General features: G+C 45.4%; 1 protein-coding gene across 1 annotated transcript; it reads right to left on the bottom strand.

Annotated features, from left to right (window-relative positions):
• Positions 1–33,887: 33,887 nt before the first annotated feature.
• On the bottom strand, positions 33,888–143,371 carry COL6A3 (collagen type VI alpha 3 chain). The gene is made up of 46 exons (XM_073306772.1): positions 143,124–143,371; positions 113,888–114,011; positions 111,200–111,817; positions 106,110–106,712; positions 98,984–99,586; positions 95,109–95,705; positions 93,599–94,165; positions 91,047–91,664; positions 88,903–89,502; positions 87,621–88,223; positions 84,924–85,523; positions 82,448–82,794; positions 81,621–81,699; positions 80,085–80,230; positions 78,151–78,243; positions 77,444–77,497; positions 76,253–76,324; positions 74,545–74,571; positions 74,376–74,420; positions 74,227–74,280; positions 73,429–73,491; positions 72,124–72,189; positions 71,360–71,413; positions 69,594–69,629; positions 67,907–67,969; positions 67,436–67,498; positions 66,648–66,710; positions 65,871–65,933; positions 64,753–64,803; positions 64,193–64,228; positions 64,024–64,086; positions 63,252–63,314; positions 61,634–61,666; positions 61,494–61,530; positions 61,382–61,393; positions 60,693–61,186; positions 59,720–59,819; positions 58,149–58,853; positions 56,451–56,553; positions 53,733–54,028; positions 50,933–51,196; positions 48,670–48,753; positions 43,946–44,125; positions 43,778–43,828; positions 36,075–36,245; positions 33,888–34,712 (listed from the first exon to the last, which is right to left on the bottom strand). Exons 2-46 carry the CDS (start codon positions 113,973–113,975, stop codon positions 34,672–34,674), a joined length of 9,669 nt encoding a protein of 3,222 aa, XP_073162873.1. The 5' UTR covers positions 113,976–114,011; positions 143,124–143,371; the 3' UTR covers positions 33,888–34,671.
• Between the last annotated feature and the right edge of the window lie 808 nt (positions 143,372–144,179).

Below are 144,179 nucleotides of genomic sequence, written 5' to 3'. Positions count from 1 at the left end.
GACTAGTCTAGTCTTGGTCTCCTCTCCTGTGCTGTCAGCACAAAGCTGCCTTCTATTGTTACATGCTTGTAAATTTCCTAATCGAATCCATTTCCAGGAGGTCTTTAAGAACCCAGTCCTTTCCCATCCACAGCCATTTCTACCTAATCTATTTAGTTCCAGTTAATGCAGACCTGGCTTTCCCAGCTGCCACTAGAAATTCTGCATCTGGATCCACTTGTACTAAATTGTGCAACTGGGACCTGTTTCCTTTTGCCCTGTCACACTTCTTTCTCTTAATGCTGCTTCTCTTCCTTTCTTAGGAAACCAAATGGGCATCTGTGCTAGCAGATCTCCCATTCACCACTGGGCATAGCAAGGGTGTGGGTGTTAGAGTGCACAGAATGGAGGTGTTGCTACCACTGGGCTGTTGAAGAACTAGGCTGTGCATCCCTTACAGATGTTGATATGCACTTAGCAAGTAGTCCTGTGCAATCCTTACACTGGGTGGCCATTGACTTGCAGGATATCATAGAAGATTAGGGTTGGAAGAGACCTCAGGAGGTCATCTAGTCCAACCCCCTGCTCAAAGCAGGACCAACACCAACTAAATCATCCCAGCCAGGGCTTTGTCAAGCTGGGCCTTAAAAACCTAAGGATGGAGATTCCACCAACTTCCTAGGTAACCCATTCCAGTGCTTCACCACCCTCCTAGTGAAATAGTTTTTCCTAATATCCAGCATAGACCTCCCCCACTGCAACTTGAGACCATTACTCCTTGTTCTGTCATCTGCCACCACTGAGAACAGCCTAGCTCCATCCTCTTTGGAACCCGCCTTCAGGTAGTTGAAGGGGGGATTTGATAGCAGCCATCACTCTTCTCTTCTGCAGACTAAATAAGCCCAGTTCCATCAGCCGCTCCTCATTAAGTCATGTGTCCCAGATCAAAAAGACTATTCAGGAGAGCAGCTGCTCACAAGAGTAGCGGTTGCACAATGCAGCCCTAAGATTGGCTGGTCCCCAATACAGTGGTACAAACCTGAACGTTGACTATAATTTTACAATTGCTATCAAGTGGAGTTGCATGAGAGACCCATTATGGGCCTAGCTTTTGCTAGTGTAGACCATGCTTTATATGGTCTTTAGAAATGTATGCCCTCCTTTCCTTCTCTTTATTTTGGTCTGCATCCTTTGCATATTACCTAATCACTGTTCTCTCCATCCCACTGTCTGCTACCATCCATTTCTTTCAGAGCCTCTTAGGCATTGATTCCCTCTTGCTCTGCACCTTCTTTGGTTATTTATACCTGTGCAAAGCAATGCCAAAAGGACACCTACAAAGAGTGGAAACATGGCCAGATTGCTAAGGAGATGTACAAAGGAATAGCACAAGTGTGTTGGGACAAAATCAGAAAGGCCAAGGCACAAAATGAGTTACACCTAGCAAGAGACAGAAGACAATAAGAGGTTATATAAATATATTAGGAGCAAGAGGACCTACACTTTCCTTCATCTTTCTCTACTTCTTGGGCAAGGAGAAATAATAATGGATGACATCAAGAAAGCTGAAATGTTAAATGCCTATTTTGCTTCAATCTTTACTAAATAGGTTAACGATGACCAGATATTCAACACAATGAATGTTAACAACAAGGGGGAAGGACCACAAGGCAAAATAAGGAAAGAATACGTTTAAGAACATTTAGATAAGTTAGATGTATTCAAGTCAGCTGGTCATGATGAAATTCACTCTAGGATACTTAAGGAACTATCTGAAGCAATCTCAGAACCATTACCAGTCCCACCAACAGTGTGGGGCAAATGGGTCAATTGCCCAGGGGCCTGGCGATTTAAAAGGGCCCAGGTAGATGGGATAGATATGGGATTTTTTTAACAAAAGAAAAAAAAAATCTGGTTTTCTGCAGCTGCTGCTCTGTACAAAGCACACACACACACACACACACCCCTCCACCCAGGACAGTAAGTTTGCCGGAGTGCTGCTGCACCCTGCTAGTCTGGCAAAGCATCAACAACAGGGGCGGGTAGGGAGACTTGAAAGAGAAACAAGCTCCCTCTGCGCTACCAGATTTCCTCCCCCAAGGCTGCAGCTTCTTGCCACATACAAGCCAGCAAGTTCAACCACCCAATCAAGCCACCCTAAGTTTACTGAGAGGCTGCCGGGGCTCACGCTCCCCCCCCCCCACCTTTATTGCCTCTAGCACTGGCTGACAAGCTGCTACCATGAATGCAGAATGAGAGGACACTTCCACCACTCAGCCAGGGAACAAGTTTTCCCTCTGCCTTCGCCTCAGACAGCCTCCTCAGAGGTCTCCCAGTAGATGTGACACACCATGCCTGTCTCCTCATTGCTCTGGGTGTTGATGTCCCACAGCACCATCAGCACAAGTATTGTGTATTTTAACTTTGTTGGTCATATTCAGTTACATCTTCTATATCACTTTTTTCCTCATCTTTAGATTGCACATGAATCATGATTAGGTGCTTAATTAGCCTACTTGATACTTTAGATATTTTCTTTCTTTAGGCTTCTTTAAATGTTGTATATATTAATTTCATTCCATAATGTATTTATTTAATTTAAATATAGAATTCATAACAAATTCTACATCTTATACTTAGGCTGACAATTTGTTTAATATGGGTGGTGCAAATGGAAAAAAGTTAACTAGATCAAGCACCACCACAACTTATGCATAGTGGGTTATAATGTGTTATCAATAGGATAACAAGTAGTGTCATAAACTTTGTCATCCCTTTCTAGGGGGGCCATTGACTATTCTGCCCTGGGGCCTGGAGTTGCTGTTGGCAGGCCTGACCATTACCAATTATGTTTGAGGACTCAGGGAGAACAGATGAAGTCCCAGAGGACCGTAGAAGAGCAAATATAGTACCTATCTTTAAAAAGGAGAGCAATACCTGAGGTGTCAGAACAGTCAGCCTAACTTCAGTACCTGGAAAAATACTGAAACAAATTATTAAGCAATCACTTTGTAAACACCAAGAGGATAACAGGGCCATAAAGAATAGTCAGCATGGAATTGTCAAGAAGAAATCATGCCAAACCAACCTAATTTCCTTCTTTGACAGGGTTACTGGCCTACTGATACATCTTAATTTTTACTAATCCCACGTGACAAACTAGGGAAATGGGGTCTAGATTAAATTACTAAAAGATGGATGCAAAACTAGTTGAAAGACCATACTTACGGTCATTACCACTAGTTCACTTTCAAACTGGAAGGATGTATCTAGTTGGGCTCCACAGGGGACTGGTTCTAGTCAATATTTTCATTAATGATGTGGATAATGGAGTGAAGAGTATGTTTATAAAATTTGCAGATAACAAGTTGGGAGGAGTCACTAGCACTTTAAAGGCCAGGAAGAGAATTCAAAATGACCTTGACAAATTGGAAAGTTTACGTAAATCAACAAGATGAAATTAAAGACAATTGCAAAGTACTACATTTAGGAAGAGAAAATCAAAGTGCCCAACTACAAAATGGGGAAAAACTAGGTAAGAAAGGGATCTGAGGGTTATAGTGGATCACAAATTGAATGAGTCAACAATGGGATGCAGTTGCAGAAAAGGCTAATATTCTGGGGTTTATTAACAGGGGTGTCATATCAAAGACATGGAAGGCATAGGCGCCAACTCCGTGGGTGCTCTGGGGCTGGAGCACCCATGGGGAAAAATTGGTGGGTGCTCTGCACCCACCGGCAGCCAAGAACACAAGAATGGCCATACTGGGTCAGACCAAAGGTCCAACCAGCCCAGTAACCTGTCTAACAGTGGCCAATGCCAGGTGCCCCAGAGGGAGTGAACTTAACAGGCAATCAAGTGATCTCTCTCCTGCCATCCATCTCCACCCTCTGACAAACAGAAGCTAGGGACACCATTCCTTACCCATCGTGGCTAATAGCCATTAATGGACTTAACCTCCACGAATTTAACTAGTTCTCTTTTAAACGCTGTTATAGTCCTAGCCTTCACAATCTCCTCAGGCAAGGAGTTCCACAGGTTGACTGTGCACTGAGTGAAGAAGAACTTCCTTTTATTTGTTTTAGGCCTGCTGCCCATTAATTTCATTTGGTGGCCCCTACTTCTTATATTATGGGAACAAATAAATAACTTTTCCTTATTCACTTTCTCCACACCACTCATGATTTTATAGAACTTTATCATATCCCCCCTCAGTCTCCTCTTTTCCAAGCTGAAAAGTCCTAGCCTCTTTAATCTCTCCTCATATGGGACCTGTTCCAAACCCCTTATCGTTTTAGTTGCCCTTCTCAGAACCTTTTCTAATGCCAGTATATTTTTTTTGAGATGAGGGGGAACACATCTGTACACAGTATTCAAGATGTGGGCATACCATGGATTTATACAAGGGCAATAAGATCTTCTCCATCTTATTCTCTATCCTTTAATGATTCCTAACATCCTGTCTGCTTTTTTGACTGCTGCTGCACACTGTGTGGACGTCTTCAGAGAACTATCCACGATGACTCCAAGATCTCTTTCCTGATTAGTTGTAGCTAAATTAGCCCCCATCATATTGTATGTATTGTTGGGGTTATTTTTTCCAATGTGCATTACTTTACATTTATCCACATGAAATTTGCCATTTTGTTGCCCAATCACTTAGTTTTGGGAGATCTTTTTGAAGTTCTTCACAGTCTGCTTTGGTCTTAACTATCTTGAGCAGTTTAGTATCCTCTGCAAACTTTGCCACCTCACTGTTTACCCCTTTCTCCAGATCATTAATGAATAAGTTGAATAGGATTGGTCCTAGGACTGACCCTTGGGGCACACCACTAGTTACCCCTCTCCATTCTGAAAATTTACCATTTATTCCTACCCTTCATTCCCTGTCTTTTAGCCAGTTCTCAATCCATGAAAGGATCTTCCCTCTTATCCCATGGCAACTTAATTTATGTAGAAGTCTTTGGTGAGGGACCTTGTCAAAGGCTTTCTGGAAATCTAAGTACACTATGTCCACCGGATCTCCATTGTCCACATGTTTGTTGACCCCTTCAAAGAACTCTGATTAGTAAGACATGATTTCCCTTTACAGAAGCCATGTTGCCTTTTGCTCAACAATTTATGTTCTTCTAAGTGTCTGACAATTTTATTCTTTATTATTGTTTCAACTAATTTGCCTGGTATGGACATTAGACTTACTGGTCTGTAATTGCTGGGATCACCTCTAGAGCTCTTTAAATATTGGCGTTACATTAGCTATCTTCCAGTCATTGGATACAGAAACTGATTTAACGGACAGTTTACAAACCATAGTTAATAGCTCTGCAATTTCACATTTGAGTTCTTTCAGAACTCTTGGGCAAATGCCATCTGGTCCCAGTTACTTGTTACTGTTAAGTTTATCAATTAATTCCAAAACCTCCTCTAGTGACACTTCAATCTGTGACAATTCCTCAGATTTGTCACCTACAAAGGATGGCTCAGGTTTGGGAATCTCCCTAACATCCTGTAAGGGAGCAGCCTCACCCCTGCGGCACCTCCTCTTGGTCTTCGTCAGGAATTAGCTCACCAGGCTCCGAAGTGCCCTCTGCAGGTTAGTGATCCGCCTTACTGCTGGCCCCATGTCCGTCCCGAACCCAGTGCCCCTTGTCTCTTGGATGGCTGCCCCCTGGCAGTACACCCACTGTCTCTCAGGGTTCCCCCACCCCCTCCCCCAGGAAACACCCCCGCCCCCACTATCCCCACCTTGCCTCAGTAAAACTACTGCCAGTCACCAACTAGCCCCTTGTATCGGGGGCAGACTGCAGTGTAAAAGCCACTTATCACTGGCAAGGAGGGATTTGGACCTGCTGCCTCGACCTACCCATGGGCTGCCCCCTTTGCAACCCCAGTACCTGCCTGGCCTTCTACTAGGCCACAGCCTGGGATTTTCCAGGCTGGAGCTCCCCAGCTCCCTTGGCCTTTCCCCAGCCCTGCTCCAATCTAGGTACTCTCTGCTCCCTGTAGCCAGGTCCCTCCCTCTCCAAAGGCTAGGGAGAGAATGAGTCAGCTCCTGGCTCACTGCCTACTTATAAGGCCTGGGCTGTTCTAAGCCCCTCAGGGCAGGAGTGGGTGTCTACCCCGCTACACCCACCCCCCACAAAATCCCCACCCCAGGGGATCGGGGGGGCCTTCTGGCCTGTGCAACCCAGAGATGTCCTGCCAGCCGCTCTTGCATCTCCTCACTGTGCTTCAGTTTGAAGGCCAGGTCCTCCTTCTCCTTGTGGGCTTTTTGTAGCTCCACCTCCACTGTCAGGCAGGCCTGCTCCGCGGCCTCTAGCTGTGCCCGCAGGTCTGGGTCCCCCTGGCCCTTTTCCCTCTGGATCTAGGTTCCCGCAGCTGACTTTTCTACCCCGATCTGAGTCCCGGCCTCCTGCTGGGCCCAGTCTGTCTGGGTTTCCTCACTGGCGGCCAGCCCAGTGACGGTCTGGGTCCCGACCTCCTTTGGGGTCCGCCTCCACCACCTTGTCGGGTGTTGCCCCTTCTGGGATCTCAGGCCCCACTTATCGCTGCCCCTCAGTTCCCCCAAGGGGGCAATGCCTCTTAATGTGGTCCAGTGCCCGGCAGCCCCAGCAGGCTCCCCGCCTCTGTGCCGCCCAGGACTTTCTATGGTCCATTCGGGGTCCTGTCTTCTTGCTGGGACTCGTGTGGACCTCCTGCATTGGGCCTGGGCACTTCCCCCATATGTGGCACTGTAGCCCACAGGCCCAACAGATTGGCTGCCGCCCGGGTTCCCTCACCCAGCGGTATGGCCCCGGGATTTGCCCCGGTCTCCGCTTGGGGTGAGGCATCCTGCTCCCCCTCCCAAGAGGAACAGTCCCGTTTCAAGTGTCCCTTCTGCCCGCAGGCATAGCAAGCCCTGCGCCCTTCCACAGGCCTCCTGGTCTTGGTGCTCCACTTCCCATCCTGCTGCCGGCAGCTCCTCCAAAACTCCCTCTGGAGGAGTCATACAAAGGCCCGCTGCTCCCTCACCAGCTGGGCCATCTGTCCATGGAGGGCCTCCTGCACCTCCTACAATCCCTCCTTGGCCTCCCAGATTCCCTGGAGGACGTCAGTCCCCTTCCTCTGGGGCACTGACCCCAGGGCCCAACCTGGGATGGCACCTGGGGTCTCCGCATAATAAACCCCAGCATACCTGGGCTCCATCAGCCCCTTCCTCAGTATCTCAACGTGGCACAATCTGCCTGGTCCTCTCACTTGCCCCTTGTATCAGGGCAGACCACTCGTGCCTGCGTTCTCCACCATGTGTAAGGGAGCGGACTCACCCCTGCAGCGCCTCCTCTTGGTCTTAGTCAGGAATTAGCTCACCAGGCTCCGGAGTGCCCTCTGCAGGTTGGTGATCCACCTTACCGCAGGGCCCGCATCCTTCCCAGACCTGGTACCCCTTGTCTCTTGGATGGCTGCCCCCTGGCAGTACACCCACTGTCTCTCAGAGTCCCCCCCCCCAGGAACCCCCACCCACTATCCCCACCTTGCCTCACTGCAAGGCTCCTGTCAGTTACCAACTAGCCCCTTGTATCGGGAGCAGACTGCAGTGTAAAAGCCACTCATCACTGGCAAGGAGGGGTTTGGACCTACTGTCTCAGCCTACCCATGGGCTGCCCCCTTTGCAACCCCAGTACGTGTCTGGCCTTCTACTAGGCCACAGCCTGTGATTTTCCAGGCCGGAACTCCCTTGGCCTTTCCCCAGCCCTTCTCCAATCTAGGTATTCTCTGCAGCCAAGTCCCTCCTTCTCCAAAGGCAAGAGAGAGTGAATCAGCTCCTGGCTCACTGCCTACTTATAAGGCTCCCTGAGCCCTAATTGGGGTGTGGCCCCATCTGAGCCTACTTCCCTTCTCAGCCTGGGCTGCTTGCCCCAGCTATAGCTCTCCTCTGGGCTGTTCTAAGCCCCTCAGGGCAGGAGCGGGTGTCTACCCTGCTACACATCCTCAGCCGTGAAGACTGAAGCAAAGAATTCATTTAGTTCCCCCACAATGACTTTATCATCTTTAAGTGCTCCTCTTGTATCTCGATCACCCAGGGGCCCTGCTGGTTGTTTAGCAGGCTTCCTGCTTCTGAAGTACTTAAAAACCATTTTGCTATTACCTTTTGAGTTTTTGGCTAGCTGTTCTTCAAACTCCTTTTTGGCTTTCCTTATTACATTTTTACACTGAATTTGGCAGTGTTTATGCTCCTTTCTATTTACCTCACTAGGATTTGACTTCCACTTTTTAAAAGATGCCTTTTTATTTCTCACTGCTTCTTTTACATGGTTGCTAATCACGGTGGCTCTTTTTTAGTTCTTTTACTGTGTATTTTAATTTGGGTATACATTTAAGTTGGGCCTCTATTATGGTGTCTTTGAAAAGTATCCATGCAGCTTGCAGGGATTTCATTCTGGTCACTGTACGTTTTAACTTTTGTTTAACTAACCTCATTTTTGCATAGTTCCCCTTTCTGAAATTAAATGCACAGTGTCAGGCTGTTGAGGTGTTCTTCCCACCACAGGAATGTTAAATGTTAAATATTAAGCTCCCGGCTCCCTACCTCGCCTCGCCTCATCTCTGCCTCCTCCCCTGAGCGCACCATGTCCCCGCTTCTCCCCCAAGCTCCCAGTGTTTGTTGCCACAAAACAGCTGTTTCTCAGTGTAACAAGCTCCGGGAGGGAGGGGAGAGGAGCAGGAATGCGGCGTGCTCAGGGGAGGAGGCTGTGATTTGGGGAAGGAGTCCAATAGGGGCAGGGAGGGGGCGGAGTTGGGGCGTGGACTTTGCGGAAGGGGTTGGAATGGGGGCTAGAGGGGGTGAGGCAGGGCCAAGGGGGGTCGAGCACCCACCGGCACCAGCAGAAATTGACGCCCATGGTGGAAGGTGATTGCCCTGCTCTATTTGGCAATGGTGAGGCTTCAGCTGGAGAACTGTGTCCAAGTCTGGAAGCCATACTTGAAGAAAGAGAGCCAACAGATCGAGGGACGTGATTGTTCCCCTCTATTCAACATTGGTGAGGCCTCATTTGGAGTACTGTGTCCAGTTTTGGGCTCCATACTACAAGAAGGATGTGGACAAATTGGAAAGCATCCAGCAGAGAGCAACAAAAATGATTAGGGGACTGGAACACATGACTTATGAGGGAACTGGGATTATTTAGTCTTCAGAAGAGAAGAATGAGGGGGGATTTGATAGCTGCTTTCAACTACCTGAAAGGGGGTTACAAAGAGAATGGATCTAGACTGTTCTCAGTGGTAGTGGATGACAGAACAAGGAGTAATGGTCTCAAGTTGCAGTGTGGGAGGTTTAGGTTGGATATTAGGAAAAACTTTTTCACTAGGAGGGTGGTGAAGCACTGGAATGCGTTACCTAGGGAGGTGGTGGAATCTCCTTCCTTTGAGGTTTTTAAGGTCAGGCTTGACAAAGCCCTGGCTGGGATGATTTAGTTGGGGATTGATCCTGCTTTGAGCAGGGGGTTGGACTAGATGACCTCCTGAGGGCGCTTCCAACCCTGATATTCTCTGATTCTATGATTCTATGAAAGAAGTGGACAATTTGGATTGCATTGGTGTTAAACTCCTGTATCAGGTTCAAATGAATTGAGCCCTGTAAACCTCTGTACTACTTCTGTGCTACCATCTATGTAGACAGAATCCTCAGCTGGTGTAAATCAGCTGTAATTCTGCTGATCTCCATGGACCTGTGCCAGGATACGCCAGCTAAGCATCTGGCCCAAGGTACTGTTTGTTACCTTTCTCAATCTGTTCTTCCCAAAATCACCACTTTCCAGGGGCTTGATTATCCACCAAAAAACACTTCCTGTGAGTGAATCTTAGGATAAAATCTCCCCAAGATATTGCTTTAATATAAGGTTTTAATACTTCAATACGTTGAAGTCATCACAAATGCCTACACTTTTTTTACAGTGGTTGCTATAGTAGCAAATGTCAAAACAAAACATATAGTCTTAGCTAAGGCAAACTTTCCTGGCTGATGGCTTTCATATTTATTTTTTATGAGCTGCCTTTGGAAGATCTTTTAGTTTCCATTAGCTGTCGCTTTCTCTGCCCTTCTCCTCTGTTGTCTGCTCCCTCTGTCTCTGCAGCAATTGCGATAAAGGTTAGACATCTGTTTTGGATCTACCCACGTTGTTTAACTTAAGCTGAGACCCACTCTCCCTGTCTTGTAAATCACTGTGCATCTGGAACACAGGCACGGCTAATAGCTGGGACTGTTTACCCCACTACGTCTGATTTTAAAGAGTGACTTCACTTCCAGCTAGTTGTGTTCTGCCATTTGACAATCTTTTTTGCCTTAGGATTTGTTGGGGTCAGGGGTGGGGAATGAACAAATTAAAAAAATTTCTTGGGATTGAAATTGCCATAAGACTTAAACAACAAAACCTGGGGGACATCACTTCTTGGGTAATAATAATAAATGTTTGATATAAATATATGTGCCCTCCCAGTTGATGTGAGAGAAGATGTATGTGGAAAGAGGTTTTTACACACACAACGCATAATTAGCCTATGGAATTCACTGCCACAAGATACCCCTGAAGTCAAGAGCTTAGCAAAAAAGGATTTGCACATTAATATGGGAGGACAAGAATACCCCGAGTTAAAAATAGGGCAGAAATAGTCAATGCCTTTTTTTTTGTTTCAATTTTTACCCAAAACATTAGCAGTGTTGTCATAAATATAAAGGGAAGGGTAACCACCTTTCTGTATACAGTGCTATAAAATCCCTCCCGACCAGAGGCAACATCCTGTTACCTGCGAAGGGTTAAGAAGCTCGGCTAACCTGGCTGGCACCCGACACAAAGGACCAATAAGGGGATAAGATACTTTCAAATCTTGGGAGAAGGAAGGCTTTTGTTTTGTGCTCTTTGTTACCTGGTGGTTCTCTCTTGGGACTGAGAGAGGCCAGACAGAAATCCATCTTCTCCAACCCATCCTAATCCAAGTCTCCAATATTGCAACCAGTATCGGTAAGCCAGGCAAGGCGGATTAGTTTCTCTTTTGTTTTATGTGAATTTTCCCTGTGTTAAGAGGGAGGTTTATTGCTGTTTTCTGTAACTTTAAGGTTTTGCCCAGAGGAGGATCCTCTGTGTTTTGAATCTGAATACCCTGTAAAGTATTTTCCATCCTGATTTTACAGAGATGATTTTTACCTTTCTTTTTTTTTAATAAAATCCTTCTCTTAAGAACCTGACTGATTTTTCCATTGTTCCAAGATCGAGGGGTTTGGGTCTTTGATGATTTTGTAACCATTTGGTTAGGATATTATTCTCAAGCCTCCCCAGGAAAGGGCTTGGGGGGATATTTTGGGGGGAAGACGTCTCCAAGTGGGCTCTTTCCCTGTTCTTTGTTTAAAATGCTTGGTGGTAGCAGCATACTGTTCAAGGACAAGGCAAAGTTTGTATCTTGGGGAAGTTTTTAACCTAAGCTGGTAGGAATAACATTAGGGGGTCTTTCATGCGGGTCCCCATATCTGTACCCTAGAGTTCAGAGTGGGGAAGGAACCCTGACATGAGAAAAAAAAACCTAGAATTTTTTGAAGGACTATGGGCCCTAGCGCTTTATGGCACAAGCCGTCTTCTAGCTAATGGGGGTCAGGAAGAAACTTTCCTCAGGTTATCCCATATCTGCCTACTGCAGGGTTCCCTGCACCTTCCTCTGAAGCAGCTGGTAGTGACCGCTGTTGGGGACAGGATACGGGACTAATTGAACCATTGGTCTGAAGCAGCCTGGTTATTCTGAGATCTCGTGGGTATCCAAGACCTGACAAAATTGTGCCCATGCCAGATTCAGAAGCACACAGAAACCCAGAGACAATGGCTTCTTTTTTCTTGGGACAGAGTCCAATAAAAGATCAGAATAATCACCGAGGGGCTGCCTCGTCCCTTCATCACCAAGGGGAAAAAAATACAAAACCATCTCTAGTTTGCGCTCTCCCAGGACCCATCACAGAAGACATCAGACCCCACCTCAGAATAGTACGGGTCCAGAGAGGGCCCTTGTGCTAACCAGACATGACCCAGATGCCATGGAGAGGCTGCTGCCAATACCAGCTCAAGAGGAGGTGGAGTGAAGGTCAGGAACATGGGTCTGCTGGCTCCTCTGAGGCTGCCACATCCATGCTGCTGTTCAAGAGGTCGGGTGGAGCATGGGCGAGCAGCCTATGAGTTCTGCAGGCTCAGGTTTCACTGGATACCTGCCCATGGAGGCCCTGATTGGTGGTACCTACTGCGTTTCTCTGATTGACTCAGGCATGTTATGTAAGACCCAGGGAAACTCCTGGAGGGTGCCTGTGCAACTAGGTGGATCCCTGGCTTTCTGCTACCAACAGACCCTGCTGTGTTGCCTTATTCCTATCTCCAGGTCCCCCTGCCCAGCTCCTCCTAACCCAGCCTGACACTGTTCTACTAACCCAGCCTTGACTGATCCAGTCAGCTTTTAACTTAGCATGGCTCAGCAACTGCAACCTGACCCTTTGGCGCAACACCAGTTCAGACCGTGGCTTCTGGCCTCAGCTACCCGCAGCCGGGACCCTGAGAGCTAGCCTCCATTTTTCTTCTTCTCTGCTCCAGGCCACCTGGGGTTTGAATTTGCATATCTTTGCTCTCCTCCGCCCCATGCAGCAGAAGGGGACATTGAGCCCCATCTTTTCAGCTCTTGTCCCAGGGCAGGAATGAACCTGGGATGCGTCTGCTCGGTTCCGTTAGACACAAACAGAGCTTTCAGCGGCACTTTGCACCCAGCCCACAATGAGTCATTGTCGTCTTTATTATTTGTAATGTGGTAGCACCTAGCAGCCCCCGCCAGGGACCAGGACTCCATTGTGCTCAGCACTGTACAAACACAGAACAGAAAGACTGTCCCTACCCAAAATAGCTTACTCTCTCCATCATTTTCCCCAGAATTCAAATATAACATTGAATATACCCAAATCCTCTAGCCCTGGAGCCCTAGTGCTTCACACTTCCCTTCTCTCAGAAATTTGGCCTCAGATTCAGGCTTTGGGAGGATTTCTTAGGCTGTAAGGTTGCTTCCAAAATTTCAGGTCTTTGAGCAGGGCTTTGGCCATAGATGAAGCAGGTGTCATTGCTGCAGGCATGTAATGATATATGGAATCACAATCCTCCTCAAAGAGGAGGTGTTTGTTAAAGAAAACAGTAACACACTCAAACAAGCAGGTGTCCACACAGCTTGAGTTCCGGCTTTGTCTCCCTGGTTTCCAAGGAGCATGCCCTCTCTGGAACAGTTATACAGTACAGTGGGTAGTGACAGGTTTCAGAGTGGTAGCCGTGTTAGTCTCTATCAGCAAAAACAACGAGAAGTCCCTGTGGCACCTTAGAGACTAACAAATTTATTTGGGCATAAGCTTTCATGGGCTAGAACCCACTTCATCAGATGCATGGAGTGGAAAATACAGGAGCAGGTATAAATACATGAAAAGATGTGATTTGCCTTACTAAGTGTGAGTTCAGTCTACGGAGACAATTGAATTGACAGCAGGATACCACGGGAGGAAAAATAACTTTTGAAGTGGTAATGAGAGTGGCCCATTTCAGACAGTTGACAAGAAAGTGTGAGTAACAGAAGGGGGAAATTAAGTTTAGGTTTTGTAATGACCCAACCACACCCAGTCTTTATTCAGGCCTAATCTGATGGTGTCCAGTTTGCAAATTAATTCCAGTTCTGCAGTTTCACGTCGGAGTCTGTTTTTGAAGTTTTTTTGTTGAAAAATTGCCACTTTCAGGTCTGTTATTGAGTGACCGGGGAGGCTGAAGTGTTCTCCTACTGTTTTTTGAATGTTATGATTCCTGATGTCAGATTTGTGTCCATTTATTCTTTTGCATAGAGACTGTCCGGTTTGGCCAATGTACATGGCAGAGGGGCATTGCTGGCACATCTAGACATCTAGCGGCTAAATAATATCCTTCACATAAACACAGAAGTGATATTGAATGGAACAGAGAGATACTGAATTCCCTCAGGCCACAAAGCAAACAAATCTTGAGTTCCTTATACTGTCCAGATTCCCTTGAAGTAGGAAATAGGTTATTTTCCTTCAGGGTTATTTTTTAAATTAAATTGCATTTTCTTTTCTGTCATTTTCTTCTCCAATTGGAGAGGACTAATGAGAAGGAGAGCGAAATATCAGCTTTTCAGTTTTCCATTATAGCCTGTTAAGTGGATTGTATTGATCTGAGTGCTCTAATTAAAGGGAAAGGAACATTATGTTGATGATTATTAGACAATTACTCCAAGGCATCACAGACAGAACTGCTGCCCCAAAGAGCTTGCAGTCCAAACAGAAATATGTATGAAATGGTTATAGCACACAAAGAAAACTTCTGAGATATAGATTTAAATACTGTGTTGAATAAGCATGGATGGCTAAGCATCACATTCAGTGCCAGAGTGGTCTTTATATAATCTTTATTCTTCCCTCTTTTACCTTTTTTTTTTTTTTGGCAATGCCTGTATTAAAAATCAGAGCTTAACATTTCATCACTTGGCACCATCCAAGTGCATCTCATTTACATACCCTGCTCTGACAACGAAGCCGTCATCCTTGCCACTCAGTTTCATTGGACTAAATGCATTTTTGGAGAGAAGTCCAGGTACATCAGCCAACTCCCGAGTGCTCCTCCCTGCTGAGTGAAATACACAGTATTTCTTCAGATATAGAATATCAATTATGAAAGGGAAAAAAAGCAAATAAATACAAAGAGATCATTACTTGTTTAACATAACAAACATGAGAGAGAGAGCTCCAAATATTACATCATTCCAAGTTAAGATTTATCTCTTTATGGTACTTACATGGTCCCCATTATTGGGCTGTCTGAGCCCCTGACAATTTTTAATGTATTTAGCCTCCCACAGCTCTTTAAGATAGGAAAGTGCTACTATCCCCTGTGTACAGATGGTAGGGTGACCAGATGTCCCGATTTTATAGGGACAGTCCCAATATTTGGGGCTTTTTCTTATATAGGTGTCTATTACCCCTCCCTTCTCTGTCCTGATTTTTCGCACTTTCTATCTGGCCACCCTAACAGATGGGGAACTGAGCACCAGGCAGACTAGGCCAAGAGCCACAAAGGTATTTAGCCTCTCAACTTTCATTGAGTTCAAGGGAAGTTAGGAGCCTAATTACCTTTGTGGTGCTGGGCCTCAGTGGTGCTTGGCCAAGGTCCCCCAGGAAGCTGTGGTAGAGGCAGGAATTGAACGAGGTCTTTTAAGTTGTAGCTTAGTATTCTAACTACGGGACCATCCTTTCTATCTAGGGCCAGCTGCCTCAAGCTAGGCTTTTAAATCCATATCCAAGTACCTAAATAAGTGCCCTGCTTTTGTAAATTACTGAGCATTTTAGATACCCATTTTTTGAAAAGCTTGGCCTTTAAGAATCAAAATCTATAGTATATGACATGTCATCAACATTATATATGCACTTTTTGAAATGAAGAGGATTCAATATATAAGTTAAGTGCTGCATGCTTAGACTGACTTCATTTACAGAGACTATACACTTAATACTAGCTAATAAAATATTTCAGAGCCACTATGAATTTTCTTATAAAAGTTTCCAAGGGTGGATATAATTAAAGGCCAAACTCTAGCATTAGTGCAATGTAAAGGCTGAGACAGCGAATGATCAAAAGATAGTAAATTCCAAACGTTGCCATCACAGTGGTTAGCTCTGCTCCATTTCACATCCAAAAAATTTTTAGTATACATAAATAATGAAGGAATGAAAAGAAAAAGGACGTTTTACAAGGGAAGCAGCAGTACAAAATGTTCTGTAATGCTACTTATTTACAGCCTAGCAGAATTAGACATGGGAGGAGCAACCTTAACTATTGCAATTTTCTAACTGCTGAATGCTTGATATTTTGACCTGAACAAGCAACACGGCATTTCATTTACCCGTGTGTGTTTAGATAGAGAAGAAATAAAAAGAAAAGGGCAGGGTGGAAAAATCTAAGAGACAACACCATTTCATGCTGACTAATATAGTCTTATTATTTTCTTGTACTCCCTGTCTGTCTATCCATCCATTGTCCCGTGTCTTATATTTAGATTGTAGGCTTTTGGGGACACAGACCATCTTTTTGTTCTACGTTTGTACAATGCCTAGCACAATGGGGTCCTGGTCTCTGACTGGGACTCCCAGCTGCTACGATAATATAAATAGTAAATAAAAAATTCAGTATTAATTGGCTTGGAGAATTTGCAAATACCAGAAGCTTCACCGATGGAGTTTGTGCATTCCATCGTCTTGGGTGTATGCCAAGGGCTCCCTGGTCTGGTAGCTATCCCTTGTGGAGCCTATAAACCCCCTAGTGGTTCTAACAAAGCACTCCTTAGCTCAGTTGTCCTCAAACGACCTTGAAGGCTTGGCCTGAGTGGTTTACAAATGCGACTAGCTTTGTCAAATCACAAGATTTACTAGACACTTTGAGACCTCCAGTCCAAAATAAAGTAAGGCCATCCAACCAAGCCCCTCCTGCAAATGCCTGAGAGAGTAGATCACTCTTGCACTCTTTTCTAACGATTCGAAGGCCCCAACTCTCTTTAGACCAATGGGGCACTGACAAGTCAAGGCCCTCCTAACAAAATAACCCGACACCAGCACTCATTATAATCTAGGTAGCAATTGCACCCAAGTTGATCTCAGCCTTCAAGGCTGCATTGCTGTATAGACAGGACCCATCATATAGGGTTTTGTAGACCAAAATCAGCACCTACTGAACCCAAGATAATCTTGTGTTTTAAGGCCAGGGATTGATCCTCAAGAGTTATGGAATTGATTCCCAGTTCTGTCACAGACATAGGAGTTGCTATTCCTGTTCATACCAGTGATCCATCTAGTCAAGTACGCTGTCAAATAACAGCCATGATAAGATTTTTTTCAGCGGAAGGTACAGGGAACTCCATACTCGTTTGCTATAGAATAATTTACCCATAATCACCAATTACTGTTTGGCTTATTCCATGAAGCATGAGGGTTTATTACACACCTATTTTTATACAATCTAATATAAATGGTTATTCTTATATGTCTATAAAAATGCATATAGCCCTCTTTAGAACTGTACCAAGCTTTCGCTCCCACTATCTTGTTGCAGTGATTTCTCAGGTTAATTATGTTCAAAATGTGAAAGCATGATACATTTTTACTGAACTGTACATCAAAACAAGTGTGACCAAATTTGTTCTAAATTAACAGTAAATAAATACATGAAAATTCTCCAGTGGCCAGAGAATCAGCACACCAATTTTTAGACTAAAAAGACATATTCTTGCCCACTTCTAGGAGAGCTGAGAAAAGGGCTTAGATCAGGGGCAGGCAAACATTTTGGCCTGAGGGCCACATCGGGTTTCCGAAATTGTACGGAGGGCCGGTTGAGGAGGCTGTGCCTCCCCAACCAGCCGGGCATGGCCCAGCCCCTGCCCCCTATATAAACCCCCCTGCTTCTCTCCCCCTTACGGCTCCCCCAGGACTCCTGCCCCATCCAACCCCCCACTCCTTCCTGACTGCCCCCCCCAGACTCCTGCCCCATCCAACCACCCCTTCTCCCTGACCGCCCCCAGACCTCTTGCCCCTAACTGCCCCCCACCACTCCATTCAACCCCCCCTCTCCTTCCTGACCACCGCCCCAGGACCCCTACCCCATCCACCTCCCCTGCTCCCTGTCCCCTGACTGCCCCTGCCACCCCATCCAACCCTCCTCTCCTTCCTGACTGCCCCCCTGGGTCCCCTGCCCCCATTCAACCCCCCTGTTCCCTGCCCTCTGACCACCCCGACCCCTATCCACACCCCTGACCGCTCCCTGAACTCCCCTGCCTTCTATTCAACCCCCCCACCCCCGCTTCCTGACCCCTTACTGCAGCTGCACCAGGACAGGCAGCCACGCCATGCAGCACAGAGCACCGAGTCAAGCCAGGCTCTGCAGCCCCACCGCCCAGAGCATTGCGCCATGTGGCGGCATGGCTCCCGGGCCAGGAGCTCAGGGGCCGGGCAGGACGGTCCCGCGGGCCGGATGTGACAGACTCCTAGACTTTAAGGTCAGAAGGGGCCAGCATGATCATCTAGCATGACCTTCTGCACATTTCAGGCCACAGAACCTCCCCCATCCAACTCCTGATACTGTGAGTATCTCCGCACAAAATGACACAATGAGATTAAAGAAAAGCTTAATACCAGATTTAACAGTGTTCACTGTGCCAGCCAATCACTAGCCCATGTAAATGCTTTGTTAGAATAATAGTGCTTAGGACTAATGCAGCACTTTCCGTCTGTAGACGTTTACAGAAGTGGATATGGCTCACGCTGAACAAATGGCAAATACCATGTATATTGTGAGCATAGTCAGAGCTCTGATTTAGTATGGGAACATCAACCGTTTCGGCTAAAAATATCCATTATTGGGAAGAGGAGCAGGGCAGTGGTGCTGGAACAATTTTTATCGTGGGGGTACTGAAGTCAGAAACCATGTATTTGGGTTGTTATTACTACTTCAAGCTAGGGGGTGTGGCAGGACCCCTAGTTCCAGCACCTATGGAGCAGAGCCTTGGAGGGGAGAGACTTTATGAAATGGTCCTGATCATTGCTATGTCTCAGTCCCTTCAGAAATCACTTTGTACTTCTACTGCACTGAAGTATTTAGGAGCCAATCCAGCTCCTATTAAATTCCCATCAACTTCAGTGGGAGCTGAATCGGTCCATTAATCATCCACATATCTTTCCCTAAAAGCCCATAAAAAGGAAAAAGCTAAGGAGGAAATAGACGCTGAGTGAACAATGATGTCAAATCATGTTGGCCAGGAGTAGAAGTGCTGAGTCTTTGATGAGGTGTCCCCATAACTAGTGATACGTTTCAGAAGATCTCTCTTGCTCTGTGCTCAGAATCTCTGCTACTCCCTAATGGATAGATACACGTGTATAGAACCTGCCTGAGTTATGCTGAGTCCATGGAATTCCCCATGAATAACACTTCATCAAAGTGCTTTCTTTAAACGGAAGCATTCTCCACTCAATAATACTGGCTTCCACATCCTGAGAGGCACTGGCTTTGATCTCAGGCCATGTCTACACGAGCGAGCTTACAGCAGCACCGCTGTACCGGTGTAAGAGCACTCGTGTAGCCGCTCTATGCCCACAGGCGAGAGCCCTCCGTCGACATACCTAACCCACCTCCAACGAGTGGCCGTCGTTATGTCGGTGGGAGTTGCTTTCCCACTGACATAGCTCTGTGCACACTGGCGCTTCTGTCCATGTAACTTATGTCGCTCAGAGGGGTGTTTTTTTCACACCCCTGAGCAATGTAAGTCATATTAATAGAAGTGCTATTGTAGACATAGCCTCAGTTACGTTTAATGTTTATCTTTGTTTCCACCTCACCAAAGGGGGTGGGGAACATCGGATACTGTAAATCTTAAGGAAAAGGCATAGCACACACCAGATGGTACATGGGCCTTCTGTTATTAATGACACAAGTCTGTTATTTGAAAGCAGGAGGAAAAAATAGTGACCTTGGAGGTTGTTCAGGGATGGGTTAGGTAGTTTAGATGAGACCTTTCTGATGCGGATTTATATGATGATGGTTCTGTCTCTACAAGGACACTGTATATCCCCTCTTGGCACTTTAACACTATAAAAACAATGACAAGTTACTTCTGCCTCTGGGTGCCCCAGAGCATCATGTCTTCTCCAGGTCTGCCTTCCAGATGTTAAGTTCATCAGGGCAGGGACTGTCTTAATCATAGAATCATAGACTATCAGGGTTGGAAGGGTCCTCAGGAGGTCATCTAGTCCAACCCCCTGCTCATGTTTTTGAGCATATAGAGAGAACTAGAACGCGGTACCAAATGTTTCTTGATGTTGTGTCGAGCACTTAAAAAACATTGCCAAGAACGTAGCAAGATTCAGAGAGGTTCCAGTATCTGTCCATGTAAGTGTCTTGCGTGTCAATTTGTTTAGCGCTCCACATTTCCCACCTGTCCATCTCCAGGATTCATTTCTCCTCCCTTTCTCCTAGTCATCTACTCACTCTTTCTGTTTCTTCTTGTTCTGTTTAGAGAGGACTTCCATTTCCTCTGCTGTCAATTATAGTATTTTGAAGAGCCATAGAAAAGATGCTCTCTGGACAGTGACTATGGAAACTTCTTTGCATCACCCTGCTTCAGTTTTGAATTGGAGGAGCCACCTCTATTTGTCAAAAAGAAAAGGAGGACTTGTGGCACCTTAGAGACTAACAAATTTATTTGAGCATATATATGAGCTTATGCTCAAATAAATTTGTTAGTCTCTAAGGTGCCACAAGTCCTCCTTTTCTTTTTGACAAATACAGACTAACATGGCTGCTACTCTGAAACCTCTATTTGCAAGTCTCTCTGCTCTTTCAGTCCTTGACCTAACTGCTGAGACTGCCAGCAAGAGAGCTAATTGTAAAGGTGATGGGATATTACCGGAAGTTGTCCATTAGAACTGGCTAAATTCATCAACTCATGTCAATGAATAGCCTCCAGATGCTGAAAACCTTTAGTAGCATTACCACCTGTCACGCACCCAATTTTCTGAGAGTCCCCCTGTCTGAGCCATGCTGTGGAACATCCTACCTGAAAAGCAGTTTGTCTTAGAAACTCCATATTTATTGTACTTATCTGGCTTCAAGAAGGCCCAGTGGTTTGTCTATTTTTGGAAAGGTTGGTGGTTATTTTTAGACTTTCTCAATGCAGATTTCTCAATCAGAAATTGCTTTGTCTGGTAAAATTCAGATACAGTATTACAGCATCCTCATTGGACTACACTGAGGGCTTGTCTATACTACCTGCCGAATCGATGGGCAGCGATCGGTCCAGCGGGGGTCGATGTATCGCATCTAGTCTAGATGCGATAAATCGACAGCCAAACTCTCTCCTGTCGACCCTGGTACTCCACCGGTGCGAGAGGCACAGGCAGAGTCGATGGGGGAGCGTCAGCAGTCGACTCACTGCCGTGAAGACACTGCGGTGAGTAGATCTAAGTACATCAACTTCAGCTACGTTATTCATGGAGCTGAAGTTGCTTAACTTAGATCGGTCCCCCCTCAGTGTAGATCAGGCCTGAGACTGGAAGAGTTATAGGCTATGACAAAAGACACTGAAACCTCCTGCCTGCCTGTGAATGAAAGATGCGATCCTGTGCATAGAAAATTACTGGATGTCATCCGAAGGTGGAAATGCAAATGATCTTGCTAGTTCTGTTTATCTGAATGCATAGGAGATAGATCTTGGGGAAATGCTTATTGTTAGCTGCGATGCACTTCTTTTAAAATGCTGAGCATGTTTTAGATTTCAGAGTCGCAGCCGTGTTAGTCTGTATCCGCAAAAAGAAAAGGAGGACTTGTGGCATCTTAGAGACTAAGGACCAGGTCTGTCTCTGTTTATACTGTGCCTAGCACAAAGGGACTCTAATACTCACTGGGACCTCTGGGCTGTAACTTAATATGAATATTAAATATTGAATAATAGTAACAATGAAGTTGATCCCTACTGATTCATTCTATCAAATTCTCGCACTCATTTAATGGTCTCAAAGTGCGCTACAAGCAGTAATGAAGTTGTGAGATATGTAGGGGACTTATCTCACCATTAAGTGCAGCATTGCACACAGCTGATTCAAGGGCAAAAACCGAAGTCACCTGAGGTACCTTAACTGCACAGTTTCATATATCCCATTGAATGGGGGATGGTTTTGAATCTATCATTTTAACTTTGAATTTCTTGGCTTTCAGGTATTTTTTAACTACAACGTTCTAGTATAATTTCCCGCCCATAACATAATTTCTGCCTGCGCAGAGGGGGACCCAATGAGACACGAACTGAGCCTGACCTGGAAACCTGAAAGCTCGTATTTGCTGGAATAGAGACTGGACTGGGGAGAGCACCCCAGGCAGTAGGGCTTGAAGAGCCCTGACGCTCGATTGGGCTGCCCCAGGGATGCAGACAAGAGCAGCTATTACTCACTTTGAACTGTAACTGTTTAAGCCTCAGTTGTACCTACGGTATCTGCATCCATGTCCTTCCCTGCCCGCCCCAGTGAAATACCCTTCCCCAAGCCATGTGTCTGACTGGTTAGTGGGACACACCTGGGCTAGCGCCTACAAGGCCGAGCTGCTGACGCACCTACAGTGTTTGCCTCCAAGCTGTGGTCATCCAGCGTGCTACTGGTACCCTAGGGGTTTGGTGTGCTGAGCATCCCCAGTCATTGCAGTAAATATGACACTATAGTCATGTGAGGGACAAGTGACATGACTGAACATAGGAGAACTTCTTAACTGGGCTGGAAATTCTAAGTAAGAACACAGCTGATGCCGTTCCTTGGAAGGGTTTTGTTTTTTCCTGGAAAGAAATTAAAGAGAGAGAAAGTGCTGCGTGTTTATTCAATTACGGTAAGCCGGAAGTATATGACAAGAAGCAAGCCAGAAGAAGACCTGGAAAAAGAAGACCAATGGGTATAAATTATTCCCAAGATGAAGAATTCTTCTGGGGTGAATAGTTTGTGTCCTGGATCCTCATCCTAGTTCTTTACAGATCCTTAGAAAACAAACTAACAGTCTCTTGTCTGCCTATGGCATAGTGGCCCTGTTCCATTCTGGGACTAGGGAAAAGAGAACGCTGAAGAACTCATGTTTGGCAAAGGTTTCGCAGCTACATCTGTAGATCATGCCTCTTAAATTGGTTGGTGGTATGATATTGTTTTCTGCTCTAATTACAATTTTTGCATTATGTTCAGTACCATAAGGCTCGAAGGCGATCAGGTCCCATGATGCTAGGCATTGTACAGACACATACTAAGAGACAGTCCCTGCTCCAAAGAACTTGTAGCCTAAATGGACAAGACAAAGAAGTATTATTATTATTATTCCCATTTTTCAGAGGGGGAAACTGAGGCACAGAGAGACAGAGTGACTTGCCCAAGTTCACACAGGCAGTCTGAACCAGAGTCAGGAACTGAACCCGTATGCTCTGAGGCCCAAACCAGCATCCTAGCCACAAAACCATCCTTCACGAAGAACTTACACAATTCTGCTCCTGGGTTTGCCATGAGTAGTTTTGTTTGTTTGTGTTTAATGGGCAATAGTGAAAGGTGCTGTATCCCTGCCTCGATAATCAGACAATGGTCTCAAGTTGCAGTGGGGGAGGTCTAGGTTGGATATTAGGAAACACTATTTCACTGGGAGGGTGATGAAGCACTGGAATGGGTTACCTAGAGAGGTGGTGGAATCTCCATCCTTAGAAGCTTTTAAGGCCCGGCTTGACAAAGCCTTGGCTGGGATGATTTAGTTGAGGATGGTCCTGCCTCGAGCAGGGGGTTGGACTAGACGACCTCCTGAGGTCTCTTCCAACCCTAATCTTCTATGGTTCTGTGATATAAGAACGATCCCTGAGAGGTTTTCCCATTTCTGATACAGAAAGGACAGACTAGTTAGAGAATTTTTCCACTGGGGAGAAGAGAAGCCGTTGATTTTCCTTTGCTGTATTCCAGTCTAGCCACAGACGATGAGGGAGCCAGGAATCAGGGAAGACCAATATCTCTGCAGCGGTGTTTAGTTAAAAACTGATGGCTTCAATAAGCATTGTGGATCAGGCCCAGTAATAACTGAATAGTACAATCCAAGCTCTGAGGCCTGGTAAGAAGACTTTGCTCGAAACTCGACAGCTTCACTTGGAGACCGGGGAAGCACAAAGAGGGAAAATGTAATGGCTAGAGATAATTAATGTATCCACGAGTTCAGCTTGGCTGCCTGCACATTGAAGCATACGCTTGCTAGTGACAGACAGGACTGAGCTGCTTCTGCAAAGGCCTCTGAAGAGCTGCACCCAGTTATTTTTGGTCTGAGTCCCCGGCCACGTTGGCAGATGCTCTCCCAGCTGACCAGCAATAGCTTCCATGTGTGCAAGCCGGAATGCAGCCCTTGAACAGATTCCAGTGACATGATGTGCTTCCTTAAAAGGCCTGAGAAAGCTGAGCTGTGATGCCTGATGTGCTGGGAGTGAGAAAGGAGGCTAGGTGATCACTTCCCAGACAGGCCCTTTCCAGCAATAAACCGGTTAGTTCGTGAGTGTACTCACATCCCAAATAACTAATCAGATGAAACCAGCCTCCATGGAATCTGCCTCTACCCCAGGCAGATGCACTCAGAAATACAGTCCTCTGTGAGAGCTGGATCACTGCTCAGTTCAGCTTCTCTGCTTCCAATTAAAAACAGAGTCCTCTGATTAGATCATTCAGGCAGCATGCGATAGTCAGACCCTGATTTGCATTTACACTAAGGCACTTTTAGAGCACTCCTCTGGGAGTGCAAAGGAGGCAGGAAATACCTTTACAGGCCCTTTTACACTGGAAAGGGGCCTTTTTATAAATGAAAATCAGGCCCTTAGTTTTATCTAGACTAACGAGCCACAATAAAATGGGGGCGTTACAGAAAAGAAAGCCACAACAACCTCAAAGCAAACCCCCTTCCCCACTCCACCAGCCCCTTTTATAATTAAGTGCTTGAAATGTGCGAGGAGGCAAGTCCAAATAAATGTTTGAATAGCTTGGCTTCCAGGGCAAACAAGGCTGAGTTTGGCACCTCCTGCCTACTGTGCAAGACCTCGGTCTCTTGCCAGTGCTTCCAAGCCTGTACCCGAGCCAGAACAGATCTGCATCAACAGAGGAACGCAGTAAAAGGGGGAGTGAAAAAAAGGAAAATCCACGTTGAACATGCACCACGGAGAGCTAAAAAAGAGCCTATTGTGGACTAGGTGATGATCCACTCTTTGCGTGGGGGAGCTGTCCCAGAAGAATTGGTGAGGATCTAGTGCTGAAAGTGATGCCCCTGCAATATGGAGCATATCTGAGAGGAGAGGCAGGAATACATTGTGAATCACATGGAAAATGAGTATCATTTGGTATCCTGAAGCTGAGAAGCACTGTCACCTGGAAATCACGCCCTTATTTACAACCTTAGTAGAATTCAGTTAAAGGCTTAGTTATCTGGATAAGGACAATTTCCACACTAGGTAGAGTAAAAAAATGCATAAGAGATATAAAGCTTCATGCTTCAGGGCATAAGCCAAATACTCACTGACTGGGATAAAGACAAAATTTCCCCCAAGGGGAATTCCTTGCACCTTCCTCTGAATCATCACCAAAAAGCATGAGATTGGCATAAAAATCATGGCTTTTTAAAATAAAAATAAACGAGAGATTTTATGTGTTTATGTCTTTCCTTGGTTTTGAATCTTTAGAGAACACTCAGTTAACGTTTCAAGCTTTTCTCTGCATCCATGAGTGCTAGAATCTTACAATGTTAATGAACGCTGACATTTTCACAGGACTTTCACTTGTCTCCAGGAGCTGGGGCCTTAAGGAAGTCCTCAAAATATTTCAAGATTTATGAGTGTTGGCCACTGGGGTCTGTTTCTACTTTGTACACAGGAGCCTCTGCACTTCCCATATTTTTTCCAAATATTTTCTATTTTTATTAGGACTTGTCACAACTTCTCAAATTCCAAACTGCTGACACCATTTTGAAATTCCAAATTTTTTAATTTGAAAAAAAATGGGAAAAATATTTATTCGATTTTTGGTGAAATATCCCCTCCTGTTTTTCAACCAGCCAGTCAGACTCACTGATCAAAATATTCCCTTCTGGCCTTTAATGCTATAGATCTGTGAACCCAGAGAAAACACCTTATTACTTGTAAGGAGAGCTGGGCAGAAAATGGTTTCCCCATCCTAAGAATTTTTGAGATATTGAAAAATTTTCCTATCCCAAATCAGGAGGAAAACTCAAAACCTTGGCAGTTTTTGTGAACCAGAAATCTGAAGGCAAAAAGAAATTTTATGAGATCAATTGAAACATTTTGTTTTGATCATTTCAAAATGTTTCATTTCAAGTGAGATCATATTTTACATTTTTAACTAAAATGATGTTAAACTAAACAAAAATTCATTTTGACCCAAAAAGCAAAACTTTTCATTCCAAAAATGTCAAAAGGGGACGTTTGAACAATCACAAAACTTTTTTTTTTTTCAAACCATACCCTGTGAAAATTTTTGGCTAGCTCTTCAGGGCAGAGACTGTCTTCTGATGTGCTTCCCTAGTGTGTAACACAATGGGAACACATTTTGCTACATAGACACTATATTGCCCTCCACTGAGATGAAACCGCTTTTAGGGTAAAATGGAGATGGTGCTTTATCATATAAAACATGGATAATAAAACAACATTTGTTGTACAGTAGATGAGCATCTACGGCTTCACTTACATGGCTTTTATTTTTATACAGTTCATTGTCTAAGGGCTTCTTCAGTTTGTTTTTTTTCTTGTTATTGTATTGCTTCAAATATCAAATCACCCCAATACACACACTATTCAGCCAGGTGCTTATCTCTGCTTTCTTCAAACATGGACTCTTGCTTTGTGTCTTCACAGTGCGCCAGAAACCATAAGAACATAAGAATGGCCCTATTGGGTCAGACCAAAGGTCCATCTAGCCCAGTATCCTGTCTTCCAACAGTGGCCAATGCCAGGTGCCCCAGAGGGAATGAACAGAACAGGTCATCATCAAGGGATCCATCCCATGTCGCTCATTCCCAGCTTCTAGCAAACAGAGGCTAGGGAAACCAGACACTAAACTACCCTAAAATCATGGACTTCACTCTCCACCCATTTGGTTGGTATTTTGTTGGAAGGATGATGAAAGCTGCTGCTGCATACGGAGCAAAACCTGGACTGTATACATTAGGTGGTGCCCTCCAGTGCCCATGTTTGATTTCAGAGCCAAAACCTAAATCTACAGAAAATTGATGAGACGAACATCTTGGTCCTCTGTGGACAACATGGAGCATTTGAATGGGAAATAATGTAATTCCTCCAGTTTAATTAATCACTTTTGTATGGTGATTAAAAGAATGATGATGCCACAGAGGGCAAATTTAAATGCTGGAAAAGTTGCATCAAAGGAGTATAGGAATTATCGGCTGGATCACCATCTAGTCCAGTATCCTGTCTCTGACAATGGTGCAAGAAATCCTCTTGGATAACCTGCCCCATGAAGGTCTCATCCTAATTCCTAATAGTTAGTGGTTGGTTTAAGCCCTGAAGTTTAATCTCCCGAGAAATTTTTTTAGAGTAAATTATTACAACTTTCTTCTTGCTTTGCATATAAATGTCCAAGCCTCTCTGAAGCTTGCTATGGTCTTGGCAATGATTTTTACATGCTCAAGACAGCATCAAGAAATATTTGGTCCCATAATCCAGCTGTCTCTGTGTGGACTTCTGTGGCCCCTATGATCAGCCAAATTGACAACAACACAAAAGTTTCATGTTGATCAAAACAAAACCTTTTGTTACAGTTCTGAGGGATTTTTTTAAAGTTTTTTTTTTAATTCAAATAACATTGAGGGGAAATCCGAAATGAAATGTTTTTCCAAAGCAAAAAGTCAAAATGTTTTGTTTTGGAAATGCCAAAGCAAACGGTTTCACCATTCCTGAAAAATGCTTCTTTTTTTGTTTGTTTTTGCCAAAACAATTTGCCTCAATCAAGTGGAATTTGTGAATAGTTTTAGTTGACCCCGATCTCCATTGTTTGGTGTGGAAAGGCTTTGTAAGAAAAATTTCACCTGGTTCTACTTCTGATACTCAGTCCCATGGCTGATCCACAAGACACTCCCACTCCTAACTTTTCTTTCATCTCTTGTCATATCTCCCACCTCTCTCTTCACCGTAGTGTCTGAGCATCCCCCCTGCGCCCTGAAGCGGTAGGAAAGTGTCCCTGCTTGACAGACGGGGAATGGAGGCACAGAGTAGGTCACACTGGAAGTTGGTGGCTGAGCCCAGCGCTCACTCAGGATCCCAGTCTAATGGTTTATCCAGTAGAGCGTGCTTCTTGTCTCCATGCACTGCACACCTAAGATCCTGTTCCTTCCATGCACTGCACATAGAATCATAGAATCATAGAATATCAGGGTTGGAAGGGACCCCAGAAGGTCATCTAGTCCAACCCCCTGCTCGAAGCAGGACCAATTCCCAGTTAAATCATCCCAGCCAGGGCTTTGTCAAGCCTGACCTTAAAAACTTCTAAGGAAGGAGATTCTACCACCTCCCTAGGTAACGCATTCCAGGGTTTCACCACCCTCTTAGTGAAAAAGTTTTTCCTAATATCCAATCTAAACCTCCCCCACTGCAACTTGAGACCATTACTCCTCGTTCTGTCATCTGCTACCATTGAGAACAGTCTAGAGCCATCCGCTTTGGAACCCCCTTTCAGGTAGTTGAAAGCAGCTATCAAATCCCCCCTCATTCTTCTCTTCTGCAGGCTAAACAATCCCAGCTCCCTCAGCCTCTCCTCATAACTCATGTGTTCTAGACCCCTAATCATTTTTGTTGCCCTTCGCTGGACTCTCTCCAATTTATCCACATCCTTCTTGAAGTGTGGGGCCCAAAACTGGACACAGTACTCCAGATGAGGCCTCACCAATGTCGAATAGAGGGGAACGATCACGTCCCTCGATCTGCTCGCTATGCCCCTACTTATACATCCCAAAATGCCATTGGCCTTCTTGGCAACAAGGGCACACTGCTGACTCATATCCAGCTTCTCGTCCACTGTCACCCCTAGGTCCTTTTCCGCAGAACTGCTGCCTAGCCATTCGGTCCCTAGTCTGTAGCTGTGCATTGGGTTCTTCCGTCCGAAGTGCAGGACCCTGCACTTATCCTTGTTGAACCTCATCAGATTTCTTTTGGCCCAATCCTCCAATTTGTCTAGGTCCTTCTGTATCCTATCCCTCCCCTCCAGCGTATCTACCACTCCTCCCAGTTTAGTATCATCCGCAAATTTGCTGAGAGTGCAATCCACACCATCCTCCAGATCATTTATGAAGATATTGAACAAAACCGGCCCCAGGACCGACCCTTGGGGTACTCCACTTGATACCGGCTGCCAACTAGACATGGAGCCATTGATCACTACCCGTTGAGCCCGACAATCTAGCCAGCTTTCTACCCACCTTATAGTGCATGTAAGATCAGATATCCTCACTTATGGTGGGCAGCAGCATACTCTGGGGTACTCCCAGTGACATCATGGAGTAAGACGGTTTTGGCCATGAGGGTAGGGCTGACAGTCTGGCCCTTAGGAATCACGCATGCACTGAAGATCTGGAAAGCTCTCCCAGCTCCAAAGTCACTGGTTTAAGTCCCGGCTTAAAAACTGTTTTTACCTTAGCTCCTCCTTAATGCGGTGAAGCATTTTTAACACACTTCAGAGCAGGCAGTTACTGAGCACCATTAATGTTTATCATTTTCCTGGTAGCTCTTTTGCTCTGTTTTCCCATCTGCTGCAACTTTGAATTCTTAGTCGTAGGTTTATATTTGGTGCAGGCCCTTTCTGTCCGGCCTTATTTCCTTTTATCTTTGTAGACTGAGATTTATTTTAAACCCAGAAGTTAATTGCACCATTTTATATTACATTATTCCCCATATGGCATTCCAAGCCCACAACAATCTCTCTGTTGTGTCTGTACTTAATGGAATAGAGCAGGAGCCAGGAAATGCAATACACGCTAGGGAACAGTAGGGGGAGCCGAGAGAGAGAAGAGTGGGATGGAAAGAAAAGGTATCATAGAATATCAGGGTTGGAAGGGACCTCAGGAGGTCATCTAGTCCAACCCCCTGCTCAAAGCAGGACCAAACCCCAATTTTTGCCCCACATCCCTAAATGGCCCCCTCAGGGATTGAACTCACAACCCTGTGTTTAGCAGACCAATGCTCAAACCACTGAGCTATCCAGGAAGCAGGAGGGCTTCTTTTAGTCATAGAATCATAGAATCATAGAATATCAGGGTTGGAAGGGACCTCAGGAGGTCATCTAGTCCAACCCCCTGCTCAAAAGCAGGACCCATCCCCAATTAAATCATCCCAGCCAGGGCTTTGTCAAGCCTGACCTTAAAAACTTCTAAGGAAGGAGATTCCACCACCTCCCTAGGCAACGCATTCCAGTGTTTCACCACCGTCCTAGTGAAAAGGTTTTTCCTAATATCCAACCTAAACCTCCCCCACTGCAACTTGAGACCATTACTCCTTGTCCTGTCCTCTTCCACCACTGAGAATAGTCTAGAACCATCCTCTCTGTAACTACCTCTCAGGTAGTTGAAAGCAGCTATCAAATCCCCCCTCATTCTTCTCTTCTGCAGACTAAACAATCCCAGTTCCCTCAGCCTCTCCTCATAATTCATGTGTTCCAGACCCCTAATCATTTCTGTTGCCCTTCGCTGGACTCTCTCCAATTTATCCACATCCTTCTTGTAGTGTGGGGCCCAAAACTGGACACAGTACTCCAGATGAGGCCTCACCAATGTCGAATAGAGGGGGACGATCACGTCCCTTGATCTGCTCACTATGCCCCTACTTATACATCCCAAAATGCCATTGGCCTTCTTGGCAACAAGGGCACACTGCTGACTCATATCCAGCTTCTCGTCCACTGTCACCCCTAAGTCCTTTTCCGCAGAACTGCTGCCTAGTCCATCAACATCTGTTCAGAATACAGATTTATCCTCCTGCCTGCTTTGCTTATGTCACTCAAAAGGCAGGCAGCATGGTGCCCTGCATCAGGACTGGACCGGGAGATGGTGCACATGGGCTCTGGTCCTTCTGCCACCTGACTTGCTGTGTGATCTTGAGCAAAACCCCCTCTAAACCTGTATCTGTCTTATCTATTTACATTTTAAGTTCTTCAGGACAGGGACTGTCTCTTGCTATATTCATATACAATGCCTGGCAGAATGGGGCAGATTTCAGTTGGCTGCTCCAGGTGCTAACCTAACATTAATAATGCAATACAATGCTTTGGTAACACTACTTACAGACCATTCCCTTTCCCAAAGGCGATTTTTAAAAATCCCCCATGAAAGATGTTTTCTGATTAATATACATGTTCCGTATTAGATGAGTCACACCAATGACTCGAATCCAAGTCCTCTTCTTTCTTCCTATAAAGGCCCGACAAAGGGCAGAGTGCTTTTCTCGAACATCCTCTGAGCCAGGGATTTCACTTGACCATTCCAATGGTTAATCCTCCTCTGAAATAATGTTTTTGGGGGGGGTTTTTTGCATGTATTTATGTGCCTCTGAGCCATTCTAACCTGGTTTTTCCAATATGTAAAATATTTTGGATCAGATGGAAAATATAATCCAGCTGCTCTTCTCCGTGAGCTCTCACAAAAACCAGATACTAGATCCGAAACAGCTATTAAATCGTCCTGCAGCCCGCAATTAAAAAGATATTGTGAGACTCCTTGATGCTGGGCTCCTTACAGGGGAAAGTTTCCTAAGGGCCTGGAGACTGAAGCAGGACAGGGATGTGCCGATACTGCACACCTGAACTTAAAGCTGACGGCTCCTGACAGAGCCCTAGAGAAAGGACCTGTAGCCAGAACCACACCTGGGTAGTCCTCATTGGCACATGGAGCTCAAACTGGGAATTCTTTGTGCTACTGGGGTGAATGTGGCTCTTTGACATCACAGATGGAGTGTTAATGGCACTTTGGGGTATCAGAAGAAATTGTGTCAATCAAATGTAACCCTGTCATAATTTGAGCATCACTTTTTCACTGTGTTTAATCCTATGAATATGCGCTGGCTTTTGTCCCTGTGGAAACAAATGCTAATTCAGATTCTAGAGAGATTTGCGGGATCCCTTTTCCTGGATTAACCTGCTAGGCTTTCGGGATCCTTTCAAAGGAAATGGATGCCCTTTGATTGGGTATGACTCAATATGAGGGTACTAATTTGCCTAATATGAATTCCTGATGTGAGCATCACTCGTCTGCCTGTTGATCTAAATCAGGATTCTCTGACCAAGCAAGTGAAGATGGCACAGTCCACTTTCAAAGCCTTGCCTTGGGCATTAGCTTTCTAGGGTAGTCTTGACTAAATCTGGGAACACCAGGTGCTAAAATATTACAATTGCCATGGGCAGCACTGGAAATATCCAAAATTCCAGCTCCAGAGCCTTCCTTTTCTGCAGACTTTTTCCAGACTGGGTAAGGTGGAAAACCCAAAGATACCGGCTGTTTCTTGATGGCCGTTGTGGCTGGGACCAAATTCTTCTACAAGAGAGATTCATAGATTCTTTTAAGGCTAGGTGGGACCATTCTGATCATCTAGTCTAATGTCCTGTAAAACAGAAGGATCCAGATCCATCTTCTGGGGCTTGGATCCAAATGGACCCAGCGCCTGAAGGAGGTTTTTGGATTGCTGGATGGACAGGTCAGTGTGAAGGGGCAGTGTTATTCCCCACTGCCCCGTGTGTTTGTGTTGGCAGGGCTGCTGTCACACCATTCAGAGCCAGACACAATGTGACTGCCACCAATTCGGTTCAGACGCTGGCTCTGGAATCAGATCTCGGCTGCTGTTTGAGCTCGGATAATTACCCAAATCCTGACACCTCATTTTGGCATCGTCCAGCCTGGCAGGCAAATTTCTTTGGGTGACTCATCCCCATGCTGGAAGGTTTCCTCTCATTTCATAAAATGCCTCTTCAATTCTGATTTGACTCTGTACATGGAGCATGGTGCATGCTGGGCCTTGTGTGAGGGCCGCATTGGCTCACAGAGCCTTCTTCCACCCCCCCTAGCATAACCATCAGGTACACCCGCAGTCTCTGCCCTGGGAGGGGCACATTGGGGTGCTCCCTGATAGTAACCAATACATGCAAATCACATCAAAGAAGGTGGGATGGCAGGCCCTGGCCCGGCGCACCATCGCACACTGCCCCACAGAACTGGCCGATCTGGGGTGGTGAGCAGCCGACAGCTCCCAAAGGGATATTGCAGGGGGGGGCCACTCCCGTTACTCATTGGGAAGGGGATGTTGCAACTCTGCCCCAATTCTGGCATTGACAGGTGGGTGACAGTGCATCAAAAGTAAGGGCAGAGGTGTGTGCAAAGTTGCATTTACACACCTGGAGGCTGCTCGCTGAAATCAAGGTCACTGTTCCTAGCCTACCGGCAATGGCCTGTGCCAGCTATATTTTCTACCATGGAAGCTTCCTAAAGAGGTGACCCTGCACCCATTGAAGTTAATGGGCATGTAGTTGGCTTTAGTGGGTGTCGCCTCAGATCTCAAACCACTGTCTTGGCTACTGAACCATACAAGAAATCAGTGTTTTATGGTCTTTTACAAGGCAGCATGGTCCAATAGTTATTCCATTGGACAGCAGCTCAGCAGAACAGGGTTCTATTCCCAGTGTTGTCATGGACCTACTAGGTGAGCTTGGGCAAGTCACTTGTCCCCTGTGCCTCGGGTTCTCCATCTATAAAATGAGGATAATGATACCAACTTCCTTGGTCAAGTGCTTTGAGATTTATAGGTGAGAATTGCTACAGAAGAGCTCAGTATAACAGCTGATAATAGCTCATCTTAATTAATTAGCCTCTTACAGTTTGTATGGCAACTTCCACCTTCTCTGTATGTGTGTGTGTGTGTGTATATATATATATATTCTTACTATATGTTCCATTCTATGCCTCCGATGAAGTGGGCTGAAGCCCACAAAAGCTTATGCTCTCATAAATTTGTTAGTCTCTAAGGTGCCACAAGTCCTCCTGTTCTTTTTTCTAAGTATTTTTATTGTTCAGTCTCTAAAACCCACTTTAAGTTCCTTGTTTCTTTATTTTGATCAATGATTGAGGTTCTGATCCTGCAAAGACCTACGCATGTGCTATACAGGAGGTCAGACTGGATAATCCGGTGGTCCCTTCTGGCCTCAAACTCTGACTCTGACTTTATGTGCTAACGTTGCTCATGGGAGTAGTTCCACTGAAGTTAAGACGGCACGAAACTACAAGACTTTCAAAACCTCCAGTAGACTTTATTTAAAAGTTCTTTTGTATAGACTTCCTAAAAACAAAAATCACAATAAAAAAAAATCCCCAGCCCTGCAAACAAACAAAAAAGATAAAACACACAACATTAGAGGAATGCCAAAAACATTCTACACCACGATTTAAAAATTCTTTAACTGAGGTGTTGGTCCCAGCAGCGCATCTGTATTCAGAAATCTTGCTTTTTTTTTCTTTTTAGTTTGATTGATCACATATGTCACAAATGCGTAAAAAAGAATCCCTTTGAAATCTAATCCAGCAAGAGTAAAAACAGAATGAAAAACTGAACTGCTTGTTTATCAGAATTAATGACTTCTTTACACATAGGCTTTCCATCTAAAGTTATGCTCAGTTATGAAAATGATACAAGCAAATACATAACAGTTGCAGTGAAATTATTTTGTCCCTTATTTTCTAGACTTTACATTGCCATAAACAGGCATAATGCCAGAATCTGAAGGAAATGGTAGTTTGTAGACATGTTCAAACAAAATAATCTGCAGTGGATAACTATTACATAAAGTTGAAGGTATACACTATAACCCGGACACATGTAGTACTCAGTCCACAAACAGTTTAGCACCATATTGATAGGTCATGCAGCAAAACACTCTCTTCAAGGTTTGCTTGGAATTTAAAGCATGAAATAGTACAGTGCAAGGTAGTCTATACCCTTAGCTTCTACAGGGGTAAGTTGGCATTGGCTGACTCCTGGTTCTCTGAGAGGTATGTGTTGATATGTTGCTGTCTTTAGGTTCCTATTGTCGTGACAACCCCAGGATTAATGTGAGCTGAAATTTGAATGGAGAGAAAAAAAACAACATTAGTGTGTGGCCAGGAGACCACCTACGGCCTCAAACAAGGCAATGTTTAAGCACTGAAAACCCCTTTTTCACAGCCTGTGTTCAGGCTATGCCGACAGCAGCTCAGGAGCAGGCAGGGGCAGATGTTGCCCTCAGAGGCAGGTGGATGGGGAGCGAGTAGGCAGTCCATGGAGCCCTGACCCTACCCCCAGCACATTGGCCAGTGGAGCAGCTCGCCCATGCAGGGGGCGGTGCACGGCACCTTGCAGAGTTATTTCCCAGCAGCGCAGGGGACAACACCCTGGGGGAAATTGTTCCTGAAGTACATGCAGATCCTGGGTCAGGGTGTAGACTACACGTGCTGGCCTTTACTAGGGGTATGTGCAAGTAGCACAGCACAGCTCTAAATATGCTGTTCCTCAAGGTCATCACCCAAGTGGCCTCTCGTGAGGCCATTTATACAAGGGTTGATGGGCTACTGCAACTGGGAGATGCCCTGATCCTCTCTGGCCACGCCCCAGAGATGTGCACGTGGCTATGGAAGTGTGGAACACGTCAAGGATGAGCTGTCGTCCCAGGTCCGGTGTATGAATGAATCCTCTTCTGTGTACTCTCCTGTCCTAAATTAAAGAGCTCTACCACAGCACATGATAGAAGGTGCTTTTTGTCCTGCCAGCTCTCTGCTGTCCTCCTGTGCCCGCAGATCTCTTGCACACATAAATTTAATCTAAAGGAAGGCAGGTGATCACAGCAAGACCACAACTGGGTTGATTCCTAATGGGCTGGGGTCTAGTGTCTTCCCCATATGCAGCAAGTCCTTGCACTAGGCTACACTCAAAATTTTGGCCCAGGGCAATCAATGGGGTGGAGCAAGACCCCCTCTTGGAAGAGAGGCTTCAAGAAGGATAATTCAGTGCACCCGTGCCCCTAATCCATAGCAGACTGAAGTCAATGGAAAGACTCCCACTGACTTGACTGGGGTTTAGCCCAGGTCTTGTGTGGAAAAAGGGATTGTAGTCACTGTCAGAACTAGTATCTGAGCTCCTTGACAGTCAATTTCTGGAATGTCCACGTGATACAGGTTTTGGAGCATTCTGTAATCAGAAGCCAGTGTTTTGGTATCAGATTGGAAGTGACAATTTCCTCATGCTGTAACTATTATGGACCAGACCCACAACTAGTGTAAATCAGAACAGCTCTATTGAGGTCAATGGAGTTACACCAATTTACACTAGCTGATGAGCTGGCTCCATGACCTTAAGTTATGATTAACTGCCAACAGTTCCACTGCCTCTCTCCAGCTATTGTAGCCAAAGGGAGCTGGGTAGTGGCAGAAGGGACTCCACTTACCAGGAACGCAAACTTTTTCACATTCTTTCTGGGTGTTAAATCTGTTTTCGTTTCCACCGCAGCCGCCATACCAGAACCTTGCACAGCTCTTGGTCTCTGAGTCATAGTACCATTTGAGCATGAAATTCCTGCAGGTTCCTTCTTCTTTTTGCAACCTACAGATATCTGTGACTACAAATAAATAGAGAAAGAGAAAGACTTAGCAACTGATAAATGCACACACCACCACCACGTTCCCAGACAGGCTCCTGCACTTCCATGGTTTCATAGATACCATTTGACACAAAGTCAGACGTGGCCTCTCAGAAGGTGCATGCTTAGAAGACGGAGACAGATGGATCGCTGGGTACATGTGGCATGCAGGATTAAAGAGACAATCTCCATATTACAACATACAAATTACCAGTTGATCAGATTATTGGTCCATCAATCCAGTAGCAGCTGCTGCTTCAGATAACGTCAGAACCACCATCACCCACCCACAATTACCTAGCCAACTATCCAGTGTTTTCCAGGAAGGACAAAATTCCTTCCTGGTCCCTGCAAGAGATCACTTGAAGTTGTGAAGCACACGATCTGGCCAGCCCCTGTGTGGGAGCTCTTCCCCTTCCCTCATGTTGCACTACTCAGGGGCTGGCCAGAATCTTGATAGGAACATAGTCCCTGCTTCTTCCAAGTATCCCCAAGAATGCGAGGTGCCAAAAGAGGACGAGGAGAGGGCAGGGCTATGTCTGTAGTCCCTTCTGCGCCAGCCAGTGGAACTGGCCAGCTAAGCATGGGAAGTGGGCTGCACTAGCTTCAGTGTATGTGGCCCAGCAGTACCAGAGGGTACTGGAAACTCCAGCAGCTGTATGGCCTGTCTGCTCCCCACTCTCACATGGCTAACCATGCCTAGGGAAGAGGGAAGCCAGACATCGACTACAAACAATATTGAGCGAAAAGCCCACTTCCAGTCCTTTTTAAAATCTAGGCCATGTCGAATTCAGTGCACAGGCTAGTCTGTGTAGCGAGAGCTGCTCAGGTGTGGGAGTGAAAAAAGTCTCATTCCTAAGTCCTAGCTATACTGGGAACAAACTCACATCTAGTGATGAGGGACAGAGCACCTGTGGAGTGGTGCTCGATCCTCTCCAATGACTGTAAGCTAAGAAGCCACATGGCCGCTGCACACTGACCTCTCCAGTCTCCTCCCAAAGGACAGGATTTTCTCTCCTACTGTCAAATCTACATTTACATTTTTCCCTTCCACTTTTCCTGGCACCAAGCTGTTATGGCTGCACAGAGTGGGGTCTCACCGAGAATGTCGCAAATGAGCCCACTAGCAAGGGACAGATGTGATTGTGTATGGGGTGTGTGTGTGTGTGCAATTTAAAGGATTGTCCATTAGGATTAGCTATGCCTGGGTTTGGCAAGGTTGTGACATGATGGATAGCAAATTTCAAAATTAGGTGACTATATTTTTGTAGCTCATTTTATTATAGTATCTATATTATATATGTATGTGTGATAGAGATACCGATCTGGAAATAGCTCCACATAGCTATGTCCCTTCCTCACAATAACAAGGGCATACCTTGTAAACTGTTACAAGTAAACCAGCATAGCTCAGCCAAAGGTCAGAACTCCACCATGCATTCACTTCCTGGAAGCCTTTCCAATGTCAGCTGGTGCCGTGATTAAAGAGGACACCTCCTGGTTAGAGTCAGACCCCAGCCTGCACCATGTGCCTTATCGGCTTGCTGCCGCTGGCTGCTGAATTCTCTTTCCCAAGCACACACGGGAAATCCTTTGGTGAGAAGGGCTTACAACAGTCTGTGGAGCTCGTCACCTGAGTTACCCCATTTCTGCCCTAAAATACTATATTTTTCTCATATGTACAAAATCTGTGAATGATATAGAGGCCATACGAACCAAGATAATTTGAGACATAATCCCTCTACGCTCACCTTAGTAGACAGTGTAGACTGAATATAACTTATTATATTTAGTTAACTTATTAACTGAATGTACCTGATATTAGGTCGGCCCGGTCCACTGAAACCAGTCTGACCTTAATATCTGCACATAGTATGTCAGGGTCAAGATGCTTTTCCTCATGGAGCTGTTTCCGGAGATGTGCAATCTGCACACAAACAAGATTCTCTGGATCTTTTTAGTGACAAACATATTTGAAACTTGAGCCAAAGTTGGATCGTCTGATCTACAGGTGGTGTAAACATGTGTAAAATGGCTAGGCAGCAGTTCTGCGGAAAAGGACCTAGGGGTGACAGTGGACGAGAAGCTGGATATGAGTCAGCAGTGTGCCCTTGTTGCCAAGAAGGCCAATGGCATTTTGGGATGTATAAGTAGGGGCATAGCGAGCAGATCGAGGGACGTGATCGTCCCCCTCTATTCGACATTGGTGAGGCCTCATCTGGAGTACTGTGTCCAGTTTTGGGCCCCACACTTCAAGAAGGATGTGGATAAATTGGAGAGAGTCCAGCGAAGGGCAACAAAAATGATTAGGGGACTGGAACACATGAGTTATGAGGAGAGGCTGAGGGAGCTGGGATTGTTTAGTCTGCAGAAGAGAAGAATGAGGGGGGATTTGATAGCTGCTTTCAACTACCTGAAAGGGGGTTCCAAAGAGGATGGCTCTAGACTGTTCTCAATGGTAGCAGATGACAGAACAAGGAGTAATGGTCTCAAGTTGCAGTGGGGGAGGTTTAGATTGGATATTAGGAAAAACTTTTTCACTAAGAGGGTGGTGAAACACTGGAATGCGTTACCTAGGGAGGTGGTAGAATCTCCTTCCTTAGAGGTTTTTAAGGTCAGGCTTGACAAAGCCCTGGCTGGGATGATTTAACTGGGAATTGGTCCTGCTTCGAGCAGGGGGTTGGACTAGATGACCTTCTGGGGTCCCTTCCAACCCTGATATTCTATGATTCTAAACAGGTGCAGCCCATGTAAATGAGTCTCACGATTTACCCCAGCTGAGGGGGCTGCTCCACAGAGCAACCGCAGAGCAAACATTTTTGTGCAAATACTTTCTTTTGCTGAAGAAAGCAGACTTGGGTTGAACAAAATAATTTGCAGGCTCAGGTAGACTGTGGCAAATTGTTTCGGTCAAGCACAGAAAAAATTTGGAAATGTCAAAATGATTTGTTTGGGCATTTCCGAACCAAAACCATTTTGAGTTTTCATTTTGGAATTTCACACAATTAAAAAAAAAAGTTAAAAAGCCCCCAAACCTTTGAAAACTAACAAAATAGTTAATTTAACTCAAAACACTTTTGGTTCAACTTTTTTGTTTCACCCAAAAAATCAAAACATGTTTATTTTGGGTTGCTCTGAACCATTTTTTTCTTCAGTTCTGCAAGTGAACCAAAAAATCACTTATTCACACAGTTCTCCATGGGACCTGGTGTGATGTTAGCAAGCCTTTCCATTTCCATTCTGGTCACAGCACGATCCTTAGTGACTCAGTGCCAGGTGTCAAAGAGCGTGGACTCGATACACCCTCCTGGTGAAGGGGATGTATAATAGGGCAGAGGGACCCCAGGGGGGTTGGCGGGGAAAGCAGAAAGAGTTTGCAGCTTTAGCTCAGTGAGCTACCCTGATCCTTCATTGGGGTCCTCGGAACTACTAGAATACAGATCATAAATAATTGCTAACAGGTTCTAAAAAATATACTTAGGACCATCATCAGAGTCATTGTTGGCTACAATGTGTCCTGCCCTACCTAGAGTATAAAGGTCCAGTTTTTGTCAGTATACAGATACAAATCTCTTAGCTGAGGTTATAGCATAGGAGGACATACCAGACAGCACTCCCTGCCCTAGCAAGAAGTGATATATTAGCCAGATAGATTCACCACCAAGACAGTCCATGCATGGAATCGGGATTATAAAACCACAGCCTTTCACAGAAACACGATTTATCTGTTTAGTATAACACTATTTATTTTAAATAGCCTGCCATGTAAAAAGCACTGCCTATTTCTGAGCCATTCAGTATCTGTCACAGGCAAGAAAAAATACATGCCTTAAATGGCAATGGTGAGGCCGGCAGAATCTAGTGAGAAGACTTGGCCCTGGAGTTCCTGCACTGATCCAAGCGCAAAATGAAGGCTAATACAACTAAATGCATCCCATGGAGTAGTAAGTGCAATGGCTGATTGATTAGGTAGAGATAAAAATAAGGTCACATGGTAGCTACACTCTCTCGATAGGGACAGAACTCTAGGAGACCCTGAACTTTACTCAATTTATTCCAGTGCTTAACCACCCTGAAAGTTATGAAATTTTTCCTAAAGTCCAGCCTAAACCGCCCTTGCTGCAATTTAAGCTCATTGCTTCTTGTCCTATCCTCAGAAGTTATGAAGAACAATTTTTCTCCCTCCTCCTTGTAACAACCTTTTATGTACTGGAAATATCACTTTAGCCTAAGCAACAAAATTCACTGGAAACGTCACCAAGGGACATGAGAAACCCAATCAATGCATAACCAATATAACATAGAAATAGATCTCATTTGGCAAATCTATTCATTTAGGCCCTGATTCAGCAAGGCCTCTCTATTCAGCAAAGTCCTTAAACACATACTTAACTTTAAGTCAATGGGATTTCAGTACTTAAACTCGTTCTTAATTTTAAGTAAGTGCTTTCCTGAACAGGAATGGAGTTAAGGATGTGCTGACGTGCCTAGCTGAATCGAAGCCAGAAAAGGCTTCCACACTAGCAATATGCTCCCTTTGGCTTAGCGTTCTCAAACCGTGGTCCACAAATCATTGTTTCTCTCCAGAGTTTACTGGTGACAGGGCACAACCTATTTCTAATATAAAGGACTCGGAAATCTCATTCGGCACAACAAACTATTGATCTCGAAATTTCTGCAGCTCTCTGTGGCATGCTCCTCTGGTGTATTTCTACTTCAAAATCCACATAGGAATTAATGTTCATCGATTCCAAGGCCAGAAGGGACTGCTGTGATTATCAGGTCTGACTTCCTGTGTAACACAGGCCACAGAACTTGCCCAAATTAATTCCTGTTTCAGCTAGAACAGATCTTTCAGAAAAACAGCCAGTTGTGATTTTTAAATGATGAGTGATACAGAATCCACCACAGCCCTTGGTTAGTTGTTCCAATGGTTAACAACTCTCACTGTTAAATCTTTGCACCTTATTTCCAGCCCAAATTTGTCTAGCTTCACCTTCCAGCCCTTGTATCTTGGGTCATACCTTTGTCTGTTAGACTGAAGAGTCCACTATCAAATTTCTGTTCCCACTGTGGGTACTTACAGACTGTGATCAAACCACCCTTTACCAATCCCAAGCAGTCAAAACTCATGAGTCAGCCCTCACCTCCCCCTGCCCCCGCCCCGAGATGGCTGAAACATTAAAAGATTTAAAAATAAATAAATACATTTGGGAATTCTTTTTATTTGCTTTTTGGATTTTGAGTCTCTAGCATGCACTTGGATCACGTTTTGAAGTATTTCTCTGCCACCGTGAAGGGTAGAAACTTGCTTTTTAAAAAGGAAATATTAAAGCCAAGATTCCCAAATAAGCATATAACTAAACTACAGGAGCCGTGATATTCAGCAAAGCACGAAATAACATGAGACTTACACTGAACTCATGAGAGTTGGTTACTAGAGGTAGTCAAGAATTTTCCAGCAGAATGATTTGCTGATGGACAATTTAGTTTCTGCAGAATTGAAATTTTCCCCTAAAAAATTCCTCCTGATTTGGGATGATTTTTTTTTCAAAAACTCAAAATTTTTGCATTACTGAAAGAGGAGGTTACTTACTTGTAACTGGAGGTTCTTCGAGATGTGTGGTCCCTATGTATATTTCACACATAGGGACCATCACTTGAAGAAGAATCCCATTTCCCGGATGGCTGTTTTGGCAACACTGTATGTTGCCTCTAGCAATTGGACTAGACGACCTCTCAAAGCTCCTTTTAGCACTACATTGCTGTGGTTCTCTGGCATTAGCTTCCTTCCTGGGTTTGTCTCCCCTCCCAGAGAGCGGGCTAGGGCACAACCATTGCAGGGAGACAGGGCTTCATCAATGCTGGCAGGACTCTTTTCTATTCAGGTTTTTGTCCTGTGGCCATCGCTATGGAGGAGGAAGTCTGTTGTGCATTGATCGTCAAGATCCCATGCAATCACAGGCTACACCCTCTGTCCAGTCTACAAAGCTGCAAACCCCCACATTACAGCAGAGGAAATTCCTTGAGGAGAACTTTGCAGTTTTCTAGTGTGGGTTCCCCCCACTCTCCATTTCTTGAGGGTTTTTCCACATAAGGGGAACATCTGGACTCAAGACCCAAGCAATGAGGAATATTTTTCAATTAAGTATTTCAATTAAAGAAAAGTGTACAGATCCACACTACTTTACTCCTGGGAGAATTCTGTGCCCCCAGGGGCATGGAATTCATACCTTCTGCAGATTTCTTGGCTCCCCTGCGGAAAAAAGGGGGAGCAAAGAAATTTGTGGGGAACACATGCCCCTTCCCTGGCAGCCCAGGCAAGTCCATTGGGAGCAGCCAGCAGCAGAGAGAGCAGATCACTGTGCAGGGGAGGAGAGAGGCTGGGGAAGTGTGCATGCGTCCCTAGAGAGAGTCACTCTGTCCCTCGTGCTCGCAGTTGCTGCATCCCGGACTTGGAGGCCTAGGGCTCTGTGAAGCAGGCTCTGTCCCTGAGAAGGGGCAGAAATGTAACAATTAAGCAGGCAGGCTGCTAATGTTCCCATTGTTAGTGAAGTCTTCTCATCAGTCAATTAAGGCTCCTTTACCTTGCCAGAGTGGTGTAAAGGAGCCTTATTGGAAATGACAGTAACGGACTCTTCAGCTAGGAAGATCTGTGTGCTTTCTCGCTTTTTTTCCTGCGCCAGAGAGGCACAGTGGGGTTAGATTACAGCTCAGGTTCTATTTTACTTATCCATTTAAAAAAAAAAAGGAGGTCAATGACGAGCAAAACTGTATTTTCATGTGTGAAAGTCTTGGCCATATAGAGTGACATTCTACTTTACAGAACACCAAATGCCAAAATACAAGTAAATGAAAACCCAGGATTATAACTGGATTGCAGGGTATTGATTACCAAGTATTTGTAACTTAACTGTTCAGGAAGTTATCGTTATTTTTTTTCTGTATGGTAGTTTAAATAAATTACCAAAATAAGTGAAACTGGTGTTCTTATATTGCATTATTTTGACAAATAATATATGCAGAATTTTGCATTTTTGGCACAGAATTTTGGATATTTTTTTTTGGTGCACAATTTTGGATTTTTGGCGCAGAATTCCCCCAGGAGTAATGCATACAGCAGAGTGATGGCATTAGTTAGGGACACAGTTACCAGGGGACAACACAACAGTGCTAACACGAGTTTCCTTGTGATTGCAATCCTCTCCAATTCAGTGACCATATACTTATCATGAAATAAACAACCCGGTTTTGCTGTAACTACAGTTTGTTAACTGTAGTTACAGTTAACTCGTGTCAACACTGCGTTTCTGGATGCAACATGAGGCATGCCAACAGCGTGTCCATGCAAAGCACGTGATGGGTCAAGTGGTCACAGCTGGTCAAGTGGACAAGTGAAAAAAACATACTTTCTGGTTACATTTGCCCTAGTCCCACAGTGGCAAAGCTTGCAACAGAAGTGGCCAGAGCAGTGAGATTAAATGCAGGATCTGCTGCATTTGTGCTTTTACCTGGCAATAATCTTTTCTCAAGGGGTGGTTGCTGCATGACTTTCTCAGCTGCTGTAGGGGAAAAAGTGTGTGGGGTTTTGTTTTTCAACCAAAATTTCTTGCCAATCTAAAATTTTATTTGACAATATTATAAAAGTGCAAAAATGGTTAACCCCATGTGGTACTTACATGGCTTCAAGCATCTGCTAATGCAATCAGCTTCTGTCTCAAATCTATTGGCATTACCGCCACACCCACCATACCAAATCTGGGTGCAGATCTTGTTTTTGTAGTCAAAGAACCACATAACCTGATACTCCTTGCACTGTGTGCCCATGTCAAAATCCAGCAAGCAAGGATCTGTCAAATCTAAATTTCAAAATGTGCAAACGTTAAATGACTCTGAAAGGGTTAAAAGCTGAAAAGGCAAAGAGAGCAAAAACAAAAAAAAAATCAAGCATTTTAAAAAGTCATCCGTAAAACTGGGCCTAGCCTGAACTCGGCTTGTGCCAGGTCTCTAGTCATATCTGCACATACTCTTGCACTAACCACACCAGATCAAACATGCCAAGCAGCTGGTGCATGCACCCCAGATTTTTATTTATTTATTTATTTTTTGCATAGGTTTGCAGGGAATGTGCTAGGCTTGTACGTGCCTCTACCTAGCCTAGGACATAAGCGCCAAATCAATGCGATGTAGTAGTCAGGGGCAGAACAGAGCATGGGGAAAGTGCCAGAACAGTGTAAAACATTTCACAGCCCAAGTGAAATCAGGGACATTACTGTTTGCTGAGGTTTCATGAAAAAACAAAACCATTTTTTGGGCCTAATTTCAATATTTGCCAAAACCCGATTTCTCTAGGCCAGACTGTGAGCTCCGCGCTCCAATGGGGATCAGTTATTCACAGGAGTGGTCAATGGGAACTACCTCTGCAAATAACAGCTCATCGGGGTGGGTCACAATCTCGCCCTCTCTAAGCAAAACCCCCAGAAACCAGAGATACTGGGGGGTGACAGGGATTGCGCCCAACTGAGCGAAACGTCGGACTGTGATGTCGTTTTGCAGTATATGTAAGATTTCGCGATCCTATCCAGTTTGCTACCAAGCAGATCTAAGCAGAAAAACTCAGCACACGCATAATCGTGGTCAGCTCATCCATTACTGAGGGGCAAGTCATGGGCCAGGCTGTGCCGCTTTCTGTAGGCGGGGTAGTGCTGTACTCCAGGACCAGCCCTATTCCTTTTAATGGAACCACTCACCGTGTAAGGTTGCTCCTCTGTGGGCAAGAGTGGCATGAGCTGGCTCTGAGATGCCCATGTCCAAGGGCACAAGGATTCCCTGTGTGCACCAATGCAGAAGAGAGCCACAATGCAGCTGTGTGGGGTTGAGATTGGGAGGATCGGGACATTTCTAGCACTGATGGCAATGCTGGACAGCCCAAAGGGACTAGGATGGGGATGAAGGCTGATCACCACCACCTCCAGCCAGTGGCAGCAGGAAACACACCCTACACCTTTTTAACAGGCCTAGCAAGTATCACTTTGGGAAGCCCCCAGCAGTCCCTTTGGCATTATGCCGTACGCAGTCATGGTGTTTCCCACCCAACTCTGCTTGGACAATACACCCCCATCCCATGCACTCTGAGGAATAACTGGGTAATCGGTCAGAGTTGGACATTTTCCATGGCAGGAATCATGTGGTAGTGGTGTCAGTTTAGAGATCACTGAGGTTTTCTAACTTGGCAGAAAGCATGAAAAACAGTGTGGGCTCAAGTATGAAGGCATTGAGCTATCAAATCAGGGAGGCTGCAGGAGGCTAAAGGAGCCAGCTTCCCAGCTTCCCTGGAAGGTCAATGGGAGTAGTGTGACTTATTCCCTTAAGCTCCTCAGATAACAGTGCAGGCTGGAATTTCAAAGGGAAAATTTACTTAAAATCCTGTCTCCTTAAATGGAGAGTTCCAGGACGAAGCTGTCATTTTCAAGTGCTCTGAATCGGTGGTGTCTCTGTGAGCGAATAGTGGTTGGATTTTCTTGGGAAAGTAATGGATGAAACACTTTGGAATTTCAGCTTTACTCCTGGGTCTTCTCTGAGATCTCTAGGTAGGGATTGTTTGCTTGCTGTGGTTTAGGCTGCTCCAGTTTACATCAGTGGGACATCTGCTGTGGATTTTAATGGGAGGCTTGGGCTTAAAGAGTTCTGTGCTCTGAAGTGTGTATTCAAAAACCTATTTGCCTTGGCATGAGTTTTGGGTTTAAAGTACATTTTTTAAAAAAAACTCACTGATTTCAGAAGGTCTGACTTAAATAACTGAAGATTAGAGTATATTACTTGGAGTCCAAAAGTGATTGTTTAGGGCTAAATCCTGCAGTTCTTGCTCAGGCAAAAATCTCATTCACTTTAATAGGAATTTAACTGCAGGATTTGGCCCTTACTTTTTAGCATGTGCCCTTTTTCCATGCCAAATAACTGACACAAAAGCTTGTATGCAGGTTTAGATTATGTAACCCAGTATTTCCAGTATGCTATTCTGGTTAATGTCTTAAGCACCTGGATGGAATCCAGATAAGCTATGCCACTGTATGAACTACTGAACTCTGTATCAAACTGCATGTTTCCTCCAGATCACTAACTATTGGAAACCCGGGCTTCTCTGGTCCCATGACTCTCTAAGCAACACATTTCCTAGTCCTCTGAGAGCCTGTATCAATTCCACAGGCACACGTGCCTGATTAGCTATTCTATTGTGTATAATTTATGTATTTTGATGCTGTTTTGTTCTGTATATCAACCCTTAAGCATTCCCGCGGTCCGCTGTATGTCCTACGAAGTCACACGTGGACACAGAGATGTATAGTGAACCATACATCTTGTGCCGCTGTTTCGGAAGGCATGACAAACAAAGGGTTAAACGTGTAGACAAGGGCTAGTGCTCTCAGAGTAGCTGGGCAGTCCAAGCCAGCTGTGTCATTCCAGGTGAAAAACCATGGAGGGGGTGGGGGAAGCAAATGCAAATGGTTCACACACAGACACTGGAAATGATGGAAGACAGCAAATGAAGAGAGGGATGTACTTCGAAGGAACCATTCAGTGTGTTACAGCCAATCTCAGCAATGGCATGTCGTCCAAAGAGAGAAATGAAATCTTGCTAATCTGGAGCCAGCAAGTTCAAAGTGCTGCGGCTGAGCAGTGCTACTTAAATGCAAGGGCAGTTATACATACGGCACCCATAATGAGATTGTCCCTCCCCATCCCTCCCCCGTGCCAGTGTTAACTGTAGGAAAGCTAGCAAAGATTTTTCAGATGCTCCTAGGAATCCTAGTCCTTCACAGTACCCTGGGGTTGTGGGGAGAGGTAAGATTCAGTGTGTTTAAAAAAATCACTTGAATAAACTCAATCTGGTTTAAAGAACAGGGGCCATATTTCACCCTCATGTACCTCCAGGCAAACCCCATTGACCTCAGTTGTGTGGGTTGGCCCAAGAATTTCCTAATTCCCATTAGAAACTAATGAGAACCTGGCGCCCAAACCCCCTAACCAGCTCTGAAAATCTCACCCTCCAGGTCTGCATTTTTAACTCAGATCTCAGAACCTATTTTCAAAGAAAACATTGTTAAGGTAGCAATAAGGTCTTAACAAGACAAAGGTTACAAACCTCAGGATTATGGTTCAGACTGGGAGCCAGATCCTCAGCCGATGGAAAACAGCGCTGCTTCAATGACTGTAATGAAGCGGAGCTGTTTTCCATGAGTTGCGGGTCCAGAGCTCCCTCATTTGTGAATCAGGTGTTACAGGCAGGGGGCTGAGATCAGTGCTAGCTGAGGTGTAACTGATCACATTAGGTGCAATCAGTTGTTTACCTTTCTTTTTTTGGGGGGGGGGCCTTAATGTAATATCTTTATGATCATTTAAAACAAAGTGGAGGAGCCATTATAGGTATTAATCACTACAATGGTTACATGTTAATAACAAATGTTAATAATAAACACACTGTTAATCACGAATAGGATCTGATTACTTGCTCATTAATGGTTTATTACAATAAACCATTGATGCCATGGTGGAAGAAATGAAGATGAGGGTGGGCAAGTGGTAGGACTTACAGTGTGAGGGAAGCTTACTAAACCAACTCAAAAGGTCACATGACCATTCTTCATAGGATCCCTGGGAAATCTTTCACTTTTACTCCCCGGTAGGCCGCAAACTCTTGGGTAAAGCTCTGTATTACACCCAGGAGCCAAGTGAACCGAGCATCGGATGGTTCTCAGCTCAGCCTCTGATGGACAGTTCATTCCTTCTCCAGTCTGACACTCCAGTACAATGGTGCAATGTGCCATAGAGCATTCTGCACCGTTTACACCTTCAGGTCAGGAAGGGAGGTTGTTAGGAGAACAGTACAGAACAGCTAATGGGGTTATGCCTGAGGCCTGCCTAAGAGCCAGATTGTGCTAGCCTTACTTATGTGGGGACTGATCCAAAGGCCCCTGAAACTGATGGACAGAATTCTATTGACTTCAGTGACCTTTGGCCCAGGCCCAGGGTGTTGTACTTCATGCCCTGAGCAGTCATATTGAAATCAGTGTGACTTCCTGCAGAGTAAGTTCCTGCTCTGGCTCAGGCAGGCCAGCAGAATCTGGCCCTGAATGAACAGCACTTTTCCAGCTCTTTGCACCTTAATTGTCTGAGGAAATAATTTAATTCACAACAGAAATAAAGGGCCAGTTCTTCTGCTGGTGGAAATCTTCATAACTTCACTGATTTCCATGCAGTTTACGCTAGGATCTGATCAAGGACCACTGAAGTCAATTGACTTAAATGGAGCTAGAGCAGAGTCTAGCAGAGGCCCTAGTACAGTCCCAACACAGGTAATTATGGAACCTACTGCTCCCATTCTGCTAAGTGCATTGCTACTCACCTATTTCTGGCCGTTCCAAAGGCTCAGTATTCACCATCAGATTAGCAGTCGCTACTGAAGGTGCCTTGGGCACTGGCATACTTTCTGTGAGAGCAAAACCAAATGGAATGATCAGCCAAAGGGGAAAAAAAAATCCTAGAGCAACACATGTAGCTAAAGGAAAACCAACACCACCTCCCCTAGCAATGTGTCCAAGCCAGCCTCCTGTCTTCTATTTCTTGCCAACTAGAAATCTACAGTCTGGACCAGGAACTGTGCTTGTCAACCAGAAACAGCCTAGATCATATTGATTATGGAAGGAATGGAATAAGAGTTGGTAAACAAAATGTGCTGGTACGGGGAGGGAGAGATGCAGCACTGTTCAGAGCTGGGTTTCTTTACATAAATACATAAACTCTAGAAATGTATATTGGTTGCAGCTGACACAATGAGTAATTCATGTCAGAGTAACTGCATCTCGGATTAATTCTTCTCCCTCCAGCAACTATGCTAACAGGATGGGCTGCTTTATTCTGTATTATAACAAAGACAGTGTTTACTCATCAGTGCTTACATTGGGCCAGATCACACCATCCCAGGGAAAAAATCCCGCTGGCAGGGATTCCTGGGGAGGAAGTATCTATAAAAATCCTTTAATGGAGATTCCCCCTGACTGTTCTATTGTGGAGTTTGGAAACACCTAGAAAGGTCCAGGGGGCCTGCTCTCAAGCTCCAGGATCCCCTGGGATCTGCACGGAGGCCCTGCTCTGGTCCCTAGTACCCCCCCAAGACAGTTGCTGGTAGCACAGCCCCATGGTAAGTGCACTACCAAGAACTCTCTCCTGGATACAACTGCTCCCAGGACTTTTGGAGTGGAGGGCAGAGCAATCTCCACCATGCATGCTGCCCCTTCTCCCTACCCATCTCTTCCCCCCATCCACAGTACAGATTCCAGACCCCCCAAGGTTGGGAGGAAGGAAGGGGATGGTGCCCAAAAGTAGCTGACACTGGTTCTTTCTGTACAGGATGGATTTGGGTTGGGAGGGGCAATGATCCCACTCAGTGGGCCAAATAGTTGGTGTAAATCAGTGCCACCTCATCGGTTTCAATGGAGCTATGCCAATGTACAACAACTGAGCATGCTCCTCCCCCCCCCCAGCGCAATTTGCAGTTCCCAGATGGGGTAGCAGTTATACAGCTGCTTTGATGATAAGATTTGTGTTGAATGTAATCAAGGATACATAGACCTAGTCAAGCCTGAACTCTGCTGGAAAAGGCCTTGCTTCACACTGCAACGGCAGTTTCCACCAAAATGGGTTTTGCCCAAAGTATAACAGCAGTCCAGAGGACTGGTTCAGCCAGAGGGACACACCCCCCTTCATAAATTCTGCAGCACTGCTTCTGTGGGCAGGGTTGTTTTTCAAAGCATGGGTGTATGCAGGCAGCAGTGATGGGGGGATCCTTTTAATCGGCATCCTAGCTTCTAACTCAGTTCATGCAACTGCCTCTTCTTCGGGCTCACGTCTTTTCTGAACGTTCTGGCGGGTGAACTGATTGCTCGCAAAGGTAAGCAACTGCAACGAGCGTGATCCAAAAACCACTGAAATAAATGGAAAGCCTCCCGCTGACTCCAACAGGCCTTGGGAGAGGCTCTACCAGCACTAAAGTGAGCCGGTCATGGAGCTGGCAGGCACAGGGCAATCTTCCCCACGCTGCTCTGCCAATACACCTCAGTGCTGATCAGCGAAAAGCTTGGGCTTATCCTGAATAGCCAAAGCGTTTGGTGCTTTTCATGAGTTACCTACACATGGATTTGAACTTGGGTCTCCAGAGGACTAACCTGCTGCTTAATCCCCTCTGAATGGACCTGTATAATATGTTATACTAGTACAGCTGGGAAGCTGAGTTCTTTTGATACTGAAGGCCTGAGTCAAAGATCAGGGCCCCATCGTGCTCGGGGCTGTACGCACAATAAGAAACAAATTCCTCTTTGAGGAATGGACTAGTCCATTGAAATCTTCATCAGTTTAACTGCGTTGAAATGACAACTTGTATTTGCTGTTGCAAACAATTTCTGTTTGCCATTGCACTACAGACCAGGCTGCTGCGCTGAGAGGTGGCATGTAAGACATACGGTTACACACTGGGCATTATCAAGGCATGAATCATCATAATCATCACCAATTTACTCTCCATTGTTTGTGACTTTTTCCATTTAATGTTTTCAGCATCTCCCCTGGAAAAAAATGTTTATTCCATCCCACATGCCCAGAAAGACACTTACTTGTGCTGAACGTTTCCATGTAGGTTACTTTGGCTTGTGATTTGTGGTACCCAGTAATTGCTACCTGGTATTTCTGCCCGCTTCTGAGGCCTCCGATCACCCGTTCAGTGCTGGTTACGTTTAGCTTCAGGACTAGAGAGTGGTCCTGTGCTGAGGTGATGGTGATGTCAAAGAAGTCAAGGGTCTGGGGTTCAGGGTTCACCCAGCGTAGCTTAGCGCTGTTCTCAGTGATGTCAATGATCTGGATTTCACTCTTCACTTTAACTGCAGTGCAACACAAACTAAAGTCAGAAGCTTCGAAGAGAAAAGCTGAGGGGATGGTTTGGTGCATAAGGAATTCTAGTCCAATTAGCTGTTCCTGAGGAGGAGGATGGGAAGGTTAACCAAGGCTTTAATTATCACCGTATAGAACAGATTATGGAATACTAAGGCCAATATTTTCAGAAGTGCGTTTCAGAGGGTGGATGTGCTGCCCTTCCTGAAGCACAGGACCCTTCAAGGGGTGTCAAGTTGGGCACTCAAAAATTGAGACACCCCAAATCCCTGGTCACTTGTGAAAATCTTGGTTGAAATGCCATGTATGGTATAGTACCATGGTTCTGAACTGAATTTTTAAAAATGCTCTAGAGAAAATGAATCGTGCTCTTTAATTCACACTTGGAAACTGCTTTAGTCAGTGTTTCTCAAGTATCTCATGTTTGTTCATTAAGAAAAAACTCTTGATCTTTGCCCATCCCATTGTGGGACCAGAAAAGACCAATGGATAGTGCAACCGCGATGGGTTCACTGCTCAAAAAGGGACATGGTTTGAGGGCTCCATGGAGACTGCAAGGGATGTGCAACGAGAGGGCTTAATCTGGACTGCTGCAGTAGGGTTTGAGAAGCCTTTGCAGATCAGGGAAGAATCAGGGCTGGTAGATCTGTGTTTATGTGGCCAAAATATCCCCACAGAAATGGAGCAGGAGGACAGTAGCTGCAGATACCACAGCAGCTCTGTGAAGGCTGCTTTGCACTTTAGGGTCTGCTGCTGAGCTACAGTCTTGGAGGAAGATTGCCCCATGACCACAGCAGAACAGCCCCAGCCCTTGCCCCAGCACTTAAAATGCTACAGCAGCACAGCTGTGCCACGGCAGTGTTTCAGTGTAGACAACACCTATGCTAACGGGAGGGGTTCTCCTGTTAGTGTTGGTGATCTACCTCCCTGAGAGGCGGTAGCTAGGTCAGCCGAAGAATTCTTCCATTGACCTAGCACTGGCTACGAGGTGATTTAGGTCAATTTAACTACACTGCTCAGGGGTGTGGATTTTTCACACCCTTGAGTGACGTAGTTATGCCGACCTAATTTTCGAGACTAGACCAGACCCTCGTCTGCTCTCTCCAGCTAATTTATAGGTAGCAGGGTTAGAGCTTAAAAAAAGAAAGCACGTAGTGCCATGTGTTACTTCAACTCCTCAAAATCAGCAATTCAGTTCTAAATGGGCACAATATTTCTTCAATAGTTTTCATTCACATGCACATAATTTTCTTTCTAGAGGCAAAACTAGAGCTGGGTGGAGCTGCAACAACCTATTTCTGAATGTTTCTGTGCCTAGAAGATGTTAACGGGCTTTTCCGCACTCATTGGCATCAGCAGCGTTTTTTGTTCATAAGAAAGTTCACGGAAAGCGGGCGCTTGGGAAACCTTGAGCAAAAATATTATCATGTGAAGGTCTATGGCAGAAATGTTCCTGTGATGAACCCTGAAACATTCCTGCTTTCCCTCTTCCTCTTTATAAAAGTTTCGATCACCCAGCTATCTGATGTGACAAGTGACCAAATCACAATCCACGTATAAGAAGAGTGACTAGCCAAAGACATCTTCAAAGCAAACAAGCCTCCCACAAACTCGAATATGTTTGTATGATGTTCCTAACAATTTCAAATAGCAAACAAATCTGCAAACACCAGCAGGCCACATTATAAGCTGGCATAGCTCCATTGACCTCTGAGTTGTACCAGCTGAAGCCCTAGCCCAGTGGCCACCCAAGGGTAATTTATTAACAGAAAATAGATCTAAATGAGTCAAATTATTTGCCATGAAGAGTTTTCCCAGCTCTGGACAAAACTATGATACAATGTTGGATAAAACAGTTAGAAAACTGGCTGAAAACTCCAGTGAAGCATGAGACTGGGTCTCCTCTGCAAGCTGACGACAGAGTTGACCCCTAATGAAAGTGTAACCGTATATTTACATGGAGACATGTTTCTCTGCATATGTTCTTTGTTACTTCTGTCATTGAAAAGTAAAGACTTGTGCAACCCCCTGAGAAAACCATATGGCATAGCTCTTTTAAATTACCATTGCTCGCATAAGAGGCTTTCTTTTCCCATATATGGTGCCAGCATTGGGTCTGTCTGCACAGACTGCAACGTTTCCATTTAGCTGACTCAGAAGTCAAATGATCCTACACAGTGGCTATGTGCTTAACCACAATGGGCCAAATTCAGCCCTGCTATAATGGTATTAAAGACCCTCAAGGTCAAACCAGTGGCATTACACCTATGACCCGGCTGCACTGGGTTGGACTGTATAGCTCATTTACTATATTTAAGCTCCATTGAAGTCAAGAGCATTATACCACTTTACACCAGTAGAGGATTTGGCCCTCTAGGCACTTTTTAATTAATATAGTCCTTTCTGAGACAGAACGCTCTGCCTTTTTATTTCCCAGTATTTGAAAAAGTGAGCACTGGATTTTACTGCCCAGACCCCGGATCTCAATCTTCTAAAAAAGGGAAGACTGGGGAATACCGTCCATACCCGCTGGCTGGTCTGTAGCAGCTATGCGTGCACTGGGAGTTTTGCTTCCAGTTGTAACCGTAGCTTTCCGCGCACTGGTGGTTGCGTTTGCCGTTGTAGCTTTCCGCGCACTCGTAGTTGGGCTTGTTGTGGTCGTAGGCGCAGTTGTGGTCGTAGGCGCAGTTGTGGTCGTACGCACAGTTGTGGTCGTAGGCGCAGTGGTGGTCGTACGCACAGTTGTGGTCGTAGGCGCAGTTGTGGTCGTACGCACAGTTGTGGTCATAGGCGCACTGGTAGTCACATTATTTGCACCATGTCTGTTTAAACCAAACCAGTTGTTACCGATCGCTATATTTTTCTATTTAACACAAAACGTAGCTGTGCTGGGCAATAACATCTTTCTTCGTGTGATACTAGAGTTCTGGAGGTAGAAGGACTCATAAAAGTTCACTAAGTCAATGGGAATCTTTCCATGGGCTTCCCTGTGCTGTAGGCTGCGCCCACAGAGAAATGAGAAGCTGGTGGATTTCTGCCAAGCAGCTGAACGCTACACCTAATTACTATCATGGCAGGCACGTTACAAGTTCTGTTGGTAAGGAGGCCATTAATTAGACAGCGCTGTAGGTATCCTATAGTACAGGGGTGGGCAAACTACGGCCCACAGGCCACATCCAGCCCGTCAGACCATTTAATCTGGCCCTCAGCTCCAGCCGGGGAGTGGAGTCAGGGGTTTGCCCCGCTCCGGCACTCCAGCCGGGGAGTGGGGTCAGGGGTTTGCCCTGCTCTGCGCGTCGTCTCCCAGGAAGCAGCCGGCATGACCCCCCTCCGGCTCCTATGTAGTACACGGAGGCATGGCCAGGCGGCTCTGCGCGCTGCCCCATCTGCAGGCACCGCTCCCACAGCTCCCATTGGCCACGGTTCCTGGCCAATGGGAGCTGCAGGGGTGGCACCTGTGGATGGGGCAGCGTGCAGAGCTGCCTGGCCGCACCTCGGAGCTGGATGGGGGGACATGCTTCCAGGAGCTGCTTGCGGTAAGTGCCGCCCGGAGCCTGCGCCTCAATCCCCTGCCACAGCCCTGATCCCCCTCCTGCCCTCCGAACCCCTTGGTCCCAGCCCAGAGTCCCCTCTTGTACCCCAAACCCCTCATCCGCAGCCGGAGCCCTCCCCTTCCCCCTCCACCCCCCATGCCCCAACAGCCTGCCCCATCCCTGATTGCCCTCCTGTCCTCCGAACCCATTGGTCCCAGTCCGGAGCACCCTCCTGCACCCCAAACCCCTCATCCCCGGCCCCACCCCAGAGCCCACACCTCCAGCCGGAGCCCTTACACCCCTCCCCCATATCCCAACCCCCTACCCCAGCCCTGATCCCTCTCCCACCCTCCGAACCCCTTGGTCCCAGCCTGGAGCCCCCTCCTTTACCCCAAACTCCCCAGCTCCACCCCAGAGCCCACACTTTCCCTCACACCAACCCAGAGCCCCCTCCCTCACCCTGAACTCCTCATTTCTGGCCCCACCTCAGAGCCCACACCCCCAGCTGGAGCCCTCACCCCCTCCTGCACCCCTACCCCCAATTCCGTGAGCATTAATGGCCCACCATACAATTTCTATACCCCTCAGGCCAAAAAGTTTGCCCACCCCTGCTATAGTATAAGCTTTTAAAAAGAAATTCATCGTTCTCATTTTCAGACATACCTGTCCTGGTTTTTCTATCCTGTCTATCACCATACGAGCTGAATCATCTTGCCACACATAGACTCATAGCAATGTAGGGCTGGAAGGGACCTCAAGCGATTATCTACTCCATCCCTGCCCACCATGGTGAGGCAGGACCAAGTATACCTAGACCATGCTTTATGGCATGATTGTGGTATGAGAGAAGGCAACAACCCTTACCATGCACGACATCCCATGATAGCACAATCATTTTAGCAGTGATTTACAATGATGCCAGTGAAGTAAGAGAAAGATACACAATTAATAGATGAATAGCGAGGTATATTAGGCTGTCTTGCTTGCTCTATACCTGGAATTCTCATTCAAATTACTGGGATTTTCATGAAGAGAGAACCTGGAGGATGGGTCCATTGACATGACTTGTAAATTTAACATAAAAAAATCTGCTTAGGAAAATACAGGACCAAGATTTTCCAAAGATGCAAGTCATAGCGAGTGTCTTACTTTTGGGGTGTCCCACTTGAGACCCCCTAAAGCAGTGTTTCCCAAAGTGCCCCCTAAGGGAGTGCAAAGCACTAGCTGGAGCAGGAGATGTATAAATTGAGAGGGGTCAGCTTTTAACACCACCCGGCCAGGTTGAATGGGAGTGTGATTGGTTTCATTTTCCTGAAGCAGAGGATCAGCTTTCAAAAGTTTGGGAAATGCTACCTAAGAAGGGCCTGGTGTTTAGACAGTGCTGAGCAACTGGTCTCTGTAAATCAGGTCCTTTTACGGTGGGCCAAGTTGAGCACCCAAAACCATCAACCACTTTTGGAAATCTTGGTCCAAACGAGGAAGATAGTTTTATACTCTGCATAGTATATTTGTATATCAAAATTATCTAAAGACAGATGTGCTGCTCCTTTGCTGCAGCACTAAGGACAGCAGGCTCAGAAACACTTAGATGCCCTGTGGGAAGATCCAGGATTCAGTTTAATTCAGTATGACAAGGAATATGAAGACAGTGCTTGTCCCTCAGAGATTTGGCTTCCCAAGCCTAATCTGTTGCAGAAAAACTCCTACTTACAATGTTTTTTGGCCAAATTTAGAAGAGCTCTTTGCTGACTGATCACCTTGGAACCAATCACATTGTTTCCGTATGTCTGGAGACAGGTAAAAAGAGTTTTCACCTAGAGAGAGAAACAGCTCAATGTGAAATGTTGTTTTTTAATAATGGTAATACCTTTAAAAAAATGATTAATCAACTCAGCATAACAATTATTTCATGTTAATTTAACCACATTGATCTCACTTTGGCCACAAAAGACAGCGGACCTGTTTTAGGTTGGAATGTTGTGTTAACGACTATATTATAATATCTCTGGCACCAGCTCCATTGATCACTACAAGAAATTAAGCTGTTGCTTAAAACGGTATATTTATTATTTCAAGACAGCAACAGCTCCATGGGGATCATAAGTTTTAGATTTATATCAGGACAAACCATAAGAATACATTGGTTGAGCATATTAGATAATGCCTAAACCCTGCTGTACTTAAACAAAACCCATGTGTTCCCACAGTACAGGCTCAGCGGAACGTAATATTTTTCTGACAATTTAAAGGATCTAGGCCTCCTTCCTGCGGAGATGGGGAAATCAAGCTGCAGAGTTCTAAATGTATATTTTATTCCCAGGTGCCGAGACTGTATGATGGTGGGTAGTTGTGGAGTCTGCAGGGGGAAATCCCAACACTTAGGCTTTGTTAGCCCAATGGGTTGCTTTTGGTACTGCAGCAGGCAGATTGTGTATTGTAGGAGAGACAGTGCTGTGAAGAACCCCAAGAGGGTGAACATAAACACTAGAGCTAATGGCCTCAGCAAAGCACCCAATTCTCCTCTCAGTGGGCCAGATCTCAACTTGCATAAGTTGAAGTTAATGGTGAGTTGTGACCATTTGCACCAGCTGAGGCCAGTAACATTACACTTGCTGACAGGCATTTCTGGTGCAACAGAGATTTGGTTTTCAAGGCACCTCTAAAGGAGCCATGCACAGTAAGTTACATGGAACTCAGGTTACTGCCTCTGAATGACAAAGGGCCGAGAAAACTATTGGGATCTGAATCTTTGGTCAGCGTGGTTTACATCACTAAATGCCTGAGCATTACGCTCAGAGAACGGTAATTCCTCATTTGAGCTGTTCAAATATCGCCAGGGTGGGGTGCTGGGGTGAAGAGGAGAGCATGCTTAGTGAGTTTCCAGCGTGCTACAGGACAGCAAGAAACAAAGCTGCCCTGGGCCTGCCCCTGAGAATCTCCTCAATCACTGTGGTTCTTTGAGCCACCAAAGACTTAGTATGACGAAAGATTTTGCACTGCCCAAAGCAGCCAGCCCAGAACTCCCTTTCTGTGGAACCAATTGGCATCTACAAGATGAAAGAATAAAAAAATGTTATAATTAGGGCTGACTCGAAACTGCAAAATGCAGATTCAGAGCCAAAGGTCCCCAAAGAGCTGAGCTGCCTAGATTCAGAATTTTAATGTATGGACCTAGGCACCAGGCATCTTGATTGGTTCCAGAGGCAAACTTGCCTAACATCCTCAGGTGTTCAGATCTGCAGTTCGGGCTTGAGGCCCATCTCTAGTTAAAATCAAATAAGACAAAAAAGCCATGCCAACAACTGCTAATTTTCTGTACTTTCATTCTGTCCCCATCTCCAAGCTGCATTATCATATTAACATCTTTATTCTTCCACTTTCCCCCATGCCTGTGCTATGTTCTACTTACTGCTGATAAACGACGGTAACAATTTTGCAAAGCGCAGTAAGGGCTCTTCATGCAGCTCAGACGGCTTCTCGACTAATTTGAAGAACACATCATTTGGCTCACTAGCCAAGCTGTAGATATTCTTGACATTCACTTTCTTGCCAATGCCAAGTACCACGAAGAAGTACCCTTTGCATTTGGCACCCAAGATAACTCTTTGAAGGTGCTCAAGTTCTTGCTTTTTAACTTCTCCAGTCATCATCAAAACCATGACTTTCAGATCCCTGGGGTTTGGTGCACTTTCAAAAACATGTCCCATTGTGTATTTAATTGCACTTCCCAGAGCCCTTGTGCCATATAGCTGGGCCATTTGGTTCAGAATGAAATCCATCATCTTGTCTTTGGACCTATAATCTGTTAGGGACAGCTCTACTTTTACTGGCAATGAGCTTGAGTTGCTTTCGTATTCATAAGGAGCATGCTGGAGAACGGCCACTCTTGCATGGTGCTGTGATGCCTTTGGATTAGAGCTGATCTCCAACTGATTTACTATGTAGGAAATGTACTTCTTCATCTCGTTGAACTGCAAAGGAGTGGTGCTCTCAGAGCTATCCAGGAGGAATGCCATGTCAATGTCTACATCCGTGGGGACTGCCCTCCTGTCTCTGAAGAAAGGCCTTTGAGAACTAGGACTAACGCCACAGACGGGATCAGGATCACATACATCTAGAAAAGAAATACATCCTGTTTCATGTGCACATCCATAAGACAATCATTCCTTGACATAGTTATAATCTATTTTCTGACGAGATCCAACAATATCACAGATGTGGTCTCCCATAAAATACTTTGGCATGTCATATGCCTGGTGAATTAATAGTTTTGCTATAAAAGCAAATCCAATAACAGTTTTGCTTGTTTCCACACTGTTGGCATAAATTAAGCATTAGTTCCAGTAGGTGCAACTGAATCAATTACAATTTTCCTTAATTATATCACGTAGCTATGTAGTAATATGCTCAAATTGTATTTATTCAGCTACTGAACATATCTTCTATATTGCTCTTACAATCTAATTCCCTCATAATATGAAATACTACCAAGGCTCGAGCAGAAAGCAGTAGGTTATATATCATATATAGAGGATTTCATCCCGAGGCATCTTCAGTTACTTGAACACATGTCTACTAAATCAATGAATTTCACACTGTGCAGTCCGTCAAGCCCTTTCTAGCCAACTGGAGAAGGCAGTATTTTGAGCACTAAGAAGCAGGGGATTGAGACATTGGAAGAGGAAACAGCCCATGAAAGGAATATGAACATCTGATGTGATCTGCAGAACGCAAAAGCTGGAGAACCACCGTGTTAAACCGCAGTGTGATCCAGGCCCTTTCTGCTGAATGTTCTCTCTCAAACATAACAACTCAGCAAAAAATAGAAATGTGAATGTATCCCACCTCATACTGCATATCGGCTGACTCCTGATTGTGCTTCCATCACACCAAAACTTCCATTGGCTGTCATGGGGCTACTCGTGTAAGACAAGGCCCTAACTAAACAAAATTATAACGAGGAGAAATCCAGTGCCTTACCCAAACAAATGTGACATGTCAGTAGTCTCCTAATGGTTTGATTAAGTGGAACCGCAGCGGTAGGAAGGACAATAGCTTGTCCCACTGCACTGTTATTCATCTGGTTTAGACAAAAGCAAAAAACACAGGGTTCATAACACAGTATTTATAAGTTTTAAACGTATAAACTTCTTAGGGTAAGGGTAGTCTTGAACTAAGGCACTGGATTGGGGGTTAGAGAGCTGGATTCAGTTCCCTAATCTGCCATACATGCCATGTGTGACCTTTGGACAAATTATTTAATCTCTCCGGACCTCAGTTCCCCAACAGTAAAATGGGGATAATAATGTGGTACTTCCATTCTCCCCCCGCCCCTTCTTTTGTATTGTCTGTTTAGATTGTATGGTTTTTAAGGCAGGGGCTGTCTCTTGCTATGTTTGTACAGCACCTAGCACAATGGGTGATTGGGGCTTTTGGGTGCTGCTGGGTGGGATACTAATAAATAATAATACTTTCTTTGGAGCTTACTCAGATTTTAAGTTGTATTTCAACACACAGTATAGAGATTTCTTATTCTCTGTGTATGAGAGACCTCTCACCCAATTCATTCACAAAATGCCGTTCATTCACATCAGTACCTTAAGAGTGAGGTACTTGTGTGGGTATTTTACTGAGATTGTAAGTTCTTTGGGGCAGGGACTGTTTTTGTACAGTTCCTAGCACAATAGGGTCCTGGTCCGTGACTAGAGCTTCTAAGAGCTACCACAATACAAAGAATCAATATTCTCGTTCCACAGCATGCATTGCACTGGGAAAGAATTTTGGAATATGCATGAAGCCTGTTGTTTGTCCTGACAATGTTGCTCGGAACTAGGCATTTGAAAGGCTTGAGCCGATGCCTACATAAGTCAATAGAAACGTGCCCACTGACTTCCATGGGAGCTGACAGAGCTCATCAAGCAGAAAGGAAAGAGCAGGAATGAGTGGTCCAAACCTGCAGTGCATTTATGAGAGCCCGATCCTCTCTGTCAGTAAGGAACACTGGCATGACTCCAGCATCGTACAGCTTCAGCACCGCATCGTTAAGTTGTGACGATGCTCTTGTTGGGCCATTGCTGAAGAACACAGCCACCTTCCTCATCAGAAAGCCACTGCGTGCACGCTTGAAGGTGTTTCTGGCTACAAAGGACATGGCAGTTTCCAGGCTGCGCTGCTTTGTCGTCAGGGTGATTTGGAGGTTCTGAAGCTGTTCCAGGAGATTGGCTTTCTTCCTGGCATCGGCGAAACGGATCTCCGTGGTGACATCACTGTTGTAGGTCACGACTGCCACACGGGCACCCCGGGGGCAGTTGCTCTCGGCAATGATTAGGTTGTTAGCCACTCTCAGCACTGTCTGCTTCATTCGGTTGAAAATGTTGTTATTGACACCTGAGGAGGTATCTATAGCAAATGCCAGTTCTGTTGGGTACACAGGGCATTCCTTGGGGCCTACCCGAAAGATGGGTTTAAAACAGTTAATATTAGATGATATTATTAAATAGCAAGGACCAGATCCTCAGCGGGCGTAAATCAATTTACCTCCATTGAAGTCAACGGAGGGTATTATATCGCCTGAGGCTTTGGCCCTGAATAAATATATATATAAAAATTACTACCAGACAGTAAACAATCAAAATGACTTACCATAGCAGCAAGCTGTGAATAATTAAAAGAAAGTGATTTAGTTGGGTCAGTTTGTATAACATGATCAGCACACAAGTGAGCTACAGAAACATGACAGCACAGAGATACTTACGACATTTATCTTTGATGCTCCGGATAAGTACACATTGCTTTAAAGAAGAGGAAAAGGAAAAGAGAGAGAGAGATAAACACGCCATCAAACAAAAGGTATTTCAGAACAAGATGGAGGCAGAGAAGTAATATTCAACTTACATCTTTGGATTCGCCTCTTTCACCCTTAAGCCCCTGTTTAAAAAAAAGCTTGCATTACAATACATATTGATGGGATGTTATACCAAAGTCACTTAAAATTGTTATTCAGCCAGTGAGCATGTGAAAGTAAGAACAAAAATCTGTATATTTTAATTTCCATCTCCAGGAAGAAATCGAAACTTTCTATCCTTATCAATGTTATACAGTAGAATCCCTATTTTACAAACTACTTGGAGATGGAGGAGCTCATAAAATCAAGGATCTGTTGTATTTCAGGCACGCAGGGGCTCTTATTGCTCATCTAAATCATTGCAGTCACTGTTAAGCACCTGGTGAAATTCACCCCTGTGCAGAGGGTCACCATCCCTTAGGATCTCCGCATAGGGCTTATGTGAGAATGAAGTGCTACACAGACCTTGTGCAGGCCCTGGGCACAGGGGGAATTTCACCCATGTGAGTGTTAGGGTGACTTTGTGCCTTGCCCTGGAGGAGTACGCACACTGGGGCTAAGGCAGTCACAAACGTTCCCACACACACACACCCAGCTTGCCTCATTGGGTGAGAGTTATGTACCATCTTGGTGAGGAGCATGAACCGCCCTGGCAGTCCTCCCCTGGGACAATTGCCAGAAAACAGATTCAGGGCAATGCATTTCAATGACTGTAAAACAATGGCTAACAGGCAGGCCCGGCCAGTATAAATGGCATGTAATTAATTAAACAGAACTAATTATCTCCCAACGTATTATGTTCCTGGGTGTCTGAGACGCAGGATGTTTTCTTAGGGCCCAATCCTGTGCTGGGGTATGTAGGCCGCTCCACGTCCATACCCAGGAGTAAGCAACTTGCTTACCACTTTTGGTGAGTGTTACTGGGCTGTGCAATGGAACAGCTGCTATTCCACATGTTACACTAGGTAGCACAGGACTCACTTAGGACTCACTTCTTCGCACAGAAGAAAAAATGGCATGCTGAGTAAGGAAAGGGGATACAACAAAAAGCCCTGCAGATTTAACAGATGGGTGACCTCCTGCCACTTTGAAAACAAGTAGCCACACAACCTCCACCTCCCATCCAGGGTCCGTGCAGCTGCAGGCTTGGCAATCTGTCCCCAGGAGCCCTGCGAGAGAAGTTCCCGAGTACTTATGACATTGTTAAGGGGTGGTGGATTTAGCTGGTGTATTTGGGTGGTTTCTATTTGACCAAACGCTGAGAAGGAAACTTCCCACGTGGAACAACTAAAGGCCAAATGTCAAAGAAATGTACATTGATAAACTTCTCAGCACGTACTAGCTAGCCTCCTCAGAGTGCCTTGCATCACGCACTGAACCTGGAGCATGTATGAACATTGTTCAGTGATAACAACAAGCTAGGAATTTATAAAGCGAGCACAATGAAATCAGGATCCCATTATCCTCACTAGACCCAAAGGAAACATGCAACATGTCCAAGATAATGGAGGATGAATTTGCCAGAGTGTAAGATAAAAGGAGGAAAAATAGAGCTTATTTCAGTTGTTGGCAAACATGCTACATATTAATGGAAAGGGAAATTAGCAAGTTCTCTGGGGACAGTGAAGCCAATCTACTAGACCAGCTGTAAATACAATGAACACTTACAGGTGGTCCTGGGTATCCAACCACTCCGATCTGACCTGGTTCCCCAGGCTCTCCTGCATTCCCCTGAGAAACAGTAGAGTAAAGATCACCAATCCACATTTGATATGTTTGAACACAAGACTAGAAGAATGTCCCGAATGCTCTTCAAGGAGAACAGAGTCCTATGCACCTCACTGGAGGTACGTAGGTGCTAATGAGTTATGAGCTTTGTAGCGTACAGTCCCACTAAGGAATAGGTGTCTGAAATACAACCGGTATAACCTCCCATGGTGGATTATTTTTCAGAATAAAGGCACTAATATAAAAAAGTGGCTTCCTGAGGAATAACCTTGTCCAGCTGACTACAAGTGCAATATACAGCAGAGCAATATGTCTATGCTCTAATTGCAAATCCAGACATGAGTAGCCAGCCGGAAAGCTTGGTACATGTTCACCTCCTCCCTCATCCGTGGAGCCAATGTGCAGGGTTTCTTCAGACCAATGGCTGAATTAGTCTATCTGTGGCAGGCAAGTCCCCTCCCCCGGGAAGAATGGGACCGTCTGAACAGGGCTGCATGCTCCAGTGTAACGAAGAGCAAAATCTGGCCCAACCGATCACTCTCCCAAAGCTGCAGCCTAGCAATCGCAATCACTGGGAGCAGGAGAACCCCCAGAATAGCGTGAATGAAGAAAAAACATTGTGCAGAACTCACAAAGCCCTGGAGCTAAGCAGGCTTTTACTCCGTTCTTGCGTAAAGGACTGCATGAGAAACTGTGTCATGGTAAAACTTACCCTGCGGCCTCTGTTTCCTTTAGGGCCAGGACCTCCACCACCACCTCGAGATCCAGCTGCGCCCTGTTTAGAAAACAGTATAAACAGGAGTTGTAGCAGAAGATAACATAAAACAGAAATTTGCTACTCTTGCAGAACATGAAGGGAAGTTACATAAGCTCAACGGTACCTTTGGCCCTGGGTATCCCGGGAATCCTGTTTCACCCTGTAGTAACAGAAAAGTTTTAGGGTTTAAAAAAATTAATCTTGCTTCTGAAGACAGGTCCAAAGCAAATGTATGAAGGAAAAGAACCGGTGGAGGAAAAGTGAATGAAACTGCAGACTCATAATGTTGATATGATCAAGAGAGAATAAATGGCAGCTGGTTTAAAAATCTGATTGTTATTGGACTGTTAATATCAAACAAGACCGAAATGACAGCCGATGCTGCTATTTCTAAAGTGCCATCAGTAGGCGGACAAGCTGCACTGAGGAGCTAACAAGCACAAAGGCACCCAACACATATGAAGGAGGAGTGGTTTGACCGGCATCTTGTTGTGATTCAATAATCAGACGCACTAGAGCAGATCCTTGCTCCTATGCACAACCCCACTGACTTCAACTAGACACCCCCACGCTCCATGCGTGTGGATCCAACTGGAGGATGGAGGTCCTTGTTACCGCCAGGGTTTCGGTTGGTTTTTAAGGTCCTTGAAGCGATACTGTTAGACATGTTGTGGCTGCGCTTACTCTTTTGCCTTTAGGTCCTGGCCTGCCGACTCCATCTCGCCCATCTTCTCCCTAAAATTGGCAAAGATGAAAGCATTAATATGTAACACATGTGCAAGGATTATTGGTGCAACGTAAGAGTCACAAAAATCCATTTAGTCCAGAGCCAAAGTCCATAGGAGTCAATGGAAAGAGGCTTTTGAATCAGGCCCTTTTAGAATTAGTTACTTAGAGAGAAGTAAAAACAAAGATATAAAACTAAAAACAGGCTTGGTGCATATGCACTCTGGGTGAAATCTGGCCTCGTTGAAGTCAATGGGAATTTAACTATTGACTTCATTGGCACCAGGATTTTACCCTGGTTGTATATCAAGTTGCTCAAAAGAAACCAGAAGTCTCTCTGAACCAGTATATCAGATAGCTATTCTATTCCTAGAGGAACCAGGGGAACCAATCCAACACACATGAAGTCAATGGAAATTTTGCCACTGCCTTCAGTGTGAACAGGATTGAGCACCACTTCCCTGATCTCACCAATACTTGTGCATATGCTTAACTTTACATAAGTGCTGATCCTGCAAACATTCACCCAAACGTGTTTGTTCCTCCTTATTTTAGATGACCAACCATTATCCCTCCTACAGTTGACTTTTAGGACTGCAATCTGTATTAAGCTGAGAATGGTAGGAACTATGGTGACTGCTAAGTAGGGTATACATCTAGGCTCTGTGCAATGGGCCAGAAAGAGACCTAGCTACCACTTCGGGGCAACAGGGTGAATATCCCCCATAGAGCTGATAATATTTCTTGCACTGATCTATACACCTGTTCTTGCTCATTGTGAAGAATTCTTAGGTATAAAGGAACAGATAGTAAGAGGCAAAAAAACAAAATCACTTAATAGTATCCCCTCAGCTAACGTAAAGACTCCTCCAGAGAGTGATTGCCATTTAAAAAAAAATGTTCACACAAGAGTAAAACTATGATGTATATTTCTTCTTTATATGTCACCATGTAAAATACAAAGACCATAGGCAGGACAATAAAACTAAATTTTCTGCTTTTATGGAATTTTGCACATTTATACCAGAATGGGATTTAGCCCAGCATCCTTTAGAGCTGCACAGGACAATGCTTACTGTCTCTCCTCGAGGCCCAGGAAATCCAGGCTGTCCTTTTGTTCCAATATCACCAGGTTCACCCTGAAAAAGGGAGTATTCATTTAAGCCCTTATCTCTCCGCTTATGCATTGGTTCTTTTCTACAAATGCATCTGTAATGGTCCCTTACAAGCAGGAATGCATGGCCATGTTTACACAACTAAAAATGTGTGGCTAAAGCCATAGCACTGTTTATCTTTTTGCCTGATCCAGTGATTTCAGAGACTGTGTGAAATACAGAAGCTGCAGTAATAAGTGCCACCATTTGTCTGTTATGAGCGTACCAACAATAAGGCCAAAATACAAAGGGCCAGACATTTTGCTGATCGAACTCCATGGCGAAGTTATAACAGCAGGTTTGGTGGCCCAATGGGTATATATGAAGAGGGCATAACAGTGATAAGGATCACGAAAAAAAGGATTGGATCATTTTCTGGTGCAAATCAGCTAAGTCAATCAAGCTACACCAATTTACACCAGCTGAGGATCTGGCCCAGAATATTATGAATCTCAAAGTTGTTTTTATTTTAATAAATGTGTCTTCTAGTTCAATGACATAGGATTCCAGTAAAGCAGCCAGTGGCTTAGCCTTTACCCTGCTTTGTTCCACTCTACGCAAACTCTTGAAGATGATAAATCACAATTTTGCTTGAACATGTTGATTGCCAGTATGTTTAAAAAAAGAGATTAAACTCATATTCAGCAGCTTTTCATTATTATTTTAGGCACTGATGCTCAATATTGATGCTCACCGTACCTTTTGTCCCAAGGGACCAATCCTGCCCCGATCCCCGGGTGGTCCGGCAGCACCACCACCACCCTACAATAGAAAGAAAAGAGCCAAAATTTTGCAACATGTCAATAAAGCTCAGTACATTGAAATTAAATATTGGGGCCTAGCTCCATAGCTCATTTAGCATTATTTATTAATAACATGTGTATCAGCCACACCAAACAATCAAAAGGTTTTGCTCAACAGTGGAAATCACCTATTAGCTATTAAGACTGAGATCCATCAAAGCCACTTAGGGGCTCAGATGCCCAGTTCCCATTGATTTTAATGGGAATTGAGTGAAAAAACTGAGTCGGTGTCATTGTTAATATCAATCTACCCTGTCTATAGACTAAATACGTTTCAATTCCTCAGTAACTCTTTCTTCTTTCTCCCTATCCCCCTGCCTTAAAGACTTAGGCACCTTGACCAGAGAAGCAGGGGGCCGTAAGTCAAGTACTCCAACCACTAGCCACCTGGCCCTCCAAGCCCCCTATTACAGGGAGTTTGCCTGTAAAAAGATTGGAACTTGGTCAGAATTTGACCCAATGAATTTCAAATTCATGTTCATGTCTAAACCAGTAGTTTGGGGAACCTTAGCATGAGCTTCAAATAGAATTATTTTTGCAAGGCCTGGGGTACTGGGGAGAAAGACAAATACTGGACTTCATTCAAAGTCCCACTGAAATCAATGGAAAGATTCTCATTGACTTCATTTAAATCAGGTGCAGTAAGTTTCTTCTCCCAGAATGAGAAGAACAAGAAATATTTACCCTTGGGCCAGGAATGCCTTGCTCTCCTCTTAGACCTGGAGTCCCAATCTGACCGGGAGGACCCTGCATATGGAGAAGATAAATACTATATAAGGTATAAAATATTAAAAGACTGAGATAATATTGTTAAAATGAGACTGGGAGGGAGAACCAAAGTTACAAGACTAAAAGACAATTCTGAAAACCATGGGGACCAGTTCCAATGTTTCATGATGTGACCAACACACCATAAATATAATGAGTGACTCATGTCCTGGGGCAGAACAATCGGGGCCCCTGTCAGCCACAGTGCAATCGACAGATCATAGTCACCTTGCCATAATATTCAGAAGCAGTTATGGACAAGGTCTCAAAGACATTTACCCAGAACAAGGCAAGCTGAAGCATATTGCAGTAGCAAGGTAAAGGAAGCAACATAGCAAAGGAAAACATATTTAGGCTGTTCAGGAACTGTCTGTGAAACTTACTAACCTGTGGCCCTCTTGTACCCTGTTCTCCCACGGTTCCTTGTAGACCCGGCGCACCTTTGGCACCCTTAAAATATAACATAATGCAGATTAGAATGGGAAGATCTGGGGTCACAAACAATTTTCAGTGAGTCCCAACTAGCCTCCCTTTCTTTATGGCTAGATGGGAGGGGAGTTATGATGTTTTTTCTCTTGTAACCTGAGGTCACAGTACAGAGACGGTTGAGAATCGCTGATGTAGAGACATTTATGCTCCTGTTAGCTTGTCTTCCACTTTAGCAAGAACAATGGCTCTGATGACTGGGTATTCTAAGGCCTCTTCACACTGCTCTGGCGATGTAAAGAGACTTTACTATAAATGAGAATCAGGCACAATGAAAATTAACCCTTTAAGGCCAGTAAACCATGTGCATTAAGAGGTTCATTTCTCTTACTGATTCATATGTGTTTAAGTCCCATTACCATTAGTGTAACTGACTTACAAATGCGAAGGCCAATCCTGCAGTCCTTACTCAGGTAAATCTTGCAATGAAAGCACTGGAGTAAGATCTGCAGGGCTGGATTCCTGGGTTTACACTGCATAGTACAATAGGACAATTGATTCATAGATCTAAGGCCAGAGGGACCATTAGCTCATCCAGTCTGACCTCCTGTCTAACACAGGCCAGAGAATTTCACCCAGTTTACCCCAGTTATGTTAAACCATTGTAGGGTTATCATTTAATGACCTGAGCCTGCCAGGTGCTGAGCATTCTGAACTCCCTTTGCTTCAATGGAAGTTGAGGGCACTCGCTGTTTCTTAAGAGGGACTCAGCATCTTGTAGGATGGAGGACACAACACAGTGCAGTGCAGGCCCAGACAGTGCAGAAATTAATTTGTAATACACATGGGCACGTGCTAAATAAATAACTGCACAACATTCTTACGAAGCACAGGAGATCAGGAACCCGGGGCACTAGATTTTTGATTCCTAACACTTTATTTTTTCCTACATTAAAAGTAGTCAACATGCTTTGTTGGGTGTAATTGTGAGGCTCAGGTTTCCAATATGAAAACTCACGCTGAGAAATTCAACATTTGAATTTCACAAATAGTCACTTAAAATTTGCTCTTTCCATGAACATTTGGCTAATACATGTGTTCACAATAGTAACAAAAGCAGACAGGAGTGAGACCCTGGAGCTGAAATCAATGCCATTATTCTATTCAAGCAATGAATCCTGGGAAATTTTGTCAAGTATTCTCTCAGCTCTTTTCAGTCTCCTCTAATTGCTCACTGTCTCCTCCGCCAGTTTATGCTTCTCCTTTACTTTCAGAACACATGACCGGAGGGTAAGTCAACACTGGGGTTTGTTTCTTGCTCTTTTTAATATGAGATTGCTCCTTGTCCCCCACGCGTTGTGTCTGGTGACTGGACTGAAAGAGAGAGTAGAATAGGCCTGCACTTTGCAGATGTGGAGTCTAATCTCACAACGGCCACAGGATGGGAAGGAGCTGAGAAATGTGAGGAAGGGGGTAAGTTTGGGGGAGGTGTGGAAGAAAAGAAGAGAGAAACAAAACCCAAGTCTACTTCCAGCACTACTGTGCAAGTCACTCTGTCTGGAACACATCAACTCTGTACCACTTACACAGTCTGCAATGCAAACCGGCCACCTGTGCAACATTGCCACACAACACACTAGACACTTACTTTGGGTCCTGGGGGCCCTCTTCTTCCGAAACTACCCTGTGAATCAATAAATCACAACAAAACATGTTATGCCAAGCAACTGAATCTAATACTCACAGCTTGTGGTCTGTGGATTCCTCTAACCATGTACACAGCATGGAAGCAACAGAGAAGCAGAGAAAGGTGTCTCCAAAGAGCTCTGACTTGCCAGCTGAAATAGCAACGACTTCCTTTTTGCCCTTTAAAAACGATGGGCCTTCTTCTGCTGTCTTTCACACCAACGTAAACTCCACAGACATCAACAGAGTTCCTCCAATGGCAATGAGATCAGAGCCTGACCTTAAACTCTAGGGAAAGGGTGGAAAAGCACAAGGCCTTTTCCCCCTGAGGTTTGTTTGGTATTTTTTAGTTCCCTCTTAGAGTTGTAAGGAAAATATGAAGTAAGGCACAGAACGAAGCAAGTTTTTTCTGTGAACAAGATTCCTCAGACATGAACTGGGTTTACCCCAGCTGAGGACCTGGTCCTAAATATTGCCGACTGTAATATCGGCAATGAAAATTCATGAAATACACACTTGTGAATCGGAAGAAGCACATTCACTATAACACGTGGCCTGGGGGCAATAGCAGACCCTCTATCAGTTGAGTCTGGGTGCATCTTAGTTACGCTTTCAGGGAGCTCTTTTGATCCCAAACATACAAATAAGCATCCCCACAAGCTCTTGAAAGCTCCGCTGAAGCATCTAAAAGGAGGTTGCAATTTTCTGAAGAGACGCACAAATGCACCTTGTGGTGTATGAGATTAGAATGGAGCCCAGAGAGTACAGAGATGTGTGCTGGTTCTGCAACTCAATATGGCCCTTTCAAAAAGGAATTCACTGCTGTGAACATGAGCCATGTCAAATATACCAGGTGCTCTGATGCAAACTACTAGCTAATAACACCATTCTGTCCCATGCAACAATATTCTTTCAGGTATACCATGCCATTAGGGCATAGCCCTCAGCTGGGAGCAAGATGGAGCTGTGAATTGGGGGAGAGATTTACTTGAATCTGCTCTCACACTGGTTTTACATTGGTATACCTCCCAGATCTTCTCTACAGTATAACCGAGAGCAGAATCAGGCCTCAGTTTTGAGAACTGTTCTTCACCCCATGTCCGCTCAGCAGTGCTATCAAGTTCTGACATACATGTTGTAGATCCAAGACACAGACACATGATACATGTCAAGTTGACTTTGTTTCAAAATTAGGTAATGATTTTTTGTTCTGATAGGTAAAATTTTACTTCTCTTTGCATATTGACTGTCTAAATCAGAGAGAGATCTAATCTGCAGCGTTATTATCCAACTTTCTCACAGTTTGGGATGTTCAGATTGGTGGATTTGAATTGGGCCCATGTCTAATAAAAATACAAGCCTAATTCTATAAAATAACTGCACTCTTTAAATACTATGTATAAGTCCTCTCTAAACAAATGAAAAAATGTATGTTTCAATCCTGAAATCTCTGCTCAGTCCTTACTCAGGCAAAACTCCCACTGAGTTGGCAGTGTGGGAGTTTTGATTCATTAAGGACAGAAAAGACAGCAGAATATGGCCTTTCATGATTAAGCAGCACTGATTGAAGTGACAGACCAATGTCTTTTTCATTTAGGTTCCATTGGTGTACTTTTACACCCTTTTTACACTTTTTTAATTGACCCTTCAAGATCGTTTTCATAGCACCAGATACTTCCTTGAGAGGGAGGGGTTGTCTACAATACCAGGATAACTAAGGATACTCACATCATTTCCAACTCCACCAGGGGAACCCGCCCCCCCATCTGGTCCAGGTTCTCCCTACGGTAAAAGAAAGACTGAGATAAGAGTCCTGAGATTTACTAGCAAGCAGAACACAGTTTAGCTCTCAAAAATTAAACATTCATACCAGCTATATTAGTGACTGATCCAAAGTCCTTCGAAGTTGATGGAAAATCTTTCTATTGACTCCAGTGGGCTTTGGATCATGCCCTTGACATACATCTTAGAGTTAGTCAGAACTCAGAATTCCCATTCTATAGGAAATTCCAATATTAAAAAAAAAATTAATTTCTTGCTCAACACAATTTTTGAAAAAAAAATCATTTCACACCGATTGAAGCATTGCATTTGGATAAAATCACAATGTTTCATTCCAATCTTGGAGTTTAAAAAATCTATATTAAAAATGAGAATGTATATTATATTATAATCCATTTTTATTATGGTATATTCCAATGTATAATAATATAAAAGAAATACATTTCTCAATGAAGAACAGGTTCAAAATGAAATTGCAACCATCTGCTCCAATAAGGCTTCATTTCAAATTGTTTTAAATCCAATTTTGCTAAACGTGACATGGTCCCACAGAAAGTTTCAATTTCAACAAAATGCCATTTTTCAGAAGGAAAATATGCCCTCTGAAAAATTTTGATCAGCTCTTCTAAATATAAATATTGTGTGCAATGTCCTATTTTCTTGCTTTATTTGTTCTATCATGCTTTAAAAAAAAAATCTCAATACTTTACCATTGGTCCAATTTCACCCTTTGAGCCTCTGGGTCCTCGCTGTGTGTTATCAAGTCCAGTCTCGCCCTGAAAGCAGCAGAAGCAATGAAACCCACTGGTGTAAGTGGGGCACTGAGGCAGACATCCCGCGCTGTAAAACAGTCCATCATATTTCAACATCCACGTTTCATTTTTTAACATACATCATATGAAATAGATCACAATGGTGGCTGGGGACATGAGACATCTTGCAAGAGTGGAATAAGAATGGGGAAAGGATTTCATATAATGAAGCCATGTTTCCAATAAGTAAATAAATGGCCAGTTTAACATAAGTCAACATAAGAGGCAAGTGCTAGCCACTCGCTGATTCTGCCCAGGCAGCTACTACGTTGGGGCTTTCCTGTGCCCACACAGTAACTTACATAACAGGTATGATTCAGTATGATTGTGCCTTCGTATGGCAACTACTTTACCACCTTCACAGTACGTCTAGGTCTGTCTATTTAGATGACAGAGCGCCCGGATAGCTTACAGAGCGCCCAGATAGTTCAGTCGGTAGAGCATCAAACTTTTAATCTGAGGGTCCAGGGTTCAAGTCCCTATGCGAGCGAGTCTCACTTCAGGGGGAGGGCTAGCTCAGTGGTTTGAGCATTGACCTGCTAAACCCAGGGTTGTGAGTTCAATCTTTGAGGGGGCCATTTAGGGATGTGGGGCAAAAATGGGGTTTGGTTCTGCTTTGAGAAGGGGGTTGGACGAGATGACCTCCTGAGGTCCCTTCCAACCCTGATATTCTATGGTTCTATGACTCTTCTCATCAGCCATGTAATACAGCACTGGCCCATGTGTGCTTCTTATATTGCTCTGGCTCATCTCAGCATCACATTGTCAGACTGCACCTTTGGGTTTCAAAACAGGAACGTGTCTCACGTTTAATTACCAGGCAACCTGTACTGTTTACTTGCACATCTCATTGAGCCGCCATCCTCGGTAGGTTCAGTGGGTCACATTCTGGCAGGCTCCTGGAAATAGGCGTATTACTGACATGTATGTGACAATGGCCATTTGCCATGTGCCTGTCCTCTGGAAGTAGGGTAGCAGCGCAGCCAGCTCTTGTCCAGTCTGTACATTCCTAACACAGCCAGGGCCAGACCCTCAGCTGGTGACTCTAGGGGAGCTACAAGGCACCAAGGATCTAGCCCCCCATCAGCTGGAGTTCTGGGTGCAGCAGGAACGAAGAACCATCCTTGCAGGCTAATCCGTGCCGAGGGCAGAGTGGGGAGGCCTAGCCGGCGTAAATCTTTATAAAGACTAAAGTATAGTTACCGGATCACCTCGAAGCCCTCGGTCACCTCGTTCTCCTCTGTCTCCTTTTACGCCTTTATCACCCTTTCAGGAGATATACAGAAAATTAGAAACGCTGCAGAAAGGGCTCACACACCTGCCTATATGGGGTGGATTTACTCAGCACATCAACTGTGATCCTTCTCTGCTCTCTCAGGCGAAACTCCCGTAAGGATGAAGTGAGGAATGCAGGATCAAGCTGAGCCATGTGAATTTGACTCATGGAATAAAACATATCACTGCTGGGGAGAGTCCCTTTGGCTCTGGATTTGCCCACTGCTATTGGCTTTGGTACAAGTCTTAATGAATAAAAAGTATTCAGCCACTCATCAGAAAGGGAGCATATTGGCTTTGATCCTTAGCTACACACACAGCAGCCCTGCAGCTGGTATAGTTGGTCATGGGAGGATTTCCCCAGTGTAGGAGGTTCCCTGCTGCTGTACAGGTGATATAGTGGCTCCTATGGTCTCCAACTCCCTGCTGAGATAAGAGGTGTGGCAGGAGAAAGGGGGCATGCCCAGGGCTTCCCTCTGCCCCAGCAATCCCTAGCTGGTGTAACAATCCCTTGAGAATACAGGGAGCTGATGTAACTTAGAGCAGCCTTCAGGCTGCTCTTATACCATGGGACCAGACTGTTGCACGTCCAGCCTAGGATGAGAAGAGCAAAAAGTGGCTTAAACCCAATCCCTCCCAAATTGTGTGGTGTGTCCCTCAACCCCAGCCAAGCACTGGGGTCACTGAGTGTAACCGTTCTGGAACAGTGTATATAATAAAACATACCCTTCTGCCGGCACTGCCTCGGTCCCCAGAAGCGCCTGGTAGGCCTCTCTCACCCTGCCAAAGACAAACGCGTTAGCAGAATTTCTGCTGCTTTAGGGGGAATAGCACCGTGGCAGCTCATTAAGAGAGAGCTCATTAAAATGACTTACTTCTTCTCCATCTATGCCATCCAGGCCGATTTCTCCCAGTTCGCCCTACAGAATAATAAAAGAAGCATGGTACAAATGATTAAATGTACACATAGGTGAAAAGAGGAAATATTTCACACACATGCGTGCTACCCGTCGCTGTCGTTATGTTTGTAACACGCTCACGTACCTTTTCTCCTGGGAATCCGCGGGAGCCCTGAAGATAACAAAAAATAGATGGTTACTCTCCCCTAGAGACTTCCCACAGAGATTGCAGCTAGGGAGAGATGGGGCACTCAAACCAGGGTCATAAACCTCCCCCACTCAAAGTGAGAAGGGGAGGCAGCCAGGTTATCTGCGTCCTTATAGCCTTTCAGCTGGCATCAGTGGGAGCTGGACAGTACTTAATTTGTGCCAGGGCTGAGCTCCGGTGCCTCTGGGCTTGGCAGTTGATAGCCCCGGTGCCTCTGGGCTTGGCAGTTCATAGCCCCGGCTCCTCTGGGCTTGGTGTGTCAATTATGAAAGTAAACAAATTTCTTGAGCCCCGGCACCTCTTTCATTACAAGTTAAGCACCAGAGCTGGACTGTGCGCTAAGTCAGCAGATAAGCATGAAGAGTTTGGAAAAAAATCTACTACGGGAGCCAGCCGCCCTATTTCGTCCAACAGCTGTTTTCTAAGGAACTTTTCCAAGTGTGAGGAGAGCTGAGGACGGATTGAGCCTGAAGTGAGGGGCAACATGTAGCTGAACCGCCCTGTGAAGGAATTTTACAACCCTCTCTCTGCCGCCTTTGACAGAGTTCTCCCTTCCACCCAGCAGCTCCCCTGACCAGCAAGTAGTGGGTGGCAGAGGGTGGACATCCAAGAGTCCGCCCACTCTCCAACCCCTCCCCACCCCACTCAATCACCACAGGGAGCATCTGGAAAACGGGGTGCAATCCACACTGGACCCAAGATCTGGGTAGGTCTCAGTCTAGCAGGGACTTTGGAGTGCAGCTTTTACTGCCCTTTCCTCATCTTACTTTGCTGAGTAAGACAAGGGCACAATCTAGCCCATAAAGTGGCGTTCAGAAATTGGGCCCCCTCCCCCATTCTCATGATGCATCACAAAGTAATGTCTATATTAGCCAGTGGCCTCAATAAATAGTTTACTCCTTAAACAAATCCCCTTCTCCTCAACCTAATGACCTCATGTCTGATCCCTTTTCTGAGCCACAATACATTTGTATCCAAAGGATGTTCCAGACTGGATATTTTTCTAAGAGAGACGTTCTAGCACTCTCACAAGATTTGGGTTTGATACAGGGATCCCTGGGAGAAATTCTCTGGCATGTGACAGAATGGTCCCTTCTGGCCTCAGAATCTATGAATATTTATAATAAAAATTGCAAATCTCCCCAAGTTCTTGCTTTTTCTTGTCCCTTTTTCTGAGCCATTCAATATATCCATTTAAAACAATTATTCAATATATCCATTTAAAACAATAGTCATCTTCTCACTTTGCTCTCTGCCTCCCAATTGCAGTTTCCCTCCCACACATAATCCCAGCCCTGAGCTAGCATTCACACATGGTGATGGTGTCAAGAAAATCAATCTCCTCTCTTCTCTCTCCCCTATGGTCCAGCTGCAAAGGCTCCCAATGATAACATTATTTTTGTCTGCAGACTGGGTGATATTGGGTTTAAGCACTTTGCATGGTGTTGTCCCTTCACATTACAATGCTATGAAATACTGCTACTGTGACATATGTTCAAGGCACCATATTTCTGTCTTATGGAAATAGCCCTTTCCTAGTTTTGCATAAGATCCTCAGCTGGGGGAATAAGCTGTAATGGAGCTACACCGCTTGACACCTACCTAGGATGCGGCTGTATTCTCTAGAGAGTCATTAAAAACATACCTTAATTCCTCTCTGACCAGGACAACCTTGGAATCCTTGAGTTCCATTGACACCTGGCGGACCCCGTTCACCCTAATGTAGGAATGGAGCAATTAGTAATGGTCTACGATACACCCTACTTGCCCTAACTTTTTGTATTTACACACTTGGATTGTGGTTTTACTGTACCAGAAACTGAAGATGCCTATAAGGGCTGGGCATGTTTACATGATACAATCTAACAGTACTTTCAGAGGTCAGCAACTGACAGGGGCAGGCAGCTGCAGTGTGAGTTTCCTCACAGCGTCCTGCCAATGACCCTGGTCACGACCTGTGGGGGCCAACCCTAGTCTTAGGAAGCAATTGAAAGAGAATATCTTCTTGCTAAATTGTCTCTAGCCTCTCAAATACAGAATTGTGTTACGAGGTTCTCCTAAAAGAAAATGGATTCTGGATGGCTCGGTAATGAGATCCTGCCCTTAACTATTCAGACACAACTCCCATGGCACATAGTATCTGAGAGCAGAATTTGGCTTCTCTCTATTATGTTGCTAGATGGATGAGAAAAGCCAGTTGGCCTCCATCTCACCATCTGGTGCTGTGCATCACGGGCTGTTTATTTCCTAGTTTATGTATGACTGCAGGGTGAAGTAACTGTTCAGAGGTGATAATGTTAATGAGGAGAAATTAAAATCATGGGACTTATTGTCTTCACCATCACTGTTACTGTCTGATATCCCAAAGGCTGGACTGAAAAGGGCAGCACAATCACTCCACATTTCTTCCAGTCAGCATCGATTAGTTTGGGGTACTCCCCTAGCTGCACACAGGCAGGGTGTTTGCTCTGTTTGTTTGGCTTTCTATGTAACTCGGCTGTGGCCAAAGCTACTCTGCCCTGAGTAAGGGGTGGCAAACAGGTGTGTGCTCCACCCTTGGAGTGGCCCAGAGACTGAAAGGCACACCCTTCCCCAGCTCCCCCTAGCTTCTAACACCTTTCCACACCCCATTGTGAGTCAGGCCAACTACTCAGGCTAGCGACTAGTGGGGGCTGGAAGCAGGGCACCTCCCATTCCCCGCCCTACAATCACAGGAGGGGATGTTGGGCGCAAAGTCCCAGCTCCCCACCACCACCACAGCCAGAAACAATCTCAGCAATGTCAAGAGCCCCCTTCATTCCCCCCTGAGGCAATATAGCTCTAGGCAGTTACTTACGGGTCCACCTTCATCGCCTGGATAGCCTCTGTAGCCGTTCTCACCTGAAACACCCTAAAAAACAATGCATATCAGTTGATTTTCCACATAATATCTGAGGTTTCCTTGCTACAATCCATGCTTCCCCTTTAAGCCCCTGTTCAAAATATCCCTGGATTTAATACAGAGCAGTTGTTTGGGTCATATAATCTATAAAGAAACTAGTTAAATTAAATAATCTGATTACGACTTCCACAGACCCTCAAACTGTGCAGATAGCTAGTCTATGCAACCACATGTTTTCTATCACTATGATTCTTCATTTTCCCGACACTGTCCCATCCAATTGCTACACCTACTGGTCATGTCTTGTCTTAAATTAGATTGTAAACGCTATGGGGCAGGCTCTGTCTCCTGCCGTGTTTGTACAGCACCCAGCACAGTCAGGTTCTGACCCTGACTGGAGACACTAGATGGAACTGCATTAAGAAGAAATTCTGAATGAATACCATTACTATAGAACATGAAGCCCTACAATTTCATTAGTGTTGCTTTAGATGATTGTCTCTAAAATTCAACCCTCCTCTTGAATCGTAATGCAGGATGCTGGAGTGAGTGAGTGCTCCATTTATATTTCTTTATTAGGGGAAAGGTCTGAAAGCTGGAGAGGATTTCTGTGAAATGTGAACCTAAGCTTGGATAGTTCAAAACTAGATGCAGTAACATACCTTTGGTCCAATGGTACCTGGCATTCCTCTATCTCCCCGCTGCCCAGAACACTTGCATGGCACTCGGCAGCATACTTTTTCTGCAATGTTGTCCTATAATGAAAGAAAGCTGTTAAAAACTCATGCAGGAGATGAACTCCCAAAGCAACATTCATCCTTGAGTGGGGGGTGAGGTACAGGTCTGCAGGAAGATTAATTTAGTACATGAAGGAGCTAAGGTTTATCCCCCAATCCTGCAGCGAAAGCTACACAAGTTCAGGAGTCTATCCACATTGAGCAAGGTTTCATTGCAGGGTAAGGACCTGGATATTAGTGGATTTTAGCAAAATGTTCACTACAGCCTCAGAAACAGAGCCAGACAAGGATGGAGAAAAAATATTCACCAGGATTTTAGACACTTTTAAATGGAATTTTGCCTACACTATATTTGCAACCATTTCTAGCTGCTCTTCCCAAACGTCCATGCGAGCAAAGATGTGTGTACACACATGTTCATGGAAAGTGAATGCCAGACTCCCAGCAAACTTCTTTTCAGGCAGAAATGGAAGTAATTCACACAGGCTAGGTCACATAATCGGGGAAAAGAGGATCTAAATTCACCCCTGGGCAGAGGGCCAATGCAAGGACTTGAGTCAGAGTTGAGTGGAGCATTGGCCTTGATATGCCCCAGTTTCACCCAGAAACAATACCATATGATTTAAGGTGATCAATCTCAATGCTGAAATGTCGAATCATGAGCATGGAATGCTCCAATGAATCCTCACAGCGAGCATTCCGCAGGCTGAAAGTCATTGGTACAAAATAATTTCGAAGAGCAGACAAATTCATAAAATGTAGTCTAGTTTTGGGTACCAAGTATCAGTGTTAGTCTGAATCCACAAAAACAACGAGGAGTCCGGTGGCACCTTAAAGACTAACAGATTTATTTGGGCATAAGCTTTCGTGGAGTCATGCATCTGAAGAAGTGGGTTTTTTACCCATGAAAGCTTATGCCCATATAAACCTGTTAGTCTTTAAGGTGCCACCGGACTCCTCATTAGTTTTGGGTAGTTCATTAGCAGGAAACCAGTAAAAAAATTCAGCAAGTAAATTGTTTGTCACTGAGGTCTCACCTATCTCTATTCAGCCTTTTACTAGGAAAATTCATTCAAATTGAATTGCACAGAGGTAGACTGAAAACTAGCTCAAATGCCACAAGCCAAAGGGTAATGTTAAACAACTATGTAGTGGTTTGGGGACAAAGTGTCCAGTGGAGGTAACACAAGGATCAGTGTGAAATCTGGTCTTATTTAACATTTTAATTAAGGATCTGGACGAGGAAGGTCATAAAACTGGCAGCCGATACTAAACTGGGGGCAACTGCAAATGCCAATGAAGATAGAAAATCATTGCAAAGAGCCCTAGAGAGATTACATAGATGGGTGTAAAATAATAAAATTGCAAGCTAGTTCATTATCAAAAATATTACTGAAAGGCAGCTATCCACTCAGGGGAAGAAACCTAGAAAGCAGCGCTGCTAAAGAGATTTAATGAGACACAGAATAAGAGCAAGGTAGCCACAAGTTTGTAGTGCGATAAGGCAGCAAGACTAATGCAAATGGCATATAGAGAGATCTAACTTCTTGGAACAGGGAAATAATAGTCCAGTTCTATGGCATCGCATCTGGAGTACTGGGTTGAATCCTCAGGTAGTATAAACTGGCATAGCTCCTCTGAAATCAATAGAGCAGCACCAGTTCACACAAGAAAGTCAGGATTTAATTTTATTCACTGCAGCATCCACAAAAATACACAAAAGAGTTTATAGGGCTAGATGCACAGCTCATGTAAATCAGCAGAGCTCCATGGATGGAGGATTTCCACCAGCCAAAGATCCGGCCAGAGTCTTTGTAAAGTTTCTGCTCTATACAAGCTGTTGGCTCAAAGTTACTTACAAGTTGTTCTGCCAGTTCGAAATCTAAATCCAGCAGATTTACTCTGAGAGGCCTGTTATACGTGAACCCACGTCCAAACTCTAACTGCATCACATCCTCAAAATTTGGCGTTCTCTCCAGCCCCACAAAGATGAGCGCCTTTATACCTGAAGGATTGGAACAGAATGCATTTCTGTGAAAGCACCAGCAAGATTTGGAAGCATGCATATTGTAAAATCTAACTATGGATTGTTCCTGTCTGTCTAACTGGAAATCTAAAGAAAATATTGGCACATGTTTATTAACTTGAATGATTTTAGGGGACTGGATAATGCAAGGGATTAACGATCCATCCGCCTCTCTCTGGGTTTGAAAGTCATCACGTTTAGGTGCCAGTAGGTAGTGGATGGGCTACACACACAGCGTTTCACCTCTAGGTCACCAGCTTGACTCCAATTTGCTTCATTTAATGGCTGAAACACCTGGTGGCTGGGCATTTGTCCTTATAAAGCTACTCGGCCCAATGGGGACAGGTGGCCAGATGACCAAAATTGTCCTCATGGGGTTAGATTCCAGGTGGCCCCATACCAGGGTGGTGCAGTAGGGAGGGAGCGAGGAATTGCACGGATCTTGTGTGGGCTGCAGACGATTGGGTCAGATTTGCAGCTTCTGCGCTCAGGGCTGTCCCAAGATGCTCCCGCTAGGAGCACTGTGCCCAGAAGGGGGCAGGAAGGAGAGAGAACCATGGTCAGCCGTGAGAGCGTGCTGGGCCTATGCTGCACTCTCTAAAGGGGTGTAGCAGTTTGTACTGCCCGCAGTGCACCAGGAGGCAGAATGTTTCCAGTGACAGTGCTGAGTTGCTCCTTAACAGTACAATCTAGCCCGTATATAATTCCAGGTGCAAAGAGCAAAGGCAGAGGGTCCCGTCCTGCCAGCTCTTTGCCTCTGGAACTTGCCCTGCAGCTAATGGGAGTTCTGTGTACAGAGGGCTTGCAGAATCAGTCCACGACTGAGTGTGGACGCTGAATTCCCATCTCATTCCTTTATCTGGTCCCTTCAGACCCTATCAGCAGCACAGGGCGGGGCTTGCACGGCCATTGCCAGTGCTGGACCTGCTCTGTACCTGAAGGATTCCATTTCCCGTCCTGCGCTGTCATCACTTTGGATGAAACAGATCAGCATCCCAGGAATCCTCAGCCGTCACAGGTCACAAGTGATCAGTTAATGTAAGCTGACTAAGAGCTGTGTGGATCCTGGATTGAACTCCACCCCTGTGCCCCAAATTCTGAGACATTCAGATTCAGATCTGAGGCTGTCAGCATGGGCTTGCCTCTGCCAGTGATATACCATACACAGAGTCTCGGTCAGTGTAACGCCTCCATAGCATTATTCAAAGGGGAAGAGGATTAAAAACAGCAAGCGTGTGTGGAATTCAGCTTAATACTGACCTCACCATTCACAGAGTCATCAAAAAGCTGAGTGCACCTCTTTTATTAGAAGCCATGAGCAAAATGAAGCAAAATGAAAAGTAAGTGTCCTGGCACTCTAACAGAATACCTTCTCTTTGCAGCGCGACTGATGCAGCCTCCAACTGGGCCATTCCAGCATCTACGCCATCAGTTAGGTGAATTACCACCTGGGAAGGAAACAATTCAAGTCAGGCCTCAATTGGGAAACACAGCCACATACAGCGATACAGTGAAATGTTTGGCCAGATTCTCAGCTGGTGTCCATTTTGCTTTGTTCCATTGCCTTCAATGGAATGATACAGATTTACACCACACTATTCAGAGCCGATCTTGCAATAACGTACTTTCCTCAGGTGCACATTTTGTCTGAGGTCACTCAGACTAGCTGATCCTACTGGTCCCTCCTGCCCTTCAAATATATGGATTTTTGGCTTGACGTGCCGGATCATGTTACTCGGATGTACATTTTCCAGTTAGTAATAGCTACAGCTCAGTATATGGCCCAAATCGGCATTCACAAACATTCGCCTGAGCGATACTCAACAGTGTTGTTCCTGTACAATATATTTTAAAATGACACTTTAGAGCAGCAAGACAATATGGTTAAGATACTCTAATAAGGATGCTTTGTTTATTAATTTCCCTGCATCCATTAAACTAAAATATATACAGCAATATTCCAAGGGAAGAAATAATGGGGAAAACCCAGACATCTAGGGATCTTTGCTTTTCAGTGTCAGGAAATCTTTCATGCTCGCAACATTTCAGTGGGGCAATTTCCTACCTGGTGTAAACTGGCAGAGCTAAGTTCACTTCTATGGAGTTGTGCTTGTTTAAACCAGTAGAGAATCTTGCCCAGTGTGTTTCTGTTTCCAAGAACATAGAAAAACTTATATGAGGAGAACTGAGACTTACTTTCACGCTGTCGGCAGGAGCTGTTCTAAATTTGTCCTGGTAAGATCTCAGCGTCTGTGGCGTCAGAACATATGGACCACGGTTGCGCATGTCTTGGAACTTCTCAAACAATTCTGGCTGGTACTCGGAAAAGTCAAATCCTTCAATGGCTCCAGTTGGTGTTTGCGCCATGATTGCCACTCGCACAGTTGGCTGCTGGTTGCCAGTACAGCTGATCCTCTGCATCTGGGTAATTCGTTTCAGAATGATCTCTACCTTGGACTCCAATGCTCTCTGAGAATTAAATATATTTTGCCCGGGTCCAACATCTGAGACATCAAACCCAAGTATCACATCCAGTTTGCATTCTGGGGAGGAAAAATGTGTAGAGTCATTCAGACACAGAGTAAGCAGTGGGGGGAAGTTATTTCACTAGGAGGGTGGTGAAGCACTGGAATGGGTTACCTAGGGTGGTGGTGGAATCTCCTTCCTTAGATATTTTTAAGATCAGGCTTGACAAAGCCCTGGCTGGGATGATTTAATTGGGGATTTGTCCTGCTTTGAGCAGGGGTTTGGACTAGATGACCTCCTGAGGTCTCTTCCAAACCTAATCTTCTATGATTCTTCTATGATTCTATAATTGCTTCAGAACAGAGCAGGTACCAAACTCTGTTTATTTTTTTAAAATTGAGTCGCTACTTATCCATCTGTTGAATATTATCTGAATCCTAGATTGTGAGCTCTTTGGGCAAGCGACAATCTTTGTGCTATTTGTTTGGACAACAGCAAGTACAATTAGGCCTTGATTCTGGTTTGGATCCCTAACTACTACTTATAATAATAACAATGAATAAAAAGTGGTTATATTGGGGAAAAGGCCTATGTTTTTCTCAGTGTAGCTATTGTTTAGAATTTGACTTAATCTATTAAAAAACAAATAGGAAATGAATCCGCTAATAAATAAATGTGTCATAGATTGCATGGGGAAATATCTTGTTTTGCCTCTGTGAAAGCCTGTCCATCCTTTAATAGTGGGCAAGTGTTTTCTCCTTTCATTTGTTACAATTTCCCATTTGTCGTCCAAAACTAGAGTTTCATTTTATCTTGATTTGCACAGCATTACAAGTCTTGCATTATTTTAGGAGAGAATTAGTACAAAGATTTAATATGAGACGCAAAAAGTCGAGTGGTTTAAGCAGGGCATTGGGAGCCAGGACTCCTGGGTTCTATTCCCAGTTTAGTGGCCAAACAGTTTTGTATCATTTGGCGTGGCAGGTAGACTCTGTTAGCTACAGTTTTATCATCTGTGCTTTATCTACTTCACAGGAATGTTGTGAGCCGTAATCGATCTCTGTGAAGTGTTTTGAGATCCTTTGATGAAAAATGCAATGATCAGTGCAAGATGTTATTCTTATCTGTATCATGGGCATGTCTAACTTTTCCCCAGCGGGGACCACATCTTAATAGAGAGATCATCACACAGTCTTCCCTCCCCTCCCAGTCCATCCACAGGACCCCTACCAGTCTGGATCCCCTTTCCATTCATGCAAGAATCCTGCAGAAACACCAGGTTCACCCTCCTTATTGCCAGCTTCTTCTGCATGCATCCTGGCATGTCTGCAGCCGTGCAATCAGCTGGAAATGAGGAGGAGCAAGCATCATGTGACCTGGGCTATCTACAGAATGACCCACTAGTTGTATGGTACTTTCTTTTGTGGATGTCTGGAGCCAAACAAAGTCCATCACTCTGAGGATGGACCAATGAAATAGATCCTACAATATGACAATGTGCCCTGAAAGTTAAGGGCAGACCATGACAAAAGGGGTAAATCTCACTAATCTTCTCCCCACAATCCTTAATCCTCCAACGTATATAGTTATACCCAGTTCTGGTTTAAAGGCAAAATCCACGGTGAGGCCACCTGTCAAGCTGGAATTCACTGGCATAACATGCATACTAATCTTGGGCAGTTAGTTTTCAGTTTATCACTTAGTAAGCCTTTGGTCGTGAAAACTAATTAAGACAGTACAAAGGAGCTAGTCAGATCAGATAACACTTAAATCCACAGGGCAATATTAGATCATTTAGTAACGGTTTTGTTTGAGGTGGAGATACTATCGTTGTCAACACATGATCAACCAACCCTGAGTGCAGGGGACTGGACTAGATGACCTCTCGAGGTCCCTAGGAATGCCTGTTGGGATTGTTATTTGACACATATTGCAGTATCACCCCACGTGTTCTAGGCGCTCCAGAGATGCATAGGAAGGCATGGTTTTAGTGCCAAAGAGCTTCCCACCTAGGGAAGAGTTTACAGGCGAGGGCCGAGACCATGCAGAGCTGAGCCCACTCACTAGAATGTGCAAGATCCAGGCTTAAGAAAGCCTGGCAACAGGAATACAACAATGCTCTTGGAGGAGTCTGTTTAAAGCAAACCAAGTGCTCCAAGAGGAGAACTATACACGGAAATAATATTTTTACCACAGGGGTACTTGCCTCGGGATTCACTCACTCCGGGGCACAGTTGCTCTTCCATAACAGCATCGAGAGTAATCAACACTTGTTCGTTCAGTTCCGACAGTTCCTGGGCTGTCGCCACCCTGAAAGCAGTGGCACTGTCACTGGACAGCTTGCTCACCTCATCCAGGTCGATGTTTTTCACGCCAACGGCAAACACCTTGACCCCTGCGTTTGTCAGGGCCAAGGCTGCTGTCTGTCCCTCGTCCAAAGGCTCGCCTCCGGTCACAATAAAAGCAACTTGAGGGACCCTGTCCTCCCCCCTGCTCCCAGCCTCTTTCACAAAGTGCTTTGCCTGGATGTGTTTGATGCCTTCTCCTGTATTAGCCACTCTGCCCCCTCTATAGACTACTCTGTTGATAGCACGTAAGATCTGGTCTTTGGTGGTATAGTCCTTGAGAAAAAATTCATCCGTCACGTCAGAGTTGTACTGGGCCAATCCCACTTTAATGGATTTATCCTCTGAATAGAGAGCATCGATTATGGAATATACAAATTGGATAACTTGCTGGAAGTTCTCTCTCCCTAAATTGATGGAGCTGTCCAGCAAAAACACGATGTCGACTTCCTTTTTACCATCTGAAACAGTTAAAAAGAAGGTGGGTATTAAATGCTTTGTGGCACCCAGAATATTGTCTCAAACAATAGAGGGAAACGGACCATTCTTAAATTGTCGGCAAAGGCGACGTGCTGCGCGTAGAAATAATTCTGCGTTTCCTTTAGAAAAATGTCTTGCCTTGGAAAATACAGTGAGCAGTAAGACTACAGCTAATTCAGAATGAGTCAGGGAAGGCCAAGCCATTGAAAAGTGGATTGATGCCTCCTTTTTTGGGTGGCCAATCTTAAAGGAGCCCGACTTTCAGTGAGCAGGCGGCTGCTGCGTTTTCAAAAAGTCAGACCCGTTTAAGATGTCTCTTCTTTTGCTAGCACCCAAATTCACTAGTCACTTTTTCAAATCTTGGCCAGAATATACAAACTGACACAAACCCCAGCTCACACCTCACCTTTTTGGGGATTCATATTAGCACCTGAAGTCCAAAGTCTCCCTTGTCCCCAACTCCGCTCTGGCCCCTGCTCTGCACCTGTGCTGCTAGCCTGCTAAATCCATAGCAGAATCGGTCAGTCTGTGCTGGGAAAATGTCCTAAAGCACCAATGAACTAGAAAAGCCCTCTGAAATGTGAGATTTGAAGAAACTAGCCAGCAAAGCAGGTTCTGCAAGATTTATTGAGACCACATTTTGGATTTGGCAAAATATCAACCAGAGATGACTTCTTGGGAGAAAAGAGACCAAAGCAACAGGAAGGAGAAGAGAATCAATATGCTTAGGCTTGAGGCAACCATTTAGGGTGACAGATTATATGCAGAGAATACAAAAGGCACAGTTCAGGTCATTGAAAGAGACAATGACGGTTACATGGAGAAAAGGAGTGTTTGTATTTCAAAAGCTTTGGAGGAGCACCAAAAGATTATGAAGAACCAAAGAACCAAACATTAAGAGCTTTGTCTATCAAGGTTCCAGATTAGGGTACCATTGGGTGTAATTCATTACTGGGTGCCAGTGAAAAATCAAACAAGGAAAATGCTGAGCAAGCAAATGATAAAAACAGTGATTCACACACAACATGCAAGCACTCCAGGGTGAAGCCAGTGCAGAGAACTGGATAGATTGGGGGGAGGCAGGGAACAGAATTCCAAATGCCAAATCTAAGTGCAAAACTTCTATTATTTTAGCAAAATGCCTGCTTCTATTTTAAGACGAGGAGAACTCCTAAATATAGTCCTGATCCAAGGCTCTTGGAAGTCTGTGGAAATCTTTCCACTGACTTCAGTGGACTTTGGAGCAGGCCCCATGTGAAGTAATGATATGTTTCACTACCACTTCCATCTTATCTTTATGTTTCTTCAGCAACACAAGCAGATTTGTGACTGCTCAGAAGAAAGGGGCCATAAAACATAATATTTATGATAGAGTCATGAAGTTTAAGGTCAGAGAGGACCCCCAGATCATCTAGTCTGGCCTCCTGTATAGCACAGGCCAACAACATCACCCAGCACCCACACACTAAACCTAGCAACCGAAATGAGACCAAAGTACGACAGCCCATAGGAGACTAGACTTTATGTGCCATGGGCAGAGAACAGGAGGGACCAAGGTGCACCAGTGCCTGAGGCCCCCACAATGTCAGGGAAATGATTAAGTGAGACATACACAGATAATCATGGAAAGTGACCCGCACCCCACACGCTGCAGAGGAAGGAGGAAACCCCCCCAAGGTCACTGCCAATCTGACTTGAAGGAAAATTCCTTCCCGACCCTCATACAGCAATCAGTGAGACCATAAGCATGTGAGCAAGAGCCAGCCAGCCATGCCCCTAAGAGAGAGAATGCTCAGTGCCACCTCAGAGCATGGGCCCACCCCGCCCAAATGTTATGCTATGTAATATGTTATTTATTTTTATGAGGAACATATTTCCGTCTTATTCACATTCTAAATTCTACCATATTCCAAGTTCTGCAAGGTCCTTTCGGCGAGTATTCTTTAGTGAAATGCAAGCACAGGAATAAGGACTAAAATACATTAATTCTGAACAGCTTTACAAATTACGATCATTTTATCCCATGTTGCATCCCGAAGGTTTCCCCTAGTGTATACCAACATGAATAAAAGACTGACCAGGAACTGGAATTGTAGGAGGTATGGATGTAGACTCTTGAGGTTCTTTTAATGATTCGATGAATCTCTTTTCAACGGTTGGGAGTTCTGTAAAATCTCTGATTATGAATGCAAGTCTAGGATCATTGATAATTCTCTGTAACTGAGTGCTATCTGCATTCCTTGCTCCTACACCCTGGACTTTAACCCCAGTGGATGCAATCAAAGCAGAAGGTCTAGTCACATCATCCTGGGACCTCCCTCCAAGGAGGAGGACTAAATGCTGGGGGACCCTGTCTTCTATTCTGCTCCCTGCAGACTTAACAAAGTAATTCTTCACAACATAGTCCAGTGCTGCTCCAACGTTCAGTGGGGACCCTCCTCTGAGCCTCAGGCGGCGTATGGCTTGCAGAACGGCATCTTTGGTCTTGTGTTGTTTTAAAAGGAACTCCGGGAAAACAGTATTGCTGAATTGGGCCACACCAATTCTCACTTTGTTTGGCCCAACGTCCAGCTGCTGAACAATTCTGATGATGAAATCCCGAATGTGTGCAAGACCGTCGGTCCTGACGCTGTCAGAGCTGTCGATGAGGAAGATGATGTCCTTCTCATTGCCGTCCAATTCTGCAGAACAAAAACGTCAAGGAGAGAGGAAAATTACTGACATGAAAAACCTCCTTGCTTGAGCTTTGCTGTAAGGTTTCTGAGCAATCCCTTCCCAAGGATGACACAACACATAGGATCTCTGATGAAGCTCCATTCACCTGAAAAATATAGCACATATGCTTTGTTTTTAAGGGGGAATGCTAAAATGTGCTATCTATTAAAGTGAAAACCCACTCTTTAGGCATGAGAATTGGAGTTGGTTTCTTTTGGGGGGGTGGGTGTTTTTTGTTTGCTTCTTTTTGGCTTTACCAGTCAGTTTAAATTTACATCCAAAATTATAATCATATATCACCCCAAATCCTAATCGCCTGTAATCTGATTTTTATTTTTTTTGCATTCATTTCCTTAAATGTTCCTAACCGCATTTGGCCCCAGATTTATGCTTATTTTAACTAGAAAACTCTTCAAAGGGCTGCAGATAAGGTAAGCAATATCACTTTTGCCCAGAAAACCTTAGCCCTCAATATCTCCATGAAATCTCTAATGAATCTCCATTCTCCTGACCATGCAATGTGCTGTATTTCTTTTTAAGGGGAAAATCATTTGTTGGCAGGGAAAGAATGGAAAGTTATTTGCACTTTTAGCAATATCTACATTAACAGCAACACAAAGGCACCGAGTGATCAGACAATATTACCTGAAGGGACTTTTATGTCTTCCAGGAGCCTTTCTATCTGTTCTAAAGTCAATGTTCTAATAGGGGTCAGGAGCTTCTGATCTAGGCTGGGTAGTTCCTGGAAGCTTCTCACTGAGAATATATATTCAGGGCTGAGAGAAATCTTTGTCAGCTCCTCAGGATCCACATTCTTTCCGATAGTCAGAGGTGCGACACCAGTTACTTTGATTTGGAAGGCAGGGTCCTCTACCTCATCAGCAGATGGGCGGGAATAGAGTAATATTAAAAACTGAGGGACACCTTCCTCTATGCGACTTCCAGAAGGTCTTGTAAAGATATTCTTCAACACATACTCCAGGGCAGCTCCTACGTTAACCCTTTGGCCTAATTTGGGCTTTAATCTTCTTACAGCATTCAGCACTTCATCTTTGCTGGAGTAAACATTGAGAAGAAACTCGACCTTGGGATCGTCACTGAACTGGATCACAGCAACCCGGGTGGCATCGAAACCCACATCCAGGGAGCTCACTAGCCGTTCAATCAGGCCACGGATGAAATTGAACTCAGCGGTAACAAACTGGGAGCCATCAATGAGAAACACAACATCCTTCTTGCTGCTCACTGTCAAAAGAGAAAGAGTTCAGATGATGCACATATGCCCAAGAGTTGCATTGGTAAATGATCTAAAGGGCAAAAGTTGAAGGCACCCACAGATGTGCAATTATACATCGTCATTTTGGGGGGCAACAGCAAGCAGCACCAGGCTGAAATCAGCTGTCCAATGAAATCTATGTGTAGGATTAAATAGTGTGGAAATCTAGTCTGCAGTCCTCATACACAACTCTGACTTACAACATTTGGAATCCAAGCGAGGGTAGACCCTGCAAGCCACATTCTGTCCCACATTCACACAATCTCACTTTAATACAGCCACTAATTTAAAAAAAATAGGTATCACGATTTCATTTAGTGCACAGAGGGGAGAGTGTCAGAGCTCTCTCTTGGCCATGTCAGGGAACAGAAGCATTAAAGCCCCTTTGCTCCCCTGTTCAGATTGCAACCCTGGCCATGTGGGGAGAAACAATGGTTGCTCTCCTGATATGAGTCCTCTGAGTGAAGACCAGGGAGGGGGCTGAGAAGGCAGGGAGTCAGAGGAGCCCTGGCTCCACACCTAATCCCTATTCACTGGCCAGACTAGCTTGCCACCCACATGAGGTCGTAGACATGAGGATTATCTCTGAGCCACAGGTCCTTCTCTGGTCTTTTCCCAGAGAGGTGCAGCCCCATGCTACCCCTTACACAAGGCAGATTGCAAGGTGACCATCTAGACATGGAGAAAGTGAGTTCAGTGACACCCCACTCTCTTTTGCGTCACTAGATTGCTCTACACTTGCCATCTGAGAGTTATTTTTCCTGTTGCTGTTATTTCCTAAAAGAAGGTTTGCTTCCTGATTATGAGCTTTTCTACCCGGTTTCAGGTCAGAGCAAAGTTCCGTGCCTGAATTATAAATGTCTGAAAAATCTAGATAGGAATCTGCATTTACATGAAAATGTCAGTTTCTTATCTAAATGATCTAGTTTTCTTTTGGGGAAGGGGGGGCAGAAATTATCTGGTCACTAAGTTATTGATTAATATATCACCTCATTTATTTATTGTAAGATAGCCTGCATTGACTTCCGTGGACTGAGTAGACATAGCAGTCTGCCCACATGGACCACAGGGTAGAACTGGGGCCTATAGAATCATAGAATATCAGGGTTGGAAGGGACCTCAGGAGGTCATCTAGTCCAACCCCTTGCTCAAAGCAGGACCAATCCCCAATTTTTGCCCCAGATCCCTAAATGGCCCCCTCAAGGATTGAACTCACAACCCTGGGTTTAGCAGGCCAATGCGCAAACCACTGAGCTATCCCTCCTGTCCTATAGAGGTATTTGAATGACTGGCAGGAATTACACAGATCCTTGCAAACCCAGGTACAAATGGGCAAATAGAGGATAAATTGGCAGGGAGATGAGGATGGTTTTGGAACCTTAATTGTGAATGCCTTGCCTTTCCCTCTCTGCATCACAACCATAATGTTATTTAAACATCAGTTTTTTGTCTCTGAATCTTACTCGTATGCGCGGTGCTCTGCAGACACAACAGCCAAAAAACACCTTCTCACCTGGACTGGGTGTTGGCAATTCGAAATCCGGAGTTAGCTGTTTAATTTGTTGCCTGGTAAGCTGAGTGACTCGCTCTGAGATGACCTGCTGTACGGTATCCAGTTGATTGAAGTCGGGGATGGCAACAGCAAAGTCTGGGATGTAAGAGATGGTCTGCAGCTCCGTGATATCGGCATTTCCAATTCCAATGCCTAAAGGCACCATGCCTCCGGTCTTCAGGGCCACCGAGGGCCTTCTCACATCATCTCTAGATTTGCCAGATGTCAGCAGAATCAATAGCTGAGGGACACCTTCAGCTATTCTGCTGCCAGCTGGGCTGGTGAACACATTCTTTATGACATAGTCCAGGGCTGCACCTGTATTAAGAGGAGCCCCTCCCATAACGGACAGGCCCTGGATGGCACTGATCACATCTGATTTATCAGAGTAGGAGTTCAGAAGGAACTTGGGTTGTATGATGTTGCTATATTGCACCACGGCAACACGAACCCTGTCAGAACTGACATCCAGGCTCTCGACCACTCTTTGCACAAAGGCCCTCAGTGCAGGAAAACCACTTCTGGCACCATCTGAGCCATCAATCAGAAACACCACATCCTTCTTCTGACTTTCGTCAGCTGTTTATGGAGACAATGAGGGGAGGGGAAGATAAGTCAGATTCTCGGTGTAAAGTAGACATCCTCTGTATAAAATGATTTGCAGAGAGAGGAGAGGCTTGGGATCTTAGGTCATGTATCACAGATGCTGATCCTGTTTCTTTATAGTTTCCCTTTAGCCAGGCAGTCAAAGGCTCTTGACTAATGGACAGATGGATGGAAATCCAGTGAAAACCCTGCGACATCATGTGCTGGGTGATACCTTCTTAGTCGGGAGGGGCTCTATACTCTTTAGTGGAGGCATCAGCCTTCAGCAAGGGAGGACGAATGGAGTATGTAATCAGGGGCCATTTTCTCCTAAAGCAATCAAGGGTCTCTAGGGAGTGGAGCACATTAGCACCAGTTGACTACTCCACAAAGAGTGCTCTAGAGAGGGGTGGAAGATGGAGGAGAGACAGAGGGGAAAAAACGTCCCTGAGGATCATTCTAACCTAGAAATAAGTAATGCTGCACACACACAAATTCCACAGCTGATTGGACAATGGTGAAAGTATTTTTGTGACAATAGTTCAGCTGGCTCAAGCCAGCAGGATAGAAAAGTGAACTAAAATAAAAATGAAAAATTTTCAATCATTTTTGTGAAAAAAGTAGTTGAACATTTCTAAAAGATAAAAAAATTTGATCCGTTCTACTACCGAACAAACTCAGACCAAACTTCAGAACCCTGCTGCAGGCCAACCAGTAAGCACTCATTGCCTGTCAAAGACCGGATAAGGTTCATCTGGCTAGAACCTTCATGGAGGCTTCATGTTAAGTATGTTGCATTTTCCATGTCTCCATCTGCTGGTGGGAGGCCATAATACCCATTGTCTTTGTTGGCAAAGCAGGGATGTTTCACCAAAAAGGCATGTGTTCACAGATGATGTCTGTATGATACCATGCTGTTTAGAATTTTGATGATTGAATTGTTACCCTTTTGTTATCCTTTATTCTAGTTATGTCATTTTAATTTCCTCCTGTTATAATTGCAATTGATTCATAGAATCATAGAATCATAGAATATCAGGGTTGGAAGGGACCCCTGAAGGTCATCTAGTCCAACCCCCTGCTCGAAGCAGGACCAATTCCCAGTTAAATCATCCCAGCCAGGGCTTTGTCAAGCCTGACCTTAAAAACCTCTAAGGAAGGAGATTCTACCACCTCCCTAGGTAACGCATTCAATAGCATTTAATTTACTGGTTGATATCTGGGAGCAACATATAAAAGCTCTTTGTGTTTCATTCAAGGAGAAAGATAGACAAATGAACCTAGGATGGCAAGCAATAGATTTATGCACTGGATTGTCAATTCTGCCATACTCCTCTTTCCTCACACCACTTTCAAGAAAAACAAAATCAGTCTGGAAGAGAAATAGAGACAACCAAGCCCTAATTTGCTCCTTGTAGCCCTAATCCAGCAAAGCACTTAAATCTACTCCTACTGACAGTCTCTTCAGAGAAGAGACTGTCCATTACACCATATTTGCACAGTGCTTAGCACAATGGGGCTGCAGTCTCTGTTGTGGCCTGCAGATTATACTTTATAAATATAAATCATAAACCATAAGGTAGACTTTTTACTTCAATGAGACTGTTTGTGCCTAAAGGAAAGCATGCACTGAAGTGCTTTACTGGGTCAGAGCCTGAATGAAGGAAAAGCAACGTAGACTACCACTTGCTACATAATTATTTTAAACCTCAATCGTACTGGGCCTGAGCCAAAACATGCTGAAGTCAATGGGAGACTTTTCACCAGCTCCAGTGAGCTTTGGATCAGGCCCAGGATCCATTGTTTTGTATGTAGTTTTAATTTATGATTTATAATTTATAATTTTTGCAACATTTTTTTTAGTCCTCTGAAACAAATTTGATACGTTTCAACATTATAAAAACAAAAGAAATGGTGGCTTTCCATACCTGGTCGTTGAATTTCTATGGTTTTCAATAAGTTCACTATCTTCGGTTGTATGTCTCCAATTCTAGGAAGGGAATCGACTTTTAGAATGAACTCTGGAGCATAAACTATCCTTTCTAGTTCTCTGAGATCGGCATTCTTGGCTGCGATAATAAAAGCGACAACACCAATTCCTTTCAGGGCCTCTGCTGGTTGTTCCACGTTGTCAGTAGATCTCCCAGCAGAAAGCAGAACCAAGAACTGAGGAACGCTTTCTTCAATCCTGCTTCCAGCACTCTTCACAAACAGATTCTTCATTGCATAATCCAGTGCAGCCCCCATGTTCAGTTGTTTCCCAGTTTTTATCTTCATTCGTTTCACTTTCTGGAGTATTTCCTGCTTGGATGGGAGTTCATCAAAGGTGAACTCCACCTGGACGTCGTCGCTGTACTGAGCTACAGAGACTCGGATGGCATCTGGCTTCACATTGAGCTCAGAAATAGTTCTGTGCACAAAGTCCCGGACAACAGGGAACTGCCCCAATAGGTTGGCTGAGCCATCAATCATGAATAAAATATCTTGCTTACTCTCTAGAACAAATAGAGAGAAAAAGAAAACAAGATGTTAAAACCTTTTTATGGTTCATCATGGAAACTTTTCTTTTAAGGAGCCGGATATTTAAAATGATTGAGTGATTTTCATTAACTGAAGTATCTAAATGGAAAGGGACACTTAACCTATTTCACTTTGGTCACCTTTTAATTTCATTGACTTTCCAAAGCAAAGTGGAGCATCTGTTATCTATTTGTCAAATTCCTCTTAATTTTCTCATTTCCAAACAAAATAATCTTAATCTTTTTAATAGCCCCTTCTGAACGGAGCCACAATAAAAGAACTCTGGGGGAAATATTTTTATATATCAGGTTAACGTTAAACATGACACAAATATTTTTGGAGATAATGTCAGAGACTTTCATTAACTTTTAACTCACTATCAAGAATAAATTCTATCCTCCTCTACACCTGGACCAGCCCGTTTATTTCAGTGGGGTTGCAACTGAGGGTCGACTCTAGCCTTTTATGTTTGGGGTTTGCTTTTGCCTTGGTTGATCTTTGCTGTTCTGCACTATATTAATCTCTCCATTTCATTTTTTGTGGGGAGCAGTAACCACTCCCTACATGTGAGCTGGTCCATTCAAACACCTATCATAGGCACTAATGTATCCCAAGTGGTCAGGATACAAAGGCTACGGGGACAATTGGGCAGGATATTTGGTACGGTGGTCATAGACCCATTCTGAGCTCCATTTCAGTGCTGACTCAGCAAGGCACTTGAGCAGTTGCTGAACTTTAAGCATGTTAGTGGTGACTTCAGTGGGTCAATAGGTCTACCCACATAAAATTAAATAAAGGGTTAATGCTTTGCTGGATCAGGGCCTTGGACAAATAAGAAGTTGTGCAACATTCAAAGTAAACAATCAAAAGAAACAAGACCAACTTAATACAGTCAACATGAAGAAAGGTAGATATTACCTGAAGGGGCAAGTGGAACTTCTTCCACACCTCCACTAACATATGTTGTTAAAGGATTAATTAACTCCTGTGGTAAAGCTGCCAAAGAACTGAAATCATCCACAAAATACACCATTCTTGGATTAAATGCCATCTGCTCAAGTTCTGCCTTATCAGCATTTCTAACTCCAACACAAAACGTCAGCACTCCAGCCCGAGCTAATGCATTGGACGCTTGTCTGACTGCGTCAGCAGACTGCCCTGCTACAAGCAGGACCAGGACCTGTGGAACTTGTTCATCTATTCTGCTCCCAGCAGCTTCAATGAAGTGATTCGTAAGGACAAAGTCTAGTGCCGAGCCAGTATTCAGCACTGATCCCCCTCTAGGGAACAACTGCCTCAGGCGAGTAATGATCTCTGCCTTGGTTGGGAATGAGTTTAAAAAGAATTCAGTTGTAGGAGTGTCACTAAACTGTACTAGGCCAACGCGTACATTGTCATTTCCAACATCAAGGTCGTTAACTAGGCTCACAACAAAGTCGCGTACAAATGGGAAGTAGGCATTTCCAACGTTGAGTGATCCATCCAAAAGAAAGATGATATCCCTTTTGCTTTGAACTGCAGTGGAGCACAGAAAATAATGTGAGACATCATAGAAAACATACCAGTATTTGTCATGTGTGCATACAGTATGCACTGTACACACATGTATACCTTGTTAGAGAGAAGGGGGGAGTAGGAGAGAGAGAGAGAGAGAGAAGTGAAGAGAGAGTTTCCAAGAGAGTAACAGCACAAAGATTCTGTGAAGTTATTGGATGTTTTGTTTTTGACTTGTGCTGCAAACAGTATTTGAATGGCTACTGTTTAGAAATGGAGCCTCGTCCTTGTCTGCTGCATAGAAAATGCATATTATTACTAATGCCAATCAGAATGGTTATGTATTCTGTAGTTACTGTGGGTCAGAACCTCAGCTGGTGTAAACTGGTTTCATTGACTTTAATAGAGAAACACTAATGTACACCAGATAAGAATCTGACTCTCTGCAGTTAGTCTCCATTTACACTGGTGTGAGATAATATTTAATTAAAACTTTGGGGCTTCTATTAACACCTTATAGAAAATATGAGCTCAGTAGTCTGTAAAATACACTGTGATCTGAATCATGGTCAAATATAGTGAAACCAGTACCAGAGACCATCCTTATGAGACAATCTCCCATTCCAAGTGACTGCCCCCAAAGCATAGTGAGCCAGATTCTGCTCTCAGTGTAAATCTGAGGTAACTCCAGGCTCTAGTAAATCTGAGGTAACGCCAGGCTCTGGTACTAGAGCACCTGTCTTAAGTAACCAGTTTCGGCTGGTATTTTGAGTGGTCACCTTAAATATCTTTCACTGTATGTTGTGTTTTTAAGTAGGTGTTACTCGTGGCTGTATTGGGGTGACTATGTAAGGTGCTTGTGTATCTCCACCCTCCTTAGCTGCAGAACGGCAGATTTGCATTTTGCTGTCAGTGACTGAGAGGAACTTCCCTCTTTGGGGATGCACTGCCTGATCCTGCACCCCTTGCTTAGGTCCCAATTCCGGCCCCTCGTATTGATGTTGCATAGTACCTGGCCCAGCCATGGTCCCCTGCAGCATGGAGAAAGGTGGCATCAGAGCCACAGAGCCAGCTCAATCCCACTAGAGAATTCGCCCTACATCAGCATTAGGGCCTTTTTGCTCTGGAGAGGTGCAGCAAACGGCAGGATCTGGGCCAAAATGTCACAGCTTTAAAATAGTATCTCAGCCCCTTAGATAGTGCTAAATCCCACTGGAACACTTAGGGTAAAATACTGGCCCTGTTGATGTTAATGGCAAAGCTCCCGTTGACTTCCATAGGGTTGGGATTTCACCCTTGGAATCTCCCTTTTCCAGTTCCCGCTTCTAGTCCTTAAAAGGTCCTGTGATATCAGACTTTAAAATCATAAACATCCCTATCTGCTGAAAAGCTGCCGTTGCTTCCGGAACAAATCTGGGCCTCTACCTGGGATCAGTTTGGGGGGAAATTCCACTTTTAGGGGGATGCAGGAGCCAACTTTTCTCTTGTAGGTTGGTTTAAAAAACTAAGTCTCGTGTTTGAAGCTGCTGAGGGGTTTGAAATGTTAGGGGAAGTCCCCGGGAGATAGACTAGTGGGCTGGAGACGTGGTCCTATGTTTGAGATAAACTGCATAGGAATGCAACGGATTTATCACTTGCCAATGCAATTTATAGCATGCCTCTGCAATTGATCATATGGATGCCAACTCCACATACATATATAGGCATGTATGTAGATACATTCCTCTATTCTTTCTATAGGGCCCTAGTAACAGGGCATTAAAAATCAAAAGGGCAAAATTGGTCCCTTTGGAATGAAATGATTTCTGCCAAATCATATAGATTAAGTTGCTCTTCTCTGTTCTCATCTGTGGTCACCATTCAAGGCCTTGATGCGAGCTAATATCCTTAGATAATCTACCAGAGTGTCATACTCAGTAATACTATTTGTAATGGGCTGTTGCAAGGGAACATTTACTTGCATATAGTGTTTCTTTATGGCTTTGTTTATGACAGAGACAGAGAGACAAAGAGGGAAGCTACATTTATAAGTTTTAAAGAACAAAAAGTTTAAGGACATTTTTACTTGGCGTTTTGAAATAAAAATGTCAGGGTTGACATGTAGCCATGCAAAACTGTATTAGCAGGAAACACATTTTGAAAAAGCTTGTTAAATGATAGATTCTTTTCCCGTGATATTCATCTTAATTAAGGACCAGTGCAGGCAAACTGATTTATAAAATGGCAACTCTCCGTAGGGAGCAGTCATTGTGTTTTGAAAGGATTCTTAAAACCATACAGGTTTTCTGCACCCTGGGTTATCATTTTAGTAACTTGAAGAAACTAGAAAATGATACAGTCATGATCGAATTTCACTTCAGTCAATGGGAATCTCTCTAGTGACCTTAATGGGAACTGAAGGGGGGCCTTAATTGTCTCATGTTTTCATGACATGGGACTGAAATGTGAGTTTAGAACATGACCCTCTGTATTTTATTATAAGAATCCAGCCTCACACTTGTCCAAAGGTGAAAAGTCCTGAGGAGACCCTTAGTACAAAATCTTTAGGCAGAAAAATCATCTATTGAAATACATGGGAAACTGGTTCAGATGCCATTACTCAGGTTACTGTGTAAGGGTCTCATCCAAAGCCTATAGAAGTCAATGGAAAGAAACCGTTGACTTCAATGGTCTTTGGGTCACACTCTAAATGGACACAACCAATTCTAGACTAGTTTTATACTCAGTTAGTTTTATAGATAGGTGGATAATGAGAATTTTTTCTGCACATTTGAATTTGAAAGTGAATTAGAAGTCCTCAATGTTCACAAACTTTTCAGGGTCACTTTCTCTGAACGTATGAATGGTCAAGCTTTATCATCAAACTTACAGTACTTTCAAATAGAATTATTAAGCTTGCATGATCGATCGAATATCCACTGAAAGCAAATTTCAAATTGTATATTTGATTGTAGTATTCAAAATTTGCTCGATGGTGATTAGTAACACAAATCATCTCATCAGAGATCAGAAACAATACCATGTGACTTACATAATTAACCAGAATAGCATGAATTTTGAAGTTAAGGTTCTAAATATTTACGACAAATATGTGGGAAGGGCAAATTTACAAAGACCTCAAGTAACAAATGCATTAAAGAATTTAACAATCTGTTCATGAACATTCTGCAAATGGAAAAGAGGCAACATTTAACTGAACTAAATATCCATTATGGACAATTCATTCATCTCTACTAGGTACAAAATAAGAAGTGAGAACTATGTCAGCTACATCTCCTTTGATAAATGTGTATGGTTACCTGGTGGTATTTCTTGAATAACTACTTCTCCAGAGAGTGTTCTTATAGGTGTCAGCACTTCAGGGAGAATGCCTTGCAAAGCTGGGGTACTGAAGCTAGCTGAAGTGAACGCAAAGTTTGCTTCCTGGGCAATTGCTTGAAGTTCCGACTGAACTGCGTTTTTGGACCCGATGGTGAGAACCACAATTCCATTCCGTTTAATCTCTGCTGCTGGTTGGGAAACATCATCTGTGGACTTACCACCAGTAATGAGCACCAGCATGGGCAGAACACCTTCGTCACTCCTGTACCCTGCAGAACTGGTGAAGAAGTTTTTCCTAACAAAGTCCAATGCCAAACCTGTATTGAGTTTCGTACCACCGATTAACTTCAATTTCCTTACAGCACTGATGACCTCTTTTTTATTCTGACTGGCACTAAAATAGAACTCTGGTTTCACAGTATCTGCATATTGTGCCACAGCGACTTGGATAAGGTCTGGTCCAATTTCCAGCCTTTGGATGATTTTGGCAATGAAATCACGGATTGCACCAAACTGGGAAGGTCCCAATGCAGTTGTGCCATCTACCAGGAAGACTATGTCCTTCTTGTTCACTTCAACAACTGCAATTAACAATATACATATATATTGTCAGTGGAAGTGCTCAATCAACAGTGCTTATCAATGCAACATCAAGAATTGAACGGGCTACATGACTTCTTGTTTGCTTGAAGTAAGTGTTACTGTTATTTTACATGCCTCTTATGGGTACTTTGGTTTTGTGCCATGAACTTCACCTTTACAGTGCTTCCTTTCAGAATATTTTCCCCTTTTCTAGTGTGGGATTACATTGAATTCCACTATAAAATATGATTTATTATAACAATGTCTCTTTCTAAATCATGGGGAAAAGTTAGAAAATGTCAAAGGCTAATCATAATAACACTGGAAATTTCATAGGGTATTCTAGCACAGAAAAAAAACACACAAATGAAAAATCTTCATACTCTTCAACGGGCTAGAACATCAGTTGACATAAACTGGTGTATTCCTATTGGCTTCAGCGGAGGCATGCTAATTTACATCATCTAGTCCCATGTGTCTCAAAATGATTACGCTCACAAAAGCAATTAAGTAAAGAACAGTTCCCACTTATTCCACATACCTGTTCCCTGTGTGTCTTCATGTCCTGTCTGTGTCCTTAGCTAATAAAACAAGTTATTACTGTTCTTCGCTCAACACAGCCAGCCCCGCTATGGAAGAGTGAGCTGGAGTCTATTCTGGCTCAACAAAATTGTTGACTAAATTTTAACTGCCAAATCTTTATAGGGATGTTGATGTAAGAAGTAGAAAGAACACAACTGGATTTTCAAATTCCCAGTTGAGTCTGAAGGGCTGGTAATTAGAAATAAAGTTGGTTGTGCCATACTGGCATCAAAATGCCATTATATTTAACACAGGAAATGTGGGCACTAGATAAATAAATATTAACATGGTTAATAGGTATTAGGATAAAATATGATGATATGTAGACACTATCATAAATATATATTTATTGCGTCATTTGTGCATGTGAATATTGCGCAATCTTGATTTAACTTTCAGCACTATTATCCTAGAAGACATAATAAGAAAATCAACAATTATACGATGGGGAGAGGGTCCACATCTTCGCTTTCCACATACAGCCTTAACTGAAACTTCTTTTTACAAATCCATTGCTTCTCTTGGTGACAGTGAAAAGCAATTTATACAGGAGCACTGGAGCACTTTTTTCCAGTTGTTTTTTTTTAATGACAGTGGCCAAGATATTCAAAAGTGACTAGGGATTTTGAGGGCTTTAATTTCGGGTTCCCAACTTAAGAGTCCTTATAATGGCTGGATTTTCCAAAAAAGGGCTGGAAGCCAGACTCCTCTACGGGGTCTCAAGTTGGGCACCCAAAAACAGAGGCATTCAAAATCACCAGTCACTTTTGAAAACCTTGCCCAGCTTGTTTTGTATGTTTTAGGCTAATTAAGAATGAAGGGTACAAGAAAAGTACAGTATTACAATACTGTCTATAATGTGGCTGGCCGGTGAAAAGTAATGTGCCATCTTAAAATACTCTTAGGAGTTTGATGCTCTTATGGGGCAAAATCCGTAATCGGGGCCTTTGCTGTGATCAGCCTCTGCGCTGGAGCAGAAGGCCTAAAAAGCAGTGGAGTTGATGCACTGGCAGGCAGGCTGTGGGAAGGCTGTTATAGGGATTCAATATTCCATGCGCACAATACAGCCAAGGTTGCCGGAGTCCTGTCTGTGGCAGCATGCGCCGGGCCTTTGGCCAGTAGTTCAGGACTATGTTGTACTTGTAGACCAAGAGTGCTGAGTAGTGGGAGTACAGACGTAACAGCTGTCAGGATATAGATATTCAGGCCTGTCTGCAAAGGCCTGTACTTTAAGAATTTAGGGGTATTCTTATCACTTGGCTAGTTCTAGAGGTATAAAAGAAAGGATCAAAATCACTGTCTGCTGGTGTAAGGGCCTTCTCTTACTGGGACAGTTCGAGGACCTGTTCTTAGGCTAAGGCCTTTGGCTAAGCAGCAGAGGCAGCCATAAGCTGGGAAGCGAACAGTCACATCCTCACATTCCAAACTAGTCACATTGAAATAAGGTGCTATTGGGCTGTCAGGCACTATCAGGACAGGATTGTATTCCTATCACCTCCAGAGAAAGGGAAGTGCCTAGAAAATGTAAAAGGAAACTTAGTTTGATAGCATCCTGTCTGGCAAGAACTCACTTATCAATAGCTGGGATGTGAAATCCTCACTTCTGTATTGTTTTGTCATTATAGTTCCCACTTTGCTATTGTTTGTCTGTATAATCTCTGTCTGGTTCTGTGATTGTTCCTGTCTGCTGTATAATTAATTTTGCTGGGTGTAAACTAATTAAGGTGGTGGGATATAATTGGTTAGCTAATCATGTTACAATATGTTAGGATTGGTTAATTAAATTTCAGTAGAATGATTGGTTAAGGTATAGCTAAGAATAATACTATATAAATTAGGGGCAAACAGGAAGTAAGTTGGGATTCAAAAATAAGGAAAAAGGAACTTGTATTTAAGCTTGCTGGAAGTTCACCCCAATAAACATCGAATTGTTTGCACCTTCGAACTTCAGGTATTGTTACTCTCTGTTCATGCGAGAAGGACCAGGGAAGTGGGAGAGTGAAGAAATAAGCTCTCTAACAACAGCCTCTACTACAGCTCATGGGTGGTAGTAGCAATTCTTCTACGCCATTAGTGTGGTGGGAGGAAATGGCAGTCCTTGAGCCCATCAGCGAGCCCCTGCCTGTTTATTCTGGTGTTCAATAAGACTAGTGTTTGGCCTCATGCCTTTTCTCAGGCAAAAGCCCTACTGGCTTCAAAGACTCCAGCTGGCGTTTTGCTTGTCTAAGGACTGCATAACTTGTCCTACGTTAAAGGTTAAAGCCAAGGTTCTGCCCACAACCTGCTCCCAGATGGGAGCAAGCAGGTGAATAGCTTTATTCCTGTGCCCCTGGACCCAAAGTCCAGGCAGCTCATATTAGGGGGATGCAGGAATTCTTACTCCATCTATGCCAGTGGATAATCCAAGTCACAATCTAGTTCTAACTGCCTAGACTTCCCAGTTTAAAAGGATGTTATTAACGTAAGCTGCCAAAGTTAAGCTATTCACATACCATTAATTAGTGGTTTAACCTCAGCCACTTTCCAGAACCTTGAATAGTTTCCAAACCCTTCCAATATTTGTTCCCCCAGCAGCCAGTTTTGCTCCTCATCAGTTTCCCACTGGAGAGGGGTGCCAGGCACAAAGCCAGAGATTTGGATGTAGGAAGGATGCCAGCTTAATAAAAAGGCTTGTTAAAACACTGATTTGTGTCCGCCAGAAAGATGCCAAAAAATATCCTCTGGGCTTGTGAGAAGCTAGATATCCAAACATGGAGGCCCTGGGTCTTTTTTTTAACTTTATATAGAAGTTAGTGTGAATCATCCAAAGAGTTTGGCAGGCACAAAAGTGACCAATAAGGCATAAGTCTTTGTTAATAAATATGATTGCCATGGTCAAATTATACACTATATTTCCTCATATAACAGGAATGCAGGAACTGCAACCAACCTACCACCCCTCCACCACCACCCCCCAAAAAAGCAACCCACTTCACCACCGTACCACTTTCAATGGACAAGATTAAGACAAAACCATTTCTTCCTGATTATTTCGGGGAGGTTAGACTCTTAAAGTCTGATCCAGAGACCACTGAAGCCAGTGGAAACACTCCCCCTGATTTCAATGGGCTTTGCATCAGGCCATTAGGACCTGACTCTGAAAAATGACGAGCACTCCTCCAAAGGGCTTCCTCAACTGTGGGAGTTAGGGGCCTAGCTACCTATGACATCTAGGCCTCAGTGCTTCACAGAGGTGTTTAGAACCTTGCAGGAATGAGTTCTCATAGCTTGCGCTGACCTGTAGAATATACAATCTGTACATTGTGGGTAAAATTTCAAAGGCACAAATGGGAATTAGGTGCCCAAATCCCATTGAATTTCAGTGCCTAACTCCCATAGGCACTTTTGAAAATTCCAGTCTCTCCCTCCCTCTCTCCATATATATAGACACACATATATTCCAGTTGTTGTATAATGTTTCAGACTGATACTTCTTCAAATGAGCTGTTCTGTAAATAGAAAATATACAAGTAGAAACAGAATGAACGACAACCCTTGCAGTATTGCGAGGTCTGAACTTTACACTCGTAGCAGTCTCTGAGTAGAATGTTTTAAAAAAAAACTTTCCCATATAAATATCAAAGAACTGGAAAAAAGTTCTAAACTCAGATCCCACAGCTGCAAGGCCCCCATGCACAGATGAGCTGTGAACTGGGTCCTTTGGGCTTGATTTTCATGGGTTTTGGAATGGCCGCTTTTAGCTAAACAAGAATAAACTGCCCCAATTAAATTTTGAAACCAGGCCAGATGGTTAGATAAAAAAACTACCATGAGTGAAAATTACATGCATTTACCAATGGATGAATGGAGCCCATGTGGGAAGATAAGGTATTGGGCCAAATTCTGCCCTTGGCTATACCCATGCAACTCCAATGATAGTTCAGAATGTAATTGACCGAAACATTTTGGGATGATGTTTTCAAATGCCTACGCAGTGGGTGAACCATACAAAATGTACCATAGTCCATACTGGCCTTTGGATCCAGAAAGGGTTTCTTGTGTATATCAGCTGGGTAATGACATGTACAAATGTGGGGAAGGATAGCTTGGTGGTTTGATCATTGGCCTGCTAAACCCAGGGTTGTGAGTTCAATCCTTGAGAGGGCCAAAATTGGGGATTGGTTCTGCTTTGAGCAGGGGGTTGGACTAGATGATCTCCTAAGGTCCTGTCCAACCCTGATATTCTATGATTCTATTAAATGGATATCTTCATGTATCCAAAGAGGAGCATCAGCTGAATGGATGCATGCACATTTCGGAAGGCTCACTCAACCACAGGGGGCCTTTGAAAATATGGCACTTCATGTTTATTATGGTAACCATATATTACTGAATTTAACTTAATTAATGCAATTATAAAATGACAGTACTGAGGGATCCTAATTACCTGCATGTTCCAGAAAATTCATGTGTTAAATATTAACTCCAGCACAGGTATGTTTTATTTCAGGGACATGTCACTGGATATATTCACACAGAATATCAGAGTTGGAAGGGACCTCAGGAGGTCATCTCGTCCAACCCTCTGCTCAAAGCAGAACCAATCCCCAATTTTTGCCCCAGATCCCTAAATGGTCCCCTCAAGGATTGAACTCACAAGGCTGGGTTTAGCAGGCCAATGCTCAAACCACTGAGCTATCCCTCCCCCCTTTATGAATTATGTTACAATAACCCAGTTAATGCTGCTGAGTAATAAATAGATTGGTATGTTACTTTAAATCTTCATTGCCATTAAACTGAGAAGGGACACTTCAGTGATTTGCTTTCACTGCCTCCATGTAAAGCTGCAAACCAACTCAGCTACAGTAATTAAGGATAAATTATGCTAATAGGATAGGGATTGCCTCTAAAAATAATTGAGGGTTGCTTTTTTAAAAAAAAATTAAGGTCAATGTAATGGTACCCTCTAATGCAACTTTCTTCCTCATCCCTGTACAGATGGTCTGTACAACATCTGTGTTCTACTTAAGTTGTGCCACTTACGTCTTCCAAATACGGGACTTAAGTAGTGCCTAGGCCTTGAACTAGCCCTTTGCCCAGGAATGAATTTTACCCTTAGGGTAGAAATCTGACATACTAGGGCTGGGCATGAGCTAGGGCTGGTTGACGTTTTCCATCAAAACATTTTTCAGTGGAAAACTGGTTTTGACTAAATGAAAATGTTTGCCAAAAATTTCTGCTTTCCTCTGAAAATTTCTGCTTTCCTCTGCCTTGTCAGAAAACCAAAACACTAAAAAAAAGAAAAAAAAATCTGGTCTCTGCTGAAACATTTCAGTTTTCAATTACTGAAAAGAAAAAAAAAACATTTTTTGGCTTCTTTGTTTGTTTTTGGTGAAAAATCAACATTTTCAGGAGGGAAAAAAAATTCCAACTAGCTCCCCGCTGAACCCAAATTGGCTCTGAACATCCTCTCACCATAGTAGTTGTTCAAAACCTAGCTCTGGATATGAAAGCTGCACGTTGGGGCCCACCCTACTAGTTACTTCTTAGCTAATGGCTAAGAATGATTAATCCCAATCTGCAGTCATATCATTGTCTATAGCACTGGATAGTCCTCATCTGAATTTTACATCTGTTAACTTCCCTGACCAAATGCCACACTTAAGCCTTCTATTGAAGCTTTATAGCAACATATGTTGTAAGTTTGAATGACACAAGCGTTCTTCAGAGACTGACAAATCAGAGGAGTTCACATCTGGTTTTTTATACCCTGCTTATTTTGTTTAAAACTGCTGTTGTGATAGTATGAGGTCAAAGCATCGCCTGCTGGGCTAATGCGTTTCCTCAAAGTAGCCCCGTGTCTTCTCTTTTCTCTCTCAGAGAACATACCAGAGATGTGTTTTAAACATGCAAGAGGCCATTCATTCAATGAAATACAACATTCTATAAATGCATACATACCTTCTGTAACAAAGGTTGGGGCATTTAACAAAATGAGTCTTTGGGCCACTCCAACAATGTTTGGCAGTAAGAGTTCCTGAAGATCAGCAAGGTTACGAATATCCAGGGCAGTAAATGTGAAGCTTCCATCAGTAGCAATCTGCTGAAGCTCTGCACTGTCAGCATTCAGGACCCCAATACTAAATGAAAATATACTAGCTTGCTTCACTGCTAACACTGCCTCTCGAATATCATCACTAGACTCTCCGCCACTTATCAGCACTAAAACCTGAGGCACGCCTTCCTCTATTCTGCTGCCTCCTGCCCGTGTGAAGTGGTTCTCCACCACAGATTCGAGTGCTGCACCAATGTTAGCTTCCTCACCACCAAGGAAACTAAGTGCCTTCACTGCATTCAGAACATCAGCTTTTGTGGAGTAGCGGTTCAAAGAGAACTCAGTTCTGGGCTGGTCACTATACTGCACCACCCCAATGTGTATCTGCTGAGTTCCAACTGAGAGTCTTTCAATGAAATTTACAAGGAAATCACGTATGGCTGGGAAATTGACACTTCCGATGTTGTTTGATCCATCAATAAGGAAAATAAGGTCAGCAGATTCTTGCGCTTTAAAAAAAGAAATGCAAAAGGTGAAAGCATTAAAACAAGTAATTACATGCAGTTGTACACTGTTCTGACATGTTTCTTTGGAAAACAGCAAGAAACACGAAAATGGGAAAACAAAACACACGTTTACTGAGGACAGTGACATTTGCCTCTTAGTTCTGCATTCTGATTGAATATGAGTTAACAGACCAAATATCTGTTTCATGAGACAAAATAATATTTTGAAAGAATCTAAATTCATTTTTACAGTTAAATACCAGGACAATATTTTTACTGGGGGGAAAACTCTAGAGCTTACAATTTTGTGAAATCTAGATAATTTCTGTGGAAGCGAATTGTCTAAATATTTACAGAAGTTAGGAGACCCAAAAGAACTAAACAGATTTATACATAAACACACATTTGCGCAGTCAGTGGAAATGTGAGCATAATTTGTAATCACAGTTAAATTCAGGGGAAGTTATCTCATTGCACTTTTTTCAAGACAAAATGTAACTGCTATGCTGTAAAATTACATTCACAGCTGGTATGCTTTTTTTATATGGAAAGTTTCAGCCTCTATTTGGAAATCTGCTGTGTTGTATGTTTGAAATGTTGGCTGAACATATTGTTTTTTTCACACTGAGTGACCAGTATCTAAAATGTGTTTGTAGAACAACAATAAAGAAGGCCGTACGAGTGACTGTGTATTTCATTTTAGAACGTTATTCTCAGTTGTCCAGTCCATGCACAATATTAGTGGGACAGATTTATCGTTACAGGTACAATAACTATGCAGATAAAGACCACAAATAAATGTGCTTGTATTTGTGGTTTTGTACAAACACAGAACCTTGCATTGGTTACCAATGTAAGTATCTGGTTTTGTATTTTTGCATGACCACTGGATATTCAATCAAATAATGCAGAATCATGTTAAAACAGGCTGATGAAACCAGTCATGACATAATTATCCAACCTTACTTATAACCTGGATGGCCACCAACACCATACATGAATATGTACATCTAATGAATTATGAATTGGAAAAAGAGGCAGGACCTCTTTTTGTTCAGGACTTACCAAAGCAGACTAAGCATTTCCTAAACAGTCTGTTCTTCCCTCCTTGTGCTCACCAGCGTCAATGGGAGTTGTACAAATGAAGGAAGGGCAGAATATACCCCAAAGTGGACTCGGATGTTTCCACGATACAACTAAGCAATCTTGAAGCCATTAATAAATAACTGACAAGTTGATTTTGGAAATCTTCTTTGACTCTAAGCTTTAAAGCACCTAAGGTGAAATCTTGGTTCTACTGAAGTCAATGGCAAAACTCCCAGTAACTTGGATGGGGTCAGCATTTCACCTCTGGTCTTTGCCAGGAGCCACTTTTGCAAAATACCATCAAATGATGCAACTATGCGATTCGTATGGTACAGTAAAAGGCCCTAGTCCTTTACCTATCTCATGAGCCATTTCAGTCCCCATAAACAATGCCAACAAAAGACCTTAGCTATGGTTAAGAACGACTAAGGGCTCGGAGATTTAGTCAAAAGCTATGAAAGTCCTTAACTTCTAATTTAATTGATCATTTCAGACTGTGATGTACTCAGCCCACAAAACAATAAAAAAGCAGAGGAAATATCTTGAACAGTACATGGCTTTGTTTATATCTGTTTCATGTGTCCTGGCTCTCTTTTTAATAGCGGTATTTAATTTATTGACCGTTGTTTCGATTGTGATCATCATCATAGTATGAGTAGCTCCTGTGCAGGAGGAAACAGGAATACAATGTATGCAAACGTTGGATAATTTGTCATCACTGTAAAAACCTTGTATTTACGAACACACTGATGGAACAAGCCAGTGATGGAGGACAAATGAAAGCATGCTTGTTACACTATTAAGCAAAGAGTGTCAGATTAGACAGACAGCTAAGATTTAATGTAGGCATCAGGGCAAATTCAAGGCTGACTTTCCTATTCACTCTAGTCCACTCTGTGGCTGTCAAAGTTTGTGTTTTCTAGAGTGCAAATACAAGATCTGTTTTTCCTCTTACGCTTCTGGTTCATGTATTATAATGCCCATGGCATTTTTAGGTGGAGAAGATTACAAAAAAGGGCTACATGGAATCACAAGATAAAATGAATGAAAGTCAATTACCAGCTAAATGAATGGCACCAAAGTCAATTACCAGCTAAATGAATGGCACCATAAAGTCATCTTAGACAGATGATCAGCTTGGGCTATGTCCCAATATCATCCAGCATTGATCATCAGCCGCACCATTACTTTTATTATAATTTATATATAGGCTGTGTAAATCACACAGTGACAAAATGCAGCTTATGTACTAATGTTACCTTTCATTTTATTTGTGGAAAAATAACACTCGCCAAAATTATTATTGAAGGGACGTAACCTCAGAAATACTCCTTCACAGAAATAAACATGTATTTTGGGCTTTAAAATATTTTCTTCTATAAAAATGTCCATAAGCCAATAGGGAATTTGATACATTAGTCTGGTTACATGTCAAGATGTTTCATATCACCAGCCCAATCCTCCACACATTAAGGCAATGGCAAAATGCAAATTGTCTTCAATAGGAGTTGGATTTGGCCTTTAGTGGCAAAAATATTGAACTCTCTATAGAGTGCAATCAGAGCGTCAGGTATCACAGTTATTTCATATATTGAAAAAAATCCATTGTCTATAACTGAGAAAGCTTAGCTCACTGATGGAAAAAAGTTTAATTTTCCCATGGATTGCAAATGATCTGTCTATTTGCCCCGTCAAATTCTTAGCAAAACAATAGGCCTGTGCTCACGCATTTTTGTGCAAAGTATCATGCAATGATGGATAGCAACTGGTGGGATTGAAATGAGAGGTTAATTAGACAAGACGGAATGAGTGGATTAATGTTATATCTTGTATATCGCTATTGTCTTACATTACCCAAATGCTATTGATGTTTAGATGGAGTCTCAGGAATAAAACCAAAGGTTTGAACACTCGGCCTTATTATGTGAAATGTACAGTCATTTTCCAACTTCATAATTGCATAAAGAGGCAAAATTGTCTCATTAATTGGCCTGGTTCTGCCCTCACTTGCATCCAGGGCAGCACCGGAGAAGTCAGGGGGGTCCATCTTCTTTTACAAGATGGTCCTACTGCTCTAGCTCTCTACTGCAGCACTGCACAGGGGATTACCAACTTGCCCGCCTTCTTTGATCAGACTGAGCAGAACAGAAGAAAAGCTGCCACTATCCTAGAGTGGGAATGGGAAGTCGAAATTTCTGGAGCCTGGTCTCGCCACAACTGTTACCAAGCAGGGAGCCAACAGGAGGAAGGAGCCATTCTTGCCACATCTGCTCCCAGTGAGGAGCTGGAAGAATAGTCAGAGTTTTTAAAGCTGTAGCACCCTGAGACTGCAAACATGGCCTTCCTGAAGCTTCTTATAGTGATCAGTGCCTCCTGGAAGTGCAGGGATCTTCCCTGCAGTGCAAGGAGACGATCATCTTCCAAAGTGGTCCTCATTTCCTATAGTGAGATTCTGCTTATAGCGAAGTTTTGAGGAGAGAAGATTATCCCCAAACAACTTCATTACAGGCCAGATCCCAACCCTCCTGAAGTCGGTGGAATGGCTCCCATTGGCGCCGATGGGCTTTGAATCAGACAAGATTAGTGTGATCCATTGTATTTCACAAACTGAATTATCTAGATACATTTGATGCCCGTAGGACTAGTTCCCGGCCCCACTGAAGACAGTGACAGTCTCCCCACTGACTTCAATGAGTTTTGGAGCAGGCTCTTGTGGGGCAATATTTCTACGGCTGCCGTTACTGCTGCAGGCCTTTATTTCACATTGCAGTAGCAGCTTGGGAACTAATATGCTGGGACTATCTTCCAACTGGGCAGCGTATAGGGTGTGTGCCTCTTTTAGTGCATTTATATCCATAGATATCCAATGGTGGATATTAGGGGCTAGATGTAAAGATCCTTAAAGTCAAGCTGCTACTAAGTTGTATTTCTTACAAAAATCCCTAAACCTGTGTTCTGTTAATGAATGCACAAAAATGACTACCGGAGGGATTTCTGCAGTTGTTTGCATTATTAAGCCCATTCATCTGGAATAAAATTTTCCTACAGATGAGGCTGCCAGTGAGTCCTGCAATCAGCTCCATGCAAGCAGGCTGACCTTTGTGCCCATGGGGATTGGATCACAGGATCAGGGCCTGCATTAGGAAGCATGATGCTTTTTTCATATCGCTGACTCACAGACCTAGACAATGCTTGATTTAATAATCTGGCAGGGAGGACAGTGTATTTTGCAAACAGTGACAGGCTTTTACTCTACGATTTGCTTGGAAACCTTTGTTTTTAAACCTTTGAACATCCATCTCTGTTCTCCCCTACAAAGGCTTTAAACAGTGCAATACCAGCAATTACCATACTTATCTCAAGGATCCGTACGGCAATGTCTCAGCACAGCAGTTTGCCATTACCTGTGACGTCTTTAATCACTCCTTTTGCTCCAGCCATTTCTGGAGTCAGAGATGAACAAACACTTGCCACTAAGTCTCCTACTATGGCGTGGAGAGCAGTAATATTCTCTAGGTTGAAAAGGTGCGTATCTCGGGGTTCACTCACTACTTCCTTTAATTCCCCTTCCATTGCATCCTGCACTCCAATTGCAAACACGTTTACATCAGCAGACTTAAGGACAGATGATGGCAGAGCGACATCATCCTGGGATCGTCCGTCCGTTAACACTATAATAATCTGGGGGACGCCATCACTTGCTCTGCTTCCAGCAGCTTTAGTGAGATGGTTTTGGATTAGGTATTCTAATCCTTTTCCAGTCTTGGTGCCTCCCCCCAGATAAGGCATGTTCGAAATATGGGACAGGACATCTTGGTTAGAGTGATACGTATTTAACTGGAACTCTGTGTGTGGGTTTCCGCTGAACTGGACCAGGGCAAAACGAAAATCATTTCCTCCCACAGCTAAAGATTTTACAACATCATACAGAAACTCCCGAACAAGTTGGAAATGTTCCTTTCCAATGCTCCAAGAGGAATCCACTAGAAATATTATATCACCAGCAGCAACGATTTTGACATCTTTAAAAAAACAGATTGGTTTAGGATTTTCTACAGGTCAGCTGAATAAGTCCATGATGCCCAAACCCTTCCTCAGACTTGGCCTATTTTGCATTATCAAATGAAGCCCCCTATTCCCCGTATAACCTGGAGCAAGACAAAAGGATCATTTGAAGCTAGACTGTGAATCGCCCTGTGCGGGGGCACCAGGAGGGGGAAAGATGTAAAACGCCATCCTCCACTCCACCTGCACAGGGGCTCATCCCAGACCTGGCATTCCCAGAGCACCAGGGTGAGAAATTATGACATTTAGCATAGGAAGCAGCATGCATTGCTGCCCCTTCTGCACTGCAGGAGCATGATACTTATCTCTGGGACAATTCCCCTATGCACTCTCTCTGGAGTGGCATGACTCCTCCCGTCTCCTTACTGTGGGCTGTGGTGAAAGGTCCTGGTCCACTGATGCAAAAGCATGTGATTAGTTTCATTGGCCCAGATCCTCCAAGGTATTTAGGTGCCTAACTCACATAGGCACCTAACTACCTTTGATGATCTGGGCCATTGAGGTCAACGGGACTACTCATGAGCTTAAAGTCACACACATGCTTCAGTGCTTTGCAGGATCCAGGCCTAAAGCCACCTTTTAGCCTTTTGTTATTAAAGGATCAAAGTTCCACTAAATAATTCCTGGAGCATGGTTTTTTAGCACCAGGAAATCTTTTCTGCTAGTCAAAATACAGGCTTAGTTATTAAGTAATGTTAATATACATGAGTATTGCTTGCAAGCAATTTATGCTCTATGACCCAAACAATGTAACCTTTGCTTGGACAAGGAGATTCTTGCTAGTGTCAATTAGGACTAAGGTGCAGAATTGGCCTCTGTATACTGGGTTCCCAGTGTTTTCTACTCCCAGTGAACTCCTATTAAACTAGTTACAACCCAAAAGATGCTATTAGATCTCTTCAGAAAACTAAAGAAGCTTTCTGCATGGTAATGCAGACAGTGGTCATCAGTGACAACAGCTGGAAGTTGGTGTTCTTTTCATTACAGCATTCCATTTTTCTTCCCATGCTTTTGGTCATATAAGGCAGGGGTGGGCAAACTATGGCCCACGGGCCGGATCCGGCCCCTCAGGGCTTTGGATCTGGCCTGCGGGATTGCCACCCCATGGCACCACGGGCCCCACGCCGCTCCAGGAAGCAGCCAGCACCATGTCCCTGCAGCCCCTAGGGGAGGGGCGGGGGCAGAGGGCTCCGTGTGCTGCTTTTGCCTATGGGTATCTCCCCCGGAGCTCCCATGGGCTAGGAACGGGGAACCGCGGCCAGTGGGAGCTTTGGGGGAGGTACCCACAGACGAGCAGTGCGCGGAGCCCTCTGCCTCCCCTCCCCCAGGGGCCATAGGGACATGGTGTCGGCCGCTTCCCAGAGTGGTGTGGGGCCAGGGCCAGGGCAGGCAGGCACGGAGTGTGCCCTGGCTCCGGTGAGCACTGCTTCCACCCCGGAGCAGCTCCAGGTAACCAGTGCCAGGCCGGAGCCTGAACCCCTCCTGCACCCCAACCCCCTTCCCTGAGCCCCCTCATACATCCCGCACCCCTCCTCTGCTCCAACCCCTTGCCCTGAGCCCCTTCCTCCTCACCACACCCTCTCACATACCCCAACCCCCTGCCCCGGCCCTGCATGCAATTTCCCCACCCAGATGTGGCCCTTGGGCCAAAAAGTTTGCCCACCCCTGTTATAAGGAATGCAAAGTACCTTTGCCAAGGAGCATAGACAATACATAGAGTGGCAATCCAGTAGATGTAAATGCTCCACTTGCAACACAAAGCAACATCAGACTGACACCATTTGCTCTTTACATGCTTAGGATAACTTGAGAGCCCTCTCCGGCATGTCTATGACTTGGCATTCAGGCTGACTGACTTGTGAGGAACTGATAAGCATCTACTATGCTCGGACTAACTCTCAGTCAAAAACATTGATAGGTCATAATATATTTTCAACATGCACATTTTAAAACCGTCCACAAACACAACAGGAAATATCATCCCCATTTTGAAAATGATAAACCCTCTAAAGATGCCGTAGCCTTACCTCCCTGTTGCTGAGCATCAACCATACAACAGCCTGAGAGCATGAGGCAAAAGACTGCCGCTAGCGGCAAATGCCGATGTCTCCTCATTTTTTGTTGTGTTTTTCACAGCACCAAATGTGTGACCTAAACAGGAAGAGAGAGATGATCAGTGTAAACTGCATTCTCACACCAGAACTCACCACTGCTTACGATACAGCGTTAGGGCCATATGTATGGCCTCAGACCCATGCTCTCCCCGGTGCAACTCCCCCACCCCCATGTCAATGGATTAAGGATTTTATAGCCCCCCCACCCCCATTACTAAATACCATAAACCCCTCTCCTGTTCTTAATGTTTCACTGAGAACTCACGCTGGCTCCTGCTAGAGGTCTGTGGGTGAAAAGATAACGTAACCGGAACAAATTCTCTTCTCAGTTATGGTGAAATGTAGTTGGACCAAATACAGCACTGGCATCAGAACACGTAATGCCCTCTGATTTCAATGGGAGCTCTGCTTGGTTATGCCAGGGCTGAATTTGGCCCCCTGCCTTCAATAGGATTCCACTTGGGTAGCTGGGAAGAAGATTTGTCCCGTAACAGGTTACGCTCAGCTCTCGATGGCATTTGTTCTGTCCCATTTCCCAATGTTTTCTGGGGGGTTTGTAGCATCACGTAAGTAAAACAGTACTTGGATGTGTTCTGCCAGCGTTGCTGATGCACAAATTATGATGTGTTTTGGCATGATAAGTCATTTAAAAGATGGAAGTGGGTATTGACAGGCAAAAACCAGGTGTGTGAATTTCAAAAGAGAAACAATCAGCATTCACTAAATGGGAAATGGCAATCTGGTAAGGAAAACATTTTCACATGAGCAGAAGATACCACAAATAGTGGGAAACCGACAAGGCTGCATAGTTGAAGTTTGGCGGAGCAATGATCAGAGCACATTCATACATAAGGGCTAGATCATGCCTCCAGGCCCCAGCCCGTAAGAAGGGATGGTGCATTGCTGCTCTGTTACAGGAAACACACAGTCCCCCACTTTTGTCCTCCATGCTCCATGGAATAGTAACTTATTCATGGCCTATACAGCAACAAATTCCTGCTCTCCTTCCCCAGGCACTGGTTAGCAATGCAGGCCAGTGCACTGAGGAAGCAGAGTTTGGCATGACTCCATCCATGCCCCACCTCTCCCTTCCTGCTCACTTCTGTGCACCTGGACCGAAAGCCGGGGTAGCCAACATAGGGGCATAAAGGAGTTTCTTATTCATCCTGGCAACCCTGCCAGACGTACCGCCTAACCCACAATCTAGCCCTAAATGAAAAGGAAAGAGCAGAGAGGCACAGGTACCCTCCTGGCTCCCATAGATGGATGTACTGTCATAGGAAACCAGCTGGAGCAGAAAACATTTCCATAAAACTTGGCAGCAATGGCCAGATCCTCAGCTGATGCAAAGCAGCATGCTCCACTGATGTCAACAGAGCTATGCCAGTAAATGCCAGCTGGGCATCTCACTGTGGCGTCTCACTCTTTCTTTTCTACAACTGTGACATGTGCCTGTCACCAATAGAAGATTGTGAGCTCCCCGGGGAGGAGATGCCTTTTTGTTGGGTGTGTACGTACAGCACCTCGCCATGATCAGGGCTCCTAAGTACTGCTGCAACACAAATAAGAAATAATAATAATAATTAGGTCCAGGAACATCCTTTATAAAAGAGAGTTCAGCATAACTGAAGCATAAAACAATTCAAAAAGGCCCAAAGCAAACTATATTATGTCCTGGCCATATCTAGGCCAAGATGCTTCCAAGTCCAAGAGGAAAATGGCTGTGCCTTTGTTGTTATTATGCATTACTTATTACAGTAGTAATTAGTGACCAACCAAGACGAGGGTCTGTTGCGCCAGGCACTGTACAACGGTAAATCAGGAAACAATCCCTGCCCCAAAGACCCTGCAATCTAAATAGCCAAGACAGGCAATGGGTAGGGGAAGGGCTAGAGCACCTAAGCAGAGTGACCAGAGTGATGATAGGCCAATAGTATGTTAGCACCAGCTTCTTTTAACATGTTTTGGGTGGGTGTGAGGGGTGAACAATGGGTTACCAGGAGGGAGAGTTCAATTAGCCCACCTGGCTGCTCCTGGAGGACATGTCAGGTTTGATTGGTATAATTTCAGCCCTGTGGCCTTCTTCAAACGGCCTTCCCCAAACCCTGTCCAGAGAGCAGCAACTGCCCACCTCCTCTCTCCTAGGTTTCTCTGTCCTGGGTCCCTCTCCTGGACCATCCCTGCAGCTTTCACTTCCTCCTTTTGTGAAGAACACCCAGTGCCGTTAGGGACCCAGGACAGAGAAATTTAGGAGAGAGGAGGTGGGCAGTTGCTGCTCTCTGGACAGGGCTTGGGGAAGGCAGTCTGAAGAAGGCCACAGGGCTGAAATTATTCCCTGTGGTGGGCCCTGGAGAGGGGGCAAGGCGTGGAGGGAATCCTGAGGGGTCAGTGTTCCTGCAGTGAAAGGAGGAGCTGGGAGAACCCAGGGAGAAGCCAGAGGCCTGGGAACCAGAAGAGAGGCTGTAGTAAGTACAGGCTAGAGGGAAGCAGCACAAAGGGCTTGGACATTGGAAGTGGCCCAGATAAACAGCATGTCTGCAAGAGTTGCTTAATACAGGGTCCTTGGGCTGGACCCCAAAGCAGAGGGTGGGCCTGGGTTCCCCTACCAGCCCCAAAGACAGGGTCTACACGCCTAAGATAAGAAGTATTGAGTCCAGAGTGGGGCTGAAGACTGAGCCTCAAGGGCGGGTGGAGGAATAGCCCTAAAGGGGGCAAATGGATCTTTTCTGTTGGGCCTTTTAGTTGGACTTTTGTTATCCCGGAAGGGGTGTGTCTAAAATGTGACCTGGCTGGAGGGTGAACTGCGAGACAAGACGGACCCACCATGGGACCGGAGCGACTGTCAGCAGGGGGCGCCGGAGGAGGCCCAACCCAGGGCTCACACCTGCAGCGAGTGCAGCATCCCCGGGGGAGCCATGCTGGGAGCAGCTTAGTAGAGCAGAAGGGCAAAGGGAGGGCGAGGGAGAAGATGGAGGGGAGTGTGGCAGGCAGGTGGAATGAGGCCGAGGGGAAGAGACTGTGAGGGAAGAGGGCAGGATGGGCTGGAGCAAGCAGCCAATCAGCAGAGGGAAGAGACTGTCCAGTCAAAACCATAGCGAACACTTTGACGATGCCAAACCCTGCTGCCTACTCCTGATGGTTTCAGTGCCTATGGCCTCTGGGGCTGGCTCCTCCTGGCAATTTCTTTCTTCCCACAGCCCATAGAGAAAGCCACATAGGTCTTCATGCTTCTTTAACATGCACAGCTCTGGTCTGGTAGGCCCAAAGCAGGGAAGGGGTGGTTCCACCCGGGCCCCCTTTTTCCCCCTCCCACTAGATGCAATGTGCCATGCGACATTAGACATTATGTGGCTGCCTGTTACTAAAACCTGCCCAGGGACAACGTCTGTGATTACACCCAGCCTGGTTATTTTACAGCACAAGGGAAAAAGATATTCGGGAACGACAAGCATGGGGGCTGGGGGGAATCCCAGGTCCCTGTATAAGGAGGTTTTAAGGTCCTTTTGGGCCACTCTGGCAATTCAGTGACCTTAGCATGGGCCAGGATCTAAGCCACAGTCTCTGTGGCTCAGGAGTTTGTATGGTTAGACCTCTGTCAAAGACTTGGATGATCCACTCTTTACCTGTGCTTCACATAGTTAACTGTAGTTCCCCCATTTAAAAAAATGTTAGGATTACAGCTGGCCATTGGAAGCCACCCAGTGAGGAGCATCGTGCACTGATCAACATTTCTTTCTATTGCTAGTTTCTTTCTGATTTTTAGCCCCTGCCAGAATGACAATCAGCCCGGGATAGCACTTCTCCTCACTTCACCCTTTCAGGGACACCAAAGGCAGGAATGGAAACCTCATTCCAAGTTCACGTCTATTAATTCTTCTGACCTGCAAAATAACTACAGGAATCCTGCAAGTTTCCAGTCCCCTCTGTGGAATAACCTGTTCAGGGATGATCCTGTAGTAGGAACATGGAAGGGTCCCAAGAATAACTTTACATGTTGTAGCCAAGATAATACTTAATGTAAGCTTTTTATCTGGCATCCACATGGCAAATCAGCTGAAAGAATATAGCCCTTAGTATGACAGCAGATATGCTGCCATACTGGTGGTGAGTTTATGATTTAAGACTTGCTTCCAATCTTAAATAGCATACCTCACTAATACTTCTTAGCTGATTAATATCATCCAAGTATAAAATGTAGTGATTTAATATTTCTCTTTCCCCAAAAGGACATGAGGCAATCAAATGAGCCAGAAGAGATTCAAATAAGTCAAATGATTAAACCAAGTCAGCTTTAAAAATTACATTTACTGTTTTCTGCTGTTCTTGCCAGCTCAATTAACTCAGGGCCTCCTAAGTGATACAAAGGACTCCAAGACCATTAATGAAAAGAATAACAAGGTTTTGTAATAAAGACTTGGAAGTCAGACAGCTGACAAAAAAACCCAGCTGGAAATAAATCCATGCATCCTCGATCATCTGAAATGCACAAATAAAGGGGCACCTGAGATGTTAATTGCACACAGTGGGACAATTTCACACATGCTCTTTTCAGGATTATCCCACTGGGTTTCAACTGAAACTTGACGAGGTATGCTGAGCCAGAACCTCAGCTGCTGTAAATTGGTGTAGCTCCATTGACTTCCATGGAACACAGTTGATTTGCACCAGCTGAGATTCTGGCCCTATGTATTTCACAGAACTGCTAGAGATATAAGAAACGTTCACTTGCTTTGTGATGAATTACTGAAAGCCCGCAAGACACGCATTTTTCTTCCTATTCAGGCAAAAGAATTCACAGTGTTTACTCTCCCAGATTGTATGAATGGCTGGGTTACCCTGCCACTCTTTCTAGCTGCACTTCTTTGCTTCAAAGCATTAAAGCCACTGAATCAGAAAAATCAAAGGCAGCATCGTATTTCCTTGTTAGTGAACAATCATTACCCTGAGTGCTTGCCCTTAAAAAGTCAACGTGTGCCAACAGCTAACCCAAAGCAATATCCAAGACATTGCAATTATTTCCCAATCCACGTGTAAGGCATGTTGGCTTTTTAAAGGCAACCAAAGTAGCAGCATAGGGCATTATTACCATTTTTAATTGACAAGCCAAGGTTCCATTCCCATCAGAGCGAGTGCTCTCTCCAGCCAAAACTCTCCCAAGCTGCGAGGAAGGGAAGGAGGGGTATCCTCCAGGCCATTGTCATCTCACCTCTCCCTAACAGCCTTGAGAAATCCCTTCCAGAGGTGTTTCAGGGGCACTCTTCCCTCTGAAAAGTGGCGGGAAGGAGGCAGGAGGGGATGGAGCACAGGGGCAGACACTCTCTGCTGCCAGACTGCTGCCTAGAAATCCTGAGGGAAGTTAGCAACGGTTGTGGCTTTAACGTCTGAGGACTCCTTTCTGTCGCTGTTTCTTAACAGCCCCCGCAGGGTTGTTTCCATAACTGATTTATCTGGGGACCTGATTCCCCACTGCATTACGCCAGTCTTATGCCCCAGTGATGCGATTCCAGTGCAGTTATGCTGGCAGGAAGCTGGAGAAACCCAATGGCCCATCAAGCCCACTCTTTCTAAGCACCAGCAAAGGCCTGCTCAGGTGATGGAGGGCAAGGTAGTCCAGCTCAGCCATGCAAAGTGGCTCCCATCCATGCCGCTGATTACCTGCCTATGTGGGAAATGCCCTTCCCCATAGATCTATGGGGTTGGGCAGTCTTGTGCCCTGGGCACTCTGGATCTACCCCCAAATTCCTACCATTAGAGAGAGAGGAAAACTCCAGGGGATGCCTTCAAACTCTGGCCCTCTCCTGTATGTTCCTCTGTGGAAGGGGCAACCTGGACCTTTATTTATATAAACAGGAAACAAGGGAGAAATAACATTTTAAAAAGAAACATGTTGTCATGGCCTCTGGGAGCAAGTCCAACACAAATAATAAATCATCATCATTCTAGGGCCTCAACAAAGTAATGTCTTAGAGACTAACCGATTTATTTGAGCATAAGCTTTCGTGAGCTATAGCTCACTTCATCGGATGCATCTCACGAAAGCTTATGCTCAAATAAATTGGTTAGTCTCTAAGGTGCCACAAGTCCTCCTTTTCTTTTTGCGAATACAGACTAACACGGCTGCTACTCTGAAACCTAACAAAGTAATGGAATCTTTGGGAATTCCCATGGGAGTTAGGTGCCTAAATACATTGGAGAATCTGGGCCCAGATCCTCAGCTGGTAATAAATAAAATATTGTACCATTAGCTTTACTGGAACCACACTGATTTACACCAACTGAGGATCTGGCCCAATATATTTTACATTCAATCAGTCTGTCAACCGTAAGACAGCAGTTCATGCTGGAAGATCATGTGACAATTATATGCTAATCATTGGAGAACTCAGTGCTGCTTCATACAAAGCTGTTATCTATTTGAACATCTGGTCACTGAGCCAACTGACTCCTCCTTTCTCTGAAGGACCTTGCCACAGATTGCTCTCTCAGAAGGCCTACTGCATAATCCTTTCCAAACTGCAAAAAGGAATGAAATCCTGGCCCCACTGAAGTAACTGGCAAACTGACCTTACACATGTGAATAGTCCGAGCCATTGAATTCAATGGGTTTATTCACCTGTGTGAAGTGACCCAAATACACAAGTGTTTGTAGGACCTAGATTTGCAAAAATAAATGAGAAGAACAGTTAACACTGATCTCCCATTAAATCTTACTAGAAAAATTCCCTTGTGGGAAAAATGGGATTCTAGAATTACTGGACAAGTGGATATTTCATGCTATGATTGTTTATTAACATTAGTTTCATCAATTGGGATTAAAATGAAGCCTGTCATTAATCAAATATCTAAAATAAAATGCATAAGCCAAAAAGTGGCTTCAGAATTTTGCTGTCCTTATTCACCCAAATGTGAATAACATCTTTCATTTGATAAGAAGATTAATATTTTTCTGAAAGGTGTATTATATTATTATTGCAGGTCACCTGTATTTCATCTTATCAAACATGCCACAGTCTACTACAGATGGTCTGTAGGGAAATAGGAAAGAATATTCACAAACTGAAATAATCTTTTTCCAGCTAATATGAAAGGACCCATCCAAACAATTTTGGTTTTCTGTTTTAATATTAAACAGCTGTAAGTCATTTTCCTAAATTGTTTACAGGCTCTGAAATACAGCATACCAGTACAAACAAATATTTGTAAGAGGTCCTTTGATATGAAGGAAACACTTTTTAGTATGTTTAGGTTGCACATTCTAGTCCCAGTCTAGAAAGAAAAAAATCGTGTATAGTGTTAAAAGATCTAAAAGAATCTCAAACACCTGTACACGCCATGTACTGTTAATAAAGACCAAATAATTAAGTATCAATGATACTTTACTACAATGTGACTTTCTCCTCCACATGCATAAGTGAAAATAACAAAGTAAAGATGTCTGCAACTTATCCTCAGCCCTGGCATGTTGCATTTATAAAGCCCTCCTGTTGTTATTCATAGAGACCCTAACCATCCATGATTCCAGGCTCTGTTCATATACACAGAGCTGGTCCCTGTTCCAAAGTGTTGACGTCCAAATAGACAAGACATATATATATATATATATATATATATATATATATATATATATATATATATATATATATCCCTTATTTACCATTGTCTCTGAGTGCCTCACACTCTTTAATTTATTTATCCTCAAGATACCCTGGTGAGGACAGGGTTAGGGTTAGGTTGGGTTGGGATGGGAGGCAGCATTGTATAATGGAGCTCAGGAGACTGGGTTCTAGTCCCAGCTCTGTCACTTCACTGATCTGTGCCTCAGTTTCCCCATCTTTAAAATGGGGATAATAGTGCTGACCTCCTTTGTAAAGTGCATTGAGATCTACTGATGAAAAGGTCCATGTAAGAGCTAGATGTTATTATTCCCATTATGCAGATGGGGAATTGAGGCACAAAGAACCTAAAGGTGGGATTGTCAGCACTGCCTCAGCAATTTCAGTACCTAATTCCCGTTCATTTTCATCCAAATCTCCAGGTGGCCTGGAAAATCTCAACCAAGTAACTTGCCCTAGTTCACCCAGATGGGCTGTGGTCCACTCCAGGGACTTAACCACAAGACCATCCTCCCTCTTACTCAGTCTTCCTCTGTGGATCTCAAAGGGCTTTCAAAACCTTAATTTTCCTTGCAACTTTCCTGCAATATAGGCAAACATTATCCTTCTCACTCTATATACTCCAGATTGTCAGCCCCACATATCTAAAAGTCATGAGCTGGACGCCAAAATATCCTGAGACTGACCTGAAAATCATGAGATATTTTACAAAGTACATTTGTGGGTCTTTTTATTTGCCTTCAGGTTTTGGAGCCTTTGGGATGCAGTCAGGTCACATTCTCAAGCTTTTCTCCATGACCACGAGGGCTAGACACTTATTTAAATGGCAGCTGAGAGCCTCACACAATAACATGACTCCAGGAGAAGGGATATTAAGTAAAACACCAACCTTCATGAGAAAAGCTGAGAGCTGGTAACTAGGGTTGCCATCTTTCTACTCGCACAAAACCGAACACCCTTGCCCTGACCCCTGCCTGCCTCTCATCTGAGAGCCCACCCCTGCCCCGCCCCTTCACTGAGCCCCGCCCCCCCAGCTCACTTCATCCTCCCTCCCTCTGTCGCTTGCTCTCCCCACCCTCACTCACTCGCTCATTTTGACTGGGCTGGCTCGAGGATTGGGGTGTGGAAGGGGGTTCTGGGCTGGGGGGTGGAGCTGAGGGGTTCAGAGTATGGGAGGCGAGGTGGGGAGTCCTGGCGGTGCCTACCTGGGCAGCTCCCAGAAAGGATCTGGCAGGTCCCTCTGGCTCCTAGGGTCGGGTTGGGTGCAGTGCGGGGGGGAGGGGGGGCACGGAGGGCTCTCTGCCCACTGCCGGCGCCTGCAGGCCCCGCCCCCGCAGCTCTGATTGGGCAGGAGGGAGTGGGTGCAGCACGCAGAGACCCCCCTCTGCCTCTGTGCCTAGGGGCCGCCCACACTGCAGGCTCCTGCCGGCGGGCAGGCACTGAGAGCTGCCCCAGGAAACGCCACCACGCAGGCCCCGGGACTTTGGCAGTAACAGTGAGCGGTCCGCCCCCGATATCGGGACAAAGGGCGTCCCGACCAGTGGGTTAAAATCGGGACAGTCCCGATAATATCGGGATGTCTGGTCACCCTAGCAGGCAGGGAGCCTGCCTTAGCCACGCGGAGCCACCAACTGGACTTTAAGCGGTGCTGACCGGAGCCGTCAGGGCCCCTTTTAGACCAGGCATTTGGATAAAAAACCAGACATCTGGCAACCCTACTGGTAACAGTTATGTTGCTATCCTGATCACAAGAGAGAGTCCCTGGCTTGGTAATGGTGAAAGTTAAGCAGCTGCACAGAGTAGTCAGGAGGAAAGGGGAGGTCAGAGAGAATGAAGTTTCCTGCCAGCTTGGAATCACTCCTGGAAGGGAAGCAATGAGGAAGGCTGCTGGAAAGGTAATGCATGATTCTACTAGCTACTAGATCACACACCCTGGTTCTCATGGGCGACTTTAATCTTCCTGATATCTGCTGGGAGAGCACTACAGCGGTGCATAGACAATCCTGGAAGTTTTTGGAAAGTGTAGGGGACAATTTCCTGGTGCAAGTGCTAGAGGAGCCAACTGGGGGGGAGCTTTTCTTGACCTGCTGCTCACAAACCAGGAAGAATTAGTGGGGGAAGCTAAAGTGGATGGGAATCTGGGAGGCAGTGACCATGAGATGGTCGAGTTCAGGATCCTGACACAGGAAAGAAAGGTAAGCAGCAGAATACGGACCCTGGACTTCAGGAAAGCAGACTTCGACTCCCTCAGGGAACTGATGGGTAGGATCCCCTGGGGGAATAACATGAAGGGGAAAGGAGTCCAGGAGAGTTGGCTGTATTTCAAGGAATCCCTATTGAGGTTACAGGGACAAACCATCCCGATGTGTAGAAAGAATAGTAAATATGGCAGGCGACCAGCTTGGCTTAACAGTGAAATCCTTTCTGGTTTTAAACACAAAAAAGAAGCTTACAAGAAGTGGAAGATTGGACAAATGACCAGGGAAGAGTATAAAAATATTGCTCGGGCATGTAGGAATGAAATCAGGAGGGCCAAATCACACCTGGAGCTGCAGCTAGCAAGAGATGTTAAGAGTAACAAGAAGGGTTTCTTCAGGTATGTTGGCAACAAGAAGAAAGCCAAGGAAAGTGTGGGCCCCTTACTGAAGGAGGGAGGCAACCTAGTGACAGAGGATGTGGAAAAAGCTAATGTACTCAATGCTTTTTTTGCCTCTGTCTTCACGAACAAGGTCAGCTCCCAGACTGCTGCGCTGGGCATCACAGCATGGGGAGTAGGTGGCCAGCCCTCTGTGGAGAAAGAGGTGGTTCGGGACAATTTAGAAAAGCTGGACGTGCACAAGTCCATGGGGCCGGACGCGTTGCATCCGAGAGTGCTAAAGGAATTGGCGGCTGTGATTGCAGAGCCATTGGCCATTATCTTTGAAAACTCATGGCGAACGGGGGAAGTCCCGGATGACTGGAAAAAGGCTAATGTAGTGCCAATCTTTAAAAAAGTGAAGAAGGAGGTTTCTGGGAACTACAGGCCAGTCAGCCTCACCTCAGTCCCCGGAAAAATCATGGAGCAGGTCCTCAAGGAATCAATCCTGAAGCACTTACACGAGAGGAAAGTGATCAGGAACCGTCAGCATGGATTCACCAAGGGAAGGTCATGCCTGACTAATCTAATCGCCTTCTATGATGAGATTACTGGTTCTGTGGATGAAGGGAAAGCAGTGGATGTATTGTTTCTTGACTTTAGCAAAGCTTTTGACACGGTCTCCCACAGTAATCTTGTCAGCAAGTTAAAGAAGTATGGGCTCGATGAATGCACTATAAGGTGGGTAGAAAGTTGGCTAGATTGTCAGGCTCAACGGGTAGTGATCAATGGCTCCATGTCTAGTTGGCAGCCGGTGTCAAGTGGAGTGCCCCAGGGGTCGGTCCTGGGGCCGGTTTTGTTCAATATCTTCATAAATGATCTGGAGGATGGTGTGGATTGCACTCTCAGCAAATTTGCGGATGATACTAAACTAGGAGAAGTGGTAGATACGCTGGAGGGCAGGGACAGGATACAGAGGGACCTAGACAAATTGGAGGATTGGGCCAAAAGAAATCTGATGAGGTTCAATAAGGATAAGTGCAGGGTCCTGCACTTAGGACGGAAGAACCCAATGCACAGCTACAGACTAGGGACTGAATGGCTAGGCAGCAGTTCTGCGGAAAAGGACCTAGGGGTGACAGTGGACGAGAAGCTGGATATGAGTCAGCAGTGTGCCCTTGTTGCCAAGAAGGCCAATGGCATTTTGGGATGTATAAGTAGGGGCATAGCCAGAAGATCGAGGGACATGATCATTCCCCTCTATTCGACATTGGTGAGGCCTCATCTGGAGTACTGTGTCCAGTTTTGGGCCCCGCACTACAAGAAGGATGTGGATAAATTGGAGAGAGTCCAGCGAAGGGCAACAAAAATGATTAGGGGTCTGGAACACATGACTTATGAGGAGAGGCTGAGGGAACTGGGATTGTTTAGTCTGCAGAAGAGAAGAATGAGGGGGGATTTGATAGCTGCTTTCAACTACCTGAGAGGTGGTTCCAGAGAGGATGGTTCTAGACTATTCTCAGTGGTAGAAGAGGACAGGACAAGGAGTAATGGTCTCAAGTTGCAGTGGGGGAGGTTTAAGTTGGATATTAGGAAAAACTTTTTCACTAGGAGGGTGGTGAAACACTGGAATGCGTTACCTAGGGAGGTGGTAGAATCTCCTTCCTTAGAAGTTTTTAAGGTCAGGCTTGACAAAGCCCTGGCTGGGATGATTTAATTGGGGATTGGTCCTGCTTTGAGCAGGGGGTTGGACTAGATGACCTCCTGAGGTCCCTTCCAACCCTGATATTCTATGATTCTATGATTCTGTCTTGCTATGCCTTCTGCTGTAAGTGAGCCTGGGTGACCAGCCTGGGCCCAAGCCTGCTTCCACTGAAGTTAATAGCTGATCATTCAATTCTTCAGTGGGAGTAGGAGTGGGCTTAATTTTTAAAATGAAGTGCGAGACTTTTCAAATTTGGATGCCTGGAATTAGGTACCAAAGGCCCAGACCTCCAAAGGCATTTCGGTGCCTAACTCCCAATGGGAATTAGGCACTTAAATACCTTTGAGGATCTGGCACTATATTTAAGGACCTAAATTAAAGTGGGCTGATTTTCAATGGTGGTCACTGTTCGGTGGTGATGTACAAGCAATAATAATATTTCATACCTTGATGCAATGTGTTATCTGGCTCAGTTACTGAAACTGCTATGCTCCTTAGAGACACAGCATCTGTGTGTAGATGTATAGGTAGCCTCTGCTAGTTTGGGGGGAACCTAAGAAGCTAATTTATAGTCCTCTGATTTAATTATTGATTTCTACAGCTGAGGCCAAAGGGTCTGATTCACCACTGTGTTACTCCAGATTATCATTTTGTAAAGGCCCCAGTTAGGAATCAGGGCCCCCATTTGTGCTAGTCACTGTACAAACACTGATCGAATCGACAAAACCTGCCCCAAAGAGCTTCCCATCTAAAACCCCGATCCTGTAGCTGCTTGCGCAATGAGTAGATTGCTGCACCCCCACAGAGTCTTACTGCAGTTAACAGGGCCACGCACACATGCAGGTCCCTGGGTGCAGAGCTGCTTGCAGGCTAGGGGCCTAAGTTTAGACAAGCCATGCAAGGAAAAGGGATAGACACTAGCTGAGATGTAAGGAGGGATGGGTGGAGGAAGGCCACAGGAATCAGCAGATGACATTGTTGAGGCTGTCGATGCATGTGTATTGCTACTATCAGCACACTCTAACAACCTCAATCTTTCCTTCAACCTTCCTCCTATGTCCCTTCCGTGGGCATGCTCAGAACTGCTAAGGAAGGGCTTGCAGCAAGATTTGCATTAGGAAAGATGGGAGACAGGATCAGTCAGGGGCCACTGAATGTCATAAGGCTTGGAGACAAGAGAGGGAGGACCTGGATAACCTGATGGTTTAGAAGATTAATGGGGCCACACAGACAGACATCCAGGAAGACATGCTCATGAGCACTGTATAAATCCCCAGCACAAGAGGGGGACTGAAATGAAACTGTTCTGTCGGTAAGAGAAGGAGCAGAGTTAAGGGTATTGGAAACCTACAGTCTGCCCTTAGAAAGGGCCCATACTGCCTCAAGAGCAGGGTAGGAATCAAACAAAGACCAACTACTTCCCCCTTGCTGCACGGGAGAATTAAGCTGCACCAGCCTTGTCCCAACCACAGCTCACTTCCCCTTGCACGTCAGTTCAGCTGTGCAGACCAATGTGTTGAAGGTGGGGAGGGGAGAGCCAAGAATCCATCCATTCCCCACCCCTTGTCGCCCATTTCCAACCCAGCAGCACAGGAAGAGGAGGGGTAGCAACTCCCTAGTGGCTATTCTCTGCACTGTGTTGTAACCTGTGATGCACGTAGTAAGTGCAGGGAAATAAGGGATGCCATATGTCCCTTACTGCCCTGAGTAGGCCTCATGATTAAGCCCTTCCAGACATTATGGCAAATGGGCTTCTTGCATTACACCTTTCTAAATTCCTGACTTTCAGGCAACCACACCTCTGAATGGCTTTGCTTTCAAATGTTTTGTTTTGTTATGTTGTAATGACAGCGTTTGAATAATATTGCTTGGAAGTAGTAGATATTAATTTACAGACTTACTACAGTCTTAACAAAGTTTTTTTCTTGGGAATTTCCTTAGATTTTCACAGAAAGTTTTTTTCTCAGTGTGTGAAAGCTTAATGTGGATTGGGCCACCAGTTTGCAAATGTGAGAGAGTTGGGACTGAGATCATAGAATCATAGAAGCATAGAATATCAGGGTTGGAAGGGACTTCAGGAGGTCATCTAGTCCAACCCCCTGCTCAAAGCAGGACCAATCCCCAACTAAATCATCCCTGTTGGGATGACAAGATTTTAGTAAACTTGGAACTTCTGGACATTTGCTTGCGCTGATTAGATTTAATACAAAGATTGGAGAACAATTTTACTAATAGTTTATGAGTAGAAAGAGTCAATCACATAAAACTCAAATTTCTAAATACTATGTCTGGCTACGGTGTATGTATATAGTATGTACTGACCCCTTAATACAACATATGTACTCTATTGCATCAAATAATATACATCTGTTAGTAATAACTCTTTCAAAAGGCAATCATTTTTACCTCTAACGTAGTAAAGTGATTTCCTTAAATATTTTCCCAGCAGCTATTTTCTGCCTTTTGTGTGCGTAAAGTTTGACATTGTACATCCTTTTGTATTTCCACTGGATGTTTAAAATTGCCTTTCTAAAATCACTCTTTATTTGTTTTTTCACTAGAGCATAGATTTAAAAATAAAGACGTGCAAAGCAGATGGTCTATGGGTCTGTCTAAAAGATCTGAACATGAAAGGCAGGGAAAACTTACTACAGCTGTTTCATATCACCCTGATTCATTGCACATGTCTCATCTGGCCTGACTGGTTTTGAGGGGTAGGGTGTGTATGGATCTGACTCCAGTGTGTGTGTTTGTGTCCAAGGGGAATAATTGCAATGTTGCTTCAATATTCCCCTTAAATTCAAATATCCAGCTATACAGTGTTTTAGGGACTAGCAATAGAACATGCCAGCATGTAAGAACATCACGCAGCTCAAGATGAACTAAAGGACCTTAATAGTCTTTTTGCTCTTCTGTGTTGTATTTAATTCATTATTTGTTAAGTGCCTGACACAATTAAGCTGAGGGCAGAGTAGGTTTTAGAAGGGTAGAATTGAATCAGGGAATTGGCCAGCCAGAAAGCCTCTGGTGAGTGATTTATTTGTGAAATCTGTATGCCAAGGAGACCTCAAAATGGGACTGAAGCTGCAGAGGGAGGGGAATAGAATCATGATGGCGCCAAAGTAAACCGTGGATGGGAGAAGTAGCAATGCAATGTTTAAAGCCAGCAAACGGGAGATGTGGCAACAAGGCAGAAGGTTCCCAATCTGCTCCCCATGACCTAAAAGCAGGGGTTCCTTACATGGGCTGAGATGGCATAAATGACAGGAAACATCACAAGCTTTAACTCACGGAGGCAATGTGCTAGGGCCCTTTTGCATTGCTCCAAAGGGGCAGCTCACAATTCCCCCATCGCTGGGGAATTTTCAGCTGACACAGAGCCTTTGCAGCCAGTTCTATGCTAGTTCTCCCAGTGCAGGGGGCATGGTGGGGGCTGGAGGTGCCTGGGCAGAACACACTGCTTCAGAGCTCCCAGCTAGCAAAATGTGAAACCTATCTACTGAGCTATAGTTATACAAATAAGGGAATAAAGCCTCTCCTCCGTCTTGAAGGGCATTTTTTTGTGCTCACTAGGCATATGCAGTTAGCAATCCGTGTAATGCTTTGCCTCAAAAGAACACAGATCAAGGGGTACAAATCTTCTGTTGAGATCCAGGACTGGATCTGAGTATTATATTAAACAAATGCACGCAGTGCTCTTGTGCCAATAATTGCTAATGTGCAAGCAAGGTACGTTTCATTTCATGGATAGAATGCAGATTTAGGCCCAAGTTCTCCAGAGGGTGAAGGGGCGGAGGACTGTAATACATAAGTGAGTGTGTGTTATGAGTCCCTTTCTGTGCCCTATCCACGGAGGATATGAGCCGCAGCTGCAGTTCTAACGCTTTAGCTCAAGTTGTAGCAGCTCACGCTTTTAGCTCTGGAGGGCCACGATTCAATCCCTGGTGTGCCAGCCCAGAAGCATGGAGTCATGGTGGCTCATTAGATTCCCTCTCTCATTGTGCAGCCACGTCTGGGCTCTGTTCAGCCTTGGGAGGCCTGGGGCAGCTGCTGAGAGAGACAGGAAGCATCGATCTACATGCAGAGCTCCCAAAGCAAAGAGGGCTAAGTAATAGGGAATGGAGGTGACCAACCTAGTGCAAGCATTAAACACGCCCGCTGTGGGTTACCGAGCCCAGTGGAGGTGGCAGGCTGGGGTAGACAATGGCAGAGTGGCATGTCTGCCAGTTGTGATCCCAGTGTTAGCAGGAGAGAGCTATAGGCTCAGGACCAAGGGTTTCTGTAGGATGCCTACCCTAGCCATGTCCCTTCCCTCTCACTTCTGGCTCCATTGCCTGCGGGAGAGACAGCAATGGAACTGTTGCTCTTTCAAAGCCAGGTAGATCTTTGATTTATTTGTTGCCCTCCCCTGGTGTTACATGGAAGGGAAACCCGCGGATCTCGTTTTCCAAAGCAGTCAGAAAGCCCTGCCTGGCCTTGTTCACAGCCACATGCTCCCCTCTGTCATGCAGCAGAGGGTTAGCAGTAGCAACACGCTGCAGTTTGTAGTAACTGCACCAAGCGGCGGTCCCTGACGAGAGTTTGAAGCACTCATGCAGCATGTGGCCAGGAGAAAACCCCTGCCGAAGGACAGCAGAGCAAGAGCGGTGCAGAAGCACCTGGCCTTGCCAAATCAGCCCTGAGTGGAGTGAGAGAAATCACCTACCCAGCACCTTCAGCCCTCCCAAAATGAGTGCAATGGGCAAGGAAAAGTCCAACATAAATTATGCCACAAGCATTAATTTGCTCTATGCAGACAGCCAATCCCATCAGGGTGAGGGACCAAATTGCTGCAAGCCAGGCAGGTGCCCAGGGCAGTTCAAAGCAGCCCAGAGGCCTTTGGGAGGCATGCAGCTAGATGGGATGGCCAGCCTTTAGCCATGGATCCGTGTGTCTTCAGCCTAAGCCGACGGGCCCTACTGATCAGCAGCTCATCCCACAATGGACTTCTTCAGCGTTCAGAAACTACGGAACATTCCAAGTAGGGTTCCCCCTCCGCCCCGCTGCGCTTTTTCCAGGGGATGGAAGTACATGTGTTGCTAGAGAAAGAAGCTGAGATTTTCAAAGTTGCCTGAGGGGTGTAGGGGCTCGTTTCCCATTCAGTTTACTGTGCGGTAGGTGTTCAAATCCCTTGGGTGACGTTGAAGATCTCAGCCGTAAAGTACTGTAGCAATGTTACTTTCTAAGTCACGCTTCAGTGACTTTAAAAACATTTCATTTGGTATCAAAATGGCATTCGCCCGCCTGCAATTTGGCAATAGCAGTGGCCCTGAGATACCAGAAGATCAGAACCTGAGCAGAACAGTGAGAGGTCTGTTTGCGAAGCCATTTTATACCTATATTTTATTCACACTTAACTAATATAAGAAAGTAAGAGCTGCCATACTGGGTCAGATCAATGGTCCATCTAGCCCAGAATCCCGTCTCTGACAGTGGCCAGTACCAAAGCTTCACGGGAGTGCACAGAACAGGAAACTTGTAGTGATCCACCACGTCTTCCCTTCCTGGTTTCTGGCAGTCAGAGATTTAGGGTTGCCCTGAGCATGGGGTTGCATGGCTGACCATGGTGGCTAATAACCATTGATGGACCTATCCTTCATGACCTTATCTAGTTCCTTTTTGAACCCATTTATACTTTTGGCCATAACAACATCTCATGGCAATGAGTTCCACAGGTGAATTGTGTGTTAGGTGCAAAAGTACTTCCACATCTGATGCCCATTAATTTAATCGGGTAACCCTTGTTTTTTGTATGGTGTGAAAGGAGTAAATAACACTCCTCTATTCACTCTTTCCACTTGATTAATGATTTTACGGCCCTCTATCATATCCCTCCCTTAGTGGTCTCTTCCCTGAGCTTAACAGCCCTAGTCTTGTTAGTGTCTCCTTGTCTGAAAGCCGTTCCATACCCTGGATCATCACAGAGGTTATTTCTCTTTCTGAGAATAAAACTCCAATCATAAAATATCAGGGCCCTCAGGAGGTCATCTAGTCCAATCCCCTGCTCAAAATCCCCAATTTTTGCCCCAGATCCCTAAATGATCCCCTTAAGGATTGAACTCAGAACCCTGGGCTTAGCAGGCTAATGCGCAAACCACTGAGCTATCCCTCCCCTCCACTGGAAAAAGCACCCAGATATGAACCAGGGACCTCTTGATCTGCAGCCAAAATGCTCTACCCCTGAGTTATACCCCCGTGTGCAGAAATAACTTCAAGCATCTGTATTTTTAAATGAATTAAGGGTCAGGGGAGCCCGGGGTGTAGGGCCTTACTCCCCTCCATTGGGTACCCACTTCAAGGGTAACAGTGTGGAATAAGAGCAGCCCCCATGGGGCTGCTACTCCACCTCCCATGCATCTGGAGGGGGAATGGGCAGCAAAGGATGGGGAGTGGGTTTATCCTTGGATCCACCTCCCCAGTACACTGAGCCTTTGCATCTGAGGAAGTGAGCGGGGCCAGGTATAAAGCCGGCATAGATTGCTTCTTCCCTGGAGGGGAACCAGGGCCCAGAGAATGACTCTGCCCTCTGGGCAGAGCAACTACACACTGTCCCTAGCTCGAGGCTTGTGGCAAAGCCATGACTGAAGCACAGACAAAACAAAAATCCCCTCTCTAGACTTGCCCGATAGGAACAAAAAGGGGTAAATCAGCCCAACTGACTTAAGCATGTTAGAAAAACAGGGCTATTCCATCTCTTCTTAGCTATTCTAACTTCTTAGCGGCAAAGTGAGAGTAAATCTGGCTGCCGCTGATTTACTTCAGAAGAAATATTTTTATGATACATGATTTCTCTCTGTCCAGCCGTCCCAGGGTACCAACTAAAAAAGGCTAACGTAGAGAAGACATACATTCTTATCTCTTCAGCTCTCAGCTTTGGCTGAACTTCATATGATTCTTTCTGGTCTGACTCACAACAGGCTCCCGGTTGCCAAGAGACGTGTTTCATAATCTCCGTTTTGCTGCCATCTGCTGGAGTCCTTGGTTACATTTCTTCACCGTATACAGTAGAATTTACAGTGTTCTCTCAAGTTTTGGGGAAAGTCAATGTGAGTTTCATATTCACAATATTTATTGCTAGCTGTCATTTTCAAAGCAATTTACAAGTATTAGTGAATCCTCACAATACCATGTGCATTATTTAAACTCAGTTAGCTCCAGATTGCAGATGGGTAAACTGGTCAGGGGAAATTGAGGCACAGAATAATTAAATGCCCATGGTCAAAGAGCAAGCTGGCGGTTGAACTGGGATTAAAATTCAGTGTTAAAAACCCCAACTCTTCCTCTGAATCCAGTTGTTTTAAAAGGTGATGTTAAATGTCATGTACGTATTCTAGTTCTCTGTTAATGCCCCTCAGCCCTTCTGGCATCTGGCACTTCTACATCATCAGAGAAAAATGAAAAGTCATTGGCCCATAAAAAGCAAGTCTAACGTGGGTGGAATGTGACTTCACCTAAACATGACCAATTTTTTCTGCAGATGGTTTGCAGCAGCACCCAGTAATGCAATTGCATTGCTGAGTCAGAGTCTCACTTTGGCAGCTCATTTTACCCATCCAACCCCCACCACAGAGAAATCCTGTTAAATCAATGGGACTGCTTATGTGAGTATGGGGAACTGAATTTGGCCCATTCTTTCAAGAGGTAAAATCGGCAGCTAAGAAATTTGGGACTAAGGAATCTCAACAGTGAAAGGGAGCAAAGAAACAAAACACCTTTGGAGTCTCAAAATTGTTTCCTCTTTCTCTTAGCATGTCCAGAGAGAAAAGACTGACCACAACATTAAAGAAGGGCTTTGCATTTTCAGATTGCTACAGAATCCCCAGACATCGGCCCTTTCTTTACGATTCAGAAATGTCTACATGTCTTATAACAGAAAAGGGCTCAAATTAACCTTGACACAGTGGAAACAATGCTTTGAAGTTCCCTAGAATGAAATACTTCAGTGTTATGCCTCTAAACCAAACGGAGTATTAACCTGTTGAAGGAGGCCAACATAGAATTCGAACCTCTTGCTCTCCAATTCACTGCTGATGGGGATGCAGCTACTTTATCTGAAAAAGCGATCAATATACCATAACTTTGCTTTTCCACTAGGATCCACCAAGGATGTATATGTTATCAGTCACATCCTTACAAATCTAAGCTTAGGAATTTCAAAAGAGGTGCTAAACTCCCATTCATAGAATCATAGAATATCAGGGTTGGAAGGGACCTCAGGAGGTCATCTAGTCCAACCCCCTGCTCAAAGCAGGACCAATCCCCAACTAAATCATCCCAGCCAGGGCTTTGTCAAGCCTGACCTTAAAAACTTCTAAGGAAGGAGATTCTACCACCTCCCTAGGTAATGCATTCCAGTGTTTCACCACCCTCCTAGGGAAGAAGTTTTTCCTAATATCCAACCTAAACCTCCCCCACTGCAACTTGAGACCATTACTCCTTGTCCTGTCCTCTTCTACCACTGAGAATAGTCTAGAACCATCCTCTCTGGAACCACCTCTCAGGTAGTTGAAAGCAGCTATCAAATCCCCCCTCATTCTTCTCTTCTGCAGACTAAACAATCCCAGTTCCCTCAGCCTCTCCTCATAAGTCATGTGTTCCAGACCCCTAATCATTTTTGTTGCCCTTCGCTGGACTCTCTCCAATTTATCCACATCCTTCTTGTAGTGCGGGGCCCAAAACTGGACACAGTACTCCAGATGAGGCCTCACCAATGTCGAATAGAGGGGAATGATCACGTCCCTTGATCTGCTCGCTATGCCCCTACTTATACATCCCAAAATGCCATTGGCCTTCTTGGCAACAAGGGCACACTGCTGACTCATATCCAGCTTCTCGTCCACTGTCACCCCTAGGTCCTTTTCCGCAGAACTGCTGCCTAGCCATTCAGTCCCTAGTCTGTAGCTGTGCATTGGGTTCTTCCGTCCTAAGTGCAGGACCCTGCACTTATCCTTATTGAACCTCATCAGATTCCTTTTGGCCCAATCCTCCAATTTGTCTAGGTCCCTCTGTATCCTATCCCTGCCCTCCAGCGTATCAACCACTCCTCCCAGTTTAGTATCATCCGCAAATTTGCTGAGAGTGCAATCCACACCATCCTCCAGATCATTTATGAAGATATTGAACAAAACCGGCCCCAGGACCAACCCCTGGGGCACTCCACTTGACACCGGCTGCCAACTAGACATGGAGCCATTGATGTTTTAACCAAGAGGAAGGATGGCTCATTGGTTTGGCCACTAGCCAGAGATCTGGGTTTAAATCCCTGCTCCTCCACAGACTTCCTATATAAATTTGGGAAAGTCACTTAGTGCAGGTCACTTAGTGGGGTAATACTCACTATTGGAGTGTGATTTCTAAAGCGCACGAACTTGTCAGGCATTAATAGGTCCGTGTAGACCCAGCTGGTACACACCTAAAGTTTCCAAGTTCATTTTAACGTAATGCTATTTCAAACAGGACTCAATTAAAGCTCACTAGGGAACTTTTAGTTCCCATCAGCAGGGTCCTCAATGATCAATTAATGTGCAACACATTAGCGTGCTTTGGAAATCACACCCCCATCGGGCACACTGCTGCTCCATGTAGACAAGCCCTAAGTCTCTCCTTACCTCAGCCCCCCATCTGTATAATGGGGACAATAGCACTGCCCTGCCTCCCAGGGGTGTTATGAGGATCAATACAATAAATATGGTGAGGTGCTCAGATACTCTGGTAATGGGGGGAGGCCACAAAGTACCAAAGACAAAACTTCCTTATGCCCCTTTAAAAATCTGATCCTAATGAACCGAAAAGAACAAATTTGCCCTCACTCAAATTTCTGACCGTTTCAAACCACAGGGAGTGCGCTACCCACAATTGCTGCTCTCGGAATACTGAGACACAGTACAAATAAGCTGGTGATCGGTTACTGGTAGAGCTTAATACAATGCATCACTAAGCCATGCCGAGTGGCTGTCACAAAGCCAGGGAACCACAGCCCCAGTGGTTACTGATTTCCTGGAACTTTGTCCTCTGAGACCTGAGTCATCTACAGCTGTTGTTCAATAAATTCCAATTCTAAAATTATTTGGAAGACTGCAGAGGACCATACCCCAGTGTCAAAATCATGGCCCTCGACGTTAATCAATGTTAAACGTCTGACAGCTGGAGGTCTAAGCAATTTTGCAGGAAGCTGTTTGTTCTACAAGTCTCCCTAACCGAATCTTTAGCCTAACATAACTCAGGGAGGCTCAGATGTTTCTTGTTATATAGCATACTCCCTGAAATCAAATGGGGAAGGCATTTTCTATACTGAATGCTGCCAGATGCCTGAAAACAGAGACCAATGATATAGAATAACCCTTTGCTAATAAGAGATTCTTGTTAAAGGCTCTAAATTTGTGCCTTTCTCATCTGTTCTCTTCATATTGTATGGGGTAACATTTTCAAAAATTCCTCAGAGACTTAGGAGACTAAATCTAATTTTCAAAAGTGACTTAGACACTTAGATGCCTCAGTCCCATTGATTTTCAGTGAGACATAGGCTTGTGAGGCCCAGGTCTTCAAAGGTATTCAGGTGCCTAACTTCTTGGGAGTTAGGAGCCTGAACCCCTTTGAAGATCTGGGACTCACAAGCCTAAGTCACCTTTGAAAATGGCAGTTAGACTCTTAAATCACTAAGGCACTTTTGAAACTCTTACCCATTGGCCGTATTGTGGCAAGCCACACCCTCACCAAACAAGCCTCAGGTGAGGCTTCTTCTAGAGAGCGATGACAGTTCCTACGCATCCTCAGCTGACGTGGCACTCCATTGAGTTCAGTGGAGCTGAGCCAATTCACATCAGCGGAAGACCTGGCCCAAACAGAGTTTAATAGCGGAGCTGCTTACTGATATTGAAAACTGATGACACTTGAAATACGAAGGTTTTATTAGGCTGATGTCCGCTCCCAAAGACTGCAAGTTAGACCTGGACTAAGCAAAAAACAAAAGGTTTAGAACATCAAAAAACCTTTCCATTACAACCCAATTTTTCTTAGTTCTCTTGTTTTGCTGAAGGCTGGGTTTTGTATTTTGGGATATGTTCTCTCACATTGCACCTGGATAACTCCCACCTGGGCTAGCTCTGATAGTAGTTGCATATGTGCATTTGAATGAAAAAAGAATGCCCTTTGGCTCCAAATCCACTTCAGATGTATAGAAATATGAAGGGGAGTGATTCATTGCTGATCTAGCTAACCGCTAACTAAAGTCAGTAGTAATCTCTGGTGAGACGTGTAGTAGCTGGATCTATGCGCTCTGTGAGCTCCACTTGGTAAACTTCCCCAGCCTTATTATGCAATCCATCAACTGTTTCATGCATCCCTAGAGGAAAATGGAATGAGCACACAAGTCAGGAACAGCCACTCAAGCGGCTCATCTCAATTATGTCATATTGTGTGTTAACTTGCTTATTTCATTCCTTAACTTTGCCTGTTCTCTTTGTGCCTGATCTGCCCCCTGCTGGAGTTATGGGAGTTATTGTGCTGACTTCAATGGCAGTTGAGTCAGGTCTCCTGGGCAGGAGACTCTCCATTCAACAGAGCCGATACAATGCAAACATTTTAGTTCTACAGCATCTCTTACTGCTCTCCTAACTGAAGACCAAATACCACACCCTTCTGTCTCAAAGGCGGTTCCTTTGGAGCAGATTTCTCAGACCCTCTTGTGCCGACAACAGGGAAAATGTAAGCAAATCAAAGCAGGGACAGGAAAGGAGAGACAAGGGTTGGTGGTTAATGCATACGGAGCTGCTAGGGATTTTTCTCTTTAAAATCATCTTGTTGGCTTAAAATCTGGTTATTTTCTGCTTCTTGCATCTGGGACTGAAATAGAGCCGTTAGTAGGAGGAAAGAGAGTATTTGCTGAAGAAACGAGGAAACTCCCTCAGGAATCAATGACTCTTTATGTATAGGAACCTATTCTACCAGGTCCCCTCCACCCATGCTGCTCAGCTTCTTAATATAGAACACGGGTCATTAAAATGTAGAAAACCTGATGGAGGTGTGGAACATCAGTGCTTGACATTTGATTCACAGGAGAAAACTGACACAAAAGACCACCAGAAAGCAAACTGTGCATCTAGCACGCTTAACTGAGAGGCAGAGAGAAGAATTGTAAACCAGGTTTACAGTTCAGACTGAATGTGACCAGGAAAAGCTGGCTAGAATGAAACCCCAGCCTGACAAACAAGAGGAAAATGGTAATGTCAGGCAAATATCTCCATTGAAGGTGCTGATAAAACCTTCCCCCCACCCCCTTAGGTATTTCACACATGTGTCAAGATCATTACCCTGAATTATAAGAGCAAAATCGTTAGAGCTAAGTAAGAAGTAAGTTAAGGATGTTTTTCACATGTCATGTGGGAATGCATATCCAAGCCTAGGGACCAATTCTGATGATACTGAAATCAGTGAAAGAATCGCCTTTGAGATCAGTGGTAGCAAGATCAGAGCCCTAGTTTTCAGCCTGAAAAAGTCATCCCACAAAAGCCATGGATCTACCGGGTTTAAGCAGGGGGAGAACATGATCTCTTGGCAGTTCTGCTTCATGGATGTAGGGAGTCATGTGCCTTGTCCATCACAGCGCAATCCACTGTCAGTCACTCCTCATTTGTTCTCCTCAAGGGGCGCCTCAGGAATATCTCTATTGCATTACGAAGAAATGGTGGGAAAGGGAGTGAAAAAGCCCTGTTCGCCAAGCTCTCTCCACCACGGGGACTGGTGGCAGTGCCTTTCAGCCAGGAGGCTGGCTGAGGAGGGATGGTCCAAGTAGTTAGTGGGCTTGCCTAGGACTCAGAAGACCCAGGTTCAATTACCTGCTCTGCTACTGGCTTCCTGGGTGACCTTGAGCAAGTCTCTTATCCTCTGTGTGCCTTGGTTCCCCACCCGTGAAGCGGGGACATCTGTACAGCCCTACATCATAAGCATGGAGTTGAGCTAAACATGTTTAAACCTGTGAGGTGCTCAGGTGCTCTGATGACAGGCTCTAGCTGAAAGCCTGCTCCAATACAGTAGCAATTAATGGGATTAAACCAGCAGATGGGTGGGTAAAGACGCGGGATTAAAAGGGACAGTCCTCAGAAATCCTGCATGAAGGAGCCACAAATAAACTGAGAGCTTCCCCTCTCAGCAGCGTCCCACTGGAATGAAGCTGACTTTGGCCAGCCAGGGTTGGGGCAGGAGCAGTCTTGGCCCAGATGTCTGGTCAGGAAGCAGCTGGGGCCAGGAACATTTCCTCACCAAGGGCTCTGGTCAGGAGGGGCCTGCTGCTGGAGCAAACGAGCAGGAGCTTAGTCAGAGCAAAAGTCCCCCAAGAGCAGACTGCCAGCTACATCTTCTGTGGCCCCAGCCGGTAATAAAATTCTTGGGGTTTCCCTGTGAGGGCATCTCTGTCTCTCTCATTGGCAATTGTATACACAAAGGCCAAGCTGTTCCCTCTCCCCCCAGCACAGCCATAATCTTGCACATAAAGGACCAGATTCTGCCACCTCTCCTTTGTGTGCAGCCCCACTGGGTACCAGAGGACGACTGAAGGGAGAAGGTGCCACTCAGCAAGCGCATGAAGGGCAGAACCGGCCTTGCTGGGATCACTCGGTGCCCTCCTACCTCCTTCATGCATCGGTCCCCTCAGGGACACAACTCCGTGTGGACAGAAGAGGCGGGGTGGGGGCTCAGCCAGGAGGGCAATTAGAGAGAGTAGGTGATGAGCATCTCCACAATACACCTTGCCCCCGGGGAGCCTGGCTAGTGCCCGCCATGGCGCACTAAGCACCTGGCTGCCCATAGCCAGGGGCCAGCTCGCCACGGGAATCGCTGGCTATGCACCGGGCACGGGACTGATCAATCAAAACCACACGTCTCCGCGGCCCCGGGGGACAGGGAAGGAAACTGACCGTGGGCACCGCTTCCCGGGGTCACCGCTACTCACTCCCACCCACCGCACCCGCACCAAATACACGAACCATGCAACTGACGAGCTGCTACTTCCACCTTCTGGGAAATTAAGTAGGGACCCAGAGGCTCTTCCAAGAAGTCACCCAATGCAGTGAAATGTCCAGCAGCTGAGTGAGGGCTGTGGATGGCAGGGGGTAGATCTGGGTGTGACCGTGGTTGGGCGGGTTGGGGCCGACCGGCGCCCAGGCGGGGGAGATCCGGGACAGACCGGGCGGGTTGGGGCGGACCGGCGCCCCGGCGGGGGAGATGCGGGACAGACCGGGCGGGTTGGGGCGGACCGGCGCCCCGGCGGGGGAGATCCGGGGCAGACCGGGTGGGTTGGGGCGGACCGGCGGCCAAGCGGGGGAGATCCGGGGTAGACCGGGCGGGTTGGGGCGGACCGGCGCCCCGGCGGGGGAGATCTGGGACAGACCGGGCGGGTTGGGGCGGACCGGCGCCCCGGCGGGGGAGATGCGGGACAGACCGGGCGGGTTGGGGCGGACCGGCGCCCCGGCGGGGGAGATCCGGGGCAGACCGGGCGGGTTGGGGCGGACCGGCGGCCAAGCGGGGGAGATCCGGGGCAGACCGGGCGGGTTGGGGCGGACCGGCGCCCCGGCGGGGGAGATCTGGGACAGACCGGACGGGTTGGGGCGGACCGGGCGGGTTGGGGCGGACCGGCGGCCAGGCGGGGGAGATCCGGGGCAGACCGGGCGGGTTGGGGCGGACCGGCGCCCCGGCGGGGGAGATCCGGGACAGACCGGGCGGGTTGGGGCGGACCGGCGGCCAGGCGGGGGAGATCCGGGGCAGACCGGGCGGGTTGGGGCGGACCGGCGCCCAGGCGGGGGAGATCCGGGACAGACCGGACGGGTTGGGGCGGACCGGGCGGGTTGGGGCGGACCAGCGGCCAGGCGGGGGAGATCCGGGGCAGACCGGGCGGGTTGGGGCGGACCGGCGCCCCGGCGGGGGAGATCCGGGGCAGACCGGGCGGGTTGGGGCGGACCGGCGCCCCGGCGGGGGAGATCCGGGGCAGACCGGGCGGGTTGGGGCGGACCGGCGCCCCGGCGGGGGAGATCCGGGACAGACCGGGCGGGTTGGGGCGGACCGGCGGCCAGGCGGGGGAGATCCGGGGCAGACCGGGCGGGTTGGGGCGGACCGGCGCCCCGGCGGGGGAGATCCGGGACAGACCGGACGGGTTGGGGCGGACCGGGCGGGTTGGGGCGGACCAGCGGCCAGGCGGGGGAGATCCGGGGCAGACCGGGCGGGTTGGGGCGGACCGGCGGCCAGGCGGGGGAGATCCGGGACAGACCGGGCGGGTTGGGGCGGACCGGCGGCCAGGCGGGGGAGATCCGGGGCAGACCGGGCGGGTTGGGGCGGACCGGCGCCCCGGCGGGGGAGATCCGGGACAGACCGGACGGGTTGGGGCGGACCGGGCGGGTTGGGGCGGACCAGCGGCCAGGCGGGGGAGATCCGGGGCAGACCGGGCGGGTTGGGGCGGACCGACGGCCAGGCGGGGGAGATCCGGGACAGACTGTGGCTGGCGGGAGCTCAGAGCCCCTAGCACCCGCTCTGCAGCGAGCAGAGCTCAGAGTTGTGGGTCTCCTTTTCCTTCTGGATGGGGCCAAACAAGATGTGGAAGGGAAGGAGGAAAGGGCTATTCCCTCTGCAGCCAGAGGGCGTGTCCCACCGTGGGACGGGTTCAGAGGGCGCTGCAATAAAACCACCTGGTCTCCCCACTCCCTGCGCCAGCTCCACCGGGCACGTGGCACGGCGCCTCCAGCGCCAGCCTGGCTCTCCCACCCTGCCTGGCACCCCGACAGCACCTGCCCTTCCCAGCGGGACAGGCCGCGGCGTTCGCAGCCCGGCGAGGAGGGCGCCGCCAGCAGCCGCCGCGCCCTCCACCCAGCGCTCGCTCAGGCGAAGTCTGTGGCCCAGGCCCTGCGGCATCCTGCAACTGCCCTCCCTGGATCCATCCCCTCGGGCACGCTGCCCCTCCCCGGGGACCCTCCCCGGGCACGCTGCCCCCCTCCAGGGACCCTCCCCGGGCACGCTGCCCCTCCCTGGAGCCCCCCCCTTGGGGACGCTGCCCCTCCCCGGGGACCCCCTCGGGCACGCTGCCCCTCCCCGGGGACCCTCCCCGGGCACGCTGCTCCCCTCCAGGGACCTTCCCGGGGCACACTGTCCCTCCCTGGAGACCCCCCTTGGGGACGCTGCCCCTCCCCGGCCCCCCCTCGGGCACGCTGTCCCTCCCCGGGGACCCCCTCGAGCACACTGTCCCTCCCTGGAGCCACCCCCTTGGGGACGCTGTCCCTCCCCGGCCCCCTCTCGGGCACGCTGCCCCTCCCCGGGGACCCCCTCGAGCACCGGCCCAGGCACCGCTGCAGCCCCTCCCCGAGGCTCCCCCTGGGGCGCTGGCCCAGCCAACCCCCCTTTCCGAGGTTCCCCCTCGGGCAGCGGCTCCACCACCCCTTCCCCCCCCCGGGCACTAGCCCTGCCACGGCGCCTGCCCCTCCCCGAGGCTCCCCCCCCCCCCCCCCGAGCGCTGGACCTGCCTTGGTCCCTCCCTGAGGCTCCTCCTTGGGTCCCACCCCTCCCCACGGGCCCTGCCACCGCCCCAGCCCCTTCCCTTCTCTTGCCGCTCCTTAGACAGGGCTGCAGCAAGAAGTAGCCCAGTAAGGACAGCAAAGCCAGGACCTGAGTGCTCAGCAAGGTCAATAAAATGCCATTCATTGCTTTGGCCCATCGCTGGTTCCCCTCTCCTTCCACGAAAGGCTGAAAATGGCTCCTGCTCCGCTCTCAGCCCTCTCCGCGCCCGGCTTGCTCAGGTAGCGGCGTCTAGCTCGGGGACCAGCCCGCGGAGCTAGGAAGAGTGTCCCGAGCGGTTCTGCCTTTCCGCTCAGACTAAAGGCGTGGGGCCCGAGCCAGCGTCGCTCCTACCCGGCCAGCGGGCGACCAGACAGCCAGTGTGAAAAATCAGACCAGGGAGTGGGGGGTAAGAGGCGCCCACATAAGACGAAGCCCCGAATATCCTGTAAATTCGGGACATCTGGTCCCCTTATCCTGCAGGATTCCGGACCATTACACCCGGGACGAATCGAGCTCCTTGATCTCATAACTGAGAGAGACCGCTCTGGCCAAAAGCCCCGGAAATGTGCAAAGTCAGCACATGCCAACTGAAAGCACAGGAGAGAAGCTCTCAGTCCAGCTGGGACACACAGAGCAACGATCAATCCTGGGCAGCGGAGCTCCTGTGCAGAAAGAAACACTTACCCCAAAGAAATGCGACGAATTACTTGTTCCCAGACCTTTTACGCCAAATTATTTGCAGATCGGACTCATCCCTTCTCCTTGGCGCTCAATCTCCCCTTCCTGGAGTGTGTTTATTCTCCACAGTGAACGTGGGGTTGTGAATGGTAAAAATCCTCTTGCCGTTTTCCCAGTGAGTCTGGAGCAGCAGCAAAACGGAGCTGCCTTTCGTGGAGGATGCAGCTCCGAACTGGATTGTCTCCAGCGTTACAGTCAAGGCCGCCCCACTGAGTGACCCAAACTGTAAATGAAAAACAGACTTGCATGACGCTGTTTCTTCTGGCCCTTCTGCGAGGGTGATGTCACAGAGCCTCTGTCCCACAGCTCTTCAAACTAAAGTCTGTCTCCCCTCCGATCAACTTTCCGAGTCGCTGTGCGTGGGGGGGGCTCTTGCAAACGGGATCGCTGTTTCATGCTGGTTCCCTGCTTCCCAGGGTTTGACTTGACCCCTTTTTCCACCGGTATCTGCGAGAATAAAACAAGAAGTGCGGTCTGGTTTTCCAACGTTTAAAAATAGAAATCTGCTTGTTTGGATGAAGGGGCTCACACCGTCTACTGTAATAATCCCTCCTTAACTGAGGAAGGGTTTTTTCATTTTACCAAGTAAAGTAAAATCACCTGGGTTTTAAACCGAGCAATAAAGAGGGAGCAAAGCCCTGGATCTCCTGTTGTTAAGGGAATAGTGGCAAGGGGCAGAACTGGGGTTGTAAAAAGAACCTGTTCCAAGATGCGTCTAGGTTGCCACAGGGGAGCTTTAGCGGGATTTTTCATACACTTCGCGGTGCTTTTCCTCTGCCTAATCTGCCTCAAACCGTGTGTGGGTGTTGTCAGCTGTCCTCTTTGTGTGATATTGCAAATATCTGAAAAATAAGGTCCCTGTAAAAGACAAGGGTTTTGATTAGCGAGACCAGGTGAGGGAGGTCATAACTTTTATTGGACCAATTGGTGAAACAGTCAAGGTCTTCAACCCTGAAGAAGAGTTCTGTGTAAGCTTGAAAGCTTGTCTCTTTCACTCACAGA

Source organism: Lepidochelys kempii, chromosome 11 (assembly GCF_965140265.1).
Source record: "Lepidochelys kempii isolate rLepKem1 chromosome 11, rLepKem1.hap2, whole genome shotgun sequence".
Taxonomy (NCBI): Eukaryota; Metazoa; Chordata; order Testudines; family Cheloniidae; genus Lepidochelys; species Lepidochelys kempii.
The sequence above is the reverse complement of the archived record's forward strand: the minus strand, read 5'-3'. Positions and strand labels throughout refer to the sequence as shown.

What these genes read in the sequence shown, in the direction of transcription:
- COL6A3 (XM_073306772.1), bottom strand. Translation starts at nt 113,975, where the DNA reads ATGAGGAGACATCGGCATTTGCCGCTAGCGGCAGTCTTTTGCCTCATG. An exon ending in TGATGCTCAGCAACAGGGAG is followed by an intron (nt 111,818 to 113,887) that starts GTAAGGCTACGG and finishes GTTTTTTTAAAG; the next exon opens with ATGTCAAAATCGTTGCTGCT. An exon ending in GCGGATTCCCAGGAGAAAAG is followed by an intron (nt 74,421 to 74,544) that starts GTACGTGAGCGT and finishes ATTATTCTGTAG; the next exon opens with GGCGAACTGGGAGAAATCGG.